Consider the following 144,179-nt stretch of genomic DNA (forward strand, 5'->3'; position numbering starts at 1 on the left):
CTAGAAAACCCATTGAATGGAGGGGTGTTGGACACCTAGATTTTGTGTTGCTGTGTTTTGAAGCTTGGTTTTGGGTTAGACATGATTGATACATGATTTGGGACTTGTAGGAATTGATTTGGGCAAGATTGGATGAGAGGAAGTGTAATTTTCGAAATCTGCACTTATGCAGAATTTTGCTGTCAATATAGGTGCAGCAGGATTTTGGCTTTTTGCAGAAAAATGCTTGTGTGTGGTTGGCTGTGGAAAGAGTAGTGCAGAATGAGTTCTGGATGTTTGCTAGTAGATCCCAACGGTCAACATGTAGGTTTATGTACTGTAGACTTCCAGTAAAATTTTGGAGTCGATCCAGTAAAATTTTGGTGTTTTAGCAGAGTTTTCTGCCTTTGCTCTGTTTTGCTTGGCTGTGATAGCTTGTGCTGTTTGAATGTTGTTTTGCTTGGATGTTGTGGAAGCTTGGGAGGATTGATGGGGACCCGGTGTTGAGAGAAACGAGGATATGAGCTACGTGGGAGTACGTGAGCTCAGTTGGAGGTGGACAACAGGGGATGGTGGGTTTATGCGCGCATTGTCGATGTGGAAAACTTGTTGTGTACCATCGCCCGACCGCCACCTAGTACCACATGTGATGGGTACCCCATAATCCTACAAGCTTGAGATGAGGAAGTGTTGAAGGGTGAAACTTCCTGCTTTTATTGTTCACCACAGAGTGGTACCTAGAGATATGTCGCGGGGGTCAGGAGACCTTGGGGACGTCAGGTGGGGTGCTATTGCCCAAAACCAAGCTTGACCAATCCCGACCCAACCCGGGCATAGTCGGTCAGTGAGAACCTGTGATGTACCTAAGCAAGCGAGCTCCTGGCAGTCAATTGATAAAAGGAACAAAGACCATAAAGCAAGGAGGCTTGTGGTGGCTGGCCAGCTGTGAAACTTGATTGATATGTGAGATATGGTCTCTGGTAATCGATTACCAAGGGTGGGTAATCGATTACAAGGCTTAAAAATGAAGACAGGAGGCTAAGATGGTCTCTGGTAATCGATTACCACGGGGTGTAATCGATTACCAGTCTTGAAAACGAGGTCAGAAAGCCATGAGGGCTTCTGGTAATCGATTACCAAGGGGGTGTAATCGACTACCAGGCTTAAAAAGGGGACTGGAACATTGTGGAGGCCTCTGGTAATCGATTACCAGCCTGTGTAATCGATTACACAGAGGGATGGGTCACTGGTAATCGATTACCAGGTATGTGTAATCGATTACACAGTGCATTTTTTTGCATATTTCATGTCCTGAGGCTGTGTAATTCAAGTTCAGCCTCTGGTAATCGATTACCAAGGCTGTGTAATCGATTACCAGAGATGAAAAGCCTTAAGATACTCCTTTTTAATTGCATGTAGTGGTTATGAGATGCATTTGTGCGGCGGCATAGATAGATTCTTGTGAAAGAGTCTACCCCTTTCTTTTCTTTCTTGTAGATCGTGATGGCGGCGCAGCTAATCCGTGATCGAGTAGAGATGGACTGCCTAGAGGGAGTTTGGGAGACCCTCGAAGGCAACACGAGGTGCCGATTTCGGGGCACCATTCTATTCACGACTACTTCTTTGGTGCATCCAGATGAACCTGCACGGACGCTTCAACGCACTGTGGAGTGGATACTACCCACGCCTACACCATATCGTCTAGTGGAGCCCGTCCAAGTGATCGAGGTAACGTCATCCGAGGAAGACCCCGAGGAGGATCTGGAGGAGCTACCTCCTGAGCCTGCTGTGGATGCCCTTGACTTTCTAGAGGGTGATGAGGATCCACTTCTTGAGGTGGATTCTCCCGAGGAAGTCATGTCGGCATATGAGGCAGACTCTACGGAGGATGCTGGTCCGGGGGAGATGGCGATCAGCGGAGGCTCTTCATCCTAGTGGACAGCTCTTTGGATTCGTTTTGTATACTTTTTGAGGGTGGGTGTATCTAGGACTGACTGTTAGGTTTACTCTTTTGTTTTTGTATGGGTAGACCTGATGTATAGGAATTTGATGATTGTATACATGTGGCTGAAGCCACCCCTATGGACACCTTTGCTCTGGATGACACTATATATTTTGTAAAACTCCCATATCTTGGACAGCTTTAAATGATGAATGCATTTATGATCGATCTTGTTATTTGAAAAGAAAGCATTAGCAACTTTATTTGTAAAAGAGTTTATCGACCGTATTTTATTCTTTTATTTTCACGTGACGACCTAAAGTAATGACTGGTACATTCTTCCTTTTGAAACAACAAATTAGTTTTAGAGATTATGAACGGTAAGAAAGAATTGACTCCGAATAGAGTTGTGAACTGGCCATTCAGGACTCTATAGTGAGGATTTTCCTTCTAAACCTAGTTATGGTGAAAAGAGAAAGAAATGGAAAAGAAAAAGAAGAAAAAAAAATTACCATGGTTTTTGTTATTTAAATTATTACTATTAAACCAGTCATTAATTTAGGGACGCCACAATTGGTGGTATCAGAGCAAACGTTGGATTCTAGTGAACCTGTTTATGGTCTTGTTGTGTGAATGTTGTGTATCTCTGAAACTTGGGAGTAGGTTTCGGGGAGTGACGTTAAGTCACACATTGTGTGTATTTTTGCCTTCTTGTCTTGAGCATGGATGTGTGACTGATTCATAGGATTGTTGTGTGTATAAGTATGTATAAAGAGAAGAATGTTGTTATAACTGTCATAGCCTGTGCGGTACACTCTCTCATTAGGATTTTTTTGGTACTAATAGTTTCCCTACAGGATAGGTATGGCAGGACGTGGTAGGGATCAAAACCGTGATGTCCTTGACCGCATCACCGATGTGCTGGAAACTCTAGTGCAGGAACGTGATGTGGAGCCAGCGGAGTATCGGGGACTCATGGCTTTCCGTAAGAACCACCCGCCAAAGTTCAGTGGAGACTATGATCCGGAAGGTGCTAGGTTGTGGTTAGCTGAGACGGAGAAGATTTTCGAGGCGATGGGTTGCCTTGAGGAGCATAAGGTCCTCTATGCGACATTTATGCTCCAAGGAGAGGCCGAGAATTGGTGGAAGTTCGTGAAGCCTTCATTTGTTGCACCTGGAGGCGTGATTCCTTGGAATGCCTTCAAGGACAAATTCCTGGAGAATTACTTCCCGCGAGATCTCAGGAAGCGGAAGGCAAGGGAATTTCTGGATTTGAAGCAAGGAAACATGTCTGTTGGGGAGTACACGGCTAAGTTTAATGAGCTTCTGCAGTATTGGCCTCAATACCAAGATGCTCGAAATGAGGAAGATTTATGTGCTCAGTTTGAGAATGGGCTTCGGTTGGAGATCCAACAAGCGGTTAGTTATATGCAGATCACGGATTTTAATCAGTTGGTGACAAAGTGCAGGATTTTTGAGGACAAGATGAAGGAGAGGCAAGCTAGAGGTGTTGGAGGACCTAAGAGAAACCATCCTTTTAGGGGGAATGGTAATAAGAGGATGAAGTCGTATGCTAGCAGCAAGGGGAAGCAACCTATGGCTACCTCCAACATGACCCAGTCAAGGGGGACTGGAGTACAGTGTTTTCAGTGTGGAGGACCGCATCTTAAGAGGAATTGCCCACAACTCCAGCAGACACAGGAGAACCGTTGTTATGTGTGTGGCAAGGTGGGCCATTATGCTCGAGAATGTAGGGTGACCGGGAGACCGACGGTGACTGCCAATTCCAACACCGTCAATCGTGGACCCACTAATTCCACAAGGAGCGGTAATGTTAGCAACAACAACACTAGTGGTGGAAGACCAAAAGTACCCTCTCGGGTGTTTGCTATGAGTGGTTCAGAAGCGGCTGCCTCCGACGATTTGATACGGGGTAAGTGTTTGATTGATGATAAACTACTAGATGTACTTTATGATTCAGGTGCCACGCATTCTTTCATATCTCATGCATGTGTGGAGAGGTTGGGGTTATGTGCAACGGAGTTACCATATGATATGGTGGTGTCTACTCCGACGAGCGAGCCTGTAACCACCTCTCGAGTGTGTTTGAAGTGTCCTATAATTGTTGAGGGTCGATCTTTTATGGCGGATTTGATTTGCCTACCTTTAGCTCATCTAGATGTGATCTTGGGGATGGATTGGTTATCTACTAACCATATCTTTCTAGACTGTAAGGAGAAGATGCTAGTGTTTGGTGGAGATGTAGTTCCAAGTGAACCATTGAAAGAGGATGCGGCCAACGAAGGAACGGGTGATGTTCGAACTTACATGGTGTTGTTCTCTATGTATGTGGAAGAGGACGCTGAAGTTAGTAGTATACCAGTGGTGTCAGAATTTCCGGAAGTTTTTCCTGACGACATTTGTGAATTGCCACCTGAGAGAGAAGTGGAATTCATTATTGACTTGGTGCCTGGGGCGAATCCAATGTCGATTGCGCCTTATAGAATGTCTCCGGTAGAACTAGCAGAGGTGAAGGCACAAGTGCAGGACCTTTTGAGCAAACAATTTGTTCGTCCAAGCGCATCACCGTGGGGAGCGCCGGTCTTGTTGGTTAAAAAGAAGGATGGAAGTATGAGGATGTGTGTAGACTACCGGCAGTTAAACAAGGTCACTATCAAGAACAAATATCCTCTACCAAGGATAGATGATTTGATTGACCAATTGAGGGGAGCGATGGTATTTTCAAAGATAGATTTGCGATCGGGGTATCATCAAATCCGAGTTAAGAAGGAAGATATCCCAAAGACTGCGTTTCGGACTCGGTATGGGCACTACGAGTATTTAGTCATGCCATTTGGAGTGACTAATGCTCCGGCTATTTTCATGGATTATATGAACCGTATATTCCGTGATTACTTGGATCAGTTCGTGGTTGTATTCATTGATGATATCTTAGTGTATTCGAGGAATAAGGAGGAGCATGAGAAGCACTTAAGGATTATGTTGCATATCCTGAGGGATAGGAAGTTGTTCGCCAAACTATCGAAATGTGACTTTTAGTTGGAGAAAGTGCAGTTCTTGGGGCACGTGATTTCTAAGGACGGGGTTGCAGTGGATCCGAACAAGGTGGAGTCGGTTATGGAGTGGCAACAACCGACAACTCCAACGGAGGTTTGAAGCTTCTTGGGGTTGGCTGGCTATTATAGAAAATTCATTGAAGGATTTTCTAAATTGGCATTGCCTCTAACTAAGTTGACTCGTAAGAATGAGAAGTTTGTTTGGAATGAGAAGTGTGAGCAAAGTTTCCAAGAGTTGAAGAGGCGGTTGACGACAGCTCCAGTGTTAATTTTGCCCGACCCTAAGAGACCATTTGAAGTGTATTGCAATGCAAGCGGGCAAGGCTTGGGATGTATGTTGATGCAAGAGGGAAGAGTAGTGGCTTATGCTTCACGTCAATTACGTCCTCATGAAGTTAACTATCCGACTCATGACTTGGAACTAGCAGCGGTGGTCTTTGCCTTAAAGATTTGGAGGCATTATTTGTACGGTACTCGTTTTGAAGTTTTCAGTGATCACAAGAGTCTCAAATCAATATGAGGCAACGAAGATGGATGGAGTTCCTTAAGGATTATGATTTTGGACTTTCCTACCATCCAGGAAAGGCTAATGTAGTAGCCGATGTGCTAAGCCGGAAATCCTTACATGTTGCGACTATGATGAGTTTGGAGCAGAGATTGATAGAGGAGTTCTGAGATCTGAATCTAGCAATCGAGATGCGACCCAAGAGCTTATTTGTGGGAGCATTACAGATCACCAATGAATTCGTAAATCACATACGCGAGGCTCAAGAGGATGACCCGTTTTTGCAAGGCAAGGTAATGGATGTAATGGGGGATAAGGATGTAGAGTTTGAGAAGGACACAACCGGGTTAATTAGATTCAAGGGGAGGATATGTGTGCCATCTTTAGATGATTTGAGAGTTAAGATCTTGGAAGAAGCGCATAAAAGTCGTCTTAGTTTCCATCCAGGAATGACTAAGATGTACCAAGATTTGAAAAGAAGTTTTTGGTGGCATGGCATGAAGAAAGATGTAGCTGAATATGTAGCAAGATGTTTGACATGTCAAAAGGCTAAGGTTGAGCACCAGCGACCATCGGGAAAATTGAAGCCATTGGAAATTCCGGAATGGAAATGGGAGAGCATATCTATGGATTTTGTATCTAGTTTACCCAAGACTAGTCATGGGCATGATGTTGTGTGGGTCATAGTTGATCGACTCACCAAATCTGCTTATTTTATTCCGGTGAATATGAAGTATAGAATGGAGAAACTCGTGGAGTTGTACATCAAGGAAGTAGTAAGGTTGCATGGAATTCCTTCTAGTATTGTATTTGACAGGGATCCAAGGTTCACTTCGCGATTTTGGACGAGTCTACATGAAGCCTTGGGGACAAAGCTGAAGCTTAGTTCAGCTTATCATCCTCAAACAGATGGTCAGACTGAACGAACCATTCAGACTCTAGAGGATCTACTTCGGGCGTGTATTATAGAGCAACAAGGTAGCTGGATGGATTGTTTGCCATTGATTGAGTTTACTTACAACAATAGCTACCAAGCCAGTATTGGTATGGCTCCTTTTGAAGCTTTATATGGACGAAAGTGCAAAACTCCTATTTGTTGGTATGATGATGGAGAAGCAGTACTTCTTGGACCTGAAATGCTACAACAGATTAACGAACAAGTGAAGTTGATTCGAGAGAAGATAAAAGCATCTCAGGATAGGCAGAAGAGCTATTATGATAGAAGGAGGAAGCCACTAGATTTTCAGGAAGGAGAACATGTGTTTTTGAAGGTTTCTCCCGTAACCAGATTTGGAAGAGCTCTCAAGGCTAGGAAGTTGACACTCAAGTATCTAGGTCCGTATCAGATTTTAAAGAAGATTGGGCCTGTAGCTTATCATATCGCCTTACCTCCGAGTTTATCGAATTTGCATCCTGTGTTTCATGTCTCTCAACTGAGACGGTACAACCCAGATCCATCACATATACTTGTAGTGGACGAGGTACAGGTGAAGGATAACCTCACCTATAGAGCACAACCTCAGAAGATCACTGACCGAAGAATGAAGTCGTTGAGAGGAAAGGAAATCGCGTTGGTGAAGGTGCAGTGGGGAACCGATGAGGGTGATTCTACATGGGAGTTGGAGGATAGGATGAGAGAATTGTACCCAAGTTTGTTCATAGAGTAGTTAATTTCGGGGACGAAATTCCTAAAAGGGTGGGAGAATTGTGACATCCTGGAAATTTATACCCGGAATTTTCGAAAAAGATGTATTTTGAATGATTATATATATATAAGTATTATTCAGTGTATATGCATATATGTTCTTGGTAGAAATAGGAGTAGTGGGGGCAAGATACGCGGGTTAGGCTAATTAAGGAAGAGAAATCCATAACTGGGAGGTTGTGGGTTAATTCCTAATTAATTATTTTAAAAATCATCGTTTTGCGTGCGACTTAGAATTTAAAAAAACCAACCTCTGAACCACGCTCGAGGTTTTATTCTGAGCGTTTTGATATATATATTGCTTGCTTTCGAAAACTGGCCCCGACGGACGCAGAGAAACGCGAGGAACTAGAACCAGAGAAACGGCACGCAAACCGAGGCAGGATTTTAGCGTTTCAAAGGTCATATTTTTCTCACTTTTGTGGCTGAGTGTGGGTCACAGTAAAAAGGGAAAGTGGGCCCTTTTGCTCCACTCAAATAGGGACATGTGGCAGAGCTTGAATAAAATAATAGAAAAAGAGAAAATCCTTTTATTTTAAAACCAAAAAGCTGTTCTCTCTCCTCACTCAGCCAAAAGAAAGAAATTCAGAAGCCTTTTCTCTCCCTCTCTCATGTAGCTTTCTCTCTTCTTCATCCACCATTGAAGCTCCAAACAAAGCTTCAACCTTTGGCCATCATTTCTACCCCAAATCGCGAAAGGAGGGCCTTTTCGGGGTCGTGAAGTGCGTGTCTACGAGTGGGACTTCGAAATTTCAGGTTTGGGTGGACTTCTTTCTCCTTTGATTTTCGTGGGTATGGGGTTTTGGGAGATATGATGGGTAGTTATGTTAGTTTTCTGCTTCATGGTAGTTATTTGTGAAGACTCTTGTTGAAAGTTTGTCGAAATTGCCATGTTTGGATGAGTTAAACATACCCATTCTGTTTTAGGGTTTTTATGATGATGCTTGTGATGTTCATGTGCTGAAATTGCTTATGGAAACTATTAGAGATGAAGGGTAGAGTTAACCTAGGGTTAGAAAGTGAGAATGTGGTGTTGTGAGTGGAAAAAGAGTGAGGCTTTGAGAGTTGGAAGGTTAAATCTGGATTCTGTGGTAAATGGAGGTTAAAGTGAGTTAATCTTAGCTTGAAATGTCATTTCGAACATGTGAGAAAGGTTAGGTTGTGCTAGAGAGAAAAAAAATGACCAAAGTGAACCAAGAGCCATTTCTAGGGCAAAATTGGGTGTTGAGGAGTCAAATTTTGATTCGGTGGAATTTTAGGTGTAAATTCAGTTTGAGCAAGTTTAGATTGATGTTATGGACTTGTGTGAGGTGAGAGTTTGCTTCAAATTTACCTCATTCTAAATTTCACTTCTCAAACCTAGAAAACCCATTGAATGGAGGGGTGTTTGACACCTAGATTCTGTGTTGCTGTGTTTTGAAGCTTGGTTTTGGGTTAGACATGATTGATACATGATTTGGGACTTGTAGGAATTGATTTGGGCAAGATTGGATGAGAGGAAGTGTGATTTTCGAAATCTGCACTTATGCAGAATTTTGCTGTCAAAATAGGTGCAGCAGGATTTTGGCTTTGTGCAGAAAAATGCTTGTGTGTGGTTGGCTGTGGAAAGAGTAGTGCAGAATGAGTTCTGGATGTTTGCTAGTAGATCCCAACGGTCAAAATGTAGGCTTATGTACTATAGACTTCCAGTAAAATTTTGGAGTCGATCCAACGGTTAATGAATTGGATCGAAGGAATTGTTACTGGGGTCTTTAAGTGAGAAAAGCTGTGATTTGGTTGGTGTTTTGGCAGAGTTTTCTGCCTTTGCTCTGTTTTGCTTGGCTATGATAGCTTGTGCTGTTTGAATGTTGTTTTGCTTGGATGTTGTGGAAGCTTGGGAGGATTGATGGGGACCCGGTGTTGAGAGAAATGAGGATATGGGCTACGTGGGAGTACGTGAGCTCAGTTGGAGGTGGACAACAGGGGATGGTGGGTTTATGCGGACATTGTGGATGTGGAAAACTTGTTGTGCACCATCGCCCGACCGCCACCTAGTACCACATGTTATGGGTACCCCATAATCCTACAAGCTTGAGATGAGGAAGTGTTGAAGGGTGAAACTTCCTGCTTTTATTGTTGACCACAGAGTGGTACCTGGAGATATGTCGCGGGGGTCAGGAGACCTTGGGGACGTCAGGTGGGGTGCTATTGCCCAAAACCAAGCTTGACCAATCCCGACCCAACCCGGGCATAGTCGGTCAGTGAGAACCTGTGATGTACCTAAGCAAGCGAGCTCCTGGCAGTCAATAGATAAAAGGAACAAAGACCACAAAGCAAGGAGGCTTGTGGTGGCTGGCCAGCTGTGAAACTTGATTGATATGTGAGATATGGTCTCTGGTAATCGATTACCAAGGGTGGGTAATCGATTACAAGGCTTAAAAATGAAGACAGGAGGCTAAGATGGTCTCTGGTAATCGATTACCACGGGGTGTAATCGATTACCAGGCTTGAAAACAAGGTCAGAAAGCCATGAGGGCTTCTGGTAATCGATTACCAAGGGGGTGTAATCGACTACCAGGCTTAAAAAGGGGACTGGAACATTGTGGAGGCCTCTGGTAATCGATTACCAGCCTGTGTAATCGATTACATAGAGGGATGGGTCACTGGTAATCGATTACCAAGTATGTGTAATCGATTACATAGTGCATTTTTTTGCATATTTCATGTCCTGAGGCTGTGTAATTCAAGTTCAGCCTCTGGTAATCGATTACCAAGGCTGTGTAATCGATTACCAGAGATGAAAAGCCTTAAGATACTCCTTTTTAATTGCATGTAGTGGTTATGAGACGCATTTGTGCGGCGGCATAGATAGATTCTTGTGAAAGAGTCTACCCCTTTCTTTTCTTTCTTGTAGATCGTGATGGCGGCGTAGCTAATCCGTGATCGAGTAGAGATGGAGTGCCTAGAGGGAGTTTGGGAGACCCTCGAAGGCAACACGAGGTGCCGATTTCGGGGCACCATTCAATTCACGACTACTTCTTTGGTGCATCCAGATGAACCTGCACGGACGCTTCAGCGCACTGTGGAGTGGATACTACCCACGCCTACACCATATCGTCTAGTGGAGCCCGTCCAAGTGATCGAGGTAACGTCATCCGGGGAAGACCCCGAGGAAGATCTGGAGGAGCTACCTCCTGAGCCTGCTGTGGATGCCCTTGACTTTCAAGAGGGTGATGAGGATCCACTTCTTGAGGTGGATTCTCCCGAGGAAGTCATGTCGGCATCTGAGGCAGACTCTACGGAGGATGGTAGTCCGGGGGAGATGGCGATCAGCGGAGGCTCTTCATCCTAGTGGACAGCTCTTTGGATTCGTTTTGTATACTTTTTGAGGGTGGGTGTATCTAGGACTGACTGTTAGGTTTACTCTTTTGTTTTTGTATGGGTAGACCTGATGTATAGGAATTTGATGATTGTATACATGTGGCTGAAGCCACCACTATGGACACCTTTGCTCTGGATGACACTATATATTTTGTAAAACTCCCATATCTTGGACAGCTTTAAATGATGAATGCATTTATGATCGATCTTGTTATTTGAAAAGAAAGCATTAGCAACTTTATTTGTAAAAGAGTTTATCGACCGTATTTTATTCTTTTATTTTCACGTGACGACCTAAAGTAATGACTGGTACATTCTTCCTTTTGAAACAACAAATTAGTTTTAGAGATTATGAACGGTAAGAAAGAATTGACTCCGAATAGAGTTGTGAAATGGCCATTCAGGACTCTATAGTGAGGATTTTCCTTCTAAACCTTGTTATGGTGAAAAGAGAAAGAAATGAAAAAGAAAAAGAAGAAAAAAAAAATTTACCATGGTTTTTGTTATTTAAATTATTACTATTAAACCAGTCATTAATTTAGGGACGCCACAAGAGTGATTCTCCTAAATTCTTGAGTGATTCAAGAACACCCCTGGCTATATCAAAGGACTTTCACAACCTTTGTGTGTTGCCCTCGCCAGAAAGAGTGATTCTTTCCTTCCTTTCATCTCCAACCTTGTTCTTTCAAACCACAATTCTAGAAAATTCACTTCTTCCGAGAATTATCTCATGGCCATAACTCCCATTTTACGCACTCAAATTAAGTGATTCTTGAGCCTAAATTGAATTTCAAAACGAGACCTTTCACCTCTTTTGGAATCACCTCATTTGGAGCCCTGTAGCTTGAGATATTGCCATTTATATATTTTTGTCCAGTCACCACTTAACCTACGTTTTACCATCCCATTCATCCATTTTATGCGAAGAACCACCTTATTAAGACCCACAAAATTAACCACCTTATTTTCCATCCTTTCCTTAATCAATTTCCGCATTTTCCATCAAGGTTTAATCCTAGACGATCCTAAGTCAGTCCTTGTGCCATGAGGGTTCATATCATTTGGTGATCAGAGCTCCGGTTCTAGGATCAACACTTCCTTTGCTATAAATATTGGGTAACATCCTTCTTTATTTTTTCTTTGCCATTTATATTACCTTCTTGTTCATGTTCTTTTTTTTTCTTTTAGGCTGAACCATTGCAAAAGTTAAGTCTTTTGATCTCTTTGTTATATATAAAAAAAATAGAAATTCGTATCAGCAAAAAAAAAAAAAAATTGGGCTGAATGGTTCATGCTTGAAGAACTTTTTTTTAAAAAAAATCTCTTTAAGGTAATATATTGGTTGTATGAAGGATTGTTACTTGAATTCCTAAATTCTGAATTTTATTTCCTTCAATTGTGCCTAAAAACATTGTTAGCCTTTTTCTTGGTTAACCTTTTCCCTGTCTCTCTAGCCTTACCTTACACATATTGGTGAATTGTTCTTTGTTGTGGCCATAATCTCTTGAATTGCCTTAGAACTCAAGGGGAATTAGAGTGGTAAAAGGCAAGAGTTTTTTCATTAGAGAAAAGCCATAATTATGTGATACAGTTGAGTGGGTGAGGTATTCAAACAGCAACTATAATTGTCTTGTTACGTTTGATTTGTTTGTTTGAGATGTCAGGTACTAATCCTAATGATGGAGTGGGGCTTTCGCAATTCCAAATGCAAGCTTTGATGCAACATTTGGAGAGGTTAATGAAACAACGAAATGATGTGCTCCATGAGAGGTTTGATCAAATGGAGAATAGAGATCATAATGAAGAAGAAAGGAGGAGAAGAGGGAATGATGGTGTTCCTAGACAAAACCGAATTGATGGTATAAAACTCAACATTCCTCTCTTTAAAGGAAAGAATGATCCGGAGGCCTACTTGGAGTGGAAGATGAAAATAGAGCATGTTTTCTCATGCAACAACTATAAGGAGGACCAAAAGGTGAAGCTTGCCACCATGGAGTTTTCCAACTATGCTCTTGTGTGGTGGAACAAGCTACAAAAGGAGAGAGCAAGAAATGAAGAGCCAATGGTTGATACATGGGCAGAGATGAAAAGGATCATGAGGAAGCAGTATGTGCCAGCTAGTTACTCAAGGGATTTGAAATTTATGCTCCAAAAACTAACCCAAGGCAACAAGGGGGTTAAGGAGTATTTCAAGGAAATGGATGTGCTCATGATTCAAGCAAAGATTGAAGAAGATGAGGAGGTAACTATGGATCGATTTCTTAATGGTTTGACTAATGATACCCGTGATATTGTTAAGCTGCAGGAGTTTGTTGAAATGGATGATTTGCTTCACAAAGCAATCCAAGTAGAGCAACAATTAAAAAGGAAAGGAGTGGCTAAAAGGAGTTTTACCAACTTTGGTTCTTCTAGTTGGAAAGACAAAGGTAAGAAAGATGGGGTTGGTACTTCTAGTAGTTCCACACCTACCCCATCAAAAACTCGCTCAAAGTCCCAAGAGGAACCCTCTAAAAGGAGTAGAGATGTGAAGTGTTTCAAGTGCCAAGGCCTAGGACACTATGCTTATGAGTGCCCTAACAAAAGGTCCATGGTTCGTAGAGATGGAGAATATATAAGTGAATCTGATGTTGAAGAGGAAGAGGAAAGTGAGTATGTAGAGGAAGAGGAGACTCCGAAGGGAGATTTGTTGATGATTAGACGGTTACTTGGTGGTCAATTGAAGCATGAGGAGGAGAGCCAAAGAGAAAACATCTTTCATACTAGATGTTTAATCAATGGCAAGGTGTGCATGGTGATCATTGATGGAGGTAGTTGCACCAATGTGGCTAGTGCTAGATTAGTGTCAAAGCTACATTTAGCTACTAAACCACATCCTAGGTCATACAAACTTCAATGGCTTAGTAAGGATGGAGAGGTGCAAGTGAGGCAGCAAGTTGAAGTGGACGTTTCCATTGGGAAATACAATGATAAGATACTTTGTGATGTTGTTCCTATGGAGGCCAGTCACTTACTTTTGGGGAGACCATGGCAATTTGATAAAAGAGCCAATCATGACGGTTACACCAACGAGATCTCTTTCATGCACCAAGACAAAAAGATTGTGCTCAAACCATTGAGTCCACAAGAAGTGTGTGAGGATCAAAAGAAAATGAGAGAAAAACTTCTTCAAGAGAAAAGAGAAAAATAAAAAGTGAGCAAAACACTTGAGAGTGAGAAAAAGAGGGAAACACTTGAGACAAAAAAGAGTGAACAAAAGAAGAGTGAAACACTTGAAGTGAGGGAGAGCTATATAGCCACAAAAAGTGAGGTCAAGAGGTTGTTTCGTGCTAAACAGTCACTATACATCTTGTTTTGCAAAAATCAGATTTTGACCTCTAACACTTTTGATGATTTTGAAGTGCCTTCTAGTGTTAAAACTTATTTGCAAGATTTTCAATACATGTTTCCATTAAATGTGCCAAGTGGACTACTACCTTTGAGGGGAATTAAGCATCAAATTGATCTCATTCCGGGAGCTTCTTTGCCCAATAGGCCAGCCTATAGAAGTAATCCACAAGAAACCAAAGAGATTCAAAGACAAGTGGATGAACTCATTAGCAAAGGTTGGGTAAGAGATAGTATGAGTCCTTGTGATGTCCCAGTGATTTTGGTCCCTAAAAAAGATGGGACATGGCGCATGTGTTCTGATTGTAGAGCCCTTAATACCATCACCATTAAATATAGGCATCCTATACCTAGGCTTGATGATTTGGTTGATGAATTGCATGGTGCATGTTACTTCTCTAAAATCGATTTAAAAAGTGGATACAATCAAATTAGCATTAGAGAAGGGGATAAACGGAAAACTGCTTTTAAAACAAAATATGGTTTGTATGAATGGTTGGTTATGCCTTTTGGCCTAACTAACGCTCCTAGCACTTTCATGAGATTAATGAACCATATCTTGAGAGAGTTCATAGGAAAGTTTGTTGTGGTGTACTTTGATGATATTCTTATCTATAGCACTTCACTTGATTTGCATATTGATCATTTAAAATATGTCTTGACTGTGCTTAGAGAAGAACAATTGTATGCCAATCTTGAAAAATGCATCTTTTGTACTAACCATGTTGTGTTTCTTGGTTTTGTTGTGAGTTCAAAAGGAGTGCAAGTCGATGAGGAGAAGGTTAGGGCTATTCAAGAATGGCCTACACCTAAGTCCATGACCGAGGTGAGGAGTTTTCATGGCTTAGCAAGTTTTTATAGATGATTTGTGAAGGATTTTAGCACATTGGCAGCACCTCTCAATGAAGTGCTCAAGAAAAATGTTGGTTTCAAATAGGGAGAGAAACAAGAAGAAGCTTTCAATGTTCTTAAGCAAAAGCTAACTAATGCCCTCATACTTGCGTTGCCAAACTTTCAAAAATCTTTTGAAATTGAGTGTGATGCTTCAAATGTTGGGATTGGGGCTGTGTTGATGCAAGAAGGCCATCCAATTGCTTATTTTAGTGAAAAGTTAAGTGATCCTACCCTTAACTATTCAACTTATGATAAGGAGTTGTATGCCTTAGTACGGGCTTTGAAAACATGGCAACACTACCTTTATCCCAAGGAATTTGTGTAGATGCAATTGCCTTTGGTGTTTTGATGATGATCATGATGATATGATGCAATTGATGCAAATGGGCTTTTCAAGATTAAATTCAAGACAATACTTCAAGATTACAAGTCACAACATCAAGATGATCACTAGTATATTAGGAAGGGAATTCCTAATTGAATTAGCAAAAGGTTTGGCCAAGTAATTTAAATTAAAAAGTGTTTTTCAAAGGATTTACTCTCTGGTAATCGATTACCAGAGAATGTAATCGATTACCAGTGGCCAAATACATTTTACAACAGCTACTAAAATTTGAATTTGAATTTTAGACTGAGTAATCGATTACACAATTTTGGTAATCGATTACTAGCAGTTAATAAACGTTTTAATTCAAATTTTTAAAGCTATAATCGATTACACAATTACTGTAATCGATTACCAGACAGGATTTTCAGAAAAATAATTCTAAGAGTCACAACTTTTCAAAGGCTTTATTCATGACCACCAATGGTCTATATATATGTGACTTAAACACGAATTTGCTCAGAGTTTTTCAGAACAACAAGTGTTTATCCTCTCAAAGAGCAAAATCATTTTATCCTCTTAAGAATTCCTTGGCCAATTCAATTGCAATTCATTAAGGAATTATTTGAGTGCTCAATCTGTAAAATCCATCTCTTTCTAGAGAGATTTATTCTTCTTCTTCTCCTCATTCTCTAAGGGATTAAGAGACCATGAGTCTCTTGTTGTAAAGGAATTCTAAACACAAAGGAAGGATTGTCCTTGTGTGTTTAGAACTTGTAAAAGGAATTTACAAGATAGTGGAACTCTCAAGCGGGTTGCTTGGGGACTGGACGTAGGCACAAGGGTGTGGCCGAACCAGTATAAATCTGAGTTTGCATTTTCTCTTCCCTTAATCTCCTTTATTTATTATTGCTTTATATTCATATTCAAATTGTTTTATTTGAATCAATATTTAAGAAGATTGTTATTAAGGGAATTCATAACTTGAATAAAAAGTGAAATAGATTTTTTAATTGGGGAAGTAGTTTGGAATATCTTAATTCAACCCCCCCCCTTCTTAAGATATCTGAGGCCACTTGTCTAACAAGTGGTATCAGAGCATCATTCTTGTATAAAGTTTAGAAGCTTCAAGAAAAAGATGGCCTCAGCAAATTCCTTATTTCCAGAAGGGAATTCTATCAATAGACCTCCAATCTTTAATGGAGAGGGTTACCACTACTGGAAAACCCGAATGCAAATTTTTATTGAGGCAATAGATCTAAATATCTGGGAAGCCATAGAAATAGGGCCTTATATACCCACCACAGTAGAAAGAGTTTCAATAGATGGTAGTTCATCAAGTGAAAGCATAACCATAGAAAAACCTAGAGATAGATGGTCTGAAGAGGATAGAAAACGAGTACAATACAACTTAAAAGCCAAAAACATAATAACATCTGCCCTGGGAATGGATGAATATTTCAGGGTTTCAAATTGTAAGAGTGCTAAGGAAATGTGGGACACTCTTCGATTAACACATGAAGGAAATACAGATGTTAAAAGATCTAGGATAAATGCACTAACTCATGAGTATGAATTATTTAGAATGAATGCAAATGAAAATATTCAAAGCATGCAAAAGAGATTTACACATATAGTAAATCATCTAGCAGCCTTAGGCAAAGAATTTCAAAATGAGGATCTCATAAACAAGGTGTTAAGATGTTTAAGTAGAGAATGGCAACCCAAAGTAACGGCCATTACTGAGTCAAGAGATTTGTCTAATATGTCCCTTGCCACTTTATTTGGAAAGTTGCAGGAACACGAGATGGAACTATTGAGATTACATCAACATGAAGAAAATGACAAGAAAAAGAAAGGAATTGCTCTTAAAGCATCATCCTCAATTCAAGAAGAAAGTGATCAGGATAATGATCCAGATGATGATGATGATCTAAGTTTGTTTGTAAGAAGATTCAACAAGTTTCTTAAAGTAAGAGGAAATCAGAGGCAACCCAATTTTAAATCAAAAAGAAGGACAGAAAATTCATCCTCTACTCTAAAATGCTTTGAATGCAATCAACCTGGACATCTGAGGGTTGATTGTCCAATCTTCAAGAAAAAAATGGAAAAATCTGAAAAGAAAAATCATAGTGAAAAGAAACTGAAGAAAACATACATCACATGGCATGAAAATGATACGGAATCTTCTGAAAATTCTGAAAAATGAAGAGATAAATCTCTGTCTTATGGCTAAAAGTTACGAAAGTGATGAAGAGGTAACATCTTCAAATAACTTATCTATTTCTTTTGATGAATTGCAAGATGCATTTGCTGATCTGCATAAAGAATCAATTAAACTTGCAAAATTAGTTTCATCATCAAAGAAAACAATTTCAAATTTAGAAAATGAAATTTCGAAATTAAACAAAGAAATATATCTTCTTAGAAATGAAGTCTCAATTTCTAAAACAAATGAAAAAGTTAATATCTCCACTATTAATGACAAGAAAATAACAGATTCTTGTAGTTGTTGTGATAAATATGTAAAAGAAATTAAAGAGTTGAAAAATTCACTTGCAAAATTTTCATATAGTAAAAATAATTTAGATGTTATATTAAGTAAACAAAGATATGTGTCTAATAAAAATGGACTAGGGTATAAATCTGAAAAACAACAAAAGTTTCATAAAAAATTTTCCACTTCCACACAAAAATGTAATTCTAATTCTATCACTTGTTTTTACTGTGGAAGAAGAGGACATGGCATATCAACTTGCTACTTCAACAAAAATTACAGTAACATTAAAATGATATGGGTCCCAAAAGGATTCTCAGTTTATACTAACATGCAAGGACCCAATAAAATTTGGGTACCTAAGTCAAAAACTTGATTATGCAGGTATCTTTGAGAAAGAAGTGGTACATAGATAGCGGATGCTCAAAACATATGACTGGAGATGCATCAAATTTTACACATATCTCTCCAAAGAAAAGCAGGCATGTAACATATGGTGACAACAACAAAGGTAGAATCCTTGGAGTGGGTAAAATAGGTACAAATTCTTCAAACTCCATTGAAAATGTTCTACTTGTTGAAAGACTTAAGCATAGCCTGCTTAGCGTTAGTCAACTATGCGACAAAGGCTATCTAGTATCATTTGATTCTTAGAAATGTCTTATAGAACATAAGCATGACATTAATATAAAGCATGTAGGACATAGAGTCAATAATGTTTACATGATAGACTTAAGCATAAAACAAGAAAACAATCATTGCTTTCTTAGTAAAGATGATGATCCATGGTTATGGCATAAAAGAATTGCTCACATAAACATGGATCACTTAAATAAATTAATTTCAAAAGATTTAGTAATTGGTTTGCCTAAATTGAAATTTGAAAAAGATAAACTATGCGATGCATGTCAAAAGGGCAAACAAACAAGAGTCTCATTCAAACCTAAAAATGTTGTTTCAACCACTCAACCCTTACAGTTATTGCATATGGATTTATTTGGTCCATCTAGAACCATGAGTTTTGGAGGAAATTACTATGCTCTAGTAATAGTTGATGATTTCTCTAGATATACTTGGACATTATTTATTACACATAAAAGTGATTCATTCCAAGCATTTAGAAAACTAGCTAAAGTCATACAAAACAAGAAAAATCTTAAGATTGCATCCATTAGAAGTGATCATGGGGGTGAATTTGAAAACAAAGATTTTGAATTATTCTGTGATGAACATGGTATTGAACACAATTTTTCTGCACCTAGAACCCCTCAACAAAATGGAGTTGTTGAGAGGAAAAATAGGTCATTGGAAGAAATTGCTAGAACTTTATTAAATGATACTTCTCTTCCAAAGTATTTTTGGGCTGAAGCGGTCAATACTGCATGTTACATCATGAATAGGGCCTTAATAAGACCTATTTTAAAGAAAACCCCATATGAGTTATTTAATGGTAGAAAACCTAATATTTCTCATCTACATGTTTTTTGTTGCAAATGCTTTGTGCTTAATAATGGTAAAGATAATCTAGGAAAATTCGATGCAAAATCTGATGAAGGTATTTTTCTTGGATATTCATTACAAAGCAAAGCATATAGGATATATAATAAAAGAACTATGAATATCGAGGAATCCATTCATGTTACCTTTGATGAATCTAATGCTATCTTGTCAAGAAAGAATATGCTAGATGATATTGCAGATTCTTTAGAATATATGAATATTCATGAACAAGATTCCAAAGGAAATGATAAAGGAAACAATGAAGATCCTCCAGAAGAAGTCAAATCCAATGATGAACTTCCAAGAGAATGGAAAGCTTCAAGAGATCATCCCCTCGACAACATTATTGGTGATATCTCAAAAGGGGTAACAACTAGACATTCTCTTAAAGATTTATGCAATAATATGGCTTTTGTATCTATGACTGAACCTAAAAATATAAAAGAAGCTATAGTAGATGATAACTGGATCATTGCCATGCAAGAAGAACTGAACCAATTTGAAAGAAACAATGTGTGGAAATTAGTAGAAAAACCTGAAAATTATCCTGTTATAGGGACAAAATGGGTTTTTAGAAATAAATTAGATGAACATGGTATAATTATTAGAAATAAAGCCAGGTTAGTAGCAAAAGGGTATAATCAAGAAGAAGGAATAGACTATGAAGAAACATATGCTCCTGTTGCAAGATTAGAAGCCATTAGAATGCTTTTGGCATATGCATCCATAATGGATTTTAAACTTTATCAAATGGATGTTAAGAATGTCTTTCTAAATGGCTTAATTCAAGAAGAGGTATATGTTGAACAACCCCCTGGTTTTGAAATTCCTGATAAACCAAACCATTTGGTATTCAACTTTCAAATTTTTTATCACTGAAATTTGATAAATTATGTTTCGTTAGTGGTTTGTGCAATTGGTTTTTTGTACACATAAGTTAACAGCAAGTTCCAAAAGCCTAAACAAGCAGTAACTTGAACTAAAGAAACCAATAACAAAGCATCAACTTGAAATTATGTTTTCAGTTGACCTAAACAAAGCAGTAATAAAACCGTAACAAAAGCAATAACTTGAACTAAACAACAAAACATATAATTGAACATGAACATAATAACACAAGAGTGCATTACATGGCCTCTTTAAACAGTAACTTAAAGTGAATAATTAATAATATAAAGAGTGCATTACAAAACCTCCTCATTGAACAGAGACACAAAAGCAAGTTCCAAAATGAGTGCAACCTAAACAAATTTAAACTAATAATCCTTTTGTGCCCAAGTACTCCTAGTCAACTCCCTTAGTTGATTCGTGATTGTTGTGTTTCATTGGTATTGTCACCCCCTAGTCAGCTCCCTTAAGTTCAGTCCATTACATGGGTAAACAATAAATGAATATGTGGTCAACACAGTAGATTTCCTGCCAAATGCAACAACTAAACATATTCAATTCAAAACAATTATTGCAAAACAACAAGAACATGAGTGCATGGAATTACAAAAAACAACACCTGTAATAAGAATTGACACTAAGTTATGGTTTAGCACCAGTGATCCACATGCATGCTATTGAATAAGTGCATGGAATTCCAGTTAACTCCCACTTTCAACAAGAACATGTCTGTTGTTTAAGATTCACAAAAAAAATTTACATGCCCTTTGACACCTTAAACAAAGACAAATCAACATCACCACACCAATGTGCCTGCCATGCTTCACATGCTTTTTTATTTTTCTCAATGATTTCCTGAACTTTGGGACAGATTGAACCCTCATACCTCATGAGGATAGTCCTCAACTTCACAATTTTGGAGCTTATGTAAAACCGGATTCCCTCCAATAGAGTAGTAATTGGCTTATCTCTATACTCCATTATTACATTGTTGAATGCCTCACACGTTATTCACTTGCAAATCACATTTTGTGTTTACCTTAAAAGCAGATCTTGTCCAAGTAGCAGGGTTTAACCTTTCCAGATCCTTCCAAGCTTCTACATCATAACTTTTAATCTACACCATGGCCTTTTCCCATTCAGGGGTAATTGTTGCTTGAGCTGCCATCCACATCAACTCTTTCATGTGTGCTCCCGGATACTTCTTCTTCCAATTACCATACAAATGTTTGACACACAGTCTATGTTCTACGTTATCACCAAGCTCCTTGATTACCTCAACCAACCCCTGAAAAAAATAGTGCATAAATTAAATGATAGTAACAATTACATGTCGAACATAATTTAAATATTTACCTTTTATTGGTCAGAAATGAAAGCCCAACATCCTTCCTGAATACCATCTAAGTCAGCTATCAAGAGATCAACAAACCACTTCCAAGATGAATAATTTTCAGATTCCACTACTACATAAGCAATAGGAAACATTTGATTGTTTCCATCTTTACCTACTGCAAACAACAATTGGTCACCAAATTCTCCTTTTAGAAATCAACCATCTAATCCTATCAAAGGCCTGCAAGTTGTTACAAATGCACTCTTACAAGCCTCCAGGCGTACATACATACGTTCAAACACAGGACCATGGGGAGTTAAATCACATTTGATCTTCACAGTGTTGTTCTTGTTTTTTTTTCTGTTAGCTCTGCAATATAACTTCTTAAATGTTTATACTGATCTTTGGTTGCACCTTCAATTTTTCCATTGCCTTAACCTTTGTTCTGTATGCCTGATCCATACTCAATCCAAATCCCCACTTCTCTACAGCATAAGCAACTAAGGCTTTTAGCTTCATGTCTGGACTATGCATTAATAATGACATCAACCTTTTTGCCACCCACTCAGGTGTAGCTTGGCTGTTTCTGGCAGTTCTAAAGCAACAATGGTCATCTTTCAATGTCACTACCTGCCAATAAGTCGCTTGAATGGACTTGCTCACCTGTAAGTAGAAGGGACAACCCTTTTGTTTACAAATTGCAATGACTCTCTTCTTGTCATTTTTTTTAATCTTCAAATTCTTCTTAGAAATTACAGCAAAGGTCTTGATAGCCTCTAGAATTTGTTTCTTACTACTGAATTGCAACCCTACCTCAAACTTGACATCTTCATCATTTTCAGACACCTTAAAACGAGGAAATCTAACTTTTGGGGGACCTTCATCTTCACTTCCAGGTGGAGTATTCAACTCATTAGAATATCCAACTTCATCAGCAAAATCAGAATTTATTGAGTCTACTTTATTAGTATCAAATGTGGGGTCAGTACTTTGACTAAATGTCTCAGAGTCCAACCATGTTGTCCAATCCGAGCTTTCTTCAAAGTCACTATCTGAAACTTCACTACAGTCGCTGCTATCATCATCATCTTCCTCAACCCCAACATCATCATCTTCCTCAACCCCCACATCATCATCATCCACACCCTCAACAACAACCTCCATCTCACCTACAACACCAGCCTCATCTTCATCCTGCACCTCAACCTCCACCAAACCTTCCTCATCAAGTTGAACCTGAGCCTTATCTTCACCCTCCACAACTGGTTCAGCCTCCACTCCATCAATTACAACAACCTCATCTCCCTTAAAATCATTCAACTTTTTTTCAGATTTGTCAAACACCCCCTCTTCCACATACACTTCAACCACATCAAAGCTTGAAACATCTTCAGCCAATTGCAAAATATTAGAGTCACAATTAAGTGGCTTCAACCCTCTGCAAAGTGCTTTTCGGGGGTCCCTGTACCATAAGCACTTAGAATGCTTTGTACCTGAGAGACTTAATCACCTTCGTCAAGTCAATATACGACATAGTATCCACATCCCAACCCCATTCTTCTTCAACGATCTCACCATTGACATACACAGTAGATGGCTTATAAATAAACATCCCTCCATGGTGAATCTTTAACCTCATTGTTTGTTCTTCGGTTGGCCTGAAAAAATACGAACGACAACAAAGCCCAAAAAATTAATAAAAACAACACCCACCACCAAAGGTTTTCAAAACAAAACAAAAACAAAAGCCAAAATTGGGACCACCACAAAAAAAAAATAGCATTCACGTTTCCAGGTGAACACATAAGGACCACCACAAAAAAAATAATAATAAATATATATATATATATATATATATATATATATATATATATATATATATATATATATCAGCCCACACCCCATCAAAGACAAAATCGGGACCACATCAACAAACAAACCCCACAAATAACCTCATGGACCCCAAAACCTCAACACAAATGGACAAAACTATCTGCCATTATAATATAAACAAAACTTCAACATAAACAATACTTCAATACTCTGTGGACCACATCAACAAACAAACCCCACAAATAACCTAACTTACTTGCAAAAAAAGGCACTTCCATCTTCCTACGACATTCAACAACGACTTTTCATGCACATGACCACCACCAACAAACACGAACGGCGACACCTTCACATAGACGAGATTTCATTTTCGCAGTACCAATTTCTGATTTTCAAGTTTGTGGTTCCGAAAACGAAGTTACCTTTTAGGGTTGGGGTAAAAAATACAGTGGTTAAAAAATCGAAAACCGTTTTATGTGCCTATCAAACATTGACACGTGTCATTCAACATCACTTGCTAATAGTCAACGTCCAATTGTGGCCTGGGAGACCAACGTTGCATGATTTTAAAAAATAGGAGGATAAAATTTGTGAATTAATTTATTAGGGGGCAAAATCCAAAATTGGAGACAAATTGGGGGACCAAATTTTCAATTTTGCCTTTTGGATTTGATGGAATGGATAGTTGGAATATTGTGGAAGCCAGAGGAAGCCCTAATTGTGGATCCAGGTTACTTTTAAAAACATAACCCATTGAGTATAAATTCATGTTATATTTGACAAATAATGAAATACAAAATATTTTTTTTTTGTTTAAAAAAATGTAATTAATACAATTGCAGTGAAAAATCAGCATTGTGGGTCCTAGAGTGGATGCAAATGGACGAGTCATTTGTGAGTCTCTTGTATGGAGTGGTAAGAATGTTGCACCTATGGTTAAAATTTGTTAACTTTTATTTTATTTTAAAGAAACCATATTTTTCTTTCATGTACTCCATAATGTACATAATAAATGTCCTAATTTATGACATGAAATTGTAGCTTGATGAAAAGGCAATGAGAATGAAGGTGACAATGACGCTGCTACTAGGGACACATAACCACTACAAGGGAGACTTGATCAAAAATGCAAAACGCACTTAGCATGACTGTATCCATGGCAAACATTGACGGTCACTATATTTTTTGGAGTATTTTTTGTTTGGTGAAGGGGATGGGCAATCATTTAATATATATTTAATATTACATATAAAAGGCAATATTAAAAAATATATTATTAATATTGATTTCGATTTGCCCAATATTTCAATATAAAGTCTAGTAGGTGCAATGAAAGATACTTTTTTATTGTATTTTGGACTCCCTGTGCAATGTCAAACACTTACATATGTTGCAGTCAAGCTAAATGTTCCTAATTCGTACTTTATATAATTTACAAGGATTTACAATTATCCAAGCAGTTCATTACATACTTATGAATTACAATACATGAGGTGATCTAAAATATAATATTTTGTTGCATATAATACATAGTGAACAAATAAAAAGAGAGGGGATTGGAGAATATGATTAAACAAATGGATTTTCTTTAACTAAGTTGTAAAAAATAAGAATAAAATGGAGTTTTTTTTTTTATACATCCCCTCTTGCTACTATAACCTCCCCAACCACGATTTTTTCATATATATTTTTTCCAAATATTCAACCTCAAAATAATAAATTGTATTGATAGTAGATATAAAAAAAACATAGTAAGTAGTAGTAAATAAAATAGGACATCTATAAAAATTGGGTGGGTTCCATCATTTCTATGATTTTTTTAGACACCACCACACAATTGGTGCATTGGTCTTTGCAGCCTTAATGCTTTTTGTTGGTTTGTTTCATTATCACAAAGCTGCCTCCAAAATTGGCTTGGTTCCAACATGTAAATCTAAATTCAATCACCATTTCATAGGGCTCCTTGGGTTGGGATCTCTTTCTTGGGCAGGACATCATGCCATATTTAATTCTTGCCAGTAAAACTACACACCAATTTTAGTATTGGCACCGAAAAGGTTAAAATCTGCAGTATATCTACCTACCATTTAACTATAAAATTAACCACATCACATAACATCAACAAATCAGCATAATGACTCATCCAACTGGACTTATTTTTCATGTTAACAGTTATATGCAACTGCCCCAATACAATTAATTAATTCCATGCTAGCATGGATCAAATAAAATTGCATATGGTAAAAACATTGCTTCAATTTACTTTACGGATTGGGGATGTGCCTTCTTTGTCTTGTGAAGATAGCATCTTTGTGTTAACCAATTCAGGTCTAACCCAATAAAAAAATTGCACCCATATTCTTCACTTTTTTTTTAACCTACAAAAAAACATGACACGTTTTGTTGAAATAGCATTTTTTATACAAAAAGAATTTCTATTATAAAATTTGGAAAGTACAACCATGACGAAAATATGTTGTGCTGTCTATTTTTTTCTATATAAAAGGCAAGAAATAACAACAGCCAATTAAAGGATCAACATGCAATAGGGCTCTTGAGCATAAAACAGGTTACAAAAGTCATCTTACTAAGCTTATTAAGATGTTCAATAAATTATTAACAGAATACTTTTTGTCAAGTTGATTGAGATGATGGCAAATATTTCAAGGAATATAATGTTTTAGTATTTCCCACAGGAGTACACCTACACCAAAGAGGAAACTGCCCCTTTCAACTATCTAGCCTTTTTTTATATCTTATGTGCAATAGTATCTCAAATAGGGGCAACTTGTTGCCAAAAAATCTTATATTCCAAGGCCCCTCTAAGGTGTAGTCTTCAATTTGGAATGTTGTACTCAATAGAAAGGTCTTGAATTGTGGTTTTGTGCAAAAGGCCTTTCTTCCGCCATTTTCTTGTCTGCCTCCTCTACCATTGATCTTCTCTGGCAACCTTCTCATTGCCAGTGATAGTTTCAGCTAACTTTCTACCAATCTTTCCAACCTCACCAACAACCATTTTAGCCAACTTTCTAACTTATTTTCAGCAATCTTTTCGGTATCTTTCTGGTGATCTTTTCCAGCTGTCACCTCTAGCTACTTTCAAATAAATTGTTTGTCAAATCTGCAATTGCATCAAATTTGCATCTGCTTCAAATCTTCAGTTACTCTTACAATATTCAATGGTCTTTTCTAGCCTAATCAAGCCTCATGTTGTCTTTTCAACTGAGTTTAGTGGATCCCATATTAGTTAGACAAGGTTTTATTTGTACCAAGCTCGACGCTTAGCAAGTTTTAGCTTGAAGGAGAGTGTTAGAACAATGTATAGTTCATGAATCACATGTTAAATGCATTTAGTTTTCATAATAGATAGTATTTGGCAAGTGGCTCCCATTTAATCTTTGCCTAGCAAATAGAACCCACTTTGTCTATTTCTCTCTCTCTCTCTCTCTCTCTCTCTCACACACACACACACACACACACGCGCAATTTATATGTGTGTGTGTGTGTGTGTACTTAATATCTCATTTATGTCTTAATTTTTGGATGCAAATGTTGATAAAGGAATAACTCTTTAGAGAGGAAACCTAAGAGATTACTAAAAGAGAGGATAAGGCACATTCCAATAATGATCTAATTGATGCCTCTAAAATGTGGTAATTTCTCTATCATTAAGTAGCTGCAATGCTACACAACAATGACACTACTATGTTCCATTAACAGAAGAAGAATGACAAAATTAATCAGTTGTATTCATTCTTCAAGGGTAGAGATGACATAACTCTGAGAAATTGAATTAGATTGAAACTGTGAAAGGTGCCAACCTTGTGATGTAATGGAGAAAGGGTAGCATCCTATTGACCATAATCAGTCCTGCCATGTTTAGAAATAAATCTTAAGACATGGTGGTTCAACTACACAAGATAATGAAGTTACATTGACATTCACTGTACTAGGAACCTGGGAAACACAGACACAGTATGCAAACATGCTAATATATAAATGTGTATATATATATATATATATATATATATATATATATATATATATATATATATATATATATATATATATATATATTATTGATAAACGCCTTAAACATTTGCAACCACAATAAGTTGAAAAAGTGGTTTAGCTTCCTGCAGATCCATTTGTTACATAGTCCTTTTTTTTGGGAGGGGGGGGGGGAGGAGTTGCAGGGGGGTATGGTAAAACTTAACTGTAAATGTCAATCACTCTCTTGTGCACACGAAGTTCAAATTTGTCCCATGTGTTGGTACTGAAAAACAAGTAGTTTCATGAACACAAAGGCTTAATATTATTCATTGAACAAAATACTTCAAAAATAAAATCAACAAGCTAAGTAACACAACTATTGGTGTTCTGTAGAAAATGTATGAGCAACACACAGATACACAATTAAGACACTTGGGTAAGACAAGAAAACACAATTTTTTTCAACCTTTTAGCCACAACAGCAATCTTACGATGTTTCAGGCTGCAAGAATGATCATGCTCACAAGTAACATAAAATCAATCACATGATAGCAAATGATAGAGGAGCCAATCCAGCAACCCAAGTGCATAAGACATTTATTTACATCACAATTTGTTGAAGAACATTCGGACTTAAGTACCAAATATCATTCAATAAACATGAATTAAGAAAATTATAGATAAAACTCAAACAATTTGCCCCGCACTGCCACTAAAAGAATGAAAATTGAAACAAAAATGCTTTTTTATCCCACAATTGGAACTTTTTCAAAATGATAGATCATCCAGGTTCGGGTCCATAGACGATTGCCCTGTGAAGACTCGCTTGCACTACGGCTCCTGTGGTTCCCCTTAACGAAGCCACTGCCTATGAGTTGCAGTCTTATTCTTCAACTCTTCAACAGACACAGTCTTATTCTTCAACTCTTCAACAGACACACACTTAGAGTCCCGAGCCTCCAAAGAAATAGATTACCAATGAAACCTCCTGATCATCCCATATTCATATTTATAAACATGATATAACTAACTTAATCTTCCTTTTTCCTTCAAAAGTCTCCATCCAAATTTTCCATTTAGCACATTCTAGATGATCGAGGCCGTACCCGAATCAAATAAACATTAAAATGCAGTAACTAGGAAGTGATCCTAGGTCGTTTCCCAACGAGCAATGATAAACCAATTGTTCATAATATACTAGCAGTAACAGTAACAATGGGGGGGGTTGTTTGTTGTGTGAATTAAAGAACAAGCAAACTGAAATACAAAATTAATAATAGTAAAAGCGTGTTGTTCCCACTTATTCAGAAGCCATTCTCTTGTCCTAGGTTATGAAGAATTTGTCCCTAACAGTTAACCACTTAATCCAACCCTATTTTAATTTACTAAGCGAAAATCAATTTAGGGCTGTCAATATGTGATTAAGCAACACATACACCAATTAACCCCTTGTTCATTAAGCACGAACGCAATTTAAGCATAGAGGAAATTAATCGAACATGAAGCGTGCACAGATTAATAGAACGCATGTGGGTTAATTGGTGAAGGGAAAACTGCCAGGAAGCTACATTATAAACAGAACCTCGAAGAGAGTTAAGCTTCATCCTCAGAAGGAAACAACACCAGAAATTTAGCCTTCCATAATTTCAACCAAAAACAGAAAATGCAATTGAAGCAACAGACAGAAACATAAATGAAATTGGAAATAGAAACGAGAATGAAACTAAAGTAGAAACGTAAATGAAACTAAAAGGCAGAAGAAGAAATAAAAACGAAATTGCAATTAGAAGCAGAGAATTGAAAAGTGCATTACGTGAACAGTAACAATAAGCTCAAAAACGTAAAACCCTAAACCCTATGCTCTGAATAATAGCTTAACAGAATAGCCTTTATACGAATCCCAAGGCTACTATAAATAAGGGTCACTCAGAGTCACTGGGCCCTATTACATTATTCTGGCCCAAAACGAAATAAACATTGAACAACATAAAATAAAATTACAATCTCCTAATTAAAAATTAACTAAGGTAAACGTGGCTTTATTTTCCCTCTTTAAGTCCACGACCAAAATCCGGGTTAAGCTCAATGCTTCATTAATTCCTGAAATTAGATTGAAAACATCAAATTAGCTAAATGAGCCCAAGTAATAAAACTGCCTAATTAATTTGACAATTAAGACTAATCAGTAATTAAAATGGTGCAAAAAGGGTTAAGAAATAGGAGAAAATAATGGCACATCAAAACCCCCCATACTTAGCCTTTTGCACTCCTGGACAAAATGAAACAAAGAACAAAATCCAAGGATATCAAAGAGAGACAAATAAAAACATTCACATATTTCTCAATGTACATCAAGGAATGAAAGGAATGGGTAACATCTAACATCTAACATGAAGAGATCCGAAGAGTCAAGACATCCTTGAAAATCATCCAAGCAACCCAATCATGGCAAAATAGTTAATCAGCTCAAGAATGAAAAGTGATAAAGCCTCACAAGATATACACTCTATCTCTCAAGTGTCTAGGCTACTATTTACCCTCAAAGCACCCATGAAAACCAACACCACATAAACTTGGCAAGATTCTAAAATTGACTATCAACCCATAAACACAAGCACATGAGGATCAAAAGGTCTTTTAAGGTTGTAATGGGGCCAAGGACAAGGTAGGGAAAAATATGGAATAAGTGGCTAAATCCCAAAGGAATAGAGGAGCAATGGGGAATAAGTCCATATTAAGAAAAATAAGAAGACCTAAAGATAAAATCTAAACATAAAGAGTAGAACCAAGAGTCTCATCATTCTTTTTCCATTTAAGATCTTATTCACTCAACTTTATTGCTTTTCTTTTTCTTTTTCGAATTGATTCAACTAAATTATTTATTTATTTATTTATTTTGCTCTGTAGCATTTGAGAAACAGCATCTCATTCAGCATGTCCAACATTTAACCAGTATACAATGTACATCAAGTATGGCCCAAAATACATCATGAAGCATAGCCAACAAAACATGTTATCCAATGAAACAACCCCCCCCCCCCCCACACTCATTCCCAAAACAATTCCAAAGCTCCAAAATTCCTTAAGGGTAAGGTGATATCATGGTTTTTCACTCAAGGCTTGTAGTGAGTTTCAACACAAGGAAAGGGAAACAAGGCTCAAAAGGGCTATCAAAGGAATTAATTCATGGTAAGTCCATTTGACTAGAGGCTTATAAGAACAAAATTGCCTAAATCATTTCCAAATATGCATGTGAATTAGGAAGCATCAACAAGAATCATGCCAAGGCTATTGTGCAAGCAATCAATGGGGCAAAACACACCAAATGATTATGATGATGGATGGCTCAAATTCTCACAAAGGTAAACTTATCACTTTCGAATTGAGCTTTCAAAACTATCAAGACATGTAGAGGAAAATCAAGGATTTCAAATCAGAAAATGTCAAGAGACTTTTATTTTCAAAATAATTACCCATTTCTTGAGCATATCCTATAATTCAAAGAAAAACATGCAAAGTTGTACATGCAAACAGAATTGACCTAAAATATTAAACTAGAATCCCAACAAAACTAACAAAATTAACAAAACCGACAAAACTAGCAAAACCAAAGAACACTCCCCCCCCCCCATACTTAAACAACACATTGTCCTCAATGTAGCACAATTAAAAGATTAAAAGCAATTAAACCATCAAATAGAATCAGACAAGTTTAATAAAAGCAAAGAAGGAGATAGGAAAAGAAGAACTCCCTAAGTCATGGTGGAGGAAGAGTAAGGTGGAATAAGGAAGTCTCTTCCACAACTACGTCCACTAAAGAAGGGTTTGTGAGGAATGGCTTAAGTCGGTGTCCATTGACCTTGAAGCTCTTATTTGTGGAGTCGCTTTTGATCTCAACTGTACCATAAGGAAAAATATTAGTAACAATAAAAGGACCAATCCACTTAGACCTCAACTTACCACTCATGAGTCCAAGCCTAGAATTATACAATAACACTTTTTGCCCAACCGTGAAGTCCTTCTTAATTATCATGCTATCATGGAACTTCTTGGTCTTTTCTTTGTAGAACTTGGCATTCTCGTAGGCTTCTAGACGGATCTCATCTAACTCACTCAGTTGCAACTTTCTTTCCTAACCAGCTTGATCCATAGAGAAGTTGCAGGTCTTCACTGCCCAATATGCTTTGTGCTCAATCTCCACTGGAAGATGACATGCCTTTCCAAAGACAACCCGATAAGGAGACATTCCTATGGGTGCTTTGTAGGCAGTCCAATGAGCCCAAAGAGCATCATCAAGCCTGGTACTCCAATCTTTCCTGCTTGGCTGCACAATCTTCTCTAAAATTCTCTTGATCTCCCTATTAGATATTTCTGCCTGTCCATTGGTTTGGGGGTGGTATGGTGTGGATACTCTGCGTAACACCCCGTACTTTTTAAGCAAGGCATGCATTGATTTGTTGCAAAAATGGGTTCCTTGATCACTAACGATTGCTTTAGGTACTCCAAACCTGCAAAACAGATTAGATTTGAAAAAATCTACAACAACCTTAGCATCATTAGTTCTAGTGGGTTTGGCTTCCACCCATTTTGAAACATAATCAACTACAAGGAGAATGTAAACATAACCAAAAGAGATAGGAAAAGGGCCCATGAAATCTATGCCCCAGACATCAAACACCTCACAGAATAGCATTGGTTGTTGAGGCATTTGTTGTCGCCATGTAAGTGCACTTCCTGCTCTCTGACACTGCTCACAAGTGCTACAAATCTTCCACGCATCTATAAAGATGGTGGGCCAATAAAAGCCACAGTCAAACACTTTGCGAGCTGTCCTTTGAACACCCAGATGACCTCCCGGTGCGGAAGAATGACAAAACCGCAAGACTGAGTCAGTCTCATGATCTAGAATGCATCGTCTAATGACCTGATCACTGCACAATTTTCACAAGTAGGGGTCATCCCAAATAAAATGCTTAGCATCACTTTTAATTTTATCTTTTTGAGCCTTAGATGCTAAGGGAGGAAAAACAGAAGCAACTAAATAATTGACAATGTTAGCAAACCAGGGAGTAGAAGAAGAATCAGAAATGCTATATAATATATACAAATGATCATCCGGGAAATCATCCCGAATGGGTGAATCCTCATCAGACACACATTCGATCCGACTCAAATGATCAGCAACTAAATTTTGTGTTCAGCTCCTATCACGGATCTCCAAGTCAAACTCTTGGAGCCAGAGCATCCATCGGATCAACCTAGGCTTAGAATCAGCCTTCTTTAACAAGTACTTTAGAGCTGCATGGTCAGTATAAACAGTAATGCGAGTACCAAGCAAATAAGAAAGAAATTTTTCAAGAGCAAAAACTATGGCTAGTAGCTCTTTCTCAGTAGTAGTATAATTCGCTTGGGCAGCATCTAAAGTCCTAGAAGCATAATATATCACCCTGGGCAATTTATCAATTTTCTGAGCAAGGACAACCCCTAATGCATAATTTGATGCATCACACATAAGCTCAAAAGGGGTTGTCCAGTCGGGTGCCTGGATGATGGGGGTGGTAGTTAGTGTTCTTTCGAGGCAATCAAAAGTCTCTTTGCATTTATCATTAAAGTCAAACTCCACCTCCTTTTGCAAAAAGTTGGACAGTGGAAGGGCTACTTTGCTAAAATCTCTTATAAAGTGCTTGTAGAATCCTGCATGACCAAGAAAAGATCGCACGTCTCGTACACAAGAGGGGTAAGGCAATTGTGATATAACAGAAATTTTTGCAGGATCTACTTCAATGCCCTTATTGGAAATAATGTGGCCTAAAACTATACCTTGCTCAACCATAAAATGACATTTTTCAAAATTTAGAACAAGGTTAGTTTCAATGCATCTATTCAAAACCTTTTCCAGATTGTCCAAACAAACATCAAAAGAGGATCCATATATAGTGAAATCGTCCATAAACACCTCTATGCAATTTTCTAAAAAATCACTGAAAATATTGATCATGCACCGCTGGAAGGTACCAGGGGCATTGCACAGGCCAAAAGGCATCCTCCTATAGGCAAAAGTGTCGAAGGGGCATGTGAATGTGGTTTTTTCCTGATCCTCAAGAGCAATAGTGATTTGCATATAACCAGAAAAACCATCAAGGAAACATTAGTGAGATTTACCTGCCAGGCGTTCAAGCATCTGGTCAATGAATGGCAGGGGAAAATGGTCCTTTTTGGTAACCTGGTTCAGCCTCCTATAGTCGATGCAAACTCTCCAACTATTCTGCACCCGAGTAGGAATCAGCTCCTCCTTCTCATTTATGATCACGGTGAGGCCGGTTTTTTTCAGGACTACCTGGACGGGACTCACCCATTGGCTGTCGAAGATAGGATAAATGATTCCAGCTTGCAAAAGCTTGGTTATCTCCTTCTTCACTACATCAAGAATCACCGGGTTGAGTCTTCTCTGTGGTTGTCTTACTGGTTTAGCCCCATCCTCTAAATTTATTCGATGCATACATGTGGATGGGCTAATACCAGGAATGCCCGCCAGGGTCCAGCCTATAGCCTTCTTATGCTTCCTGAGAACAGATAACAGCTTCTCCTCTTGCTCTTCAGCAAGGGAGGCAGATATAATTACTGGAAAACTTTTGCTATCATCCAAGTAATCATATTTTAAATTTGATGGCAGAGGCTTCAATTCTGGTGTGGCCGGTTGGATAGTGGTAGAAAGAGATGGTTTCTCAGCTTGTACCTCATAAAGAAAGTCAAAGGTATGTGTAGAATTTTGGGATTCTGGACAGATTGAGAAGGCAGCTTGTCAGAATTTTGGGACTGTTGTTGATTTAACTGTGTAGCCAATTGTCCCATCTGATTAGTTAAGCTATGAATAGAGGCTCTGGTCTCTTATTGAAACTGCATGTTTTGCATAGTCATTTGCCTCACAAGTTATTCGAGGGAAGGTTGCGGAGGAACCTCAACTGTTTGTTGTTTTTGGGGCTGTTGCTGTTGTTGGATTGGTGGAGGAATGTATGGTCTGCTTGGGCCAACAACATTTTGGAAGGAAGGAGCAGGCTGTTGTTGTTGTTGTTGAGGGCTAGACCATTTGAGATTAGGATGATTCCTCCATCCGGGATTGTATATGTTGCTGGAGAGGTCATAATTGTTCTGTTGTGGTTGATTTTCTGCTGAGGTTGAGGAGGTCTATTGTAAATGTTTGCAACATAAGCTTTAGGCTGCTCAATTGCTCCAGGTTGCTGCATAGAAGGGCAAAGGATTGTATGGTGGTCAGCAGAGGAGAATAAACCATAGACTCTTGCAACAAGTACAGATTTATGATTCAAGGCCAGCTGGGTTACCAAGTTAACCAAGGCATCTAGTTTACCTTCAAGCTTCTTAGTTTCAGCTGATGAAGATGAATTTATGGCTACTTCATGCACTCCTCTAATGACAATAGCATCATTTCTGGCACTAAATTGCTAGGAGTTGGAAGCCATCTTCTCAATTAAATTCTTGGCTTCAGCAAGGGTCATGTCTCCAAGGGCTCCACCACTGGCAGCATCTATCATGCTTCTCTCCATGTTACTGAGTCCTTCATAAAAATATTGGAGAAGAAGCTACTCCGAAATCCGGTGGTGAGGGCAACTGGCACATAGTTTTTTGAATCTCTCCCAGTATTCATATAGGCTCTCTCCACTGAGTTGCCTAATGCCTAAAATATCCTTTCTGATGGCTGTGGTCCTGGAAGCAGTGAAAATTTTTTCTAAGAATACTCTCTTGAGGTCATCCCAGCTCGTGATGGACCGTGGAGCAAGGTAATAAAGCCAGTCCTTTGTCACTCCTTCTAAAGAATGAGGAAAGGCCTTCAGAAATATGTGATCCTCCTGGACATCTGGGGGTTTCATGGTGGAGCAGACAATATGGAATTCTTTCAGATGTTTGTGTGGGTCTTCACCTGCAAGGCCATGAAACTTTGGAAGCAAATGGATCAATCCAGTTTTAAGAACATATGAGACATCCTCATCAGGGTAATGGATGCACAGGCTTTCGTAGGTGAAATCAAGTGCAGCCATTTCCCTTAGAGTCCTCTCATGGGGTGGAGGTTGTGCCATGTTCTCAGAATGTTCAAAATTATAATGCTCAAAATTAGGATGTTCAAAATCACCAATAACAGAATGCACAGACTCTCCAGTAACAGAATGCTCAGGATGCTCAAAAGGTATAAAATGATGTCTAACTAATCTATGAAATGTCTTATCTATCTCAGGATCAAAGGGTTGTAAGTCAGATGGATTGCCTCTAGTCATACACTACATTCAGCACGCACACAACTAGTTGCCTTCTTATGCAAGTAACAGTGTAGGTTTGAACTACAGCTACCATTAAATGATATCCAAATGACTTGAAATTTTGTGAGAAACCTTATAAAATGATTAGAAGATAGCACAAAAAATTTCAAACTAAAATTCAAAGTCTAACTATAGAAGCTAAAAATGATAAGTTAAGAAAAATAAGAGAATAATACTTGGAAAATAAAAAACTTTTAACAGAATCGATATTTTTGGAAGAAGGAGACCTCAGCCGGCCTATGGCCAGCTACCACGGCATGGGAAATTTTTTTCTACCCCAAATACATATATAATAATAGTGATTCTGATAATCGGAGCAAAAGTTATGACTGTTTGAAGTTTTCACAAAAATCAAATTTGCTACTTTTTGGGAACTTTCAAATCTGACCAAACTAATGGCTCCAGCTATTTTTCCCACAAAATATGGATCAAAAGAAGTGACCACAAAAAGAATTCAGCCAAAAATAACAACTATAGCTACCAAAACAAAAAATCCCAATTAATTCAGCAAGTGTGGTCGCCAAATCCGTCGCAACGCACTATTCATAGCAAAATACAAAAACTGAAATAGGGGAAGCGCTTAACAGAAAAACTAAAACAAAACACACACTAAACAAAATAACAAGATACTAAACAACACTAACACAATACTAACACATCACGAAAGCATTAAACGTAAAACAACTAAACATAAAACACAAATCACTAGCTATTATGAACCTTTGGACACTGCTCCCCGAATCAAATAAATATTAAAATGCAGTAACTAGGAAGTGATCCTAGGTTGTTTCCCAACGAGCAATGATTAACCAATTGTTCATAATATACTAGCAGTAACAGTAACATTGGGGGGGGGGGGGTTGTTTGTTGTGTGAATTAAAGAACAAGCGAACTGAAATACAAAATTAATAATAGTAAAAACGTGTTGTTTCCACTGATTCAGAAGTCATTCTCTTGTCCTAGGTTATGAAGAATTTGTCCCTAACAGTTAACCACTTAATCCAACCCTATTTTAATTTACTAAGCGAAAATCAATTTAGGGCTGTCAATATGTGATTAAGCAACACATACACCAATTAACCCCTTGTTCATTAAGCACGAATGCAATTTAAGCACAGAAGCAATTAATCGAACATGAAGCGTGCACAGATTAACAAAACGCATGTGGGTTAATTGGTGAAGGGAAAACTGCCAAGAAGCTAAATAATAAACAGAACCTCGAAGAGAGTTAAGCTTCGTCCTCAGAAGGAAACAACACCAGAAATTTAGTCTTCCATAATTTTAACCAAAAACAGAAAACGCAATTGAAGCTACAGACAGAAACGTAAATGAAACTGGAAATAGAAACGAGAATGAAACTAAAGCAGAAACGTAAATGAAACTAAAAGGCAAAAGAAGAAATAAAAACGAAATTGCAATTAGAAGCAGAGAATGGAAAAGTGCATTATGTGAACAGTAACAATAAGCTCAAAAACGTAAAACCCTAAACCCTATGCTCTGAATAATAGCTTAACAGAATAGCCTTTACACGAATCCCAAGGCTACTATAAATAAGGGTCACTCAGAGTCACTGAGCCCTATTACATTATTCTGGCCCAAAACGAAATAAACACGGAATAACATAAAATAAAATTGCAATCTCCTAATTAAAAATTAACTAAGGTAAACATTGCTTTATTTGCCCTCTTTAAGTCCACGACCAAAATCCGGGTTAAGCCCAATGCTTCATTAATTTCTGAAATTAGATTGAAAACATCAAATTAGCTGAATGAGCCCAAGTAATAAAACTGCCTAATTAATTTGACAATTAAGACTAATCAGTAATTAAAATGGTGCAAAAAGGGTTAAGAAATAGGAGAAAATAATGGCACATCACTAGACCTTGCAAACTAAGAGATATATTGCAAAACTACTCCTTATACAAAGGGCATGCATGTCCAAAACTACAACACATAGCATAGCAACATAGAAGAACATTGAGGCAAACCCAATTGCAAAACAAACATCAATCAAAAGAGAAATATAAGAAACAAAGAATAAAAGGGACAAATGAACCAAACTACAACCATAATAATAAAAAGTGAGGAAATAGTGGAAATACCTTCACCACAAAGGAACTTCCTAGTAGTGATGTGAAGAGCCTTAGTGGGCATCCTGACATGTCTAAATTAATGACAATATTACAACAATTAGCACATCAAACATGTCAAGTGAACAAGGTTAATCATAATATTATCACTTGATCCATTTATTGCATAATGGAAGGATTGCAGATTAGAAGAGTGACAAAAGGTCTGGAAGGATTGCAGATTAGATGAGTCCTGACTGGTCCCTTAACCCTGAGCCGCTTGTCCTTTACACCACGAACCAAGTCCGCACAAACTAAAAGTAACATAAAAACCGAAACATAAGCCTAAGGAGAGCGACAACCTTAAAAATGAAAACTACAATTAATTGGGGCATACCCTTCTCGAGGTTTTTGACGTGCTAGGAGGAAAGGGTGAATGTTACTTATGGATCTATCCCCAAGGCTCCTCCTGGCCGGGCTTTGTGGGCTTCATTGAAACATATGTCGCCATTATTCACGTCGATGCACAAAAATGGAAGAAGAAGTCGCTGCTGCGTCTGGAAATAAGAGAGGGCATTGAAGTACAATGGAATAGAAAACCTAGATAGAGGACCCTTCTTTCATCCTCTGTTTCAATCGTGCTAAATTGGAGAACTCTCTGCTTCAATCGTTTAGCCGCAACCTCTGCTAGGGTAACGTTACACCAAAGGGGGTGGGGAACCCTATTCCTAAGGGGAGATGTTTGTCCTGTTGCATATTAAACCGGTTGCCATCAACAAATCTGGTCCATTTAATTTTTTATTATTAAATCGGACGGACCCAAATGATTATTACTTTTTTTTCAAACTTACATTGGGTGCGAAAGGAGTTTTACATTCGCACCCTAGTCTTCATCATAAATCGAATATAACTATAGATAGACACACATTACACAATCTCAACACAAATGAGTTTCCACACATCATGCAATAGAATCTTTATTATGCTCCATCGTCTCTACTCCATGTACCCAAGGTCGGGTCAACGACCCCTCAAGGTCTCCACCGTCTCAATTTATATCTAATTTCCACCAATAATCATTTCTCTGTTTATCATGATGCATGTTCAATCATTGAAGTGCACACAAAAATGTTTCCCTGAACTTCTCTTTCACAAATAACGTGAGTACTGTCCTTGCCTCCTATTGTATCACCATAATTTTACTAATTGTGTGATTGAGTATTTTATTTTTTCTTAAATATGTAATAAGTTAATCATGTGTCTGAATGAGTTTGAGTGTTATAGTTGAACTTCAAGAACCTAACTAGAACTTGAGAGTAAAATCATATTAGGATGGATACTGATAAATGTCTTGTAAGCTTATCCTTTTGGTGTGTGTATCTTAATATTTATCTTACATTGACTTAAGATTTTGTTTTAATTAATTTTATGCTAATCTAACTATTAACTAGAAGTAGGTTTTTCTTTATAAAAAAACTAGAGGTAGGTTTACTGTTTTTAATCTATTAGAAATATTATTAGCTTTTGAAGTTTAATTATAGGAAAAGAAGAAGAACCGAAGACTTGGGAAGAAAAGATATTTGAAGATCAAGCCATGTCTTGTTTGGAAGCAAGTTGAAAAAACCTCTCCCTTGTTGCTGCCTAATTAATTAGTAATTGGAACTTGAAAATATACAAATCTAAGAAGCATGGACACCTCAATGGAGTGACGTGTCGAGATGTCTGACGTATTTCCGACACGGACACAGCTCCAATGCGATAAAGAAGTGTCTTGTTTTTTTGGCTGGACATGAATTGGACACGGCTCAACCATGATGACATGACGTTCGAGACACGGCCCAATCATAGACTCGGACACTTCTATTTTTGTTTTTTGAAGATTTTAAAATCGAATTAAAAATTAATAAAAGAGAAGGTAGTAGACAAAAGGAACAGAGGCCTTCTAGAGTCTCTTTTCCTTCACATTTCCTGTTTCCCTTTTGCATGATACCGTCCTTGAGTCACTGTCGGACGCTGTTTGAAGTCTAATCAGCCTCCGTTCACCGGCGCCGTCGTTGCACGATACAGCCTCGCTGACGTCGCTGCTTGAACTCGAACCAAACAGTGTCTTCTTCGTCACAACTCACAATCTGAACCTCGTTGTCAACGACCTCGCACCAGACCACGCTGTCGTCGCACCAGAAAACGCTGTTAGACTCGCACCGGCACCGTCGCCGCACTAGCACTAGAAGGTCCAGAACACGGTTTAATTTTTCACTTCCTTCCCCTGTTTATGTGATGTTTCCCCTTGGGTTTCTTACTACCTTTAAGTCCCTTCCCATTTTTTTTTGTGCGATCGGGACATTGGGATTCTCCTCAAGTGACTTAGGGACTTGGGGTTTTTGATAAAGTTTTAAGATTTTTTTCTGCGATGGAGAGAAAAGTTTTGTGCTGGTCTAACTGTGGTTTGATGGCTCGTGCTTTGTTTCGAATTTACTTGCCCTTTCTTTCACTACACTGCTGGGAAACTGATTGTATGGTTCTGACCATGATATAATACAGTTTGTTGACTATTTTCCAGAGTAGTCTGAGGAATGGAGATAGTGGAACTGCGAAAGCATATATATGAGATTATAGTTTTGATTTTAGACTGTAGACAAGCATGTATGTCAATAAAGCTAGTTTATACTTTATAAATTATAACTTTACCTGTTTACCAATGGTGTGTTATAATTATATTATATATTGTAGTTACATACTTTTCAACATTTTTAATATCTTGTAGTTAAATATATATTATTATTTCTTATTGTATCTATTTGCTTTGATTTTATTGTCCAGATGAGTAGTGCTACTAATCAAGCTATAGAACAAGATGTTGAAACTACTCTACGGAAATATGTTTCAAAAACAAGAAAGAAAGATGTCTGACGGTGGAAATTATGAGATCAAGTGCAACATTTGTGAACTTACATTCAAGTTCATGAGATCAAGTTTCAGATAAGTGATTATATATATATATATATATGTATATATATGTGTCGTGTTCCGTGTCCATGCTTCTTAGGGACGAATAGACAACTATTGTGATCCACTTTCTTGGTTGGGGTTTACTTGAAATTGAATGAGATACACATGCTTGGAACATTGACACAAATTTGAATGAAATTGTCCAAGGCAACCAACCAATATCAACATTGGATATTTACCTTAACTTAAAACGGCACTACGCAGAGAGAACTATGACTTTAAAGTTACACTAAAAAAATTCCATGCAGAATTTTCTTACAATATGAACATGGATAATTTTTTCACCTCTAATTAGTTTCTGTCTACTATATATATGCTGCTGTTTCTCTACTTTGAAGCCTTTTATTGTGCCTAATTCAACTGTAAAACATAACATTCTTCACCCTGCTCTATTCAACAGTAAAACATAACATTCTTCACCTTCTCTTTCAGAGCAGGCAGTGGCCGAACAGGCCCTTCTTTCAATCTTGTTCCTCGCAGTTTTGTAATCTCAGCAACATCAGGTTCCATGTAGAATCGAGCCCTGTAGGCTGCTAGATGAGCATAATATGCTGGAGGCACTGCACACACAAAACATAAACATTACATCAGATAACAGTAACAACATGCCTTGAAACCAGTTAGTTAAGTTTGCAAAGAAATTTCAATGTTTGATTGTGTTTAAACAAATTTGTGTGTAAGGACTGTTTTGATTAATCCTTTGTATTTGAAACTAATATTACTTATTGGCATATTAGATGAGTGTTTATGATCAGCAGAATTACCTACTGAAACAGACCGTGTACATCTTGCATAACTGCAATCAAAATGTTAGGAAGGTTATGTCATCTTAAAAATAGAGCATAACAAATTTGAGATCATGAATAGAGAAATTATTTACGTGTAGCACAAATTATTGGTTAGAGACTGAATTTCATCTGCAGTGAAATTGTTCTCGTCCCAGAGGACATGATAGTGTGCTGGTCTACTTGTACCCTGCAAATTGCCAATCACCCACTTAAATTGGATGCTACAGCATGCTAGACATTTTAATGGTTTTCAACAATGAGAAGTTGAATGCAGCAATTGACACAGTTTCTAGTTCTAGCCAATGTAGCAGCATCAATACGGTTATCATACCTGAATTCCTGCATGACTGCATAAGTAGAAGTCGAATTCGGAAGGATGACAGATCTTAGAATCTACCACAGTACCTACATTACAATAAGTCCAATCAGTGGTTAATGAAATTGGAGAATGAGCAAACCCACAAAACTTTTTTTAAGTCAAAATAGTCTTAAAATCCTAATTGAGTACATCACCGTGGAACTTTCACACGGATATCCTTAATATGGTGGCAAGCACAAAGTATAGCAGCTGGCCAAAGGAAAAACTTACCAGGTAAGATATTCCCACTCTTATCAGTGCTATTTCTGTCGTCATGATTGTTTGCGAAGAGTCTAGTGTGATGCCGTTTTTGAACAACTACAAATGTTACTGGAGGTTGGTAACTAGGTTCCAAGGATGCACAAGCCTATACACAAAAAGAATATAAATATTGGAGAATGCCACATTAATAAAAATAATAACTTTGCTGAATTGTTTTCTACAGGTACCTTGCGAATGGCATCAAGCTCATATAGCAAAACCTGGTAGAACTGTCCCTCACTTACCCCATCCCTGAAAAAATGTTGGATAACATTCTAATTAATGTAATTCCACATTCTTATTCCTGACAAGAACAATATCAGAACAGATCAGTCCTACCTGTAAAAGATTATTCTCAATGGTTTTTGTCCTGTTGCCTTCTTAAATGATAGTAAAAGCTCCCTGCAGTTTCACAAAGTAGTATGAACTAATTAGCATGCAGACGTTAGATAACATCAAATAATAAATGCTAAATAAAAAAACATTCAGATTTCCTTAGTGGTCAATGATTGAGCTCAAAGACATTCTTTACTCAATTCTAAAGCTTCAGCCTGAATCCATAAAGACTGTGAGCCTTTGATAATTCGAAATTGGAACAGTGACAACCCGATACATTGTGAGGCCATTAAAGAAAAATCAGGTCAATACAACAGGGGACCCTATATGAATTTGAAACAAAGTATAAAATTTAAGCAAACATGTTTGACATAGACACAAAATTGGAAGAGACGCTGGTTAAGTACCTAATCATACCACCATAAACTACACCCCTCTGTGGATCTTTCCAGCATCTGAAAAGGTCTTGAATGAGTTCTTCTCGATGAGGCTGAGCACAAACCAGTCCTGCATACTTTGTTACTTCAGGCCAGTCCTGGGAGGCTACAACCTGGATTACCGTAATCAGTATATATCAAACATAGGGCATCCCTTAGTTGTATATATGAGTTTGGAAATGCTTACAGCAGCAATGGATGGACAAGAATCCTCTCCTGATTCTGGATGAGTTACATCGGCTCCAAATATTATTGTTGGAATATCACTAACAAGTGGAATCCTCCAACTTAAAGCATCCAAAAGTACTGTGTTTCTTCCTCCCATCTACATGAATAAATCCTTTATCTAAGCAAATGAAAATAATAACAGATAAAAGAACGAGTTAAGAGACTGAAGTAAAATATTAGTGTAGCATGCAGCCACCGTGTCACTTTGGATCGTAAAGTATGGTTGAGTATTTAATAATAACAGACCTTGACATTGATTTTTAGTGCCACATTAGCCAGGTACTGTCTATTGATCTTGAATACATGTTTTGTAAGGCAGCATTGAGAAATCAACCCCAGATCTGTTTCGCAGATTCTTTTGAGATCACCTGAATGAAGAGTTTGATTCTTTAATGCAGGCATGAAATAATTTTCACCACAGAAAAGATGAAACGAAATATAGGTAACAAGAGAAATGCTAAGCATCTTTTTCTAGAAAGTAGAACCCGTGTTTATAAATGAAATTTTCAGGACAAAATAAAAGAAAGAAAGAATATCTGCAAGAGGAATGAGGCACTAACATTTTACACAGGTAGAATAAATGAAGAAAAAAAAAGGTGAAAATGAAGAAACATCAAGTTACTATTACCTCTAAACATTTCTGTGATTATAAACCAGTACCATCTTATAGTTATGATTATGAGGTAATGCAAATGGAAGAGAGACCTAGAATCATACCATAGAGAGAGCCATTATTGTCTGGAAGAATGGCAATCAGCAACTCTAGCTCTTTCCCATCAAGTTTGTCTATAGCAGCAGAATGTACATACTTCAAAGCCTTCTTTACCTGATCTGGTCTTGCCGAATATATAGGAATCACGGGGTCCTGACTGAATTCCTGATAACAATTAAAAGAACAATGTGAATGTCAAGTGTGTAAACAACAACAATAACCTATTCCTTTTTCCTCTCGGTGAGATGGGCAACAATAACCATTGATTGTACTATGCCGTGAATGTCTTGAACCAACTATTCCGAAAACCTCTTAGGTGAACACGTGCAAGCAGTTCTATTTAGCATCTCTAATATTCCCTCTCAAGCAAGATTCCTTTGGGTTTTAAGGGATAAATAATATAATGCACAAGTCCACCTACCTTATGTTTAAATTCAATAATTTATGAAAAGAATGGGGGCGACAAAGATCAAAACTTAAACCACTTGGTGATAGATACTCTGATATCACCCAAAAGCTAAAACTACTAGGTGAAGACACAATAATGGTTTTACATTACATCTTTACAATGAATGTAGTTAAGTGTTGATGATGATATATAATGGAAGAAAAGTCATTATAATTTGAAATAGTATCGAGTGCAATTCAAATAAATAAAGAGAATTCAGATAACAAGGCATAGCCAAAATTTGAAGCTTTACCATGCCTGAGATTTGGCACATCTGAACTAACTGTTGGCAAAATCCACGAGCTGTACTCTCCTGTACACTTCGAGAGAAGTTGATACACGCCCAATATCTTACAGTACTTCCATTTATAACTTTCTGCATTAAAATTACAGGAATTACAGTAAGTTGGAAACAAGTAATTTTCCCTTTTATTTTCTTTCATTAAAATAATTACATCTAATATATTATTTGTTCATTCTTAGCTGACCTTGTTCATCATATTCCACTGACCAACTTGTGGCAAGTATTCTTTCTCTCTTCCAGTGTCGTGATATTTCAACTTTAGGGACAAGAAGAGCCAAAATATAATGTAATCATAATGGAAAAACTGCTAAAGCAAACAACATTTGTAAACAATTTAATTAATTATGATCAAATTACCCATGGAGCTGGAAGAACCCGAGCCTCAACTGATGCAAGCTTGTTCTCTATGCTGATGCCAAACTCCTTTGCATAGGGATTATTCTCATAATTGTTTTGTTGAATTGTCTGCAAGTAAATAGGGAAGTTCTAGATAAATAAAACAGGCCAAACACAAATTTTTGTTTGATGAGGAAGAGCTTATATGACTATTAAAGGATGAAATCACCATGATTGCAATTTAATACATGGCAAGGACCTATTTAAACTATATAATGTCCAATCCACTGAAAAAAAAAAAAGGATCAGTAAGGGAAGGATGGAGGGTGAGACCAAGAACCCATGATAATATGACCTGCAAAATGTCTGTCTCTTGTTCGCGGGGCCTTTGACATGAGATCTTCAGCAGAGAAGTTATCTGCTTTTCATTTAGCCCTTTTGTATATCTCTGGCCTCCGACTATCTTGCATGCCTGGGACAAGATTCACATGAGTTCTCGATGGAAAAGCTAGAATCAAGTAATTTGATTAAATTTAAAGGAAAGATTACCTCCATTGGCAAATAGTTCACCTTCCTTTGACTTCCTACTTGAAGACAAGGCAGATGAGAATATTTGATAGTAAATCCATACGTTTCTTGAAAATAATCAACTACTGATTTCATGTTCATTTGCTCATCGAGAGGGAAACTGTTCAATGGGGAGAAAAAAAGAAGAGAAAATCATTTCAAAGGAGGATTTGTGTAAATTGTAAAAGTTCAGCCAGCTAAAGTTAAAAGACATACACTAGCTCCCTTGTAGGCTGTGAAGTCAGTCCTGATATTCTATACTTCCTTCGAAAATTTCCTCTATGTGTAACTTCAACTTTTACACCTCTTAGGGCCTTTTTGATCTGCTTGCCAGTGACAGCACAAAGATTTTTTGGTTAGATACTACTTAAATTTGTCTCTCAATTTGAAACCTAAAGACATTGCCAATTAAATTCTTCAATAACCAATAAAGGAACTTTTCATTTCAAAGATTTAATCATGAATCTCAACATTTGGTAGGTACACTTGAACAAATTACGAGCTCAAGCCATTTGGAAGCGAAGGACTTTTTGTTTTCTTTTTTGTTGAAAAGAAATTTTGGCTGGGAGTTGATCAGTCATATGAGGGCACTAAACAATAGACTCTTGACCTCAGAAGATTGCCCAAAATATCTGATTGAATATGCCGATGCCATTCAAGTAAGAGCATATTGGCATATGAGCAATGAATTTATAGTTTATGAGCAAGGTTTAAAATTATGGTTGCAGTTTTATTGCAATCCTTGATATTGCATACAAATGCGGCTAATGTGGCCGCAATTGAATTATGTTGTAGAGATGCTAAAAACCTTGAATTTCGGCCACAATCACAGCCACCAATCGTTTGTTAAACCTTGCTTATGAGGCTTTTTGCAATTACGTCATTCATTCTTCATGAATCGTGTAGTGGAACAATGATTGCAGAGCTTCCAAAATACAACATTCATACCTTGATACGATCCGCATCCGACAACAACTTTGAGTGCACATCTTGTCCCAAAATTTGAGCAACAAAGTCAATCACAGGTAGTGGTTCAATAAAAGCCATTGATGACATATCTGAATGAAATAAAACATATTGGAAGAAACATCAATGACAAAGGAAAATGAAATACAAAATAGGAAAACTAAAAATTGCAGCTTATCCATTATTCTTAGTGGAAGCCTAACCGATGTTAAGTGACAATCCCATCTGAGTAGGCCTTATACTCTGGTAGAAGCCCCTCCATGATTCAAGGCCACCACCCAACTGCTGTGGTTTTCTTACATCCGGAGAATAGAGAAACCTCCCAATCGACACGTAACTACACATACACATGAAGTCATAAGAAACAAGAAAAACAATCAGAAACACTGGTTCAAAAGGAGGCAACACATAATTTTCAAAGAAGAACAAATACAAATGCACCTCTGAGCCGCTAGCTCCCTTAGCACAATGTCAAAGACACTTAGCGCTTCCTGCGGATTGTTCACTTGTTTCCCACTAAGAAGCTCACGTAGCTGATGCATGCTGACACGAGTTGCAAACTTGATTACCACCTTAAAATCCCTTTCCCTGTAACAAAATAATTGAAACTCCTTAAGACACTCACATAGTCACATTCCACCAAACCGAAATGTTGCTCGCAAATTCAGAAACAGTCAAGGATCGGTTAAGAACAACATAAATTACTCTTGCAGACAACGTGGTAGCTTGAACAATTACCTGGTACCACCGGTAGCATCATCATCCACACTCAATGTTACATTGAACACTTTGTAAGTAAAAGGAAGCAAACCGGCAGTGTAAAGGTTTCTCCCTCCATCATACACAGGGAGCCTCGTGGCTAAGTCAGTGTTCCTGTGAAGCCTCACCAACTCTGCTATGATAGCCTTGCTTGTTTTACGAGAAGTGACTTCAGGTGTTATTATAACCTTCACATAAACAAACACAACAACTGAACAAAGTAAGTAAAAAACAATTCTAGACAAATCCCTTGAATTTCATCATTCAAAAGAAGATTTATCAATTTGGGGGTGTTCATATTTTTCTCCACCCCCCTAATTTGATTAATATGGAAGAAGCAATATTTTTCTAAGCACTCTCAAGAAGGTGACAAAATATAAAATTATTTTCTTAAACAAAAAAAATTGGACCATCCATGCAATAGATTAAATTAGAGGCTTACATTGTAATGGCTCAAGTCAGAAACTGATATATCTGCAAGAAAGTGGTTAGCTTTGATGACACACTTAGTACCAAGTTGGCCAAAGCCAGGCCTTTGATGAAACACAAGACTCTTGCAAGTGGCAGAAGAGAAACCAAGGTGTGAATCAAGTTCCGTTTCTTGCATTTTCTCTATCTTGCACTGGCTCCTTCTCCTGCACCTTCTTCTACGTTCTGCAGATTTCTGAAGAGGCCTTCTAGACTTCACTGGGTGCTCCTCTGGATCCTTCATTTTACACTTGGCAGTGTAGTTCTGTGGAAAACACACACAAGCCAGTTTCACTTTGTTTTTGTCTCTTAGGAGAAGGGAGAAGGTTGGAAGAAGAAGACAGATATTCCAGATGGGAAGAAGAAACCGAAAGAAGGTTATTTTATGGCACAAGTTATACGTTTCACTCATAAGAAACCATGTCTTGTTGGCTAAAGCAATGAATGAATGGCCCTTGAAGGAAGAGAATAGAAAGTACAAAGAGTGGGAAAGAAAGGAAACTTTGTAACGGCTGAGAAGCTGAAAAGAAGGGGAAAAAGAGAAGGGGAGGATGGCATGACATCAAATCCAGACAGTGTTTTCCTCTTCCCCTAGGCGCTGTATATTCTATGAAAAGATGAGGATGATAAATAAAGTGACGTGCATATTTACATGCAAACCAGGAATTGCAAATATATATATATATATATATATATATATGTTTGAAACAATTGAATTAGATATTGAATCGAAAAATTTGTTGCTACAAAGAATTATTTTTTGTGAAAGATACTTATTGTCTTTATCTAGGGACACTCACAAATTTTCTTACACGATAAATTTATTTATTGATTTTTATAAGTTATATCAAATATAATTATATTATCCATGAATCGTTGGTTTGAGTGAATTTCTGGTTTTGATCCTTTAAGTAAAGTTTTGAATTATAATTTTGTGGATAAAAAGAAGATATGATTAAAAAATGATACTCCATTAAAAATGATGACCAATTAAGTTTTTTTAATATAGATTAATCGTCAATAAAATTAATAGTAAATACTCTAGACCAATGTTATTGTGAAAAAAAGAAACATGATTTCTAATTTATTAGAAAAAATGGTATGAAACTTGATTATTATATATTGTAAATTTTTTTGAAGGATATGCATGCAACTTTAACGAAATTGAGAGTTTTTTTTTTTTTTCTTGTCTTTTAACTATGTATAACTATAATGACCCCTCCACTGGCCATTGGAACTCGGAATCAGTTACATTGTGCCCAATTTGACAAAAGTACCACTACTTGAAATTTTTTCCATATGCTCCACAAGCTCGAAAACATAGGGTTTCCATTGCATACATAGACCATAGAAGTAGGGTAGAAACAAACTGGCCGTGTGTGCTGCTATGCTTAATTATTTGGGAAGTGGGTATTATAGTTGAGACCCAAAGGACCTTTTTTTTAATATTTTTTTTTGGTTTCATTTCGTGGTCCCAAAGGGGAGGGATGTTTTTGAAAATTTACTCTACTCCAAGTTCTTGGAGGGACAGCATGCATAATCCCCCTTTTGCAGAAACCACAAAAAAAGCTTTAACTCCTTCCCAAGTTGAACTACTACAGCGACAGAACATGGGGGTAGAGCAGTCACCACTACTAACACAACAGACTCAAACAAAATGTGAAGCTGGGTTGGTGCTTGGAAAACCGGACAAGAGTGTAATGCAAATTATACAATGGCATGAAGTTGCCACCAAATAACAACAATGTCAGTTGTACGTGCAATTGGTAAAAATAAAAATCCACTGCTGCAAAATAAAACTTTGTCATGCATGCCTGGCCGAAAAAACCAAAGATTTTGGCTCTGTTCTCTTTGGCTTTGGTCTTTTGGATGGGAACTAATGTGGAGCTGAGAAAAAAAGTGGGAATTGACGGTAATGCTTACAAAGACATGAAGAACAATCATGTGTCTCGTCGCTTTCAAACGCCTCACGGAACAGACACAACAACAACATCCCTAGAAAATCATTCACACAAATTAAGTTGAAGGCTCCAAATTTTGAATGGACTAGCTAGTGTACTACCCCTTTGATCACTTTTGAATAAGGGATCTTATCTTTGATTTTTATTCCAGAGCGAAGCCACATTGCTTTTGACATATCTTGGTGAGATTTTTTATTTTTATTGAACAAAGTATCAATTGTCCTAGTAGAGACTCAGAGGATTATCGTACATGTCTAAATCACAAGGAGTTTTGCATAGTTGTAATTACTCAATTAACCTCTTGATCAGTGAAAATTTTATTTGGAACAATGCACGTCATTATTTTAAAATTGAGATATTTAATACTTTTATTTTAAAAAATTCACAATTTTAATTATGTATTTCATTTGGTTCTCATATTTTAAAAAATCTATAATTTTGGTTATCATATTTTAAATAATCCATAATTTTGGTTTAATATTTAATTCATATGTTTTATTTCTTTAAAAGAAATAAAACATAGACAAAATTAAGAATTTGATCAATATTATAATTTTTTAAAAATAAAAGAATTGAATATTTCTTTTAAAATGGAAGGATCAAAATTACAGATTTTTTAAAATAAGATGTAAAATGTCTCAATTTTAAAATGGAGGAATCAAAATTACAAATCGAAAAAAAATAAAAAGATCATAATTGCATTTAAGTCTTAAAGATACTATATTTATATTTTCCACTGATTTTTTAAATAAAAGATATTTAATGCATAATTATATATATTTTTAAGAGAAAATAGTTTGTACACTAACAATGATCTAGTCATAAATTTTATTTATACTAAAATTTTATTGATTTTTTATAATAATTACCTTAACATCATAAATGTCATGATTACTTATTATTTTGATAATCACCGAAATTGGGACCGGAATTTCTATTAAAATCACTAGATTTTCTCATACATCTCAATTCTTTGGAGTCAACTATGAGACTACTCATCCACCCATCTAAGTAATCATCATCATGATTTTCTATTGGTTTATACTAACATTACAAAGAAATAAATTTTTTAAATAATTTTTTTAATTAATATATACTAATAGTGTAAATATTTTTGCACTATTTTTATATTTTCATTTATTATAGATTATCATATATAATAAAAATAATAATTTTTATAACAATTATTTTATAATTATATTAATATCCAAATTTATTTTTGACAGTTTTACACGGTCAATATATAAAAATTAAACTCTAATAAAAGATACTATAAGATATCATATGCAAAGAAAAAACAAAACATGTGCAGCAATTAGTTTTCATAATATTATTATTATATGAATTATCGAAGTGGATTGGTGTGAGGAAAAAGGATAATAGTGCCTTTAATTTCCATATGGATGCTGTGCCAAATACTCTCTGACTGCTTCTTTGGTTAGTGTGATTTCCTTTCATTTCGTCACATCTAATTGAGAATTGCATACTGTGAAAAATTTCCAGGCCACTCCTTCAAATGACTATTGTTCTTCCATCTGTTGGGTTCTGTTCTTTGTGGTCATAATCAAGTAGACTTTGCACCATTTTTTTGTAATTTTTCTTTTGTTAGAATTATTTAATTTTGAAAGACAAGACTCCAAACAAAAACACAGGCCCTCCCTCCTGCACCGGCCGAAAATGTACTCCAATTTTGTCTCTTATTAAGTAAATGGAAAATCAGATGTGAATATGTCACCGTCAATTGATATAATTCGTGTGAGGTAATCTGAATTGTTTACCCGATTCAGCTATATATCTATGGCCTAAGGCGACCCTACTTAGATTATGACTAAAAACAAAGAAACTAGGTAATATTCGTTACACCCAAGGAAAGGATTGTGATCATTGTCACGAAAAATATAATGGGAAAGAGGTACATCAAATTTGTGCGCGCGCGATATATATATAAAGAAAAAAAATCGCAAGTGGGAAAGCAAAGTGCATTTAACACAGGGTTTTGTTCTGCCACGGATGACCTTAGCATGAAAAAAATAATCTAATTATGAAGAATTTATTAATAAACTAAATGAAACTCAAAAAGTTTATTAAAAGTAAAAAAAAAAACTAATTTTTATCAAAAAAATAAAAACTATTAAGTTAATTCATTAAATTAAAAGTATTTGATAAAATAAATGATTTATCTAACTGGTAAAATGATATAAAAGACATGTTTATTTAATGTTTCTTATATAAATTTATTTATTTTATGGACAAAAATATTTGTTTGGGTAATTGTAGTTTAAGTGTGTTTAGCTAATGTTTTGGTATACAATAGGACAAGAAAGTTAATATCTAAGACCTTATGTAAGCTACTCAAGCTCCCCCCCCCCCCCGTTATGCTTAGCATGGGTTGTGTTAGGTTAAAGTTTAAATAATCTTAAAGACAAAATATTTTATTAAAATAAATTAAATAATAAATAATATGGTAAATAAAATGAACAGCATAATATTAAAAAATAACTAAATAGTATGATAATTAAAATAGATATTTAATATTGTATAAGTTCAGAGACTTACATGTATAAATCTATTATCATGTCTAAGTCTCTTATACTTGTGAACACTTCTTATTAATGAATTGAGATAAGTTTGACATTAAAAAGATTAAAACAGACAGACACATGATTTAAAAAAATATATTCTTAAATACAAGCTAGCTAGCAGACAAATTTAACAAATACAAATAAATAACCCCCAAGATTATTTGCTACACCAGTTGATATTATAATTAGATTAATTTTTTTATAAAACATAAAAAATTAAAATATTTTTTTAATGAAAAAATTTATTATATATTAGCAGTATAAAATAATATTATAATAAAAATTGTTAAATATAATTATTAATTTTTATAATAATTATTTTTAAAATATCAACGATAGTAATTAATTTCAAATTGTATGACAGTATAATCATAATTTTTACACTGATAATATATAATCATTAAACTCCTCTTTTAACTGTATATTAAATTACTCAAACAAGCTACAATGTCTATTAACTACTCTCCGGCATCTATTCTCAAAACATGTTTATTAACTACTCTGACCTATTTATTACTTTTCCTTGTTTGACTATAAATGTCTATTTCTCGTGTTCTCCATATTAACTCGGAATTTTAATACTACTATCATATAATTATAATTAAGAGTGAGTGTGGCAGAAAGAACAATAGTTTAACTAACACGGTTGTGTACCTATTCGAGAAAGAGATATTAATGTAATGCATATGATGAAAAACACTTCTCCATATAATCCATGATCAGGTGTTAGAAGCAAGTTTGTGTTTTCGTTAGCTAGTTAAAATAAACAAGCAAAATCATAAGAAACATTTAAAGATCAATATAAATATTCATTCGTAATAAAAAAATCAGCATCTCAATAAAATTAAAAAAGAAAGATGGAAATGGGTTAAAGTAATTGTTAAATATCAATTAGAAAGTATTTCGTGTATTGCATAAGTATTATGAGACTATTAAATTTTTGGCAGGATTCTGATAAAATTAATTAAAAAAATAGAAACATCGACACTTGAAACATTTTGTTTTGAAAATATTAAATTTAGTTTAATAAATTAAATATTGTTTTAACAATAATTTGTAAATATTGATTATTCTTGATATTGATCCAAGAAGTCTGAGCATTAATTATAATTTAAAAAAGATAAAAAAAATCCATTAATCAAATAGTAAAAAGGGTATAAATTGATATTAATGTTAAGTACAATAAACTTACAATACATACACTTGAAATTTAAAAAGTATAAAAATTAAAATATAAAAGAATAGAGATTCTTGAAACATTTGGTTTTTAAAAATATTTAAAATTATTTTAATTGATCAAATATAATTTTGATAACAATCTGTAAATATCAATTTTTATTCAATATTGGTTAGAGAAAAAAAATTAATTAAAATAGTTTCTTAAAAAATCCTTTAATTTGATAGTATTAACGATGGAGACTTTTCACATTGACTATTTTATTTTTTATTTTTGATTACTAGTATAATAACTTAAAATAAAAATTGGAATACATTTATAGTCGGGGGGAAGCCCTACTCTTGCATATTTGTTTATAAAACCTTTCTTGACAAACATTAAGGCGATCAAGATTTTCTTACATTATGTGAGTATTTGTAATTAAATATAAGTAAAATGTAAATTTCAAGAATTTTTAGGAGAAAATTTCGACAATGTTTATTAACACCTTAAGAAAATATTCTCGAACAAATCCCAAAATAGTTAGTTTATTTTTTTCTTTCTAATTTTCTATAAGTCTTTGAATTTATATAAAAAAATTATTTTATTTCTTATTGTCAGTAAAAAAAAAAGACAAAGAAAACTAAAATATATAAATTTTATTAAATTAAATAAAAAAAATAAAGAGTTAAAGTGCCCATGATTTACAATGTAGATTAATACGAGAGTTTCCTCAATTATTCTGTGCACAATGGTGTTTTGTGGCTTTTACTTTTTAGAGATGTATTTATGAGTGTGGAAATAGCCGAAAATAGCAGTGGAGGTAACCCATATTGCAATCATGACAAAGTGAGACCCAACTCAACCCATCCACCCTACAAGCTAATGCAACAAACATTTCACGTCCACAAATTCACACACATAAACACAACAAGAAGCAGAAAGGTACACTCACTAATTACTGAGGCATAGACTTTTTTGTAGAGTGGAAAAGCTAGGTGTAGAGATAAAAGAGGTGCCAAAATATAAGGCTTCTTTAAATTGAAAAATCTAGAACTTATTAACTTTGATAGAAGGGAAAGAAGCAGCAGCTAATGGAAGCAAACCTTTTGCTTTACGCTATGTGTGTGTCTTAATTCCTCTGCTCCAAGCCAACTATATGATCAGTGTATTAAATATGAAATGTGAAACTCAACCTTCACTTTATCTCTTCTATTCTCCCTGCACACAAAGGAATAATACTGTTACTGCAGGCTTTCAATTAAGGGTTAAATACATTCAAAAACTGCAGCTAGCTAGTCTGCAATTAATATATGCCTAGGCACCTTAAATGTTGAAACGCCAGAGTGGCTATATGCACTAATAGAGGTTTTGTTTTTTGTTTTTATATGAAGTACTACTATTACTACTACTAGTTTATCATGGTAAATTTTTACAATAAAAGCTTGCTCTATCTAACGGCCTATTTTGAAGCGCAGACAAATAGAATGGTTTGTGGTGAATGCATATTTTTGTGTGGTGGCTCTTAACCAAAGTTGAAATTAAAACATGAACTTAAGTTTCATATTTGTGTGTATATGAAGGCAACCAGGGTGCTTTTCTTAACTGGTTTTGGTGAAACAGAAGTAGAATGACACACAGGACTAAGCTTCTAGATCTAAAGTATTTAGAACAAACCTCAAGTCAAATTTTAATTGATTTGGCTGGGAAGGGAGACAACAGTGAACACCATGCATGGCCTTGACCAATTTATTCCAAATTGCATAGAAATTATGAAGAAGGAATTTAATGAGATATTTGTGAAATATTCTTTTAGAGGGAGGAAACAAACAAAGGCGAGTTTGGCAGGAAGCAGGAATATATAAGGAAGAGGAAGCAAACAAAGCACAATTGCAAATAACATAATTTAGGGACTAGCTTGGTGTGAATACAGAGAACGCTACCCTTTTCTGGTTATTATTAATTTATTTTTGCCTAAGGATATCTTTCAATTAATAGTCGAAGATTAATTTCTTTTGAGACGTAGAGATCATTAAAGTATTACTTCTCCTAATAAAAACTTTTTGATATGTACCATCAGAAAATCAAATTCTTTTTTCAACATACTTAAAAAATTTAATTATCTATCAACTGTGTTGGACTCTTCTGCTACACTAACTGATAAAACATTGAGGAAGTCCTCCCGAGTCCAGCACTTTCAGAAAATGGTCTTCTCTGCCTTTAAGAAAGGAGCTTTAAACGAGAAACGAGATCTAAGAAGCGTGCCACTTTGATTATTTAAAAGGATAGAAAACAATGAAGCCTTTTTTTTGTCTTTTGGGAACCAGGAAAAGAAACGCCACATATATTAATGAAAAAACACACATAGTATATAGTAATGCAAAGGTGTGAGATTCCATGTACATACAGAGAGAGTGGTCTGTGTTGTGCTGTGCTGTCTGCTTCTGGTGCAAAGCTTATACATCAGTGCATTTCCCAGCAGCAGGTTCCGTAGTTAATTTTGCTTTTGGGGTGTTATGAGAGTGAAGAGAAAATTAAACAAATAATTTTAAGGAAAAGAGAGTTTGTGTCAGTTTCTTACAAGAAGGAAAATATGGTGTTGGTGGAGAGGGTTTTGTAGTCTTTAAGAGAGTGTGCTGTTATGTCAGTTAATATGGGGAAAAAAATAGAAAGAAAGCAGAGAGGAGTTGTGGCGAAGCATGTGTAATGTGGCGAGGGGTCAAACTTTTATAAAGCAGGAAAGAAGGCGGGCACTGCATACGAGGGTCTCATTTCTCTACTAGTGGGTAGTGGCTTGTACCTCTACGTTTATTTTACAAGTATATCTGAATATGTATTATTTATATAAATACAAATTAATGTTTTTTTTATAATGTTACTGTTTCTGTTTTTAATATAAGAATCAATTTATTTACTTTTTACGTTACATTTTACTTTTTGTCGTATAAAAATTGTAAAAAGACATTGTCTCCCTTTTCACAAAGTATGTTCATGTTATATTGATTTTTCAGTTTTAAAAATTATATTCTATTGAGGGATAAATAAATATTATGTTTCTATTTTATTTAATATAAGTGAGTTTCTTAGATATATTTCTTTCTCTTATTTATGATTTGAAAATTATCAAGTGAGTGGGTTTGAATCATTTATTATTAATTTTTAACTTTAGATGATGAATAAAAAATATTTTAAAAGAAATTCCCGAATTAATAATTACTAAGTGTTTATAGAATTATTTTATATTCTAAAATCTTAAAATTAATGGTAGTGGTATTGAAATTAACACAAGACATTGAAGAGTTCTCATGAAAAAAATTCTTGAAAAATTCATACACAGTGATGGCTACAAACATGAAATCTTGATGCTGTAAGAGAATGAGCAACATGAACTCTTGAAAACATTCTCCCTCCTTTTTCTTTGTGCAATATCTGCTACATTCTTCGAAGTTTCTAGAGTAACTTTACTCTATGGTGTTTTCATTTATTCATTTCATCACCCTATCCTTTCTTGTAATTCCTTTTTGCAGATTGTATGGAATCAATGTTTGTGGTGAAGGAGGGGAATATGAAACATTAACACTTGACTGCCCACTCTTTTCTGTGAGTTCATGCCACCACCATTATTGTGATTAACTAATTTTTTTTCCTTGAGTTCATGCCACCACTAGTATAGCAGTTGTCCAAAAATATTAAGAATATAATATATTTTTTTTTGTGAAAATATAAACTAACATTATGATGTACTACTATCATTTTATTTTTACTTTAGTCCTATACTATTTATATTAGCCATTCGTTTTTTATTAAGAAAAGTTATACTGAAGAAGATATGTTAACATATGGTATTTATTTAAGTGAAAATGATATATATATATATATATATATATATAAATAGTTGCTTACTTCATCCTAATATAATAATAAAATATAATTTTAGTTTACAATAATTAGTCATGGTTAAATTTTATTTTAGTGATTTTAATTTAATCTTTATAAATTATTTAGATAAGTTATGTGATATGTGACTTAAATAGTTATTAAAGTAACACTACTACAAATATGCTATTCCACGACGTGCCTTCAACGACGGTGGTTCAAAAAACGACATTGTTTTAGACGCGGTGGCATTTTAGTAAATAGGAGATTTATTTCAACGACGTTTTTGTTAAAAATGATGTCGTCTGTGCATGACAACGACGGGTTTAATGAACACCGACGTTGAACTACACTACCCCCGCACTCGCACTCTACCCTAGCCCGCACTACCTGACTCATTTGTTGAAGGGATTGTGCGCGTCAACAGAGAATAGAAGAATTAGGGTTTAGATTTGCTGCATAGGGGAGGAGCAGATACCAGGACCCATCCCTGACCTGACCATGCAAACTCGCAACTCACACTCTTCTTGCTGCATAGGGTAAATTTTATTAAACACTAATAAAAAAAAAGCTCAAAGTCTTATATCATGAAACCCCTAAAATGTTCTGCAGCCAATCGCAACCCCATTCTTCGTCGTCGTAGGTTAATTTCTTTGAGGTAACCTCTTAGTTGTCGTATGATTCTGCGGCGAAATCACTTGCAGGATCACAAGGACCGCGTAGAGGCTCGGCATTCTAACCATCGCCGTTTAAAGCGACGCCGACAGGGACTCGCTCCATGTGGCATCCGCCGACGAGGCCATCCGAAGCGGACCGCCACCAGCGCGGGTCAGTTACTTGAACGGAGCCTCCATCGTCGACACTGCAATTCGCTCCAGCGCGCAGGTAAACTCTTTTTCACTTCACTCCCTCACCCTCTGCTTTTCATTTTTTGTCCTTCGACTATCGTATGTAATATTTTTTTATTTTTTTCTAGCTAAAGCACAAAGTTTTATTTTTGATTTTTGAAGTAGTTTAAGATTTCAATAATGAACTTCAGTGACTTTAGTTCATTCTATTTGTTAGGGAGCTGGAGTTTTAATTATTGTCATTTGGTTCTTTCTACTAAGTTGATCTCTTGGTCTTAATGCCAATTTTGCATTTACATAAACAAACCTTGATTACCTGCTATGTTTTTGTATTCTGTCAACTGTGAATGTAAAGATGCCTTCCCAGATTTTCATTTGGATATTTATATTCTATCCTTGGATTAACTGCAATTAGAACCATCAACAACATATTTCAGTATTCTATTTTATCTTTTTATTTCCCATAGATGATTTGGGTTGCAAATTTGCTTGTTACTTCAACAAGTGTAACAAATGATATGCCTCAAATATGTTCTTATTATTTTTAATCACATTTGTATATTTTGTCTTACTCCAGAAGCAAAAACAAACTTCCCAATCTGGGAAAAGCAAAAGCAGTTTTTTGATGATGATGAGGATGATAAAGCTGAACTTTCAGATACAAAAGGTGTTTCTTGATGGGTATCAACAAAAACAGGTAATGAAACAGTAAATTACTAGAACAGTAATGGAATGGAAATGGATATATTATAATGGAAATGGCTTATTACAATATATGAAAAATGAAGATAGAATTGATAACAAACTATCAATTCTCCATAGCACAATGGCTCCTCAATTCACGCTAGTGAATTGCCTTTGCTAACAGAAAACTTAGCTACCATTCTCTTTCCTCTAACCACCCTTATATACACCTCACTCCAAGCACCTCATGCAAATCTTCACACAATATTCCCTTCCACGTAATCATTCTTTCTGTTGCCAACGTTCCCCATAATACCCTTCTTATTCTTTCTTTGGTAGACTCTCCATACCTTAGGTCTTGGGCCCTCATCAATGCCCACTAGCTCATCAGCATTCCTATCAATACCACCCTTTTCAATAAGAACCTTGTCCTCAAGGTTAAATTTCGGAAACTGTCCCCTAATAACAACATCATCTTCCCATGTCACATCATCAATAGACTTGTCTTTCCATTGAATAAGACTCTGAGGAACTGAACTGCCATTCTTCATAATGATTCTAGTACCCAGCACTCTAACAGGATAAATTTCCTCATGCATGATTACTTCAAGATCTTTAGGCAACTCATTCTGCACATGATATTCCCCTACAGCCTTCTTAAGCAATGAAACATGAAATATAGGGTGGATTTTGGACTGATCAGGCAGTTGCAGTTTATAGGCCACTGCACCAATTTTTTTAATGATTTTGAAAGGTCCATAAAATCTGGCTGCTAGCTTCTGATTAATTCTCTTCACAACAGACTGCTGCCTATGAGGCCTCAGCTTCAAGAACACCCACTCTCCCACTTCAAACTTCACATCTCTTCTCTTCTTGTCAGCATAAGTCTTCATCTGTTGTTGAGCCCTCAAAAGATGAGCTTTCAATTGACTCAAAGCCTCATCCCTCTCCTGTAATTCTAAAGCCACTGCAGCTACCTTAGTTTCATTACTAAGGAATCGAATTAACTTGGGAGGTTGTCTGCCATACACTACCTCAAAAGGGGTTTTTCCAATTGACTCATGGTAGGTAGTATTGTACCAATACTCTGCCCATGACACCCAATAAGACCAGGTTTTAGGTTGTTCAGCCACAAAACACCTAAGATAGCTCTCTAAACATCGGTTTATAACCTCTGTTTGTCCATCTGTCTCTGGATGGTAAGATGAACTCATTTTCAGACTTGTCCCCTGTAGCTTAAAAATTTCTCTCCAAAAATGACTAATAAACAGAGGGTCTCTGTCACTCACAATTGACATAGGAATGCCATGTAGCCTTATCACTTCCTTCACAAAAATCTCTGCTATGGTCTTAGCTGTGTAGGGATGTTTTAACAAAATGAAATGACTGTATTTAGAGAGCCTATCCACAACAACCAATATTGCCTCATAACCCCTAGACTTAGGCAATCCAGTTATGAAATCAATAGACAAGTCCTCCCATATGGCATTAGGTATGGGTAGAGGTTGTAGTAACCCTCCAGGAGTTGTAGCAACATATTTCTGTCGTTGGCACACATCACATGCTCTAACATAGTCCCTGACTGTTTTCTGCATACCTATCCAATACAAGTTCTCAGCTACTCTCTTGTAAGTTCTCAAAAATCTAGAATGACCTCCCATTGGTGTTTCATGACATTCTTTTAACAGCTGAGGAATCATTGATGAATTCTTACCTATCACCAAACGATCCTGATACAACAATACCCCTTGATGTATCACAAAACCAGGGTACTTGTCAGGATTTTCCACCACTTTCTTTAGCAATTCCTGAACCGACACATCATTTTCCACATCTTTCAGCAGTTGCTGCCTACCTATCCACACAGGTGAATAAGCCATAACTGCTAACTCACAATCATCATAGCATCTGGACAATGCATCTGCAGCTTTGTTTTCCAAACCCGGTTTATACTTTACTTCAAATTGGTAGCCTAACAGCTTAGCCAACCAACATTGCTGGTCTGGTGAAGAAATCTTTTGTTGTAGGAAATGCTTCAGGCTCTTATGGTCTGTATACACTACGAATTCCTTCCCTAACAAGTAGTGTCTCCAGTGTTGGATTGAAAGAACCAATGCCATTAATTCTTTTTCATAAACAGACTTAGCCAAGTTATTTTCAGACAAGGCTTTGCTGAAATAGGCAATTGATTGTCTATTTTGCATAAGAACAGCTCCAATGCCCCTACCAGCTGCATCACACTCCACTTCAAAAGCCACATCAAAGTTTGGTAATGCTAGGACAGGAGATGTGGTCATGACTGTCTTCAGCTTCTGAAAAGCTTCCCTAGCAGACTCATTCCATAAGAAGTTGTCTTTTTTTATTAAATCTGTGAGTGGTCTAGCAATTTTACCATAGTCTTTAACAAACTTCCTATAGTAACTAGTGAGACCTAAGAAACCCCTCACCCCTTTTACAGTCTTAGGCTCAGGCCACTCCATTATGCACTTCACTTTACTAGGATCAACAGACACACCAGCAGCAGAGATGATATGGCCTAAATAATCCACTTGTGAACAACCAAAACTGCACTTCTTCTTGTTTGCCACAAAACAATGCTTCACCAAAACTTCCAGCACTAGTTTTACATGGTTCAAATGGTCCTGTTCATTCTTGCTATAAACAAGAATGTCATCAAAAAACACCAGCACAAACTGTCTAAGAAAGGGTTTGAATATATCATTCATTGTTGCCTGAAATGTTGCTGGAGCATTCATCAATCCAAAAGGCATGACCAGATATTCATAGTGGCCATTGTGGGTTCTAAAAGCTGTCTTATGGATATCTTGCTCATGCACCCGTATCTGATGATAGCCAGACTTTAAAGCAATCTTAGAAAAAACTGTAGACCCAAACAATTCATCCAACAGTTCATCAACTACAGGTATAGGATATTTGTCTGGCACTGTAGCTTTGTTCAAGGATCTATAATCCACACACATCCTCCAAGAGCCATCTTTCTTTTTAACTAAAATAACAGGGCTAGAGAAAGCACTCATACTAGGCCTGATTACTCCAGCTTGAAGTAACTCAGCCACTTGCTTCTCAATCTCCTCCTTCTGGTGATGAGGATACTTATATGGTCGCATATTAACAGGTCCATAATTAGGAATAAGATTTATCTGATGTACCTGACTTCTTATGGGAGGTAATGATAATTGTTCTGTAAACACTTCAGGAAAAGTTGTGAGTAAATCACCAATGTTTCCTTGAATTTTCACATTACTGTCCAATAGCTTCTCTTCAAGAGACCATAACTCAACAGGACTCATAGCTCTGTCCTTCCCTTCTAAGTATGTGTGCAAACATCCTTGAACTAACTGCCTTCCACCTTGACCCTTCAAAGTCATCATTTCACCATTATGCCAAAACTGCATGGTTAAATCCTTCCAATCCATCACCACCTTGCCCAAAGTACTGAGCCAAGAGACTCCTAGAACCACATCCAGACCACCCAGTCCTAATACCAACGCATCAATTTCAAACTCATTAGACCCTAGGACAAGTCTAACTCTTCTGCAAACCCCTTCAAATAACACCTTGTGACCATCCCCTAACTTGATCCTCTTCACAGTGGTTGGAGTAACCTTCAAACCTAAAGCAGTGACCAACTCTGGAGAGATGAAACTATGGCTTGCTCCACTATCGATGAGCACACCCACATTAACATGCTCCAACTTCCCTTCAATTTTCATTGTTTGAGACTCCCCCATCTTCCCCAGAACTCCAATCAACTTACACTCCGCCTCCGTCATCTCTTCCTCCTCCGACTCTTCACCCTCCATGGCTACAATCTCACCGTCATCATTCAAAGACTCACCATCACCCAAAATAAGCACACGTAGTGAACGTTCAGGGCATTTGTGTTGAGTAGGGTGGTACTTACCCCCACACTTGAAGCATAAGCCCTTAGCTCGTCTTTCCTCCATTTCCTCACTACTAATCCCTCTCCACCGATCGTTCGTACCACCACGACGATCCCCTTCGTGTTTCCTTCCTGTTGAACTCAACGACGACGTCGTATTGGAAGTGGATCCAATAGAAACAGTTTTGCGAGATGGGTTAGTCCAACCCGATTTTGAGAAACGGGTTATTTCCTTCTGGGCCAGGTTGGACCCAGTCCAGAATTTAGATCCAGGCCCATATTCACTACGACCCACATTCTTCTTCATAGAGGCTCTGTTTTCATCATCGTCTTCCTCGCGAAGCTCTTCCTCCACATCCTTCGCAATTCTCATCATCTGCATACGATTGGCAGGGTTGAGAGTCCTTACCCTCCGTCGTATGGGTGCTTTCAACCCACTCATAAAGTAACCCAAGTATTGCTCCTCAGGTAAACGTCCCACCTGAGACGATAACAGCTCAAACGCCTCGACAAACTCCTCCACACTTCCCGTTTGTCTCAATGTAGATAACTCTTCAAACGGATTCTCTAATCGCCGGCCACCGTACCGCGCAATTAGTGCCTTCTTCAGCTTCTCCCATGAAAGATCGTCCTCTGTTTCCATTAGCAAATTGAACCAATGGATTGTGGATCCTTCCATGCTCAATCGTGACAGCTTCACACGCATCTCCTCCGGTGTATTCTGCACGTCAAAGTAGATCTCAGCACGTGTGATCCACGCCACTGGATCCTCACCTTCGAAGAGGGGTAGTTTCACCTTCTTTCCGGCGAGACGAGACTCGTTCTGTGATGAATCACCCACAGAAGCCTCACCTTCTTGCGTTGCTCCCTTCTGACCGATTTGTTTACTGAGCTCAGTTAAAACCAAACTCTGCTGTTGCATCTGCTGAGCATGTTGTGACATTTGCAGAGCAAGCTCTTGCAATGTCGTTGTGACATTTCCCATCTGTGTCTCCAGAGCTTCAATCCGATCACCCATTTTGGGTTTCCTTGGCATCTACAATCACTGGTTCCAGGGGAATTGATCCGGCAGGTCGGACCAATTGATGGGTATCAACAAAAACAGGTAATGAAACAGTAAATTACTAGAACAGTAATGGAATGGAAATGGATATATTATAATGGAAATGGCTTATTACAATATATGAAAAATGAAGATAGAATTGATAACAAACTATCAATTCTCCATAGCACAATGGCTCCTCAATTCACGCTAGTGAATTGCCTTTGCTAACAGAAAACTTAGCTACCATTCTCTTTCCTCTAACCACCCTTATATACACCTCACTCCAAGCACCTCATGCAAATCTTCACACAATATTCCCTTCCACGTAATCATTCTTTCTGTTGCCAACGTTCCCCATAATACCCTTCTTATTCTTTCTTTGGTAGACTCTCCATACCTTAGGTCTTGGGCCCTCATCAATGCCCACTAGCTCATCAGCATTCCTATCATTTCTCAAGAAGATGAAGATGTTGCAGCACCGAACAATGAAAGTGATGATGAGGAAAGTAGATTAGAGGAAGAGGAAGAGAAAACTTTTAATTTATAAGATTTGATTTGGTTTAATTTTTCTCGAGTAATCCTATCAAACCATCTGAGAAAAATTTCCCTCTAATATTATGTTATTACATCTAAACAAGTTATAGAAACTTTTAATTATTAGATTTGATTTCAATATTAAGTATGTTTGTGTTCTCTTGCTTTTAATTTGCTTTCTGATGTCAATGGTAGGGAAAAGTAAAAGTAATAAGAAGGCCAAGGCAGAACCTACTAAGCAGGACATGCATGCTGTAGTTGTTGATATTCTGAAGGAAGTATATTTCAATACTGTAAGTAACGCTTCTCTAGCAGTTCATGTATAGTTCAAATTTTAGGAGGTTCAGGGTCTGCTTGTTGTTTTCAAAAACTATTTTGTTTTTTTTTTTAAAAAAGACTACTTTGATAAGAGTAGTTTTCGAAAATTGTTTTCTGAAAATCAGTTTTTGAAAATTATTTATAAATTGGTTTTTAAAAGCTAAAAAACTAAAACACAATCAATCACACCCGTAAGAATATTCTTGTTTTTGTTTATTATATTTTATATTTTATACTTGATGCAGGCAAGGACGTGTGAGTCATAAACCAGGATAACTTAGAAATTTGTACAATTTGAAGCCCCTCCTGCGACATATTTTATGAATTGAGATTCTACGACAAAAGAACACCCCAATTATCCATACTCTGTTTGCTAGAACATTACATACAGTTTTCATCATGTTGGGATTATAGAAGAGGAAATTAATGCCATGTATGTACTATGGTGAACGTGGATTTGAGTAAAAGGAATCTTATTGTTAACTTTGAATTTCGTAATGATTCTTTCAATTGCCTTTGCAAACCAATTGTTATTACTTATTAGTCAAAAAAAGAATATGGACATCAAAAATGTTTCTCGTATGTTTATTAATGTTCATAAAATTGGAGATTAAGAGTGTCTTATGTTTCTTTGTTACTTAGCTAAGAATGATTAAGTTTAATCTTTAGTAAACTAATAACAAGGTTAAAATCATACTTCTCTGCTATGCTTGGCGGCAAAGTTCAATCAAGTGACTGTAAATTTGTGATTAATTAGCCTATATGTGTCTTTTTTAAATTTGTCACCTTTCTCTCTCTTTCATTATTTTCCCTAAATAATTTGCAACTGCTACTTCAGGTTAAGGACAAAATCATGTGCATCTGGCTCCAAGGCATGTCGTGAGAAATTACAAAGGGATAAACTAAATGAGAGGCATGCTATTATTTTGCATATTGTGTGATTGAGTTTAGTCTTCTAAATCTCATGTCTTCAATTTGACATGATTTTAAGGTTTCTGGAATTGAGTTCCATCCTGGAGCCTAGTAGGCAGCCCAAATAAGACAAAGTTGTAGTATTAAGCGATGCAGCTCGAGTGGTAATCCAATTGAGAAATGAAGCTGAGAGGCTGAAGGAAATGAATGATGAACTACAGGCAAAAGTTAACGAATTGAAGGTGATTTTTTCTGTTTCTAGAGATTATTTTACTTAGATAAATTGATGCAATATGGTTATTTCTGTCTAAAATTCATTTTGCTATGCTTTCTGTATCTCGAAATAATTGGTCATCATGAGATTATGTGTTGATTGTGTGTAGTTCTGATTTCTGAATTTGTGTTTCTTTGCAGGGTGAGAAGAATGAGCTTCGTGATGAGAACAATAGGTTGAAAGAAGAGAAAGAAAAGTTGGAGCAGCAAGTAAAAGTGGCAAATATACAACCCAACTTTAGTTGATGATGCGTGATTTTAGTTGGGCAAATATAATTGCAGAAATTAGAGGCATGTAGGCATCTAATTGCTAGGTTTTATCTTCATTATTCTCCGGATAAGTTAAGGTAGATATTTGGTTTGAGTTGTGCCCATCATTATAGATGCTCTTAATTAGGTTTGTATTTTGTACCATATTAGATTTAACCCGCTCCCCTCTATTACTGATGTTACCTTTTATTTGTCATATTGAATAGTTTTTTTTTGCCTGCTTGTAAACATTATTATTGCCTTCAAATTTAGATAAATGTTCTTTCGTTTATTTGTTAACTCATTTTGGTGCTCTTGTTTGCTTCTGTGAAGTGTTCTTCCTAGTTGGGATGAAGAGTTCTTCCTATTTAAATGCTTCTATGAAGTGCTCTTTTTTTTTCAAAAGCTTTCTACATCGGTCGTAAAAGGACCGTCGTAGAACACGTGACAAACTACATCGGTCGTAAAACGACCATCGTAGAATACGTGATAAACGAGGTCGTTCCTACGACATCACCGATGTAGAAAACAGTGTTTTCTACATCAGTCCTGTCGTAGGCACGACTTTGTTTATCTTGTGTTTCTAAGACGGTCCTTTTACGACCGTTGTAGAAACATCCACCCTCTACAACGTCGTCAATTTCAAAGACGCGCGTCCACCGTCTTTGAAAAGCGTTTTCCACCGTCTTTGAATCCTATTTTTCTAGTAGTGTAATACATATGATTTGTTATATATTACATCATTTCATGAATAAATCTTCTATATTATGCAAAAAAAGCAGTGGGTTTTTTAATTTTTTTAATGAAAAAGACATTTTAAGATGATTCTTTGAAAAATCATCTTATATTGTGTACATTCTAAGATGGTTTTTGGAAAAATTGTTTTAGAATTCTCAATTTTTTATTTATATTTTTAAAAAGAATACATTCAAAGACGGTTCTTTGAAAAACCGTTTAAGATTCTAGACATTCTAAGATGATTTTTGGAAAAATCGTCTTAAAATGATAACTTTTCTAAGACGGTGTTTTAAGAACCGTTGTAGAAAGTCTTGACTATCCATGACGTTGGCTTCAAAGACGGTTTGAATGTGTCAAAAAATCGTCATTGAAAATTATTTTTCCAGTAGTGTTAGTTTGTTTCCTTACAAAATTCATCCTAGAATTTGGAATATGATGAAAGATAGCTCTACATTTTGCTAATATGACATGAGAAAATCAAAGATGCTTGTTGAGACATTGTTATAGTTGCCAACAACTGCCTTACAATCAGTTTCAAATAAAACCTCTTGATAACCGAGTTCAACTACCCATTGAAAAGAATGTTAGAGATTCCAACCTTCTATTTTTGCTGGTCTGGGAATGCCATTGAAAAACATAGTTTTTTGCTTTGATTAAATTGTTATTTGTAATGCCTTGTATTTATCTTGTTATTTGATTATATGATTGACTTGAATGAGTTGAGGTATGGTGCGAATTAGTCATGTGTGATTTGCTTGATGTGGATGTTGAGTTATGTGGAGTTGAGTTGACCTAAGTTGAAATTATGAAATTTCAAATTTTATCTAAACTTATTCCGGTAAAACCACGATCCTGGATTCATTGACCGTTGGATTGTTTTTCAAATTTTGACTATACGTTCCTAACAAATATCCACACATTTTGACCGTTGTGATTTTCAAAATAACAAATTTTGATCTCACACTTTGTGCGAGAAAAGCGCTAAGCGCAATTCCAACCAGAGAGGGAATTGCGTTGAGCGCAAATTGTCGCGTTTAGTGCAAGAGGAATTGAGCTCAGCATGAATTGTCATGCTTAGCGCAAATACCAACTTGAGAGGAATTGTGCTCAGCACCAAAAGTTGCACATAGCGCCAAAAGTGGACTCCCGCTTAGCGAGATGAGCTTGCTAAGCGAGATCTGCAAATTATAAATACATTCTTCAGCGTGAAAACATGATTTTTCACTCTTTTTCTCTCCAAATGCCCACCCAAGCCCTAGCACCTCCTCCTCCTCCACCCACGACCACCGGTGGCCACCACAAGCCATTGTTGCTTGTCGCTGAACCACCACATCGAGAGGAACGTTTTAATCGGAGCAGAATCCTCAAAATCCACCTCAAGGATTCAGTGGAGAACAACCCCTCAATTCTTTCTTCCATAGCTTCTTTGAGGTAACCTTGACTTCTGAGCCATTCTCCTAGTTAGTTTGAGTTTCTCTTAGTGTCTCTTGCGTTTTGGGTACTATAATAGGGTATTTTTAGACTTCCTTAAAAAACCCTTGAAAATGAGACGTTGTAAAATTTATCTTTTGATAAAATTGATGTTATTTTCATGACCTTCGCTGAACCCCTGTCACATTGGCGTGATCAGAATTTCAAAATGACGTTTCCTTTTAGTAGAATCCAAAACACCCCTTAGCCCTTTATGTTTTGACAGGGGTAATTGACTTTGAATGTTGTTATTAACCTTGTTTTTGAAATCTATACTAAATTTCCTTCGATTTTATATATAGAATGTTGTGTTTAGACTGATGAATGTGAACGAGAGAGGTCTCTGAGCGACACAAAGAGGAACTGATGGGGAGCTCACGATAGGTAGGGGGAGTTTATTATAATTTACGACTTTTGATACCATAGTTGGGGTCAGGGAACCTAACTATGGGGATGTATGCCTATCACTGTTTCATGCTGGTTTTCAAGAAAAATAATGTTTTTGACTAATGGGATGCGATACGTCTGCTATTGATAAATGACATTATTGTTTTTATTAGACTTATGTTGTTTGAAGACCCGAGAAGTGTGAATCTCAGGCATGAACTATATATGTATGTATATGCAGAATATGATTTACTGATGATATTGTTATTAATGATATTAATTGATATAAGGTGATGTTAATGTTTATGATAATGTTGATAGAGAATGATGTTATTATTAAGGATGATATTGATAATAATTGATATGAGACGATGTTGGTGTTTATGATAATTTTGATATGAGATGATGTTGTTATTTATGATTATGTTGATATGAGATGATGTTGTTGTCGTTGATAATGTCATTGAGATGAGATGATGTTGTTGTTGTTGATAATTTCATTGAGATGAAATGATGTTGATGTTGAGAATGATATTGAGATGAGATAATATTGATGTTGAGAATGACATTGAGGTAAGATGATGTTGATGTTGATAATGACATTGAGATGAGATGTTGTTGATGTTGAAAATGTCATTGTGATGATGTGTGATGTGTATGTACATGGGGGGTGCAGTGACCATGATGGATATCCCTGGTGGGGGAAATAGAGTGGCTAAAGAGTTTTAAGCATATCTGGAGGGGGATGACTTAGAATCTTTAATTATCCATGATCAGTGCATTGATAGTTCCCATGTTTCATACTTCATATTGCATGGAAATAGTATAAACTTTGCTAATGAGTACTTGTAGTTTCTCATGAGGGGTAATACTTGTACTTGGAGGCATGTCACTCGGTTTGGAACTCCCTTAAGACTCAGGCTGATCACCATGGGAGGAGTTGCCTGTGCACGACAAGGTGACCTTGACACTTGCTGCTTAGTTTTCCTTAGTGAGAGTGTCGTGTGGACATGCTTAGGCTATTTCCTTGATGAATGGTACCACATTGCATTTGAGAATTGAGATCAGGTGCATGCATCATACTGAGCATGATTGATTGGAATTATGAACGGATGATGACTACTTGTTGAGTGTATGTTGGACTAATGGATGTTTGTGTATGATTATGGTATTTGTTAATGTTTTCTTAATAATCATGGTTATTTGATTTTTTTATTAATTTCTTTTATAATAAACTCACCCTTACAATTTTTGTACTGTGTGGTTGGTACCTGTGATGATCGCGAACCTTTGTTCGTGGTAATAGAAGGACAACAGTAGAGTACATGAAGTGATTTCTTTTGTGGAGCCGCCAAGCCGACGTGATGACGTTGAGATTATTTTGTGAGAAAGTTGTGTTTTGTTAATCAACTCATCCACTACGGTTCTATAATTCTTTTTTTGAATTGAGGATGTAAATCACAAATTGAATTATATGTATGAACTAATTTACTTTCCATTATGTGAATGATGTGTATTGAGTTACTATATATATATATATATATATATATATATATATATATATATATATATATATATATATTCATTTAAGTAATTATGCGTTGTTTGGTGAATGTATATCGCGGAAAATTTGCTTTCATTTTTCATAAGAAAATTAACGGAGTTTTCATTTAAAAATTCAAATTTTCATGGTTTAGAGTGGTAATATCGTAGCGACGAGGCTGGTCATTACATCATTCTTCCCTCAAAGACATAGACAAATAACAAAGGATTGAGATTATGTAAAAATTGCAGTCCACATTACACTTGATGTGTCTAGTTGGTGGCGGAGCCCAACAATCATGATGGATGTTTGTGTTTGTTGAGGATTATTTTGTTGATTTTCACCTAGCATGGAGCCATTCAGAATAAAATTGAGTCAAGGCTATCGCAACCTACCCTTCGGCGGGGGTGCGAAAAGGCCAAAATAGATGGGCCAAAGCGTTCGTCTCCAAGGGAGAAAATGAGCGGAGTCGCCACCAACATTTATTTGAGGAAAATGTTAGAAAAACCAAAAAGAGTCTGCGTATTTTGAAAATGAGGGTTCGAGAGTTGTTTACGCACGGGGAAGGTATTAGCACCCCACACGCCCGTCACAAGGGACGATAACCTCTAATCGAGTGTGCAAAACATGACTTCAAAATTATGTATTTTCCCTTTTTATGTTTATTATTTTTTTGGGGTCGACAAGGGTGTTGCCCTTGCTCCTACGTATCCTCAGGTGCGATGATGAATTCAGACCTACGTAGTTCTTTAAGTCTAAAATTTTGTGTGTTACATTGATTTTATCTCTTTTGAAAGATTAATTTTAATTGCGAACAAAAGTCGTTTAAGGTGTTGGACCTTGAAATGATGTTTTAAACTTTAAAAAGCGGAGAGAATTGTTAAGGCGTTGGACCTTGAAATGATCTCAAGCGATATTTGATGAAATGAAGAAGTTTATGAGTTGGTTTTATTTTTGTTTTGCCTATTAACCTTCAATCCTTTTTTAAGATAACTTGTAGCACCAATGATCGGTTAAAACTTACTTTACAAAAGAAAAGCGATTACCAAAGATAGGAGAAGGAGATGAAGATGCACAAAACAAGAAAGAGGACCCCTAAGGGTGAATAGATCACATTCAAATTCTTAAAAGAAATCACTAACTGATTGACATTCAACGAAGAACGATGTAGAAATCGATTGCAGTCGCGATTTGGCAGCGATTTAGCTTCTTTTTCTCTTCTTCCTTCTTCTTTTCTCTTGTTTCTCTCCAATCCTTCACCTCTGTACCTCATAACCCCCTTCTCAGCCCCTTTTTACACCTATTTATAGCAAAAAAGGCATTTGGGACAAAGGCGGCTCGCCCAGGTGAGCTGTTGCTTCACTCTGAAGTAACCTTGCTCGCCCAGGTGAGCTAGTTACTTCACCATGAAGTTATTTGGTAGCCTAGGCGAGCCAGAGGGTAGCCTGGGCGAGCCAGGGAGCAAAAAACTCCCTGAAATGACCCTTTTGCCTTTCTCCTTTGGTATCTTTCGCATTCTTGATCAAAACATTGAATGATCATCTATTTTTCACTGTATCTAGCATTTAACACCATAAGTCAACTAGCAAGGATCAAAAGATCAACAAATGATAGTCCTCGGACGAAATTAGGGTATGATAGTTGCCCTTTTTTACTTATCTTTTATTGGAAATAAAAGGGAAGTAAAGATAAGGACACTAATTTCGTTCAAGAGATCCAGCCATTCGACCAGGCAACTGGCGAAAATCAAGTGAAAGCTAGAAAACATGAGGACATTGAAGTTATGTAGAGCGGAAGATATCTGAAGTTCTTCTTTTTTTATATACATACATACATATATATATATATATATATTGTTTTTAAAGCATAGAAATAGAGGACGTTGTGTCCTACGAAGCACAAAGACAAGGACATTGAGTCCTATAAAAGACAAAAGACGTTGAAGTCTTTGAAATGTAAATGAAGACATTGTAGTCTTTCGAAAGCGTAAATGACTGAAGACATTAAAGTCTTTGAAAAGTAAATGAAGACATTGTTGTCTTTTGAAAGCGTAAATGACTGAAGACATTGAAGTCTTTTGAAATGTAAATGAAGACATTATCATCTTTTGAAAGTGTAAATGAATGAAGACATTGAAGTCTTTTGAAATGTAAAAAAGATTGTGATAGTCTTGATAAAAGACATTGAAGTCTTTGAAATGTAAAGAAGACTGTGATAGTCTAGATAAACAACATTAAAGTCTTTGAAATGTAAAGAAGACTGTGATAGTCTTGACGAAAGACATTGAAGTCTTTGAAATGTAAAGAAGACCGTGATAGTCTCGACGAAAGACATTGAAGTCTTTGAAAAGTAAAGGGCAGATGACTTTGATAGTCTCTGCAAGACAAAAGACTCTGATAGTCTTTGAAAAGTAAAGGAGCAGATGACCTTGATTGTCTCTACAAGACCACAGACTATGATAGTCTTTGAAAAGTAAAGGGCAGATGACTTTGATAGTCTCCGCAAGACAAAAGACTCTGATAGTTTTTAAAACGTAAAGGAGCAGATGACCTTGATTGTCTCTGCAAGACAAAAGACTCTGATTGTATTTGAAATGTAAAGGCAGAAGGCATTGAAGTCTTTGCAAGACAAAAGACTTTGATAGTCTTTGAAATGTAAATGACAGAGGACTTTGAGTCCTATGAAAGCATAAAGACAGAGGACTTTGAGTCCTGTGAAAGATAAAAGCGAGGACTTTGAGTCCTATGAAAGATAAAAGTGAAGACTTTGAGTCCTATGAAGGATAAAGGCAAGGACTTTGAGTCCCATGAAGGATAAAGGCGAGGACTTTGAGTCCCAAGAAAGATAAAGGCAAGGACTTTGAGTCCCATGAAACAAGTCAATAGGTACTAGTACCAAAGGGCTTAACCTTATGAGAAAGCATGAGGTTGACTCTTTGAGATGGCCTCTCATCCTAATTTCAAAAGATAGGACATTAGATTTGGGAAATTGGTATATAAAGAGAAATCTATGCACTTAATATGAACATGATTTTTGGGATGCAAATGCATGCAACCTTTATCTTGGAATGCAGTAAATGCAAGCTTTGTATGCAACAATGCAATGTAATGGAAAATTGTACAATGTTCATGACATTCTTTTCCTATTTTTTTGATTTTGATTTGATTTTTTTTCTTGCTTCTTTTTTTTCCTTTTTTGTGGGAAACACAGATTGAGTGTCTCTTTCTGAAAGACGTGATAACTCATGAGACCTCATCCTATCTTTTTGCAAATCTCTTCGGGGGCTCCCTCAGAGTGTATGTTTTGTTTGATTTAGTCACTTGACAATTTTGGAGTGACGGCAAGAGAGCCATTTGACATTTAATCAATCAATCGAAATATTGATCCTAGGGTTTTCCCCTTTTCTTTTAAAAACTTCGATTATTCTGCACAACAAGAAAAACATAAGACTTTGGGATCAATCGTGCGCCCCATTGAAGGATGGTAATGGACCGTTACACTTTGGTATATGACCAAGTGAAACTTTCCTGATTTAAGGTCATAGAGCGATGCCAAGGGTCTGTCAATCCCATTGAAACTCAATGACATGGGCTGATCCTGGAAGAATTTATATAGTGAAGGCTACCCTTGGATTCGAAAGGAATCCTAAGGAGTTTTGCATGAGCGACTAACATCAGGTGTACCCTATTATCATAATTATCTTTGGGCATTTTCCACGAGCTCCTGGTCGAATGAGTTTTCTTCTCAAATGTGCAAGTGGCGAAACCTCGAGGATTCTCTTTATGTATATATATATATATATATATATATATATATATATATATATATATATATATATATATATATATATATATATATATATTTCAACAATCACAAGCATGCGTGGGTTCCATTCTAGAATCCAAACTTAAAAGCAAAATTTGTCATTCCTTGATCCACATGGGCTTTATTGGGCTTGCAACGTGGTCAGGGGTAAGAGGGCTATGAAAGAAAAGATTAGAGAGGCTCAAAGAGTGTTTAAGGGTTACATTGAGTAAGAACCTTGAAAGCATTGCTTATACCTTTTGGGTTGGGCCCTACTCCTTTTGTTTTATACATTAATCTTCTGTTGCACTTTTATGCCTTTCTTGTAAAATCTGGAGATCTTTGTCTCTCTTTTTTTCTTCATTCGCCTTTGGCGGATTTTATTTTCTTTTTTTCTTTTCATTGTTGCCCAACTTCATGCATGTGTTGTTTGCATTGCTCCTCCCGCTGGTTTAGCAGTGGTTCCTACTCAGGGTTTCTGTTTTGTTTTTGTTGTTTTTAGAAAACAAATATACTTTTGGTCAGAAGGGGTAGCAAGGGATAAATTAGTGTTTGGGATGTTGAAACATGGCCATGTGTCATTTCAAATCTTGACTTAGATCCTTTTGTAGTTTGGATTTTGGGGACTAAACCTCTGATAAACATGCTCCTGATTGCTTTTTATTTTATTTTATATCAACCCTAATTTTGCTTAGGCCGCCCTTTCGGGTTTTCAACCTACCAGGTGTGAACTTTGATCTTCCCCTAGGTTCGCTTGAGGCTCATGCATGGTGCCTCTCATTGCCCCAGTGTAGGGCGCTGAGGTATCCATTGCCGTCTTTTGTCATGACCTTGTAGCAAGGAAAAATGAAAGAAATTGTACAGGTTCTCGAGAAATATTTAGAAGATTTTCAATTGACAGATTAAGTCAAATGACTCCTGCTCTTGATAACTCACTTTTCTCTCAAAAAGACAACTTTTAAGAACGATAAAATGAGGTCGCATGAATGTCAGTACTTTTTGATTTGAAACACAGTCGATCAAACATTTTTTTTGTTTTTTTTACTCGTGGTTTTAGGACACCCTGACCAAACGTGTAGAATGAGCAATATCTGATTGAACAGACTTGGAGATCAACTTAGGAGCACAGGTCGCTTGAGCAAACAAACCATCGGCTTACATTCACATTCTAGTGAAAGTTAAATAAGCAAAGATGTAATTGAGAGAATGAGAGACATCAAATTTATCCATATTATTAGCATTGCGATTGTTGTTTACAGTAATGGCATAAACTTGAAAATCCTAATGAGTCATTGGAGACATCTAACAACAACCTTCACATTGCCCCAAGCATCATACATAGTATTGCTTGACAACATCAGAATTCATGAGTGATTCTCCTCCTCGAATCTCAGCCAGCCTGCATTAATCAGACTTTGTACCTTATGTTTAAGGGTCTTACAATGCTCAATGGAATGCCCCGAAACTCCTCCATGATAAGCACATGTTGCATCCGAGTTGTATCCTCGGAAAAATGGAGGTTGAGGAACCTTTGTTGAGGTTATGGCTACCATTGCATTATTGAGTAGATATGGGAGCAAGTTAGCATACGACACCAGAATTGGGGTGAAATCTACAGGCTTCTTTTCTGGAAAATTCCTTCCCCGGTTGGTGTTTTGGTTTGTGTTAAGGGTGGTGTTTGGTATTGGATGATTTAGGGGTGGCCTTTGTGGATGATTGAGTGTTCTTGGTTGATACGGTGGTGGGTACTGAGAAGGGCTAATATTGGCTGAGTATTGGTATTGTTGATCTGGTGGGAAATTTGGCCATGTGGGAACGACAATCTCAACATGGGTTTCTCCCTCCTTCTCATTTTATCCATTTGCCCCAGGCTTCCCATTCATCAAAGCAGGATAATCAAATTTTCCTTTTTTCAGACCTACTTCGATCCTTTCACCAACAAAAACTAAATCGGCAAAGCTTGAAGGCGTGTAACCCACCATCTTCTCATAGTAGAACACCGGTAACATGTCTACTATCATTGTTATCATCTCCCTTTCCATCATTGGGAGCGCTACTTGAGCTGCCAGGTCCCTCCACCTCTGGGCGTATTCCTTGAAAGATTCATGCTCCTTCTTGCACATGTTCTATAGTTGCATTCTATCCGGAGCCATATAAGAATTGTACTGATACTGCCTGATGAAGGCAACCATTAGGTCCTTCCATGAATGGACTTGGGAGGGTTCCAGATTAGTATACCAGGTGACGGCTACCCCAGTAAGACTTTCTTGGAAGAAATGCATCAATAATTTCTCATCTTTCGAGTATGCCCCCATTTTTCTGTTGTACATCTTTAGGTGGTTCTTGGGGCAAGTAGTCCCCTTGTACTTATCAAAATCCGATACCTTGAACTTTGGAGGGATGATGACATCAGGCACTAGGCATAACTATGCCATGTTAGCAAAAGCATAATTTCTACCTCCTTCAATGGCTCTCAGCCTTTCCTCTATATGATCAAATTTTCCCCTTTCTACCTTAGCAGGAGGGACTCTTCCCACTGCAAAATGCAAGGGTTGTGGTTGTGGGCAAAATTGAGGGCCCTCCAAAGTGTTTGGAAGGGGTACACCACCAACTGCTTGTCCTTCAGTGGCACATCTGAGGTGAGGCTCGAAGTCGTCTAGATTGCGGTTTAGGGGTGCTTCATGTGTCTCCCCCATGGGTTGAGAGACATGTGCATGATTAGATTGGGGTTGTTGGCTCTCAATGGGCATAGGTGCGGAGTTGTCGACATTCTCATTGGGAGTGTGTGCAACATTGGGTGGTGTATAGTTGGGAGGCAAGCCATGCTTGTTCTGAACTTGCACAAAATTGGGGTCATCCGCACTTCCTAACTCTTTGCCTCCTTGACCTACCATATCTGAGGCTGGATGATTTACTTGATTGAAGCCAAGTGGATGAGTCGGGTCCACTTCTGTGGTGGTACTTGCGGCAACAACTATAGCCGCATTGACCTCCATCATTTTTCTCATACTCATCATGGCTTCCATCATTGTGGACATTTGCCCTTTGATGGCCTCCATGTCGACCTTCATCAGCTCTTGCACCTCCTCTATTTCACTCATTACTCTAGCTCTAGCGCGCGTTGGGTAAGGGCGCCGTAAAGCGTGTTCTTTCCTTTTGATTACAATGATTACAGTTCTGATTTCAAGGAAAGAATGCAATGAGCAATGCCACCAATGTGAAAAGAAAAATAAGCATGGATGTATGTGAATGATGCATTGTTGAAGTATTGCGAATCTTACACAGGACATAGGGTTGAATCAATTTAGATTTTCATTAAAACAACATGGTTCATCACACATTGTCGGAAATAAAACATGGACATCAACAATCTTTCATTTTTTTTGTAAATTATTTAGCTCAATCATGTGTTGGCAGTAGACAAAGAAACGATGTAACTCGATCCATCTTCTGCCCCAACTTTTGCAAGCTGGTTACTTCCATACTTGACCTTGACTTGATGAACCTTTCCTTAAAAGCATGTGCTTGGTTCAACCCCATAATCCAAGGAATAGAAATTTTGATTGTCAATACTTTGACAACATATCATAGAGATGAATGACTAGGGCATACTTATGCTATGCATGGCAAATGTAATTATGAGATTGACATGAGATGCCCGAAGAACCATCATTTCCTAGTTAACCATGCATTAGGTACCATATTCACATGATTTTAAATCATTCTTTTTTTAAGAGAAATGAGTGTATAATCCCGACATGGTCGGTTTACAGCTATCATCATGGTACCTAACACATGTAACTAAGAATATGGTGTGAACATCATTCTTCATTGTGACCCTTTTTTTGTTCTTTTCTTTCTTACTTTTGTTTTGTTTTGGTTTTTTTTCTTTTGTAGAGGAAAATGCAAGGATCATGCATGAGTGAGCATAACATGCGAATGATGAGAGTAGAATGTATGCAGTTGGCAGAACAAAAGCATGCTAAATGAAGATGTATGATAATGCAATGACTCGTGCAAAATGCAATGCATGAATATGACAAATGATAAATGCAGGAACGATATGTCCATTATGATGCCATGAAGATATGCATGATGCGATCAAGGATCAAGCCAAAGTGAGTTTACTTTGTGCCCCTAATTCAGGAACCAAATGGAAAGGATCTAAAGTCCACTTCTAGTGATAACTCCCAAGGGTGGTTTCATGCAACTATACTGGCTTCTAGAGATATCATCCTCTTAGGTAATACATTTTGGCAATAGGGACTATCAGCGACAATGAATCACTAAAAGAGAAAAACTCTAGATGAGGCTTCACTGTCATCAAGCGATTCAGAGACCCAACATGACCACAGATCGACCTCCACTCCTTATGGCTCACATAGACCTGGGTATAGGGCCTAATATCTCAATGTGTGTGCAAGGTGTAGGTGCCATGTGTGCGTAGAATATTGAACATGGATGACGAAGAGCTGCCTTCACCTGTGAATTCCAACATCGTCAAGCGGTATTACACGTGATGCTTAGGGCAATTTGAAGACTCAATGTTTGGACTTCCTCAAGGACTCATTTGGATCTCTGAGTTTTAAATTTTTTGTAAACCATAATTGCAACATTAATAAACATGGATTAATGATTTGCATCTCTACCTCCAATATTGTGTCCTTTACATTTTATTGTCTTTAAAAACATACGTTCTCGTTCTTGCTCACTTATTTCAGAGCCATTTTGGCACGTTCAGCAGGGGTGCCGTAAGCGTTAAGTAAAATTGATCACGACAACACCCGTTTAATTATTACATTTAACATTCAATCATAAACATGCATGCATCTGCATCTTATCATCAAGGGACCCTGGAAAATCGAAAAATGAACAAAGAGTCATTTTGGGTGTTGGTCAACACCACACCGACTTGGGTAAGCACTAGGGGCAAGTGAAAGGTGATACAAGCATCTTGTAGTATTGTTTCACATTTGCATCATGACACTTTCTTTGTCAAAGCATTAGGGCAAGTACTAACAGGTGCTAGGCCCATGATCAAATTGATCATCTCCCAGCGTCCGGCTAAAGACGTTAAAGAAGCGCTCCTAGGAGGCAGCCTAGTATCTCTAACTTTGCTCTTTAATTTCATGTTTCATACTTGTTCATTTTCTTGAATTATATCCTGAATTAGCCTATGTTTATATGCAATTATAGGGTTTTAAGAGAGAAAATATATATAAGCAATGAATGACACAACTTTGCTAAGAATGTTTTGCAAAAAAAAAAATTAATTAGCTCGCCTGGGCGAGCGTAGACTGACGAAAAACATAAAAGGGGAGGGGTGAAGCCAAATTTCACCCCATCTTCCCCCATTTTCTTCAAAACTCTTCAAGAGCTCCCTAGGAATCCATGAGACCTCCATTGTTGGAGCAAATCCAAGCTTTTTCTACACATTTGTCTCAATTTTTCTTGCTTTCCATTCATCCCACTCAAGTAAGTGCCATCTCTATCTATTTTTACTTCTTCCTTGTGGTATTTGGTGCTTTATTTGTTGTTTTCTTGGCAATATTTGTGAGGAAAGTTATGTGGATCCATGGGCTGAATGCTTTGGTTAAGGGATGCAATGGATGGCTTTAGGCCTATCTTGATTCCGTTGTATATTTTGCATGTCATATTGTTCCCCGTTCCTCATTTTTACATGTTTGAACATGCACCCACCAATCGTTTGATAAAATGCCACAACGACCATTCCATGTGTTGTTTTGAAATTTGAATGAGAAATGAGCTTTATGCATGTCCAGCCATCATTTAAAATGTATGAGCAACTTAGGTTGATAGATCAAAATGCCAATAGCATGAGTTAGGCTTGGAAATCTAGACTTTGCTTTAAATGAATACATGGATTACACAAGCATGTAAAATTGATTGGGTGGAACTAGTCTAAAGTGCTGGTTGAACTTGCTACACTATGATGGGCACATTGCATCTAAGTCGTTGTAGAATGTTTGATATTTTTTTTAAAAAATATAATAATAATAATAATAATAATAATAATAATAATAATAATAATAATAATAATATGCACTGGTTTGTGATTTGTTGCATGGTAACACATGCAATTAGTGAAAAACACCCAAAGTAGGTTGACTTCTTGCTTGCTTAGGATAAATGAAATAATGGTTGCGCGTCTCGTGCAAACTAACTTTTTATGGATGTGTCATTGCAGGCAATGGCTCCAAAAAAGCTTCTCACTACGAGGGCAAGGAAGGATGTCGCGGGAGAAGGATCCAGTGCGGCCCCACAAGCAGACATTGAATTCGACGAACACCGTTTCCGAAGTGAAGAGCATCAGCGCCGCTTCAAAACAATCAAGGGTTGGTCTTTCCTTAAAGAGAGACGGGTCCAACTAAGAGAAGGGGAATACACGGAGTTCTAGGAAGAGGTTGCCAGGAGGAAATGGACTCAAATCATAGGGCCCATGGCTAAATTTGACCCAGAGATAGTCATGGAGTTCTACGCAAATGCATGGCCCACCGAAGAAGGAGTCAGGGATAAGCACTCTTGGGTGCGGGGCCAGTGGATCCCCTATGATGAAGATGCCATCAACCAGTTCCTGGGGCATCCGTTGGTCCTGGAAGAGGAGCAACATTGTGAGTTTAGCGAGAGAAGGAGCTAGGTTTCAGGATTTGATGAGGAGACCATATGCCAGCTGTTGTGCTCTCCGGGACAGGACTTTGCACGAAGCATGATGAGAAGGCGGGTGTGGATCATGCGCACTAGCATGACCACCTTGACACAAATCTGAATGACGCTTCTCCTCAGCAACATCCTTCCCAGCGATCATAATTTTGATCTCCCACTGCCAAAATGCCAGCTGGTCTATGCTTTCTTGACCTAGGTCAATATTCATGTGGCCTAGCTTATCTTAGATGCCATTTACCAATTTGTAGGGATCACGCCTCCAAGACACCCAGTGGACCCAGAAAAGTCTAATAGAGCACTGGGATTTCTGGCTTTGATCACGAGTATCTGCCAGTTCTATGGGATGCCAGTTATGCCCACAAAGCTCATCCATCCTCCTATTAACAGGTCTTTCATTAAGAAGTACTGCATGCCAAGGCAGGCACAACAGTCGGGGCAGGACACCATCTCTAGAGTCCATCTCAGCTCACATGCAGAGGATGGAACTCTACATGCAACATTGGGCTTACCAGCAGGTGGCCAACCATAGGGGTCAGGTGCAGTTGAACGAGACCTTTTACCAGTATACCCTGCACCAGCAGCGCCAGGACCCCAGTCCTTACCCATGGCCTACTCCCGAGTAGTTCGTGGCCACTGTTGCATGGCTTGGAGACAGGCCCAATTTTCAGGCAGAGGCAGGGCCCATAGAGGCCCCAGGAGATGAAGACAGAGCTAAGGAAGACGGTGATATGGCTGATGTGATGGATTTCTTCCTTTGAGGAGACCGAGCCGCTTGACCGGGACCTCTTAAAATTGTGAACTCGTCTTTATTTTATCTGTATTTTGTTATTTCATTGTGATGGGACTTGTCTTTATTTTATCGCTTTCAGTATTTTGTTATGTTATTTCATTGTGATGGTTCATTTGAAACAAGAAAAACTAAACAAAAAGAATTTATGTATGGTTTCCTTTCTTTCACGCACCCTTGTCCCTTTGCTAGTCTCGGGTTATAACTTTGCCTAGGATTCAATTTTTTTCCTAAAAACTAACATGCTTTTAAGAAGAAGTGATCGCCAGTTTTCTTTGGAAAGTTCGCGGATCAGAATACCAAAGGTTTTTTTGAAAAAAAGGAGAAATGTGTGCCTAGAGGGTGAAAACAACGAAAGACTTTCCCGAATGCCAAAATGGACTTGGATGTTTTGTATGACTTGATAAAAGAGCAATCATTGAAACGTTGATTTGGCTTGAATGTGGAAATAGACCCTAAGCCTTAGTGAGCACGTGACCACAAATTTTATGTTGAGTGTCCGCACTGGTATGTTTTGTGATTGATTTTGCATGAATTTCTAATTATCATAATATGCGATGTTGGATCAAGTGGCCTCGGAATAATTAAGAAGAGGGGGTTGAATTAATTATTAGTGAGCCTTTACTAATTAAAAAACTTATCCTTCTTAATGTTACTAGATTCAATTAGGCTTTTACTACGAAGTTAAGAAAGTAAAGAATAGAAATAAAAACTTAACCAAAAGTAAAAGCGATAATTAAAGTGCACAGCGGAAATTAAAGAGTGTAGGGAAGAAGAAGACAAACACAAGAATTTATACTGGTTCGGCAACAACCCGTGCCTACATCCAGTCCCCAAGCGACCTGCGGTCCTTGAGATTTCTTTTCAACCTTGTAAAAGCCTTTACAAGCAAAGATCCACAAGGGATGTACCCTCCCTTGTTCTCTTTGAACAACCAAGTGGATGTACCCTCCACTTGAACTGATCCACAAGAGATGTACCCTCTCTTGTTCTCAATTACAACAACCCAAGTAGATGTACCCTCTACTTGTACCACAAAGGATGTACCCTCCAATGTGTTAAGACAAAGTTCTCAGGCGGTTAGTCCTTTGAAACTTTGTGAAGGGGAAACAAAAGATATCTCAGACGGTTAGTCCTTTGAAATCTTTTGTTTAAGGGAAAGGGAAGAATCAAAAGAATTCTCAGACTGTATCGTTTTGAATTCTTTGAAAAGGGAGAAGGGAGACACAAAAGAATTTAGGCGGTTAGTCCTTTGTTCTTTTGGAAAAGGGAGAAGAGAGACACAAAAAGAATTCAGGTGGTTAGTCCTTATGGAATTCTTTTTGGCAAAAGGGAGAAGAGAATGAAAAAGATGAATAGCACACTTTTGTTTTCTGTGAAAGAACAAGGTTTGGAAACCAGAAAACTTAGAAAGCTTTTGGCAAAAGAAGAAGAAGAAGAAATTCAAGAAGATGTTCAAAAAGTTGTGTAAAAAGTTATTTCAAGTACATAAAATGCAAGTCAAGGTCTTGCTTTTATAGACTCTTCATGTCTGGTCAAGAAAACCATTGGAAGAGTTATAACCTTGAGAAAACCATTGGAAGAGTTACATCTCTTGATTTTTATTCAAAACTTGTCACTGGTAATCGATTACCAAAATCATGTAATCGATTACACAAAGCATTTTATTAAAAGATGTGACTCTTCACAATTGAATTTGAATTTCAACGTTCAGATACACTAGTAATCGATTACTAATATATTGTAATCGATTACACCATTTAAAAAACAATTGGAACGTTGCAAATTCAGTTAAATTCTTTTGAAATCAAACTTTGCCACTGGTAATCGATTACAGGAAACTGGTAATCGATTACCAGAGAGTAAAAACTTTGGTAACTTAGAAAATTTTGAGAAAAACTCTTTTGAAAAACAAAACTGTGCTATGTTTGTTTTTTGAAAAATCTTTTCAATACTTCCCTTGTGAAGTCTTCTTGATTTCTTCTCTTGAATCTTGAATTCAAACTTCTCTTGATTCTTGAATCTTCTTGATTTCTTCTCATGAAACTTGAAATTAATCTTGATCTTGAACTTGTTGACTCAATCTTGAAATCATTCTTTGGGCTTTTTGTCATCATCAAAACTACTTGAATCATCATCATGAAGCTTGCTTCTACATGCGATTCATGGGGATAATCTGGGCATTCTTTTCTTTCTACGCCATTGGCCAAATAGATGTCCCAATATACATTTTTTCTACCGTTTGCAAGCCTTTTGAGCCAAACATTGATTTTTGCCAACCTTACCCTAGGCTAACAAAGAAGGGGTATCTTCCAAGGGGGACTTCTATCATCTTTTGGTTAGTGATGTTCATCAAAACAAAAAGCAAAAAAAAAAAAACAAACACAAAGAACAAAAACAGCAAAGAAAGAAAAAGAAAAAGAAAGAAAAAGAAAGAGAAAGAATCAATCAATTAAAGATAGAAGAAGAGCAGGGGAAAGCAAAAAAGGAAAACAAGTTCTTTGGACTAGACATTGTTTGAAACAATGTGCAGAATTGTCAAGAGGAGTAAAAAGGGGAAGAGCAATAGTAACTTGGTTGAGACATGGGGGGATATGAAGTGCTCGCCCGTTTAAGTTACTAACCAAATCTTTGTGTCTGCTCTCCTATTCCACACCCAACAAAAAGAGAAGGGGGGGGGGGGGGAAGAAGGGAAAAGGCCAGAACAACCAAAACCAATTTCCTACAAAGTATGACCTTAGAAAGTCCTATGATCCATGATGATTATGTATATTATCTTTGATTTGATGGGAAATGACTTGCAAAATCAATTTATGACATATTTGTGATTTGGAATTAGGACAAAAACACTCGCCTATACACATTGTACAATTTTCCTCTGTTCGGTTGGACCTAGTGTTTCTTCTAATGTTCTTTTAGAAATGGAATGCAAACGTCTTAAATCTCATTTTTGTTTATGAGAAATTCTATCTGTATGCTTTCATTCTCCATTAGTCACATTGCTTTTTGAAAAAAAGGTGTGTTCTTTTGATCGATTTGGGGGGTTTCTTTCTTTACTAAGCGTATTCGTGTTTTAGTCAGAAATTTCAAGACTTCAATGTCTTCTATCAAGACTTCAATGTTTTCTTTACATTTCAAGACTTCAATCTCTTCTTTACATTTCAAGACTTTAATGTCTTCTGTCAAGACTTCAATGTCTTCTTTACATTTCAAGACTTCAATGTCTTCTGTCAAGACTTTAATGTCTTCTTTATATTTCAAGACTTCAATATTTTTTTCTTTACCTTTCAAGACTTCAATGTCTTATGTGTTTACATTTCAAGACTTCAATGTCTTCTGTCTTTACATTTCAAGACTTCAATGTCTTTTGTCTTTACATTTCAAGACTTCAATGTCTTTTGTTTAGTACTCTTGATACTTCATCCATTTATCCTTTTTACAGGTTTCACTGCTTTGGTTTTCGCCAGTTGCCGGTCGGATAGCAAGATCGCTCGGATGAAATTAGTGTCCTTATCTTTACTTACCTTTTCATTTTCAATAAAAGATAAGTAAATAGGGGCAACTGTCAGACCCTAATTTCATTCGGGGACTATCATTCATGGATATTTTGATTCTCATTAGCCGAATTGAGCTGTTCGACACTAGTTACCATGCAAGACGAAAGATCATTCGATGTTTTGGTCAAGGATGCAGAAAATGTCCAAGGGGAGGGGCAAAAGGGTCATTTTTAGCTTTGTTATGGACCCTGGCTCGCCCAAGCTAGCCTCTGGGCCCCCAAATAGCTTAGGGGTGAAGTAACCAGCTCGCTTGGGCGAGCAAGGATACTTCAGGTTGAAGCAATAACTCGCCTGGGCGAGCCCCCAAAGTCCCAAACCCTTTCATTTCCTATAAATAGGTGTGAGGGGGGCTGAAGAAAGGGTTCAGCTTTCAACATTGAGGGGTTTTAGTGAAAAAATTGGAGAGAAGAAGAAGAAAGAAGAGAAAAATGAGGCCGAGGCGCTACCGAATTGCGACCATAATCGACTTCTACATCGTCCTTCGTTCGGTGTTTTTCGTTCTTCATTCTATTATTAGTATTTATTTTAAGGATTTGGATACAGTCTATGCACCCTTAGGGGTCCTCTTTGTTGCTTTACGCATCTTCATCTCATTCTTCTATCATCAGTAATATGTTTTCTTCTTGAAAAGTAAATTTCAGCCGATCATTTGTGCCGTAAATCATCTTTTTAAAGAGATTGAAACTGAATGAATAAAACCAAGATGAAAACAACATATAACTTAATTTTTCTCCATTAAAGTCACTCGAAATTGTTCAAGGTCCAACGCCTTAACAGTCTCTTTTTCTCGTTAGTTAAAATGAGTCTTTCAAAAGGCCTAAAATCAACTTAACACACAACTTTCTCTCTTTAAAGAACTACACAGGTCTGAGTTCCTCATCGCACTTGAGGATATGTAGGAGCAAGGGCAACACCCTTGTCGACCCCAAAAATTAAAAAAATATGAAAAGGGAAAATAAATAATTTTGAAGTCACGTTGCGCACACTCGATTAAAGGCTACCATCCCTTGTGACGGGCATGTGGGGTGCTAATACCTTCCCCGCAAGTAAACAACTCTTGAATCCTTATTTTTGAAATCCGCAGACCTTCGTCTTTTTGGTTTTTCTAACTTTTTCATCGAATAAACGTTGGTAGCGACTCCCGCGTGTTCTCCTTTTTTGGAAGATGCACATTTCGATCTCGCTTCGCCCTCCCGCTGAAGGGTTGGTTACGACAATAACTGAAACACTTGTGTGCTGAGTGAAACAGGAGCCTTGTGAGGAGTTAAGCATGGTTAATCTTCTTTAATGCTTGTCATGCTTGCTAACCTTTTCAATCTCTAAGTGCATTCTTTGCAAAATTCCATCATGAAACCATGGCATGCGTGAACTTAAGAGTTGGAAACTAAACTTGTTTGAAAGGTATGCAATTATCTTAGTTGTTGCAATTGGTTTTAGCTTAAACATTGCCATTCATCTAATTTGGTATAGTTTTAGTTTACTTTTGCTTGAGACAAGCAAAGCTTAAAATTTGGGGGAGTTTGATAAGTGCTATGCATACGTCATTTGTATACTGAAATCACATAGCAAGATACTTAGCGCTAGAAATCACATACCAGAAGATGCTAAAGTTAATGATTCTATAGTAGTTTTGGATGTATTTATCGAGTCAAAACTCCTCAACTCAAGCAAGCTACTTAGCACTAGAAGTCACATTGGAAGACAACTGTCACGAGCAAATACGCTAAGTGCGCATCCTGTGGCTTAGTGCGTGGCCACTTGATCTAGCTGAACATGCGTGCTCAAGGAGATTGTCGCGCTAAGCGTACAAGAAAGTTCAAATTGGCCAATCAGTTGGCGAAGTATATAAAAAGAAAGCAAACATTTGAAAGAGTTAGCCACGAAGAAAGCTAGGAAGCAGAGGAACAAGAAGCAAAAGGAAGCAAAGAAGCCAATGCAAGGGAAATCTTCTTTCGGAGCTCTGACCGATCGGTTTCACTCCATTTCTCTTCCATTTTCTTCCATTCCATCCCACTTTTATGTTTGTGAGTCTCTCATGACAATGAGAGGCTAAAACCACTTGTTGTTGGGAGCTCTGCAAACCATACTCTCTTTGATGTAATGATTCTAAACTATCTATTAATATGATGTTGATATTATTATTCTTCTCTATGCTCATTCACATGTCTTTGGTCTGATCATCCATTTTCATGAACTATTTTAGGATTTAGGCATTGAGAAATGTTAATATGCTAAGAACATGGGAAGAACATCTAGGTAATCCATGTCTAGGAATAGAGTGGTATTTTCTAGCCTGTTTATACATCTTTTCTCGTAATGCAAATCATTTAATATAACTTTTAAGGGATTAGGAGCGATATTAGGTTATTTAGGCTCTCTCACTTGAGGGATCATGGTTAGAGTATGTTAGAAGGTATGGGTAATAATCATATTCATGTTAAAAAGAGAAAAATCTATTACGATTATATCAAGAGTAGTTCTAATATGTGAAGCCCCCAACACTATCCTTAACTCATCACAACACCATCTCACAACTCTGAGCGTTTGTTATCTTAAACTTTCATGCTCCTTGCTTTATAGTTAATTCACTTTAGTTTAGTTAATCAACAAACAAGATTCGATTTGAGTCAAAAATTGCTTAAACATTATATATATATAACTCTAAGTACAATCGAAGTTCCTGTTGAATCGATACTCGGTCTTACCGTTTTAATACTTCTTGTACAATTTGGTACGCTTATGAAGGAGTCAGCAATGGTATTTCAAAAGTTAAGAAAGTCCCTCAATACATAAAATGAAAAGGTGAGGTGATAATGGGTCAACCTACCTTAGCCCTCTCCCTCGAGAAATATGCCTAACTCAGTCTCCATTGATAATCACAAAATACTAGATAGTCTCGAGGCATATTTTAATCCAACCAAATTTTTGCTGATGTCAATTTTCAAGGCTACTTCCCCAACTTTTCCTTTTCGCTTACATCTCATGTGATGGATAATTTCAGAAGTTAAAAGGACATTATCATGAATGGAGTGATGCTCAACAAAAGTTGACTGCTTTTTGGAGATGCATTTCGAAAGGAGAGGTTTAAGCCAATTGGTCAGAACTTTGGAAATAATTTAGTAGAGGACATTATAGAGAGATATTGGCCAAAAATATTTTGTACAAGTGAGGTTTCTAATTTTTGGGATTAGGATGATGATTATAGCATTTACCTCTAGTGGGGAAGAGCTAGTTTCAAGCCAAGTGATGCCAGAGTGAAAAAATTCTTGTCCATAAAGATGCAATTTTTCTAAATGCTGGATTGAGTCAGTTAGGACATGGTGACTTGTTTGAGTTCATCTGAAAAATGGTAGCTTGAAATTCTTCAATTGTAAAGGGTGCCAAAAAAAGGTCATTATTTTAAGGGGAAATACAGGATGAAATATTATTGATAATAGGCATAAAAGCATTACAATTGTTATTAGCTTGAAACAAGTTATTGAAGTAAGAAACAACTACATTTGAAATCTCCTTATGACTATGAACCACAAGACTATCATCACGAAAATAGAGGAAATTTAGTTAGAGGCTTTCCTTGCACCGGCGAAGGAGTGGAAAAATTTGAATTGATGTCACCATCTTCCAAACAAAATGTTTATGCTCTTCGGAAGCAATAAGCTTCTTCCTGGGCTATAAACAAATTCAGCCTATAATTTCTGGAAAAAAAAATTATATTCATAATCTTTGCTTCTACTCTAGAAAACACTTCTCACACTCTTCGGTCCATGCAAAATGTTGGTCCTAACAGGTTAGTTGAGTCAATGGTACCATTATCTTTGAAAATTCCTCTATGAATCTTCTATAGTAACCAACCAACCTACCAAAGCTCCTAATCTATGTAGTCGTCTCCCACTGTAAAACTATTTCCACCTTGGAAGGATCCACTACAATCCCACCCATTGAGATATCATGACCCAAGAACTGCCTCTTTAAGCCAAACTCACACTTAGAGAGTTTAGCATACAATTGTTTCTCCTTCAAGATCCCAACATGATCCTTAGATATTCTTAATGCTCTTCATGAGAATAGGAATAGATAAGAATGTCATCAATGAACACCATAACAAACTTGTTTAAAAAGGTACATAAGATCATATTCATGTAATATGGTTGGAGCATTGATTTCCCTAAAAAGAATAACCACATACTCATAATACCCATACTACATCTGGAAGGTCATCTCAATATATCCCCATCCTTCACTCTAATCTGATGGTATCCCGACCTTAGATCTATCTTTGAGAAAATTGTAGGTCCATGCAACTGATCCATTAAGTCATTCATCCTTGGTAAAGGATATTTCTTCTTAATAGTGAGTTTGCTCAATTGATGATAGTCAACACACAACCATGCACCACCATCCTTTTTCTTGACCAACAATATTGGTGCTCCCTTAGGAGAAACACTTGGTCAGATCATCCTTTTCTTAAGCAATTCCTCAACATGATTTTTCAACTCAACTAGCTCGGTCAGTGCCATCCGATAAGGAGTAATTGGCACTGGTCCCACACATGGGACTAGATTAATTACAAACTCAACTTCTCATCATGAAGGCAAACTAGTCACATCTTCGTGAAAAAATTCAGGAAACTCCTTAACCACATTTCTTGATTGTTCGATGATGGACAATAGAGATAGGGTGGATGGCAATGGTCGTCTGGTCTAGTATTCTTGTCTTCTCAATAGGTTCTCCAATCTTCTGTAATATGGTGAAGCGTCCAATTATGTATGTGACACCCTCTACCCCGACATACATATAAATAAGAAAAACATATAAAAATGTGGAATTAACTAAAATGATTTTATTCAATTAACATAAAAGAGCTCATGTGAGTAAAAGGGTCACATTCACTTTACTATTACCAAATAAAACTTATTAAAAACATATCTGGCTCGGAACAAGGCCGTCAAAGTTTTCAAAAGAAATTTTGTTAAATTAGTGAGGTAAAATAAAATAAAATAACATCATGCAATTAAAATAAAAACTCATCCCCAATGTCACATCCTATTAGAGCATTGTGTCCCAGCATCTTCTAGCACAAGGTTCTTTAAAGTCATCCACCTAGTCATTTGCTCCCATGAACACAAGGTTCAAGATCATCACAGGGTCCAAACACAAATAGCACACAAGGAGTGAGTTATCACATTTCTAAAAAAATACAGATAAACAAAGACATGATCAAAATAAATTATAGAAGTATTTATAACATAGCTCAACTTAATACAATCCATGTCACTTCACCACTTTATCATTTAAAATTCATTATTCAATCATCAATCACATTACACATGAATCACACACTTGGGTCAAGATGTAATAACTCTAATATATTTCATAATAAAAAATTAGCAGGCAGTATGCAACAATTATACTAAGACTCAAGCATATATATGAAGAACCGAACTGGAGCGCTTAGGAGTACATAAGAAGACACACCACAAAATGTGATGTAGCTCTATGTGGAGCTTGTTGGCCATGTCTCTTCTTCATCAATGGAGTCCTTTGCTTCTTGAAGATCAATGGAAGAAAAATGGAGAAGGAGGAAAGGTGATTGGAGATGTCACTTCAAGGAGAAGATGAGTCAAGAACAAGCTCACCACCATAGGAAGCTATGGATAGGAACTTGAAGGTAGGAGAAGATGAATGGAGGGAAAGCGAGAGAAGCGGCACGACATTTATGCATCAAATGAGGTCTAAACTTTGAAGTGTAATTTCTCAAATGATCAAAGTTGAAAAATTGCACACACAAAGGCATCTATTTATAGCCTAAGTGTCACACAAAATTAGAGGGAAATTTGAATTTCTATTCAAATTTCACTTGAATTTAAATTTGTGGAGCCAAATTTGGAGCCAAAATTTCACTAATTATGATTAGTGAATTTCAGCTATGGTTCAGCCCACTAATCCAAGAACAAGTCCAAGATTCTCCACTAAGTGTGCTTAGGTGTCATGAGGTATGTAAAGCATGAAAGACATGCACAAAGTGTGAATATATGATGTGGCAATGGAGTGTAGCAAGCAAATGCTCACCTCCCCCTTTGGCTGGTCTGAAATTTAATAGGATTGGGCTTCTCCCAATTCAGTTAAATTTCTCTCCCCTCACACATATCAAATAATGCACTTAATGCATGTGAAATTACAAAACTACCCCTAATACAAAAACTAGTCTAGGTGCCTTAAAATACAAGGGCTGAAAAATCCTACATTACTAGGGTACCCTGCCTATACTATGGAGCCCTAAATACAAGGCCCAAAAATAATGAAACTCTAATCTAATATGTACAAAGATAATTGGGCTCATACTTAGCCCATGGGCCCAAAATCTACCCTAAGGCTCATGAGAACCCTAGGACCTTCTCCTGCATCTCTGGTCCAGTCTTCTTGGAGTCTCCTAGCCATGGCTCTCGTGATGGGTCCGCTCCTGGGAGGATTGCATCAAAATGGGTATGTCAAGTCACTTTCACTAAGTAAAATCATAAGGTGACCAATCAGGGTCACTCTATTTTGCGAAAATGCTCCAACCATATGGGATCAACATAGGCTTAAAGGAACATTCAAACCGAGTGTCTTTACCCGCAAGGCCTAGACTCTGAAGAATCCGTTAGGACCTCACCTTCCTGATTCAGGTTCAACCCCTAAAATAATTTTTGCACGCAGACACTGCTCGTGAATTATACAATACCCACGACCTCACACTCGTGTTTCAAACACATTTAACACATTGTGCTACAATTTAACACTTTAGGTTCATAACTAGGAATCTTATATCTTCCCTTTAACATTGTACATAAACACTTTTCTCAAGATAAACACCAGTCAGGTTATTATATAATTCACAGCGCACAACATAAGTATTGTCACATCAAGTGTTAACCACAATCAAATTTCATGTCCACAATTTTAACATCTCACAATGTCACAATCCATCATCACATGCTTACGTGTATCTCTCAAATTAAAACATGTTCAACTTTGCACTTATACTCCATCTCAATAACAATGTTATAATCTCAAAGCAACATGTTATTCCATAATTCATCACATATTCAATTTATCACTTATACACAATTTCATGATCCCAATATAACTATTTATCATGCTAATGTTATCCAAAACACAAATAAATTATACAAAAATGTTTCTCACAACACGGGAAGTAAAACCCCTCAAACAATTTTACATAATCATACAGGAAGAATTACAATACAATAAATATCCCAAAATAAATCCCAATTTGATCCTCTAACGACCCCTACACATGTTCATTTTAACCCCAACTGCGATAAACTCATCCCTTACCTCTAAGTGGGCTCACGAGTGTAGTCTAATAGTGATAGTGTCATCTCTAGCAGTTTCGTGAGACTCCTTAAGTTTTTTCTCTGATTGTTCTGTTAGGATTTCAAAGCGTTACAGAGAAAGAGAAGAGATTGTAGCATCCATTTCACTATCAACGTGCGAGACTAATTTATCTCTACCAAACCACTGTAACATAAATCAAACCGGTGAGAGTGTGAGAGAATGAGGTCCAAAAGTGGTGTCCCAATTTCACAATGATCCAACGGTTAACAATTCCATGATCGTAGTTTTGCTAGGACATATTTGAGTATATGCTGGAAAAGAGAAAGCTCAGTGCGGGAGATATTTCTTTTACCATAATAATTAACTAAACAGTAACAATAGTGGGTGTGTGAGGAAATAAGTTCCGAACATCATGCTCAAATTTCACAATGATCCAACGGTTAACGAGTTCAAGATCGTCGTTTTACTAAGATAGGTTTGAGTGTATGTGGGGAAAAGAGAGGGTTTTGGGAAAAGGAGAAGGAAAAACAGATTTGAGAGGAAGAGAGAGCATACAGACGTGTCATAAATGTAAAAAGTAACATATTATGTTTCTGTTTATAGCTAGGGTACCCTGTGCCTATTATTTATCCTATTTTTCTTTATTTTATCATTTTATATATGGTAAATAGCCATTTTTTTCCCTGAATATGTTATTCGCTAACAAAGGAGTCCCTGGAAGATGAAAATATAAACTTTAGTCTCCGAAAGTGTAAAAAGTGCGACAAATATATCCTGCCGTTAACTTCCGTATGTTACTGTTAATAAAATAGCCTATATGACACAGATGGACGAATTTGTCACTAAAATGATTGTCAACGTGGTCATCTCTAATTGCCAGCGTAGAGACATATTTGTCATATAATATTTTTTTGACCTTTTGTCTTCCCACTCCACTAACAAATGTGTCCCTGAAAAATGAAAATACAAAATTTAGTCACCGAAAGTGTAAAAAGTGCAACAAATATATCCAAACGTTAATAATAGATTGTGACTAATTATTATAATTTTGAAAAATTTAGAATGATTGGAACATAAGTTTGGGAGAGCATTATCACACTGATAAGTGTCTGTTTCCGTTATATAATTTTTAAGCTTCATCAACTGTTGAGACATGCATAAAATATTACCAATGGAAGTGAATTTTTATTGCTTTGACGAATTCTTCTTACTTTTCTTCAACTACAAAAAAAAAATAATCCTTTGGTTGTTAACTCTTGAATAAATGCTATCAACACAGAAGAAAAAAATATTTTTTTTTATTGTAAAACGATAAGAAAATCATTGTTTCTATTTAATTTTATTTAATTTTTTTTATAAATTTTCGTAATAAAATATGAATAGAGTATATGCAATGACATCAAATTACAAATTATAATAAAAGTTTGTTGATTTTTAAATTATTTTTTTAAATCATCCACAATTATTTTTTATTCACCAATCATTTAAAAAATCATAGCCTTAAAAAATCATACAAATTAAAAGTGTCATTGAAATTGCAATTTTTCCTAAAAGTCATTCACGGATCTAATTTAAATATAATGCTTTACAATAAATTTTTTTTACTTGAACCTTTCACCAAGCATGAGAGTGTAAAAAAAATATTTATAGGTTATAAAACGAGTATTCTTTTTTCTTTTAGACTCAATTTAATTTACAAGTTTGTAAAAAAATTGTCACAATCATTATAAATTTTTTCAAAATATAATAATTAGTCACAATCTACTATTAACGTTTGGGTATATTTGTCGCACTTTTTACACTTTTGGGGACTAAATTTTATATTTTCATCTTTTAGGGATGCATTTGTCAGCGGAGTGGAAAGACGAAAAGTAAAAAAAATATTATATGGCAAATATGTCATTATGCTAGCAATTAGAAATGGTCACGTTAACAATTATTCTAGTGACAAATTTGTCCATCTATGCCACGTAGACTATTTTATTAACGGTGATGGGCGGAAGTTAACAACCAGATATATTTGTCCAACTTTTTAGACTTTCGGGAACTAAATTTTGTATTTTCATCTTTTAGGGGCACATTTGTCAGCGAATTATACATTCAGGGACAAAAGTGACTATTTACCTTTTTATATAAAGAAAATCTATTTTAGTCCCTATCAAATGAATGAATAAAATCTATTTCTTTTCTAAAAATATATATTTATTTTATTTACCTTAAAACTATTATTTTAATTAATAAAACTATTTCTCTTATTTATTTAATTACAAAAAAATTCATTATTTTCCTAAAATTCTATTTATTTTAAAATTTATTTTATGAAAAATAGGATGTTACAATTCCACCCCCCTTAAAAGAAGTTTTGTCCTTGAAACTTCGCCGAAAGATCGAGAAGAAAGGAATTACACATCTGGTTCCCAATACCAAACTATGTGCCTAGTTGAAGCGTTTTTCAGTGACTTCGACCACAAGACTCATATGCATTTACCGACTAAGTCTGGCGATTCTCGCTTCCTCAATAATAGTATTTCATAAGTCAAGGTTTCTCATGAGAGTGATATCTCGACGATAATAGAATGTGAATGACTTACTATTTGGAGTTGGATAATATCATAGGAGACACTAATGACAATCTGAAATAAACAAACAAACACAAGGAAACACGATTGACCATGTAATGACCTACCTCGTCGCTACGATATCACCACTCTAAACCATGAAAATTTCAATTTTTAATTGAAAATTCCATTGATTTGCTTATGAAAAATGAAAGTAAATTTTTCACGATATACATTCACCAAACAACGCACCATTACTTAAATGAATACATACATACATACATATATATATATATATATATATATATATATAGAGAGAGAGAGAGAGAGAGAGAGAGAGAGAGTAACTCAGTACACATCATTCACATAATGGAAAGTAAACTTGTTCATATATATACCTAAATATGTGATTTACATCCTCAATTCAAAAAAGAATTGTGGAGCCAACTATGGAGGAGTTGATTAACAAAACACAACTCTCTCCCAAAATAATCTCAACGTCATCACGTCGACTTGGCGGCTCCACAAAAAGAATCTCACTTCACGTACTCTATTGTTATCATTTTGTTTCCACAAACAAAGGTTCACGATTATCACAGGTACCAACCACATGGTATGAAATTGCGAGAGGTTAGTTTATTATAAAAGAAATTAATACAAAAATCAAATAACCATAATTAGTAAGAAAAAAATTAACAAATACCATAAGCATACACAAATATCAATTATTCCAACATACACTCAACAAGTAGTCATCCTCCATCCATAATTCCAATCAATCATACTCAGTATGATGCATGCACCTGACCTCAACTCTCAAATGCAACGTGGTACCATTCATCAAGGAAATAGCCTAAGCGTGTCCACACAACACTCTCACTTAGGAAAACTAGGCAGTAAGTATCGAGGTCACCCTGTCGTTCATAGACAACCCCCCCCCCCCCACGGTGATCAACGTGAGTCTCAAAGGAGTTCCAAACCGAGTGACATGCCCCCAAGTACAAGTATTCCTCCTAATGAGAAACTACAAGTACTTATTGACAAAATTTATACTATTTCCATACAATATGTAGTATGAAACATGGATACCATCAATACACTGATCATGGATGATTAAAGATTCTAAGCCACCCCCTCTAGAGATGCTTAAAACTCTTTAACCACTCTATTTCCCTCAGCAGGGATATCCAACAAGGTCACTGCACCCCCCATGTACATACACAACATACATCATCATAATGACATTTTCAACATCATCAACATGTCATCTCAATGTCATTATTAACATCAACATTGTCTCATCTCAGTGTCATTTCTCAACATCAACATCATCTCATCTCAATGACATTATCAACAACAACAACATCATCTCATATTAACATAATCATCAGTAACAACATCATCTCATATCAACATAATCATCAATAGTGACATCATCTCATATCAATATTATCATAAACACCAACATAGTCTCGTATCAATTATTATCAATATCATCTTCAATAACAACATCATTCTCTATATCAACATTATCATAAATATCAACGTCACCTTATATCAATTAATGTCATCAATAACAATATCATTAGTAAGTCACATTCCGCATATGCATACATATATAGTTCATGCCTGAGATTCACACTCATCAGGTCTTCAGACAACACAAGTCTAATAAAAACTATAATGTCATTTATCAATAATAAACGTATTGCATCCCATTAGTAAAAAACATTGTTTTCTTAAAAACCAGCATGCAACAGGGACAAACATATATCCCCATAGTTCGGTTCCCTGACCCCAACTATGGTATTAATAGCCATAAATCATAATGAACTCCCCTCACCTATCGTGAGCTCTACGACAGTTCCTCTTTGTGTCGCTCAGAGACTTCTCTCATTCACGTTCGTCTGTCCAAATGCAAGGTTCTATATACCAAATTGAAGGAAATTTAGTATAGATTTTAGGAATAAAGTTAATGACAACATTCGGGGTTAATTACCCTTGTCAAAACATAAAGGGCTAAAGGGGTTTTTTGGATTCTATGAAAAGGAGATGTCATTTTAAAATTTCGATCACGCCAATGTGACTGGGGTTCAGTGAAGGTCACAAAAATAACATCAATTTTATAAAAAGATAACTTTTACAATGTCTCATTTTTAAGGGTTTTTCTGAGTAAGTGTAAAAGCTGTTGGATCAAGTGGCCTCGGAATAATTAAGAAGGGGGGTTGAATTAATTATTAATGAACCTTTACTAATTAAAATTTACCCTTCTTAGGCTTTTACAATGTTGTTAAGAAAATAAAGAACAGAAATATAAACTTAACTAAAAGTAAAAGCGTTAATTAAAGTGCATAGCGGAAAATAAAGAGTGTAGGGAAAAAGAAGACAAACACAAGAGTTTTATACTGGTTCGGCAACAACCTGTGCCTACATCCAGTCCCCAAGCAACCTGCGGTCCTTGAGATTTCTTTTCAACCTTGTAAAAGCCTTTACAAGAAAAGATCCACAAGGGATGTACCCTCCCTTGTTCTCTTTGAACAACCTAGTGGATGTACCCTCCACTAGAACTGATCCACAAGAGATGTACCCTCTCTTATTCTCAGTCACAATGACCCAAGTAGATGTACCCTCTACTTGTACCACAAAGGATGTACCCTTCAATGTGTTAAGACAAAGTTCTCAGGCGATTAGTCCTTCGAAACTTTGTCGAGGGGGAAACAAAAGAATTATCAGACTGTGTTGTTTTGAATTCTTTGACAAGAGAGAAGGGAGACACAAAAGAATTCAGGCGGTTAGTCCTTCGTTCTTTTGGAAAAGGGAGAAGAGAGACACAAAAAGAATTCAGGCAGTTAGTCCTTGGCGAATTCTTTTTGGCAAAGGGACGACAACCTTTAATCGTGTGCGCAAAATCGTGACTTCTATATTTTTTATTTTCCCCTTTTTTATGTTTTTTTAATTTTTGGGGTCGACTTGAGTGTAGCCCTTGCTCCTACGTATCCTCAAGTGCGATAATAAACTCAGACCTACGTAGTTCTTTAAAAGCGACAAAAACAAAAGAGACCGTTAAGGCGTTGGACCTTGAATGGATTCAAGCGACTTTTACGGATAAAAACTCAATTGCATGTTTATTTTATCTTGGTTTCACTTATTAAATTTCAAATTCATTAAAAGATGATTTGTGATGTAAATGATTGGTCAAAACTCACTTTACAAGAAGATAAGAGATTACAGATGGTAGAAGAATGAGATGAAGATGTACAAAGCAACAAAGAGGACCCCTAAGGGTGCACAAATTGTATCCAAATACTTAAAATAAATACTAACCAGATGAAAGACAAAGAACACCGAATGAAGAACAATGTAGAAGTTGATTACGGTCACGATTCGGTAGCGCCTTGACCTCGTTTTTCTCTTCTTTCTTCTTCTTCTCTTCAAATTTCACTAAATCCTTTCAACGTTTGAAAGCTGAACCCTTTCTTCAGCCCCCCCCCCCCCCCTCATGCCTATTTATAGGAAATGAGGGGACTTGGTTGATCTGTAGCTCGCCCAGGCGAGCTCCAGCTCGCCTAGGTGAGCTGTTGCTTCAACCTGAAGTAACCTTGCTCGCCTAGGCGAGCTGGTTACTTCACCCCTAAGCTATTTGGGGGCCTAGGTGAGCCGGAGGCTAGCCTGGGTGAGCTAGGTTTCAGAAAAAGCTTTAAAATGACCCTTTTGCCCTCCCTTTTGGGTATTTTCCGCATTCTTTACTGAAACGTCGAAGAATCTTTCGTATTGCGCGACAACTAGTGTCGAACAGCTCAATTCGGCGAGCCAGAATCAAAACGTTAGCGAATGATAGTTCCAGGACGAAATTAGGGTCTGACACCTGGCTTACTACATTTGTAACAAGTGATCTGAGTTGAGAAAGTAGTGGGTTTGCTACCACTACCACCAGCAAACCACATAGCAACAGTCGTTTGATTGTTGGGGCGGTTACCATATTGCTTAGGAGGGGTCAGGTAGGGTTTTCCCTGATGTTGAGGTCCATTCTTTTTGTTCTTCATTGGGCCTATACTCCTATAATAGGTCGCCCTGTCTCGAGAGTCTTCATCCCAAATGCGGCACATGTTAACCAAGAGTGGAAATTAACGAACACCTTGGTAATTCAGAGCTTGCTTCACTTTAGGTCAGAAACCGTTCAGAAACTTCACACATTTGAAACTTTCACCATCTCTTCCTTGATAATGGGGAAAGTACCTCATCGGCTCCTTAAACTTAGTTGCATATTCAGCCACAGTCATGTTCCCCTTCTTGAGCTCCATGAACTCCATCTCTTTCTTGTTCCTAACTTCCTCAAGAAAGTATTTCTCTAGAAATACCCTCTTGAAGACATCCTAGGTCACAACTTGACCTTCAGCCTCTAAGCATTGATGAGTATTCTCCCACCAATACTCAGCTTCTTCCACCAGAGTATATGTACCAAAAGCAACTTTTTGCCCCTCCGAACATGTCATCACTTGAAATATTTTCTCAATTTCCCTTATCCAATTATGAGCACCATCAGGGTTGTATCCTCCATTGAAAGCAGGAGGATTGTTTTGTTGGAAACGGCCCAACCCTTGGTACTCTACAACTCCAGCAGCTTCTCCCCTATTTTGATTCCCTATAGCCTGAGTTAAGGCTTGGAGAGCATCAGTTATCGCACGATCATTCTGTCCAGCCATCACTCCCTATACACACCAAGAAGTGAGACATGGAAAGAATACACACAAGAAAAAGAACAGAACAAAATCACACCCATCTCAAGTCCATACTTGATTACTTTTGAGAGTTGATGCCTCGAGAAATTGTTCCTCTAAACTAGTTGTTGGTCGTCTTTTACGACTAACTTTTGTATAGAAAAGTTTTATAAAATTTATATCTTTTCCCCAATTTATGGTTCTTTCTGTAGGTTTGTACATATTTTTAGCTAAATTTAGTTTTTATGCAGTAGGTACACCCTTCAATGAGCATTAATGAGTTTTCAACTTCAATTTCAAGTGAAAAAGATGAAGAAATAGAAGGTTGTTGCAGCTGGTGTTTCGCTAAGAGAGACCAATGCGCTTAGCGAGTATCATCCGCTAAGCGAGGCATCATCTCGCTTAGCGAGTCAAGGGAATCAAGAAGAGAATCTGCCACGCAAGCACATGCTCAGCGCGCCATCAGCTCGCCCAGCGAGTCATTTGTCTCTTCTCGTGCTAAGCGCGCCTAGCTCGCTAAGCTAAAAGTCATTTACTCGCGCTTAGCACGAGAATGGCACTAAGCGTGCCTTCGAGGACAGAAAGCCCTTAAAAGCTTAAGTTGGCAAAAAAGGAAGGAGCCTTTGGAGGAAAGCAAGAGAGCTTTGGCAGAGAGAACAATTGTGCATACGTGAAAGAGGCAAGGGAGCACCAAAAACCCTAGCTTTCAGAAGGATCTTAGGTTTTAGGGTAATTTGTAGGTTCCTAGAGGTGGAGGAGACATCCCCTCAGTTGTGTAATCTGTATTTTGCTTTCTAAAACCCCTTGTGTAGCTAAAAGGTGATACCTTGCCATGGAAGGCTAAATCTTTTGTTGTGTAACTCTATTGAGTCTTGATGTAAATATTTTTTACTATCTATTTGATGTTGTTTTGTTGTGTTCATTGTTTCTATCTGCATTTAATTATTGCATGCCTTTGGAATGATCACCCATTTGTGTGTAAAGTTAGGATTTTTAGCATTGGAAAATGTTTCTAATCCTTAGAACTGGATAGAGCAGGGCTAGATAACTACATTGCTAGACATAGAGTGCAGGGTTTTAGTTTTAGTTATGTTGTGACCTTAATGTTGTTCGGTTAGGCTAAGTTCGACGAGGGATCCGAGAACGAGGTTTAATTAGAATTAGCCCATGCATGCGAGACATCGATGTTTAGGAGTTTTGTCCTCAGCATAGAACACAGGAACAACACTAGATAGAGAAAAACCCTTAATTGCGTCAAGTAACTCAGTAGAAGGACCCAACGTTTTTATCTTTGGTTTATCTTTGGTTTATCTTTAGCTTTTAGATAGTTAATTCTGTAGTTATCTTTAGACTTGTTAATATATCTTTTGTTAAATTTCAATCCGTGCTTTTATTATACAATGTCTGCCAATTGAATGATAACTTCACTAAATGAAACAAGTTCCCTGAGTTTGATACATGGTTTCTTACCATTTTATATTACTTGATCGACTCGATACACTTGTCGATAAGAATTTCATAGTCGTACTAGAGATCCGAACACTAGTCCTCTCTCGAGGCATTAGCACTCATTTTCCATCCTTTGTATTTCTTGATCGCTTGCCATATCATCCCATTGCACTTCACAAATTATACAGATGGCCAGTCTGATAACTCATGACACGACATTGAAACTCATGGTGTAGCAGACATCAGGTGAACAAACATGTTATGACTATAACAATCAAATCTCTATAACTCATGGAAACACAACAAGGTGAGTAAGTTCCAAATGCAAACAACAAACATCAAGCATTCAACGAGACAACCACAAAATGCACGGAAAAATATAACAGACTCACAACTCACAATTCATTGGCCGAAAAGGTTCGACTGGCTCTGATACTACTAATGTAACAACCCGCCTCGTCGCTACGATATCTCCACTCGAAACCGTGAAAATTTCAAGTTTTAATTGAAAACTCCATTAATTTGCTTATGAAAAATGAAAGTAAATTTTTCACGATATACATTCACCAAACAACGCATCATAACTTAAATGAATACATATATATAGGTATAGTAACTCAGTACACATCATTCACATAATGGAAAGTAAATTTGTTCATACATATACCTAAATCTGTGATTTACATCCTTAACTCAAAAAAGAATTATGGAACCAGCTACGGAGGAGTTGATTAACAAAACACAACTCTCTCCTAAAATAATCCCAACGTCATCACGTCGGCTTGGCAACTCCATAAAAGAATCTCACTTCACGTACTTTACTGTTATCATTTTGCTCACACAAACAAAGGTTTGCGATCATCACAGGTACCAACCACACGGTACAAAAATTGTGAGGGGTAAGTTTATTATAAAAGAAATTAATACAAAAATCAAATAACCATAATTAGTCAGAAAAAAATTAACAAATACCATAAGCATACACAAACATCCATTAGTCCAACATACACTCAACAAGTAGTCATCATCCATCCATAATTCCAATCAATCATACACAATATGATGCATGCACCTGACCTCAACTCTCAAATGCAATGTGGTACCATTCATCAAGGAAATAGCCTAAGCATTTCCACATGACACTCTCACTTAGGAAAAGTAGATAGTAAGTGTCAAGGTTACCCTGTCATGCACAGGTAACTCCCCCCGCCCCCACGGTGATTAGCCTGAGTCTCAAGGGAGTTCCAAATCGAATGACATGCCCCCAAGTACAAGTATTCCTCTTCATGAGAAACCGTACTTACTGACAAAATTTATCCTATTTTCATGCAATATGAAGTAATAAACATGGGCACCATCAATTCACTTACCGTGGATAATTAAATATTCTAAGCCACCCCCCTCTAGAAATGCTTAAAATTCTTTAACCACTCTATTTCCCCCCCACCAGAGATATCCAACAAGATACACAACATACATCATCGCAATGACATTTTCAAAATTATCAACATCTCATCTCAATGTCATTATCAACATCAACATTGTCTCATCTCAATGTCATTTCTCAACATCAACATCATCTCATCTCAATGACATTATCAACAACAACAACATCATCTCATATTAACATAATCATCAGTAACAACATCATCTCATATTAACATAATCATCAATAACGATAACATCTCATATCAATATTATCATAAACACCAACATAGTCTCGTATCAATTATTATCAATATCATCTTCAATAACAACATCATTCTCTACATCAACATTATTATAAACATCAACGTCACCTCATATCAATTAATGTCATCAATAACAATATCATCAGTAAGTCACATTCCGCATATTCATACATGTATAGTTCATGCCTGAGATTCATACTCCCCAGGTTTTCAGACAACATAAGTCTAATAAAAATAATAATTTCATTTATCAATAATACACGTATTGCATCCCATTAGTAAAAAACATTGTTTTCTTGAAAACCAACAAGCAACAGGGACAAACATAAATCCCCAAAGTTAGGTTCCCTGACCCCAACTATGATATTAAAAGTCATAAATTATAAAAAACTCCTCCCACCTATCGTGAGCTCTACGTCAGTTCCTCTTTGCGTCACTCAGAGACATCTCTCGTTTACGTTCATTTGTCCAAACGCAAGTTCTATATACCAAATTGAACGAAATTTAGTATAGATTTTAGGAATAAGGTTAATGACAACATTCAGGATTAATTATCCTTTTAAAAACATAATGGGCTAAAGGGGTTTTTCGGATTCTACGAAAAGGAGATGTCATTTAAAAATTCCGATCATGCCAATGTGACCTGAGTTCAGTGAAGGTAACGAAAATAACATCAATTTTATAAAAAGATAACTTTTACAACGTCTCATTTTCAAGGGTTTTTCCAAGGAAGTAAAAACACCCTATTACAGTACCCAAAACACAAGAGACACTAAGAGAAACTCAAACTAACTATGAGAAAGGCTTAAAAGTAAAGATTACCTAAGAGAAGCTACAAAAGGAAGGATTGAGGGAATTTTCTCCACCGAATCCTTGAGGTGGATTCTGAGGATTCCACTTCGATTAAAACATTCCTCTTGGTGTGGGGGTTCGGCGGCAAGCAACGACGACTCGAGGTGGCGATCGGTAGTCGTGGGTGGTGGAGAAGAAGGTGTTTAGGTTTGGGTGGGCATTTGGAGAGGAGGAGAGTGAAAAAAATCATGTTTTTCACGCTAAAGAATGTATTTACAATCTACAGATCTCGCTTAACGAGCTCATCTAGCTAAGAAGGAGCCCATTTTTCGCGCTTAGTGTGACAATTCGCACTGAGCGCAACTCCCTTTGCGCTAAGTGCGACAATTCTCGCTCAGTGCAATTCCCTCTCGGGTTGGAATTGCGCTTAGCTCCCTTCTTGCGCTATGCGAGAGATACAAAATTGTTATTTTCAAAATCCCAAAAGTAAAACTATGGGGATTTGTTTTAGGAACCTCCAGCCAAAATTTGAAGACGGTCCAACGGTTAAAGAATCCAGGATCTCAATGTTACTGGAATAGGTTTAGGTAAAATTTGAAATCTCATAATTTCAACTTAGCTCAATAAAACTCCACATAACTCAACATCCACATCAAGAAAATCACACATGACTAATTCAAGCCATACCTCAACTCATTCAAGTCAACCATATAGTCAAATAACACGATAAATACAATTAAACATCGATTTATAATTAGCAATATTTCAGGGCATTATAGACCACATGACCAACTCTTTCTCAAAAATGAGACAATTCAAGAAAAGAGGTATACATTTCGAGACTTCAACGCTCTACCAATCCTAGTCGACATGTGACTCTCGAGAATACATGATTTACCTACCTTTGGATCTAGGTCTTTTCCCTCAACATGATCTTCCCCACTTTGGCACACAACAAAAAAAACGTAATTGTGAATAAAAAAAGTAACAATACAATGAAGTTTTGGGTCTAGAAGCTCTATCTAACTCACTTTGAACCCTGCTAACAAACCTCTCTTATAGGAATTAACAACTATAACATAATAATCGAAAAACAACTGTAACAGGTAAAAACAATTACAACACAAAACACTATTAATGAACCATCTAACAAACTAACTAATACACTAGAGGATACATTAGAAGATACCATTAGACACTCTACTGGATAAAAGACAGATCCTAGCATAAAGAGCTAGATTGGACGCTATAGGCAGCATCATCCAGTCACCTCTTTTAGTGTTGTCCACTCTTCCTTCTTCCAACAGCTCCTGAAGCTTCTAATCCTCAACAACCTCAAGTGCAAGATGAACCTGCTAATGATATTGAGAGGTTTTTCAACAAGTATGTTGAGGTTAGGTATTATGCCAATCTTTAGAGGGAAATCTATACTAAGAGAAGTATAGAGCTCAAAAAGGATATTTTCCTAGGAGCAACAAGTTTTTGAGGATAGAGGATGGAACCAGCTGATGAAACTAGGGGTTTGCAGTAAAACCCCTAGTTAGGGAGTTTTACGTGAATGTTGTACTTAATGATGGTTACACAAAGAGGAGAGCTTGGGTGAGGAATCATTTTGTTAAATATGATGTTAACTCCATTAATAGTATGTTAGGCTTAACATTGTAGCTGAGAAAAAGGCAGCAATCTGGTTATATGGAGTGGCTCAATGTCTTACTAGATTGTAAGAGGTATAATAAATAAGAGGATTTTTGCGTAGTTATATGATATAAGTACCATTATACTCTTTATGGTAAGGAATAATTTGCGTCAAGTGTTACTATAATGCTATTGCGAATTATAAATATCCTATAATTCATCAAGGGGTTTAGTTCAATTGATTAAACATGATGCGTGTGTATTGTAAATCCCTGATACTATCTTTGATTTCTATAGTTAAACATAACTCAATTAGTATTCGATCCAGAGTGTGTCAAGCCAAGTATCACTCGACTGACAAAGTTTTGACTATCACCTAGTCTAAAGCCCTCGTTTGAGGTTATTTGGAGACTGAATAGTACAATGTATATATAAAGTTTAAGTTACATTTTATGACTGAAATTAAATTAATATCACTTTTTATTGGATCAACATATCAATGTCACAAATATATTTGTGGTAGACTAAAGCGAGTATTTGTTTTAAAATATATTCATTAACTGATAAATTAAAATGGACAGAAAATATATAAGACTAATCTTAGCGCAAAGTACCAACCTTTTTAGATGAATTGGAAAACCATGGTGTCTTTATTGTTTGTTTAAAGATCGTGGAACGTTACTCACACTTGACCCACTAAACGAAATGATTGGCAAAAGGGTTAACGTTACCCTCATAAGGGGAATGTATGTCCATAAAGATGAAAATGATTATGGGATCCATGGACCTCACCATAACAGACAAAGATTAATTGATTATCTTTCAAAGCTGTACTTATAAGGCTTTCAAGATCAAATATCATAAGTACTTTACGTAAGATTATCGGAGATATCTTTTAGATCCCACAGGATATGGTTTGAATTCTAATTTGTCTTTTTAATTAAGAAAGGATCACTAAATTTGCAAGGGTAAAACCATGTACTCATGATTCATTATTAACCACTTTTTAGACTACTTTTCTTGTGTTCTGTTCAAACATTAGTAAAATCATCATAAAAATCGCGTTCGTACCTTTATTCATTTTCCTTTTCACCGACATTCCCTTTGCCATAGATACAAGACGGAGAAGGATCGTACTGCCCAAGTTATGAAAATTTCTTAGAACTGACTGAGATGCAGTTTGTCTACAAATAGACTTTGAATTTGGTGGTAGCCTTCTTTTGTTTAAGCATTTTTTTAACAAGCAGTCGTATTTAAAAGTTATTTGAGTCTCAAATAATATATTTATCTAATTTAATATGTACGAGTAAGAGATATCAATATGTTCCATGCCTCCTAAGCTTAATATGGACGAGAGATATCACATGCTTCGGACTTAACTAAGGTCTAGCCCAAATCAATTTTTGGGCTGAAATTCAACATATAAGGGACTTCACGTTGACCTCGTGTAATGTTATTTAGGAGAGAATCCTAATTGACTGTTGGAGTATTTTTATATTTTCATAAAAGAAAAAAATCCACTTATTTTCAGAAAAAAAAAATAAATGTAATTCTTTAACTGTTCTCCAATAACCATTGTTTACATTTTTCAATTAAAGAAAAAGCATCATAACACATCATAAATTTTATTTAACTTTTATCCTTTCCTTCTACATCTTGGCTGGTCAAGTGATAAACAAATTACCATTCTCACAACCCATATTTTCCCAAGTCTTTAAATTGTTCGTGCCTTGAAACAAAAATCAATTTAATAGATTTTTCTTGTACGGAATGGAACTTAATTTGTCTTACACAAGGCATGGAAATACATTAAATTCAAAAAGTGACGAATTTTCTATGTGATGTCACTTGCATTGACTACCTAGCTAGATTGACTGATTTCCTCTCTGATATAAAATCAATTGCTGCAGAAGTTTGGTAATGGAAACCTGCAGAAACTGGTTATGGCAGAGCTGTGAAGACCAAACCATTGCTCTGAGACACGCATAGCAACCAGTATATGTCTATCTGAGAAAGCCGCTGTTTCCCAGGACATGTTAGCTCCTGTATGTACCAACCATCTTAAGTACATTTGTATATAAATAAATTTAAAGAAGCTATCTAAAGTATATTTGGAAACTACTGAGTGTTTTTTATTTTTATCAACAAATATTAGATGTTAATTTTGTTAGAATGTGACAAAGATGTAAGAATTAATGTCTTATATGAGAGACATGTAACTTATGTAAGAACTAATAAGTAAATAATTAACGATTAAGGGTTAAATTGTAATTGGACTTAATAGGAGAAGTTTCTAGAACTAACTGCTTCTTGATGGGAGTAGTGGTTATAAAAGGGGCTTAATACCCACTAACGTGAAATAAGGTCCCCTTCTTGATCAGAAAAGTGTTCTCTCTCACCCATAGCCATCACGAACGGAGAGAGACAGAAAAGAAAGGCCCAAGGAAGTGAAATCTTATTTCTCTCCTCTTTTAAGGAAATTAAAGTACACCGGAGAGAAGTCTTCCTATGGAGAAAGGTACGCATTATTATCTGTTTATCTATTGTTTGTGAGAATCATAGGTTTTAAGATCTTCATGGTTTTCTATAATTGATAGTTTAGAAAACCCCTTAAGAATATTTACATGTGGTATCAGAGCATGTGTTATGAAATTTATGATTCTCCAAGAATGATTTAATTTCTCCCAATTATGCATAAACCCTAATTATGAAATTTAGAGATAATTTAGTTTCTCTCAATTATGTATGAACCCTAATTATGAAATTTAGGGATAATTTAATTTCTCCCAATTATGCATAAATCCTAATTATGAAATTTAGGAATTTTATTTTCCGCTGCATGTATTGTTTTATTGGCAATATTTTATTATTGTTGAATACCAATTTTTGGAGAAAGATTATTTGAAAACTTATGATTATCGGAGAAAAAGCTACACGACATGTATATATTAAATTTGGAGAAAGTTCTACTTCTAATGGTGAAAGAAAGGAAGCATGCCATTAACGTAAAGATTCAATTCCAATTTTGAAAAGCTGCAGGTACGTTTATGGTAGGGAAGAATAAGAAATTTTGGAAATTGCTATTTGCAACCCATTTTGCTATTTCCAGTCTCACTTGTCTTTTTTTTTGGAAATTATTATTAAACGTAATTAAAGGATTGAAAGTTTATATCCTGTAATTAAATTAACGTGAATGCTTTTGAAATTATTGGTAGCAGTAAATATATGTATATGCTACATATTTGCTTGAACATGTTTGAATGCAAAAACACAAATAAATGCAAATATTATTTTATGGTCTAGAATGAAATTAATAGAATGACTATGAATTGTTAATAGCAATAAGTATGTGCAGGCCATATATATTTGATTGGAATTAAATGTATGTTGAATTTGTTAGTCACCAAAGTGGCCAAATTTGTAAGGTTATTTAATTCCAACTTAATGATTATTCCAATTACTCATAGAATAATGGATGCTAAATTATATGATTATTGGTTTATGGGTAATTGAAATTCATTTTTATAAGGCATTTATGGATCGCCCAAAGGTTGATTAGTTGTTCTTATAATTAATGAATATAATTGTAGGCAATTTGTGTGTATCATTAGTTTTATTTATATGCCCAAAGGAAATAGATACTACAAATGGGTGCATATTTAATTGCCGAATAATGTTAAAATTTTATTAGCCTCATTATATTTGTATGTTGTATGTTGGTGTATCACCCAAAGGAGAACATCAATATACATTGTTCGTTATCTGAATGAATCATATGTGTGACATGTATTTTATGTCTCAAAACACTTATGTGAATTTTATTATGTAATACATGTTTTGAATTCATTGGATTCTTATGTATCATCTGAGCCAATTTTAATGGGCTTAACTTCTCTGACTAAAATGAGCAAGTCCATTTTCACCTCGGTGTTTTGGATCATGATCTTGCTATGTTGGAAGAGAAGTTTGTTACTATTATTGATGTTAGTAGCAATGAAGAGAAAGTTCATTATAAAACTTGGGAAAGATCTAACAGACTCAGCCTAATGTTGATGAGAATGATTGTTGCAGACAGTGTTAAGACAACTCTCCCTAAAATCGAAAGTGCTAAAAAGTTTATGTGATTAGTGGGAGAGCGCTCTCAAACAGCTGATAAGTCTGTTGCTGGGACATTAATGAGTACATTGACCACCATGAAGTTTGATGGTTCACGTACTATGTATGAACATGTCATTGAGATGACAAACATTGCAGCAAGACTTAAGACCTTGGGAATATAATGGCTGTGAATGAGAACTTTCTTGTTCAGTTTATTCTAAACTCATTATCGTCTGAGTTTGGCCTGTTCTAAATGAACTATAATACCATGAAAGATAAATGGAATGTGCATGAATTGCACAGTATGTTAGTTCAGGAAGAAACGAGGCTTAAGAATCAAGGAAGTCACTTAGTCCATTATGTTATCCACCAAGGGAATCAAGGAGCTTGAAAAGAAATTCATGAAGAAGCATGATAAAGGCAAAGGGTCATTAAAGAACAATGACGACTCTTTGCAAATCCAGAAGAAAGGTATCAAAGGGAAATAATTGTCAATTTTGTGAAATTAAGACATTTCCAAAAGGATTGCCTAAAGTGTAAGTCTTGGTTCGAAAAGAATGGTGAGCTTAATGCTCATGTATGTTTTGAATCAAACTTAACTGTAGTTTCCCATGATACATGATGAATTAATTTTGGATTTATGACTCATGTTTCTAACATTATGTAGAGATTCCTTACAATCCAAACCATAAGCCTAAATGAGAAGTTCATTTTCATGGGGAATGACGTGAAAGCTCCAGTGAAAATAGTTGAGACTTATTGTTTAAAACGCAACACTGAACATCGTTTAGATTTACTGGAAACTCCTTATGTACCTAGTTTATCTAGGAATTTAGTTTCATTATTTAAACTTGATGTTACTGCATACTCTTTTAATTTTGGTAATGAATGTTTCAATTTATTTAAGCATAATCATCTCATTGGTACTGATATCCTTTATGATGGTTTATATAAATTAGAAATAGACAGTTTGTATGCTGAAACTGTTTTAACTCTGCATCATAATGTTGGCACTAAACATAGTTTAGTGAATGAACGATCTACTTTCTTGTGGCATAAACGTTTAGGTCACATTTCTAGAGAAAAGATGGAAAGATTAATAAAGAATGAAATTCTTCCTTATCTAGATTTTATGGATCTAAATATTTGTGTGGGTTGTATTAAGGGAAAACAAGCAAAACATACAAAGAAATGAGCTACAAGAAGCACTCAGCTTCTTGAAATTGTGCATACTGTGGAAGCAAAGCTTCATGATGAATCAACAATGATTCAAAGGTGTTTTGATGATAACAATCATGACAACAAAAGATGATGACAAAAGTGATGAACAAAAAACTCAAGTGAATCAAAGAACATCCATCTCAAGAGAATCAAGAACAAGTCAAGAGTTCAAGAATCAAGAAGAATTCAAGAATCAAGAAGAAAGCCTACAATCAAGATTCAAGATCTCAAGAATCAAGATCAAGATTTAAGACTCAAGATTCAAGAATGAAGAAAACACTCAATCAATATAAGTATTAAATTTTTTTTTCAAAACTTTGAATAGCACATGAGTTTTTGACAAAACCTTTACCAAAGAGTTTTTACTCTCTAGTAATCGATTACCATAATGTTGTAATCGATTACCAGTAGCAAAATAAGTTTGAAAATGTTTTCAAACTGAATTTACAACGTTCCAAATATTTTCAAAAGGCTGTAATCGATTACAATATTTTGGTAATCGATTACCAGTGTCTTTGAACGTTGAAATTCAAATTTAAATATGAAGAGTCACATTGTTTCACTCAAAAGCTTTGTGTAATCGATTACACATATTTGGTAATCGATTACCAGTGTTTGTTTCTGAAAAATCTAAAGATGTAACTCTTCAAAAAGGTTTTGACTTTTTCAAATGGGTTTTAAGTTTTTCTAAAAGTTATAACTCTTCTGAATGGTCTTCTTGACCAGATATGAAGAGTCTATAAAAGCAAGGCTTTGTTTTGCATTTTGAATCAATCATTTTCCAATCTTTCTAAAAATCTCTTACAATCCTTTACAAGCCTTGAATCTCTTGAAATCTCTTTGAACTTCTTCTTCTTCTTTGTACCAAAAGCTTTCTGAAGTTTTCTGGATTTCCAAACCTTGAAAACTTGTGCTATTCATCCTTTTCATTCTCTTCTCCCTTTGTCAAAAAGAATTCGCCAAGGATTAACCGCCTGAATTCTTTTTGTGTCTCTCTTCTCTCTTTTCCAAAAGAAGGAAGGACTAACCGCCTGAATTCTTTTATGTCTCCCTTCTCCCTTGTCAAAGAATTCAAAACGACACAGTCTGAGAATTCTTTTGATTCTTCCCATTCCCTAATACAAAAGCGTTCAAAGGTTTAATCGCCTGAGAATTCTTTTGTATCCCCATTCACAAAGTATCAAAGGTGTAACAGCCTGAGATCTTTGTCTTAACACATTGGAGGGTACATCCTTTGTGGTACAAGTAGAGGGTACATCTACTTGGGTTTGATTGAGAACAAGAGAGGGTACATCTCTTGTGGATCAGTTCTAGTGGAGGGTACATCTACTAGGTTCAAAGAGAACAAGGGAGGGTACATCCCTTGTGGATCTTTGCTTGTAAGAGGATTTTTACAAGGTTGAAAGAAATCTCAAGGACCGCAGGTCGCTTGGGGACTGGAGGTAGGCACGGGTTTGTGCTGAACCAGTATAAAAATCTTTGTGTGTTTGTTTCCTTCTTCCCTACTCTTTTACTTTCCACTGTGCATTTAATTTCCGCTTTTACTTTCTATTAAGTTTCTCTTCTACTCCTCTTTCTCTTAACAATTTAGTAAAAGCCTTAAAAGAGTAAAATTTTAATTGGTAAAGTTTTAGGAATAATTAATTCAACCCCCCCTTCTTAATTATTCTGAGGCCACTCGATCCAACAAGTGGTATCAGAGCAGGTTTCTTGTAGGACGGCCTCCTCAAATCCTTTGTTTCCTAAAGGAAATTTTATTCATAGACCACCCATTTTCAATGGTGAGGGTTACCATTATGGGAAAACCCGCATGCAAATATTCATTGAAGCCATAGATCTAAATATATGGGAAGCAATAGAATTAGGACCACATATACCTACTATAGTAGATGTAAGCACAAGTACTTCAATCCAAAAACCTAGAGATCAGTGGACAGAAGAAGATAGGAGAAAAATCCAGTACGATCTCAAAGCCAAAAATATCATCACTTCAGCCCTAGGGATAGATGAGTACTTTAGAGTGTCAAATTGTACTAATGCCAAGGATATGTGGGATACTCTCCAGTTAACCCATGAAGGAACCACAGACGTAAAAAGGTCTAGAATAAATAACCTTACCCATGAATATGAATTATTTAGGATGAATCCAAATGAAAATATCCATAGTTTGCAAAAGAGATTTACACATATAGTAAACCATCTTGCATCCTTAGGAAAAATCTTTCCCAATGAAGATTTAATTAATAAAGTATTAAGATGTTTAAGTAGGGAATGGCAGCCCAAGGTAACTGCTATTTCTGAAAGCAAAGATCTATCTTCCATGTCTCTTGCCACTTTGTTTGGTAAATTGCAAGAACACGAGATGGAACTTCAACGCCTCAATCAGAATGAAGAAAATGACAAAAAGAAGAGAAGCATAGCCCTTAAAGCCTCATCTTCAATACAAGAAGAAAACGAAGAAGAAGATTCAGATGATGAAGAAGATTTTTCTTTCTTTGTTAAGAAATTTCAAAAATTCATCAAGAAAAGAAGAATTGACAGGCGTCAGAATTTCAATAATGGAAGAAAATCACAAGATGATTCTCAAGTCCTTAGGTGCTAAAAATGTAATCAAATTGGTCACATCAAGGCCAACTGTTCGTCAAATGAAGAATGGCCGGAGAAAAGTGAAAAGAAAAGATTTGACGAAAGAAGAACTAAGAAAGCATACATTGCATGGGATGACAATGATTCATCCGATGGTTCAGAAAAGGAGATTAATCTTTTAACCAAAGATTATGAAAGTGACAAGAACATCTCTCAATGATGAAAAACAAGGAGAAAAAGAATGATTCTCAACTTTGAAGATATAGACACTTCAATCCTGAAAAAGGTAATATCAAAATCATTATCTTATTAAAATTTTTCTTAAAGTTGAAATTTTCATTCAAACAATTTGACTATGATGACTAACAATTCTTTATTTGTTTGTCTTTTGATTGATTGAAATCATGAGTATATTTTCTTGATTGATTTCATTCTATTTGCATGAAATATTCATTCATTTATTCAAGTAAAATCATATTCTTCATACTTGTGTTGTAATTGTTCTTGATAAAATTGATTATCTTCATGTTTTGAATATTTTTGCATGACATGATATGTAAATTACATGATTGAAAATTAGTCATAAAGTATTTTCAAATATAGTATTTTCAAAAGTAGTTTTCAAAACTTCTTCTCTCCTAGAAAGCCTTCTATTTTTGTTTTCTGGCTAAAATAACCACTGGTAATCGATTACCATAATAGTGTAATCGATTACAAGCAGTTATTTCTGGCAAAGTTTCTCTCTAGTAATTGATTACCATATTTGTGTAATCGATTACGACGCGTCCCTGCACCTATATATTCAAATTTCAAATTCTGAAACCTGCAACCCTTCATTCTCTCGAAAACCCTCGCCCCCAATTTTTCTTCCAGCCATATCTCACTCAAATCTTATCCAAATCACTCCCCACAAAGCCCAAACTTCATCTTTTTTCAATCTCTTTCATTTCAACCGATTGAAATTCCGAAAAAACTCTTCAAATGGCGGAACCATCGAAAAAGCGCAAAGGAACTTCGAGTCGTAGTCAGCGGCATTCTGGGTCACAGGAAGCTCCAATTCCTCCCTCCATTCCCTCTGGGTCATTATTCTCATCAGAGGAACAGCATACACGGTACACAAACCTCTTTTCCTCTAGTTCCATTGTAGACCAAAAATTCATAGATATGGAGTTCTTCTCTAATGAGAATTTTGAATGCTTCCAAGCATTTGAAAACTCCAATCTTATTCCATTCATGTCTCTGAAATTACCTGTCTATTCTGAGTTAGTTAAAGCTTTTTATTCAAATTTAGAAATTCATGAAGATGTTCTAATGTCTGAAATCTATGGGATTAAGATGGTCATTGACCAATCCCTATTCTATGATTTAACAAAATTGCCTAGTGAAGGTGTGCCTTTTGAGGCTGCACTGATTGATGAATGGAAATTCGATTTCTCTGTGCATGATGCCCGCCGGTTGGTTTGCACCAACCAAGCGGATATGACCGGAAGACTTCTTGTCGGTTCATTGGCTTTTGAAAGCCGCATCCTCCATTACCTTATAGTTCACATTTTGCTTCCTAGATCTTCAAACCTTTCTCAGGTTTCTGAAGAAGATCTCATTGTCATGTGGGCCTTTCATAAAGGTTTACAAATTGATTGGTCACATCTTGTTAGATATCGCATGCATAAGGCATTGCGATTGAATGCCCCATTGCCTTATCCTCACCTTGTTACCCTCTTCCTTCAACATTTCAACATCCCTCTTGATTCTGAACCTTATGTTCCAATCAAGAGATCATTCCTTATAGGCGCTTCAGTCATAGCATCCTTTGGTTATATTAAGGAGCATGATGGATCATGGGTAAAGAAGGGTGCTAGAAATATTGGTGAAGAAGGACATGAGGGAAAAGATTCATCTCTTCTTTCGAAGATTTTGGAAAGGTTTGATGGTCTTCAAACCTTTGTTGGTGAGAGGTTTGATACTTTGGAACTGCAAGTGGATATGCGCTTCAATGAAATGGAGTCAAGAATGACTAAGTTTGAAGAAGATGTATCTTACATTCGGTCAAGCTTTGATCTTCCACCACCGCCGCCACCATCATCTTAGACTTATATCTTAATATTAGTACTTTGATTTTCAGCCTTGTATTTTGGCTATATTATTATACTATTTGAACAATTTACTATTTCCCTTTTTGCATGGTATGTTTGAACAATTATTAAGTATGTTATTTGACTATGTGGAGTTTATAATTTATCTATGCATGGTTGTTTGCTTCATGGTTTCATGGTTCTTACTTCTTGCTTCATGATTTGGTTGATATTTTTTATGAACATTAAATGGATGTTTAAATTAAATTTATTTGATACGCACTTTGACTTTTTGTTGATGCCAAAGGGGGAGAGAAATGGGATTAAATCAAGAATTCACATGAGTAATCAAATTATTTTTAAGATAAGCATAAATTCAAAAACAAAGGGGGAGCATTTATAAGAGTGATTGACTAGGAAAAAGTGTGTGTGTGTTTCTTGATTTCAGAAGTTGTCATCATCAAAAAGGGGGAGATTGTGGAAGCAAAGCTTCATGATGAATCAACAATGATTCAAAGGTGTTTTGATGATAACAATGATGACAACAAAAGATGATGACAAAAGTGATGAACAAAAAGCTCAAGTGAATCAAAGAACATCCATCTCAAGAGAATCAAGAACAAGTCAAGAGTTCAAGAATCAAGAAGAATTCAAGACTCAAGAAGAAAGCCTACAATCAAGATTCAAGATCTCAAGAATCAAGATCAAGATTCAAGACTCAAGATTCAAGAATGAAGAAAAGACTCAATCAAGATAAGTATTAAAAAGTTTTTTCAAAACTTTGAATAGCACATGAGTTTTTGACAAAACCTTTACCAAAGAGTTTTTACTCTCTGGTAATCGATTATCATAATGTTGTAATCGTTACCAGTAGCAAAATAAGTTTGAAAATGTTTTCAAACTGAATTTACAACGTTCCAAATATTTTCAAAAGGCTGTAATCGATTACAATGTTTTGGTAATCGATTACCAGTGTCTTTGAACGTTGAAATTCAAATTTAAATATGAAGAGTCACATTGTTTCACTCAAAAGCTTTGTGTAATCGATTACACATATTTGGTAATCGATTACCAGTGTTTGTTTCTGAAAAATCTAAAGATGTAACTCTTCAAAAAGGTTTTGACTTTTTCAAATGGGTTTTAAGTTTTTCTAAAAGTTATAACTCTTCTGAATGGTCTTCTTGACCAGATATGAAGAGTCTATAAAAGCAAGGCTTTGTTTTGCATTTTGAATCAATCATTTTCCAATCTTTCTAAAAATCTCTTACAATCCTTTACAAGCCTTGAATCTCTTGAAATCTCTTTGAACTTCTTCTTCTTCTTTGTACCAAAAGCTTTTCTGAAGTTTTCTGGTTTTCCAAACCTTGAAAACTTGTGCTATTCATCCTTTTCATTCTCTTCTCCCTTTGCCAAAAAGAATTCTCCAAGGACTAACCGCCTGAATTCTTTTTGTGTCTCTCTTCTCTCTTTTCCAAAAGAAGGAAGGACTAACCGCCTGAATTCTTTTGTGTCTCCCTTCTCCCTTGTCAAAGAATTCAAAACGACATAGTCTGAGAATTCTTTTGATTCTTCCCATTCCCTAATACAAAAGCGTTCAAAGGTTTAATCGCCTGAGAATTCTTTTGTATCCCCATTCACAAAGTATCAAAGGTGTAACAGCCTGAGATCTTTGTCTTAACACATTGGAGGGTACATCCTTTGTGGTACAAGTAGAGGGGGTACATCTACTTGGGTTTGACTGAGAACAAGAGAGGGTACATCTCTTGTGGATCAGTTCTAGTGGAGGGTACATCCACTAGGTTCAAAGAGAACAAGGGAGGGTACATCCCTTGTGGATCTTTGCTTGTAAAAGGATTTTTACAAGGTTGAAAGAAATCTCAAGGACCGCAGGTCGCTTGGGGACTGGAGGTAGGCACGGGTTTGTGCTGAACCAGTATAAAAATCTTTGTGTGTTTGTTTCCTTCTTCCCTACTCTTTTACTTTCCGCTGTGCATTTAATTTCCGCTTTTACTTTCTGTTAAGTTTCTCTTCTACTCCTCTTTCTCTTAACAATTTAGTAAAAGCCTTAAAAGAGTAAAATTTTAATTGGTAAAGTTTTAGGAATAATTAATTCAACCTCCCCTTCTTAGTTATTCTGAGGTCACTCGATCCAACACATACTGATATTTGTGGACCTTTTGATGTTAGTTCTTTCGGAAAGGAATGATACTTTATCACCATTATTGATGATTATTCATGTTACGGTTATGTCTACTTACTGCCCGAGATTTCTTAGGCAATGAATGTCTTAGAAATTTACTACAATGAAGTAAAAGGGCAATTATACATAAATGTGAAAATTATTAAATATGATAGAGGTGATGAGTATTACGGAAGATATGATGAAACTGGGCAACACCCAGGTCCATTTGCTAAGCTTGTTCAGAAACGTGCATTTATGTGCAATACACAATTCCCGGTACACCACAACAAAATGGTGTATCAGAAAGGCGTAATAGAACTTTAATGGATATGTTTAGGAGTATGTTAATCAATTAGACTTTACCCGTATCTTTGTGGATGTATGCCTTGAAAACTGCCATGTATTTGTTGAACAGGGTTCCTAGTAAGGCAGTTCCAAAGACATCTTTTGAACTGTGGACAAATAGGACACCTAGTATAAGGCACCTGCATGTTTGGGGTTGTCAGGCAGAAATAAGAATTTACAATCCGCAAGAAAAAAAATTGGATGCAAGAACAATCAATGAATATTTCATTGGTTATCCAGAAAAGTCAAAGGGGTATATGTTTTATTGTTCTAATCATAGTATGAGAATTGTCAAAACTGGAAATGCAAGGTTCATTGGAAATGATGAAATCAGTGGGAGTACAGTTCCACGAGAAATGGAAATTAAAGAAGTTAGAGTATAAGTCCTTTTAGTTTATGCCTCTAACAGTAAGGTGATTGCTCCTTCAGTTATTGCTATAAAATTAATGAAGAGGAACAACACAATAATGAACCCATGATGCATAATGAACCTATTATGGAGGAACCACAAGAAGTAGCATTAAGGAGGTCTCAAAGAGAAAGAAGACCATCTATTTCGAATGACTATGTGGTATACTTACATGAAACAGAAACAAACTTAAGCATTAATGATAATGATCCAATTTCGTTTTCACAAGCTATAAGTTGTGATAATTCTGAGAAGTGATTAAATGTCATGAAAGAAGAGATAGATTCCATGGAACATAATGGTGTTTGGGACATTGTAGAATTACCAAAGGGTTGTAAGAGAGTTGGTTGTAAGTGGGTCTTCAAGACTAAACGTGACTCTCATGGCAACCTTGAACGTTACAAGGCTAGACTTGTTGCTAATGGATTTACTTAGAAAGATGGCATTGATGATAAAGAGACGTTTTCACCCGTCTCACGAAAGGATTCTTTCAGGATTATTATGGCATTAGTAGCCCATTATGACTTGGAGCTATATCAGATGGATGTGAAAACTGCCTTTCTTAATGGAGATTTAGAGAAGAATGTTTGTATGGACCAACCAATGGGGTTCTCAGTTGAGGGAAAGGAACACATGGTGTGCATACTAAAGAAATCAATATACAGTCTTAAAGCAAGCTTCCCGCCAATGGTATTTGAGGTTTAATGATACCATTATTTCCTTTAGATTTAAGGAAAATACTGTTTATCGGTGTATGTATCTGAAGGTCAGTGGGAGTAAGGTTATTTTCTAATTTTGTATATTGATGATATCTTGCTTACAACTAACGATCTTGGTCTTCTTCGTGAGACTAAGAAATTTCTCTCTAGAAACTTTGAAGTGAAAGATATGGGTGAGGTAAGCTATGTGATAGGGATAAAAATATTCCATAATAGATCACAAGGATTGTTAGGTTTATCTCAGAAAGTATATATATCGATAAAGTGCTAGAGAGATTCAAGATGGAAAGGTGTTTAACATTGCCTACTCTAATTTAGAAATGAGACAGAGTTAGTCTTGCACAATGTTCTAGAAATGATATGGAACGAAAACAAATGAAAGTAATTTTGTATGCATCAGTTGTTGTTGCATCTGAAAGCTGAATTTGTAGTATGTTTTGAGGCTACAATTCAGGCTATTGGCTGCAGAACTTTATTTCAGGGCTTAGAATTGTCGACAGTATTGCTAGGCCACTGAAAATGTATTGTGATAACTCCGCAACAATATTTTTTTAAGAACGACAAGTACTCTAAGGGTGCTAAGCATATGAAATTGAGGTACTTTGTCGTGAAGGAAGAAGTTCAGAAACAAAGAGTGTCAATAGAACATATTAGCACAAATCTTATGATAGTTGACCCTTTGAATAAGGGATTATTGTCCAAGACATTATAGAACATGTTGAAAGTATGGACATTATTGTTATTGATGATCATTAAGTGTAATTTACCTTATGTAATTTTGCTGACACTTTGAGCTCAATTATGATATGTTTCTGATTACATGTTCTCTATGTTTGCATGCATGTTTGTGTTAGAGTAATGTTAACAGGTTTTGTCTTGAATGAAGACATTATGTTGGACCAATTATGTACTTCTAACTGATGGTCATATTAAGGAGAAGACTAATTTGTAGTACATGGAAGGGACTATATCGATTAGATGATGTACAACCGCCATGACTCGAATTGGTTCATATTCTTAATCACGAAATTATGATGTACCCAATGTACAGAACAATTTAGTCATTTTTAATGCGCATTATGTTAGTTAATCTATTTATTTATTTAGTCCATAATGTTTATTAATGTCACATGAGCCAAGTGGGAGAATGTAAGAATTAATGTCTCATGTGAGAGACATGTGACTTATGTAGGGACTAATAAGTAAATAATTAACGATTAAGGGCTAAATTGTAATTGGGCTTAATAGGAGAAGTTTCTAGAACTAACTGCTACTTGATGGGAGTAGTGATTATAAAAGGGGCTTAATACCCACTAACGTGAAATAAAGTCCCCTTCCTGACCAGAAAAGTGTTCTCTCTCACCCATAGCCATCACGAACGGAGAGAGACAGAAAAGAAAGGCCCAAGGAAGTGAAATCTTATTTCTCTCCTCTTTTAAGGAAATTAAAGTACACCGGAGAGAATTCTTCCTATGGAGAAAGGTACGCATTATTATCTGTTTATCTATTGTTTGTGAGAATCATAGATTTTAAGATCCTGATGGTTTTCTATAATTGATAGTTTAAGAAACCCCTTAAGAATTTTTACAAAAGACGGATTGAAACTCGTCATCTCTTTCTCTTTCATTCTCCCTTCAACTATCAAACTGATCTTATAACGTCTTAACTACTAAGTGTCTAGATCAATTAGTATGCATATGAGATTATTTTAACTTGATCGAGTTTGAGTTTAAGATATATATTTGTGTAAATATTCTGAAAGAAACTTGACTTTGAGTGAAATTATCTTTTGTAAAGGATACTTATAGTCTCTACAGAAGAAATATGTTTGGAAACACATTATAAACCCTCCAAAAGTAGGTTCAATACAAAAGATACAAAAGGGTTTCTTCCACAGCACCTCACCATGGATTTCCAAGCCTTGGACAATAATTTATGGGAGCTACGTACTATCAACTAGAAAAAAAATAAGAATCAAACAAAGGAAAAGACAAATTGATTAAATTATTTGAGATGGTTGGTTAGTCATGAAAAAATTGAAATACATGAGAAAATTAAAACCAGTCAAAATTAATCTGTGGTATTTTACGTGTAAAGGAATTATATGACCTATGCTTTTTCAAAGTTGCAGTGCTAATTGAAATCATTTTGGCTTTTCCTCCACTGTCAGCCAACACCACGTTTTAAAGCCAGCAATATGTCCCACCAGCATCTTGTCAATACACACGAGAGAGAGCGAATATTAACTTAACGTGTACTTGTGCTATATACAAGACAAATGTTAAAGGCGCAGATCTTTTTTTAAAACTTTTTGTCCTGATTCAATCATGGATTATTTTTGTATTATGGTTATTTGCACCGAGCAATGAACAAGGCATCATTTTATGTATAATCACTCTCAGTATCTTGAAAGTGGCTTTCGGTATCATATTTGCAATCATTCTTGGAGATGAGTTGTGCTTTGAATTACATCAGGATTTGTAAAAAGCTTTATTTTTTCTTTCTTGACATTGATTAACTCAATTCGTTGGCTTGTTTATGCATTGCTCATCATTTCTCACTTTAAGAAAAGAGAATAACAAAACAAGAGTACTTATGTCGGACTGGTCTAAACATAGATGAGCACACTAGAGAGTACCTCCTACAAATTCAAGGGCCTCTTAGATGTGTCTGTAGCGAGTTTATATACAGAGAACTTTTCTTTTATAAAAGTAGAAATTTACAGTTTCGTGTTCTATGTTCTAACGTAATTTCTATCAATATATAGAGCTGCAAAATTATTATATTGTACTTTAGGCCTATCTTTGCGATAACACTGTAGTTCCATTTTAATTAAAAGGAGTGTTAAGAACAGGCTTTAATATACTCTCTTTTTTTGTTAATTGAAATTTATCAAAAATCAATAAGAGACTCGTTAAATATGAAATGAGATTTATATTTTTTATTTTGATCAATTTTGACTAACAAGTGTTCAAATAAGTGTGTTAAAGAATATATTTATGATATTTTTTGCATTTTTCTTAAATTATCATGTTTATTGGTATACAAGAAAAATGATTAGATAGTCCTGAATTATTATAATCTTCATCAATTCTATATATAATGACTTGTTATAAATTTATTATGGTAATTAAAGAACTTGAATAAAAATTAATTACGATTTATGTAAAAAAAATAATTACGATCGTGGACACGTGGGGTTATTAAACCCCCTGATAATTTCTCTAAGACAATGAACTATATTAATATCATAGTTGTGTAATAGGTTACTTATAGGTTCCTCCTTGAGGCACTCAACTGATTGCGACTATTGAGCTTTGAGTTGGAGAAAATAATTGTTGTATTGTACTACAGAACTATTCCTAGGAGATTCATGCATAATAATGTGTGGTACACAATGTTTATAATAAAGACAATGGTTTGTAAAAACAACTCATTATCGGTACCTAGCGCAAAACGAAAATTGACGGACAAAAGAAAACGGGCCTATTTTTTTTTTTATGAACTGAAAAAATGGGCTTATTTGTAAAAAGGCTAAGGGAACTACTATTCCCATTACCACAATTGCTATTGACAGTACCATTTTTTTTAAATGGTAATAAAAAGATGAAACTACCCCTCCCCACCCCCTTCCGGCAAATTTACGTAAGGAGGCTTATTTTAAAAACTATTTACGGATTGGGGTCTGCTTTAAAAGATATGACGGAGGGGATCTGTTATTGGGTTGAAGCCGCAATTGCCATTGGCGGCAAGGCTGAACCCGCCATACCCACTGGCGGCAAAGGTGGAAAGAGGAGAGTGCCGCCAGGAGCAGGAGCGATATAAGCCACGTAGGAGGGAGAGAGGATAGTGTCGCCAATGCAAATGGCGACACCCAAGCTACGTGGGACTCGCCCACAGTGATGGCAAGATAGGGCCACGTAGGCAGCAGTCCCGCCAGGAGCAGGAGCGAAATGCTCCACGTAGGCTAGGGCAATCTCGCCGTTAGCATTGGCGAGATGCTCCCTGTTCATGACGAGACATATATGAAAGCAGCAGGTTAGGTTATTCAGGTTAGGGTTCAGAGGCACATGCATTGGGAGACTATATGTAAATTTACAGTGTAAATTGACAGATAGATTCAACATTCTTGTTGTAAATTTTGTTTAAATAAAGCAGTTGCAATGATACTCAACGTAGGAAGTTGCGCATGCTCTCCTTGTTCATGATGAGACTAAACATAAGGTCTGAAATAGGGTTCAAAGCTAGCTGTAGATGTTCACAGGTTAGGGGTTTAGAGATGCTACACCTTGTTCACATGCATACAGTTTAATGGCGTGTAAATTAAGAGATAGCTTTAGCTTTCTTCTTGTAAATTTTGTTTAAATAGAGCACTTGCAATGATACTCAATACTTGCAAAATTTCATACTGAAAGAGAGTAAGAAACTGAAGAGAGGAAGAAAGACTTTCGTTTGAAGTTTGAAATTTGTTGATTCTATAGTAAGTATTTTATATTTATTTAAAGAAAGTCTTATTTAGTTTTGTTTATTTCTCATGTATAAATTTTTTATTTTGAAGTAATAAATTTTATGGTTAGAATAAAATTTGGAGGTCAAATTGCATTAATTTTGTAAATTAGATTTTTAATTTAAAAATTATTAGCAGTAATTATTTGTAAGCCTTTTTTTTAACTGTTTTTGTGAATGAATTTAATTTCCGTATTTGACATATAGAATTGTTTTGGTATTATTTGAAATATAATTTAATTTAAGACAAAAACTAATTAGATGCTATTTCTTAACTATTTTGTGGTTTGTTTAGAGTTAAAAACGAAGTTTCATTTTACTTGTGATAAAATATAGTATAAGTTAACAACAAAAAAATTGTAATTTTAATTATAAAATATAGTATAAGTTAATAAAAAAATTGTAATTTTAATTATGTTCCGTCTAAAATTTTTTTAAGTGTAATCCTTTCATTTATAACCCTTTTATTTTGTGTCTGAAATTTTTTGTGAAGTTGAGGAATTTTTCATAAATTATTTAATTAGAGTAATTTTTTTTAGAATAAAGTATGAATGTGTAGTTTAAGTTTAATAGAGTAAGCAAATAAATAGTTTATATTTGTATCATTGACAAAATATTTAATTGAAGTAATAATTTGATTTGTTAGACTAAAATTTGAAGGTAAAGTTTAAGTGAATTTTTTTTAATTAGAATTTTTATTTTAAAATTAGTATGACTAATTATTTGTAATCCTCTTTGTTCATGGTTTTTGTGGCTTAGAAGAAATTTGACGTGTGACCCTTCCGGTTATAAATATTATATGTGAGTCTTTAAGTTTTTGAAGGAATTTTTTTTGAATTATTTAATTTGACGTATGAGTAATTTTGTTTTTTTTTTTTTGTTAGAATGACGTCTCAATGTTTATTTAAGTTTACTAGAGGAAGCAAATAAATTTTTTTATTTTTATGATTAACAAAATAATTAATTGAAGTAATAATTGTTTTATTTAGAAACAAATTTTAACACGTGAAGTTTAAGCCAATTTGTAATTAGGTTTTTTACGTTGAAGTAATTTTTTAATAATGTTTACTTATTTTAATTTGTATTTTAAGTTTAAGTTTAAGTTTAAATTTAATTTAGTAGATGCAGCAAGCAGATACACTTATTTATTTTAAAAAGACTGTTGTTATGATTAATTATTTTTAATTTTGTTGATGTAGGTATATCATGAATTCAATTATTACAGTGTTGTATTTCAACGGAAGAGTATATGAAGACAATGATGGTGTAATATTTGAAGGCAGTAAAAAGGCCATTCAGATTAAACGCGGAATTAGTTTCAATGCTTTGAAAAAAAAATTGGAGATAAGGTAAAGTTAGAAAATAATGAAATTATTTCTACTATAAGTTGTAGATTTTTAGTTTCAGGAAAATATGTTGCGTTGCAAATTTGTGATGACGAAGATGTTGAAACTATGATCGAAAGTTTTCAACAACAACAACAAATGTCAGTTCTAGAGTTGTACGTAGAAAAGGATGTTGCTGGTGGTTCTATGTTTCATGCTGCAAATTCTGTTACGTCATGTGGACGTAATATATCTCATCATGAGTCGGAACTGCCAAGAAATATAAGCAATTTACATGTTGATGAAGATGATGATGATTATCTTGCATCTAACTCATACGTTGAAGAGTCTTTCGATGAAGATGATAGTGATGATGGAATATCTGATACAGACGATGAAGTCACTGACATCGTTGAACCAGTTTCAATTGTTCACCCAAGCGAAGGTAAATGTTTGTGAAATACAAAATTAGTTGAATACATCTATCTTTTTATGAGAATTGTATTTAATGGTAACTAAATAGGAGTAGTTTGTTGACGTGATTTTATTTTATAAATTATTAGGTGTACCAGAAATTCAAAATCTATTTTGGAATGATGCTATGCATTATAATAATATCAATTGGAGTCATCCGGACGAGGAGGACATTTGTGGTCTGGACATGCCAACGACTTTTAATGTTGGACAAGAATTATATGTTGGTGTCGCAACCTACCCTTCGGCGGGAGGGCGACGCGTGACTCGCGGGATGCGTGTTCCACGAAAGGAATACGCGCGGAGTCGCCACCAACGTTTATTTGAGGAAAACGTCGGAAAAAACCGGAAAAGACGCGATCTACGAACTTTTAAGTGAAAGGTTCGGGAGTTGTATTTACGCACGGGGAAGGTATTAGCACCCCACACGTCCGTCCCAAGGGACGGCAGCCTTTAATCGAATGTGCAAACATGACTTTGATTTTTACGTTCCCTTTTATGTCCTTATATCCTTTATACCCTTTTTTATATTTTTTCTCTTTTAGTGGTCGACAAGGGTGTTTCCCTTTGCTCCTACGTATTCCTCAATTTGCAATGAGGAAATCAGACCTACGTAGTTCTTTTGGAACAAAGTGTTTGGTTAAGTTGTTTTTGTCTTTTTTGCAAAATGTGTTTTTTATTGAACAAAAGGTCATTTAAGGTGTTGAACCATTAAACGGTCTTTTGATTTTGAAAAGAGAGAAACGTTAAGGCGTTGGACCATTAACGATCTCTTGTTTTTGAAAGGAGAGAAACGTTAAGGCATTGGACCATTAACGATCTCTTGTTTTTGAAAGGAGAGAAACGTTAAGGCATTCGACCATTAACGATCTCTTGGGGTGGTCGACAAAAGCGGGGCTTTTGCTCCTACGTATCCTCAATGAGGAACTCAGACCTACGTAGTTCTTTCTTATCAAGTGATTCTTTTTTATTTTAAGAGGTGATCATTTTAAGGCGTTGGACTTTAAAAATGATCCATTTTACTTAGTGAGAAAATGAAATGACGAACTTCAAAAGCCTATTTTTGTGGACGAGCTTGACTAGGTGGATTGATTTTAGCCTTTAGTTTCACTTTAGTTATTAATCAATTCGATTAAGAATGAGAAATCCCAAAGAGAAAACGTCCAATTGATTTTCCGCTTTATTTTACTAAAAGATGTCTTTTTGATTATTATATTATTTTTTACCTCTTTTTGATTTCCAACGTGGTTACGGCACGACCGAACGGTCGGAATTGATTTTAACCAAAGTTAATGGATAATACAATTCAAACGTTCGGTGGAAATTTATTTTATTTTTAAGTTAAGCGAGAAACGACTTAAGTAAAATGGCTTAAGCACGTCAACAGGGGGTATAAAAAGTAAACAAAACGAGAATAGAAAATGCACGAAACACAATGTGGACCACTACGGGTACATAGAATGAATCGAAAAGCTTGGTTCGAGGTACTTACCCGTTGAAGATCGAAGAACGATGAAGAACGAATGAAGAACGTCGAAGAACGGTTGAAACCTTTGCGAGATTCCTCACGGGAAACGTTACGGAAACGTTTCGGAAGCGCCTCGGCTTAGATTTTCTTCACGGAAACAATTTTTCCAAGCAAATTCGAAAGAGAGAGAAGTGCCTAAGGGGCTGGACCATTTCCTTCTTGCTTTCCTCCCCTATTTATAGCAAAATAGGGGAGGTGGTTGCCGCCCAGCTCGCCCAGGCGAGCTCAGCTCGCCCAGGCGAGCAGGGTTGCTTCCTCCAGAAGCAACCGCCTTCTGGAGGAATCTTCTGGAGGGCCCAAATGGGCCTGGGTGCTATTTGCACCCCCATTTTTACTAAGTACACCCCCTCTGCTGTTTTTTGGTGATTCTTTTTTCGTAAAGTTACGGAAACTTACGAATTTCGTAACGATACTTGTTTTCTTTCCGTAATGTTACGGAACCTTGCGGATTACATAATCATCCCCTTTTTGACTTACGGAATGTTACGGAACCTCACTTAATTATGCAACGATGCTTCCATTTGATTTCCGGTGTGTCACGGAAACTTACGGATTGTGCATATATATTTTTTTTGGTTTTTTTGGGCATGTCCTGGAATTTCACAAATTGCCTAATGATGGGTGCCAAGCACCTCACAAGGACCAAAGAATGGTCGCATGTCATCAAGCAAAGGTCCCCGGACGAAATTAGGGTATGACAGTTGCCCCTCTTTACTTCTCTTTTATTGGAGATAAAAGAAAAGTAAAGATAAGACACTAATTTCGTCCCTCTCGATTTGACGAGAGTCGCGGGTGACCATAAAATCTCCACATGCAAATGACTTGTTGTTCCCAAAATTTCACAAATTGCCTAATGATGGGTGCCAAGCACCTCACAAGGACCAAAGAATGGTCGCATGTCATCAAGCAAAGGTCCCCGAAAATCAGTGTATGACACTAATTTCGCTCCTCTCGGTTGACGAGAGTCGCGGGTGACCGTGACTTGTCGTTCCTAGGATTTCACAAATTGCCTAATGATGGATGCCAAGCATCTCACAAGGACCAAAGAATGGTCACATGTCATCAAGCAAAGGTCCCCGAAAATCAGTGTATGACACTAATTTCGCTCCTCTCGGTTGACGAGAGTCGCGGGCGACCATGAAATTTCCGCAAGTAAATGACTTTGTTGTTCCCGGAGGAACAAAAGGTGCAGAAGACTGTGTCAGCCCCTGCATGCTATCAAGCGTTCTGTCTTACAGATAGCAAAAGAATGGGTGCGAATAACCATAAGGTATCTCCGCGTATCATGGGTGCAGAATGACCAAACTTGGTCTCTGCTTGTCATCGGGCCTGCCGCCTCTGGATGACAAAAGGGTGCGAATAACCATAAGGTATCTCCGCGTATCATGGGTGCAGAATGACCAAACTTGGTCTCTGCGTGCCATCGGACACGACTGTGTCTGAATGGCAAAGGGGTGCGGATAACCGTAAGGTATCTCCGCGTATCATGGGTGCAGAATGACCAAACTTGGTCTCTGCGTGCCATCGGACACGACTGTGTCTGAATGGCAAAGGGGTGCGGATAACCGTAAGGTATCTCCGCGTATCATGGGTGCAGAATGACCAAACTTGGTCTCTGCATGCCATCGGACACGACTGTGTCTGAATGGCAAAGGGGTGCGGATAACCATAAGGTATCTCCGCGTATCATGGGTGCAGAACGACCAAACTTGGTCTCTGCTTGTCATCGGGCCCGCCGCCTCTGGATGACAAAAGGGGTGCGAATAACCATAAGGTATCTCCGCGTATCATGGGTGCAGAATGACCAAACTTGGTCTCTGCTTGTCATCGGGCCCGCCGCCTCCGGATGACAAAAGGGGTGCGAATAACCATAAGGTATCTCCGCGTATCATGGGTGCAGAATGACCAAACTTGGTCTCTGCGTGCCATCGGACACGACTGTGTCTGAATGGCAAAGGGGTGCGGATAACCGTAAGGTATCTCCGCGTATCATGGGTGCAGAATGACCAAACTTGGTCTCTGCATGCCATCGGACACGACTGTGTCTGAATGGCAAAGGGGTGCGGATAACCATAAGGTATCTCCGCGTATCATGGGTGCAGAATGACCAAACTTGGTCTCTGCTTGTCATCGGGCCCGCCGCCTCTGGATGACAAAAAGGGTGCGAATAACCATAAGGTATCTCCGCGTATCATGGGTGCAGAATGACCAAACTTGGTCTCTGCTTGTCATCGGGCCCGCCGCCTCTGGATGACAAAAGGGTGCGAATAACCATAAGGTATCTCCGCGTATCATGGGTGCAGAATGACCAAACTTGGTCTCTGCTTGTCATCGGGCCCGCCGCCTCTGGATGACAAAAAGGGTGCGGATAACCGTAAGGTATCTCCGCGTATCATGGGTGCAGAATGACCAAACTTGGTCTCTGCATGCCATCGGACACGACTGTGTCTGAATGGCAAAGGGGTGCGGATAACCATAAGGTATCTCCGCGTATCATGGGTGCAGAATGACCAAACTTGGTCTCTGCTTGTCATCGGGCCCGCCGCCTCTGGATGACAAAAAGGGTGCGAATAACCATAAGGTATCTCCGCGTATCATGGGTGCAGAATGACCAAACTTGGTCTCTGCTTGTCATCGGGCCCGCCGCCTCTGGATGACAAAAGGGTGCGAATAACCATAAGGTATCTCCGCGTATCATGGGTGCAGAATGACCAAACTTGGTCTCTGCTTGTCATCGGGCCCGCCGCCTCTGGATGACAAAAAGGGTGCGGATAACCGTAAGGTATCTCCGCGTATCATGGGTGCAGAATGACCAAACTTGGTCTCTGCTTGTCATCGGGCCCGCCGCCTCTGGATGACAAAAGGGTGCGAATAACCATAAGGTATCTCCGCGTATCATGGGTGCAGAATGACCAAACTTGGTCTCTGCTTGTCATCGGGCCCGCCGCCTCTGGATGACAAAAAGGGTGCGGATAACCGTAAGGTATCTCCGCGTATCATGGGTGCACGTCACATGACCTCAGGGTCAGTATGACAAAGATTATGGGGCGGCCGACAAAAGCAAAGCTCTTGCTCCTACGTATCCTCCAATGAGGAACTCAGACCTACGTAGTTCTGGATAACTTGTGAGACTTGGAAAATCTCCATCGGAAAATGCTGACATCTCCGGAAAGGGCGCAGATGACCATATTGGTCTCTGCTCGTGAATCACACTTGGGGTCACTGAATGACGAGGTGCGGATAACCGTAAGGTGTCTCCGCGGGCTACCAGCTCTTGAGTCATGGCGACAAAAGGCGGTGTGGTCGACAAAAGCGAGGCTCTTGCTCCTACGTATCCTCCAATGAGGAACTCAGACCTACGTAGTTCTGGAAACTTGTGAGACTTGAAAAAGTCTCGGTGTTTTCTTCGCTAAAATGCAAACATGCTTTAGTAAAGAGATAAATATTCCAACTGATTAGAGCAGCATACGCTTTTTTTGAGTGGAAAACAATGCGTTTACCGGGGAAGGAGAGTCTGCTGATGAAATCCCCCATAACCATAAATGAGATTTTGGATGTTAGCATTTCGTTTCTAAATGAACATTTAGAGGAAACACTGGGTTCGACAAAATAGAAGAAAATCACTCAAAGTGTATCAATCTCGCACAGGTAAGTGTTTCATCCTAATTCCGGACCATAGATATGTCATGACTTGACTTTGCAAATTATTTCCTATCAAATCAAAAATTACATGCATGATCATGGATCAATAGGGCTTCCCTTGGGAATGGGTTCTTTTGGTGTTTTTTTTTTCGGCTTTTGTGTGTTTTTGGCTTTTGATTTTCCTGGCTTTTTCTTTTTCTGTTTTTTTTGTTTAGTGCGGGGCGAAAAAAAGGTCGCTAGCGCACGGGATTTTGGTTGGTAATCAAAGGGAGAAGACCATTTTAGGTCGTGGTTTCCTTTCCTTCTTTTTTTGTTCATTTGGTGACAATTCTGTATTGTTCAGATATTGTCCGGTCCAAAGACCTCTCAGCACATTTCTTCTAGTTTATTTGATCAAGAACTTTCTTTCCTTCCTTTTTTACTTTCTCCCATTCTTTGGTTGGGAATTTTCTTTCTTTTCTTTTTGCTTTCCCCCACTCTTTGATTGGGAATTTCCTTTCTTTTCTTTTTGCTTTCTCCCACTCTTTGATTGGGAATTTCCTTTCTTTTCTTTTTGCTTTCTCTTTGATTTGAAAATTTCCTTCTTTCCTTTTTTTGCTTCCGAGGGTAAGGATTATAGTGAGTCATGATTTTGGATCAAGGTTTGTAGAATGGCTAGACATGATACATGTCAGGGTTTGGTTTGGTTCAAGGATAAAAGGGATGCCCCACATTATTTCCATGACACAAATGCAAAAATGACGATTTGGAAATTTTATGCAAAACTGGTTATGCATGCACCTATGCGGACACTCAAGTGTCAAATTTTTATGGTCATGTGATGCTAGGGCTCAGGATTCATTTCCTCTATTTTTAATCAACCCAATGTTTCCAAAATATGTTCTTTTATCAATTTGTGCATTCATCCGAGTCCATTTCGGGCGTCCGGGAAATCTCACAGCATTCACCCTTCAGGTATAGACACATTTTCCAAAAATTGGTTATGATCAATGAATTTTTTCAAAGAAAAGTTGGAAATCGTCTCTTTTCAAAAGCATGTCGTTTTTTAGCTAGACAACTTATTTTTCTTTTTTCTCCTTCTTCTTTTTTTTTTATCATTATCATTTGTTTATTTCTTTTTCTTGTTTGTTTTCTTTTTTCCCCCTTTTTTTTTTTCATGAGGTATTTTGCTACCTAAACATGTGTATATTTTTGCGAGGTATCTTTGCTATATACATGCATATCCAAGGTATCTTGCTACCTAAACATACATATATATGTTTTGTAAGGTATTTTTGCTGTATACATGCATATCCAAGGTATCTTGCTACCTAAACATACATATATATATTTTGTGAGGTATCCTTTTGCTACATACATGCATATCTAAGGTATCTTGCTACCTAAACATACATATATATATTTTGTGAGGTATCTTTTTGCTACATACATGCATATCTAAGGTATCTTGCTACCTAAACATACATATATATATTTTGTGAGGTATCTTTTTGCTACATACATGCATATCTAAGGTATCTTGCTACCTAAACATACATATATATATTTTGTGAGGTATGACTACCTTCCGAGCTTGTGCTCGTTTTATTTAAATTCCTAGGATCATGAGCAACTAGGTGTGTCTTACTATGAAAAGTGATCAAATAACAAGCACAGATTCAAAAGGTACTAGGTTGCCTCCTAGTAGCGCTTCTTTAACGTCTTTAGCTGGACGCATGATGACTTGTAGGTCACGGACCTAGTACTTTGCTTACCTTTGGCTTTGGATTTGGTCGCCTGCTGGTCGGCCATGTGTCGTAGGCAACGCTCTAACCTTTTTGCGGATGAGCTGAGGTTAACTCTAGAGGTGGTGGCGGTGTGTCTATTGCCCGCTACCGGCCATCCCAATGCTGCTGTGGTGTTTCGCCCTGCGCCTGCCTGGGGGCGCAGTACTTCTTGATGAAAGCTCGATTAGTAGGGGGCCTGATGCCCTTGCTGGAGGTTACAGGTACTCCGTAGAACTGATAGAGACCCGTAATTAGAGCTTGACAACTCCAAGACCCTGTTGGACTTCTTCGGGTCCACTGGGTGTCTTGCAGGCGCGATCCCTGCAAACAATAGATGAAATCAGAAATCAGTTGAGCGATGTGCATACTTACCTATGATGACATAACCTTGCCGGGGGGGTACGGGCACCCTATAGGACTGATAGAGGCCCGTAACCAGAGCTGGAAACCCCAGGGCCCTGTTGGACTTTTCCGGGTCCACTGGGTGCCTTGTGGGTGCGATCCCTGCAAACAATAGATGGTATCAGAAATAAGTTGAACCATATGCATACTTACCCATGTCGGGACGACACAGACCAACTTATACTTTTGCAGGGGGAGATTGGCATTGCGGTCGCTGGGCAGAATATTGCTAAGTAGCAATGTCATCTATGTAAGAGTGGTCATGTTGGTGCGCATGATCCGCACTCATCTCTTTGCAGCGGCACGGGTGAAATCTTGCCCCAGTATGCATAGTAGCTGTGTAATAGCCTCCCTCTCTGGTTGTGTTCGCACAGTTGGCCCTCCTCCAATATCAGGGGGTGGCCCAGGAACCGTTAAAAGGAAACTACTGGCCCCTTAACCAGAAGTGCAAGTCTCGGTTAAGCATTTAACGGCAGAGGACCTTAAATTCTTTTAAGGTGTGGATGTCGAGCACACTGAAAATGGGGACACGTAGCCCTCTAAAGGTGAAGGCGTGCAGCCCTCTCAAGGCGAGGACGTGTAGTCCTTTGGAGGTGAGGGCGTGCAGCCCTCTGTTGGCGAGGATGTGTAGTCCTCTTCAAGGTGAGGGCGTGTAGCCCTCTGACGGTGAGGGTAACTAGTACCCAAGGTGAGGACGTGTAGTCCTCTCAAGGCGAGGACATGTAGTCCTCTGGAGGTGAGGGCGTGCAACCCTCTGATGGTGAGGACGTGTAGTCCTCTCAAGGCGAGGACGTGTAGTCCTCTGACGGTGAGGGTAACTAGTACCCAAGGTGAGGGCGTGTAGCCCTCTCAAGGCGAGGACATGTATAGTCCTCTGGAGGTAAGGGCGTGCAGCCCTCTGATGGTGAGGACGTGTAGTCCTCTCAAGGCGAGGACGTGTAGTCCTCTGACGGTGAGGGTAACTAGTACCCAAGGTGAGGGCATGCAGCCCTCTCAAGGCGAGGACATGTAGTCCTCTGGAGGTGAGGGCGTGCAGCCCTCTGATGGTGAGGACGTGCAGCCCTCTGATGGTGAGGACGTGTAGTCCTCTCAAGGCGAGGACGTGTAGTCCTCTGACGGTAAGGGTAACTAGTACCCAAGGTGAGGGCGTGTAGCCCTCTCAAGGCGAGGACATGTAGTCCTCTGGAGGTGAGGGCATGCAGCCCTCTGATGGTGAGGACGTGTAGTCCTCTCAAGGCGAGGACGTGTAGTCCTCTCAACGGTGAGGGTAACTAGTACCCAAGGTGAGGGCGTGTAGCCCTCTCAAGGCGAGGACATGTAGTCCTCTAGAGGTGAGGGCGTGCAGCCCTCTGATGGTGAGGACGTATAGTCCTCTCAAGGCGAGGACGCGTAGTCCTCTCAACGGCGAGGGTAACTAGTACCCAAGGTGAGGGCGTGTAGCCCTCTCAAGGCGAGGACATGTAGTCCTCTAGAGGTGAGGGCGTGCAGCCCTCTGATGGTGAGGACGCGTAGTCCTCTGATGGCGAGGACACGTAGTCCTCTCAAGGTGATAGGTATAAGTACCCAAGGGTCCACCCTTATGAGAAAGCAAGAGATCGACTCATCGAGAGGGCCGGTCATCCCAAATCCACAAGATTTGGACATTAGATGTAGGAAATCTATTCAGTTAACATGATTTTTAGGGATGCAGATGCATGCAACCTTTGTCATGGAATTTGGTAAATGCGGACTTCATATGAAACAATGCAATGTAATGGAAATTTGTACGATGTTCATGATATTCTTTCCCTATTTTGTGATTTTGATTTTGATTTAATTTTTTTTTTTTTTTTTTTTTTTTTTTTTTTTTTTTTGGAAAACACAGATTGACTGTCCTTTTGAAAGAGGTGATAATTCATGCAACCTTATCCTATCTTTTGCAAATCTCTCCGGGAACCCCCTCAAAGTGTATGTTCTATTTGATTTAGTCACTTGACCATTTTGGAGTGATGGCAATGGAGCCATTTGATGTTTGATCAATCCATTGAAATCCTAGGGTTTTTCCCCTTTTTTGTTAAAAACATCGATGGGTGAGAACTTTTGATCGGCCCCTACGTTCACTTGAGGCTCATGCACGGTGCCCCTCATTGCCCCAGTGTAAGGCTTTGAGGTACCAATCGTTGCCTTTCGTCATGACCTTGTAGGAGGGAACCTATTGGGTGAGAACTTCTAATCTGCCCCTAGGTTCACTTGAGGTTTATGCATGGTGCCTTTCATTGCCCCAGTGTAGGGCTATGAGGTAACCATCATTGTCTTGTTTTCATAGCCTCGTAGTGAGGAAGAATGAAAGAAGCAGTTGATTCTTGCAAAAAGAATTTTTCCAAGGACGAGAAATAGTTGAAGGATTTTTTGATGGATTAAGTCAAATGACCCCTATGTAGAAGCAAGATGTTTTGATGTTTTGATGATGCCAAAGGATCAAGTGCTTCCAAGTTTTATTCAAGACAAGAATCCAAGAAAATCAAGATATATGATCAAGTTGATCTCTAGAATCTTTAGGAAGAAGTTTCCAAATTGAAAAACGAGAGGTTTGACCAAGGAATTCTATCCTTTCAAATTGAGATTTGCTCTCTGGTAATCGATTACCAGCAGTTTGAAAATGTTTTAATTCAAATTTTTAAAACCTGTAATCGATTACATAAGTCTTGTAATTGATTACTAGAGGGGATTTTCAGAAAATAATTTCCAAGAGACATATCTATTCAAATGTTTTATGAATGGCCATTCAAATGTTTTAAAAAGAGTTTTCATTGCCCAAACAGTTTTATCCTCTCGAAAGATCAAGAGTATTTCTGAACTGAAACGTCTTATCCTCTCAAAAAGATTCCTTGGTCAACCACTTGCTTATTCAATAAGGTATTTTTGATTGATCTTCATTTTACAATCTACCTCTTTTACGAGAGGCCTCTTCTTCTCTTCTTCTTATTTCTGAAAAGGGATTAAGAGACCGTGGGTCTCTTGTTGTAGGGGATTCTTGAACACAAGGGAAGGGTTATCCCTGTGTGCATTGTTAATCCGAAAAGAGAGATTGATAGTTCAATTGGGGAATAGTCTTTGCATCTTAACCCCCCTTTTTCTTAAGGTAACTGAGGCCATTTGTCCAACATCCTATTCTTGATAACTCACTTCTCTCTAAAAAGACAAAATGAGGTCACATGAACGTCTATATTTTTACTTGAAAACACAGTCAATCAAATGCCTTTTTATTTTTTATTTTGAAACTTATTTTTTATTTTGAAACTTATTTGTTTTGAACTTTGCTCGTTGTTTTACGGCACCCCTACCAACGTGCAAGATGAGTAATCTCTGATTGAACGATCTTGGAAGTCAACACTCAGGAGCGCAGGTTGCTTGAGCAAATAGACCAATGGCTTATACCCACATTCCGGTGAAAGTTGAATAAGCAAACATGCGTTTGTGAGAGGATGAGGGACAAAGATATCAACTTTATCCATTTCATTTAACATTGTAGCTGTGGTTTACAATAATGGCATAAACTTGGAAACCCTGATGAGTCATTAGGGACACCTAACAACAGCTTTCGAAATTGCCCCATGTGCGGCATCTCTTGTCAATGTCAGGATTTACACGCAATTCTCCTCAAATTTCAGCCAGCCCGCATCAATTAGACCTTGCACCTTACGCTTTAGAGCCCTACCATGCTCGATGGAACGCCCCGGGGCTTCTCCGTGACAAGCACACGTTGCGTTTGAGTCGTATTCTCGGAGAAATGGAGGTTGATGAACCTTGGCTAGGGTTATGGCTACCATTGAATTATCAAGTAGATATGGGAGCAAGTCAGCATAGGACACCGGAATTGGGGTGAATTCTACAGGCTTTCTCGCTGCAAAATTCACCTCTTGGTTGGTGTTTTTGGTTTGTGCTAAAGGTGGTGTTCGTCATTGGAAGTGCGGTAGACAGACTTTGTGGTAGATTTAGGGATGGCCTTTGTGGATAACTGGGTGGTGGGTAAGGAGAAAGTTTGTTATTGGCTGAGTAAAGATATTGTTGGGTTTGGTGGGAAACTTGGCCGTATAGGAATGGCAATCACAGCATGGGTTTCTCCCTCATCCTCACCCTCTTTATTTGCCCCAGTTTTCTCAGTCGTCTAAGTAGGATGATCAAATTTGCCTCTTTTCGGACCCACATTGATCCTTTCACTGGCGAAGACCAAATCTGCAAAGCTTGAGGGTGCGCAGCCCACCATCTTTTCATAGTAGAGTATCGATAATGTGTCTACCATCACGATCATCGTCTCCCTTTCCATCATTGGGGGTACCACCTGGGCCGCCAGATCCCTCCACCTTTTGGGCGTGTTCTTTGAAAGATCCGTCCCCCTTTTTGAAAATGTTCTGTAGTTGCATCCTATCCGGAACCATATCAAAATTGTACTGATACTGCCTAACAAAGGCAACCATTAGGTCCTTCCAAGAATGGACTCGGGAAGGTTCCAAGTTAGTGTACCAGGTAACAGCTACCCCAGTAAGACTTTCTTGGAAGGAATGTATCAGCAATTCCTCATCTTTTGCGTATTCCCCCATCTTCTGACAATACATCTTTAGATGGTTCTTGGGACAAGTAGTCCCCTTGTACTTGCCAAAGTCCGGCACCTTGAACTTGGGAATGACCATGTTTGGGTATTAGGAACAACTCTTCTAGGTTAGCAAAGGCATAATCTTCACCTCCTTCAATGGCCCTGAGCCTTTCCTCTAGATGATCCAACTTTCCCATTCCTGCCATAGTCATGAGGGTTTTTAACCGCTGTGGAATGCAAGAGGTGCAGTTGTGGGTGATACTGAGGGCCCTCCAAAGGGTTTTGTAGGGTATACCACCAACTGCTTGCCCTTCAGTGGTATATCCGAGCCAAGGCTCGAAGTCGGCTAGATTGTGATGGGGAATTTCATGGGTCTCTTCCACGGTTTAAGAGACATGTGCATAATCAGTTTGGGGTTGCTGGCTTTCAATGGGTATAGGAATGGAGTTATTGACATTCTTATTGGGAGTGTACGCCACATTGGGTGGCGTATAGTTGAGAGGCAAGCCATATGACGGGAAGGCGTGCTCGTTTTGAATTTGCACATCATGGGGGCCGCCCGTACTTTCTAAATCTTTGCCTACCATATTGGAGGTTGGATGATTCATTTGCTTGAGGCCGGATGGGGACGTCGGGTTCACCTTAGCAACAACGCTGGTAGCGGCAATTGCAACCGCATTGGCTTCGATTATCTTCTTCACGCTCATCATGGCCTTTATCATTGTGGCCATTTGCTCTTTTATGGCCTCCATGTCGGCCTTCATCTTCTCTTGTATCTCCTCTACTTCACCCATTACTCTAGCTCTAGCACGAGTTCGGTAAGGGCGTCGTAAAGCGTGTCCCTTTCTTTTTTATAACAATGATTAAGTTCATTTTATTTTATTTTTCAAGGAAAGAATGCAACGAGCAATGCAACCAATGAAAAGCATGGATGCATGCGAATGATGTACAGTTGAAGTATTGCGAATTTTTACGCAAGATATGGGGTTGAATCAATTTAGATTTTCAACATGGTCCATGACATCTTTGTCAAGGTGAAACTGGAAGTAACAAGGACATCAATAATCCTAAATATGTTTGGCGGTAGACGAAGCAGTGATGTGACTCGATTCATCTTTTGCCCCAATTTTGCAAGACGGTTACTTCCATATTTCAACTTGACTTGATGAACCTTTTTGTAAAAGCATGAGCTTGGTTCAACCCTATAATCCAAGGAATGGCAATTCTGATCGCCAATACTTCAACAACATCTCATAGGGATGAATGACTCGGGCATACTTTAAGCTTATGCATGGAAAGTGTAATTATGAAATTGAGATGCCCGAAGAAACACCATTTCCTAGTTAACCATGCATTAGGTACCATGTTCAATTATTTTGTTTTTAAGTGAAACGGGTTTATGATCCCAACATGGTTGGCTCGTGGTGCCTAACACATGAAACTAAAAATGTAGTGTGAAGTTTCACGCTTCCCCCTTTTTTGTTTTTGTTTTGTAGAGGAAAACGCAAGGATGAGCAAACATGAAAACAAATGGTATGCAATTTTGCAGATCAAAAAGTTTGTTGAATGCATATGCATGATGATGCCATGACTCATGCAAAATGTGAGGCCGGAATATGATAACGGACAAATGCAGGATATGTCCATTATGATGTTATGAAGAGATGCTTATGCGATGCATGATATGAATGTATTTTACGGACACGAGAGCCCGGAAAATTATCTCTTCTTACTTGCGCATTTGGGGGCGCAGTGCCCCATGTGTACAATTAAGAAGGTGATATGGACCTTCCGGCTTCCCGTGACAAAGGACGAGACCAACATACAATGCATGCTAGAGATAAAATGCGGGAGTGACTTGATTTGCACAAGCTTTTTGGAGTAGAAACATGGGACCAACTCATTTTATTTCAAAAAGGAAGTCGTATCTAGTCAAGGTCTGAGAGACCATACAAGTTTCCTAACGATTTCTAATTATGTGGGCCATTAAGTTTATCATATGCTGACAATAGCCGAGAAGCCCATGAATCTCTTCGGGGGCGGAGTAGGTGTCTGCCATCGCCTTGGCCTTGGCTAACAATCGGGGAAGTTCTTGACTCCCGTTCAAGGTAAGAGCAAACCGATCCATCCACATGGTTGCCTCTTGGTGTAAAGAGTCGATCACCCTTCCTCTAGCCTCTTTTTCCGCGTATACTTGGGCATATTCATCCGCAATCCTATGCTCGTGGGCCGCGGCTAGACCTAACTCTTCTTGGTACTTGGCGATGATAGATAGCATGTTGGTCTCCGTCTCGCATAAACGCTGAGACAAGCTTCTTTTGGACCTTGAACAGGCAACTAACTCCTCTTTCAAAACCATGCCATGTGCTCGCGACTGGTCCCTTTCTTCCCTTCGCAACTTGAGTTCACTATTGCTACCCCATAGAGCTCCGCGAAATTTGTTCCGGCCATACTCTTCCTTGCGAGCCCTCTTGGTCTCTTGTTCAAGGGCTCTTGCGGTAATTGCATTCTCTTCCCGTAACCCGGCACACTCCTTCCGAACGTGTGTAGCGGCCAACTTGAACTTCTCCTTGGCAAGTTTTGCCTTTCCTAACTCGCTTTTGAGAGCTTGGACTTCTTTGTCTTCTTCCGGTGCTTCAAAATTCTCTTCGCTGACGACTTTTAACTTGGCGAGCCAATCTAAACCTCGTATATGAACTTTCAGCCATTCGTGGTACCCACCAATGATGCCATTACGAATGCCTCTAAGCTCTTGATCTTTCCTTAACGGGGTTTCCCATGCCTTATGGATTCTTTGTATAGTCTTGGAATTTTGTGCGCCGAAATCCCTCACAAGGAAAGGAGACATGCTTTCTTCCGTCGGTGCTCCCCTCATGGGGTACCCTAGTTGTCTTATAGCGAGCGCGGGATTGTAGTTAATACAACCCCTCGTTCCTACCAACGGAATGTTTGGGTATCTTCCACATGAGAAAAGGACTCCTTCTTTTCCTTCCTTCCATCGGGGGAACCAACTGATTGTTCTACCTCCTATCCCGGCCAAGAGCTGGTCCCAATCTATTCTCCTCTTTTCAGTACACGAGCGATGGCTCAAGAGCGGATATGGATGTCTTGTGTCTTGTTGGAACAAGTGTGAAACCAACCAAACACAGAGGGCGGGTAAGCAACAGATGATCCGTGCGCTACTCTTTTCGCACCTTCGGTCAAATGTGTCAAATAGATCTGCCAAGACAGCTACCACCGGACTTTCCTTGCTATGGTGGTAGGCAAGGAAAGCGTCGATTGCTGCTAGGTCTACCAAACCATCCACGTTTGGAAAGAGGATGACCCCAAAAATTAGCAAAGCTAACACATCCATAAACGGGACCCAGTCTCCTTGATTGGCCATACCCCTCGCCTTGTCTTCTAGGTACTTCTGTGGTAGGCCCGCTATGCCGTTCCGAGTCTGTTTTACGCGGTCCAAACCTCTTGCTGAATCCTTGACCACAGTTGCAATTCTGCTCAAAGAGGGGAGATACCCGGAGGAAAGATATGGTTTTCTTCCCCCGAGAGGACATCCTAGAATTTCCTCAAATTCTTCAATGGTTGGTACTAATTGGAAGTCTGCGAATGTGAAGCACCTCAAAGGCTGGTCGTAGTATTGGGTAAGTGATGCAATGGCTTCTATGGACACCTCTGCTATGGTCAAATCTAAGATCTTTCCGTAAGTCTTGCGGAAGGTTTGCATTTGGAGGGGTTCCATCAACCGCCCTAATTCCTTGATGCTGGTGGTATCTAGGCTTTTGACCTTGACTTGGTAGAACCTCTTGCCGGTTTGATTTGTTCCCATGCTTACTAAAGTGAGACAAAAGCTGGTGCAAATCAAAACTCCGATATCTCATGGGTGGGATGGATGAATGCATGATGGAATGCATATGACACAGATGCAATCTAGGAATGCGGGGGTCCGGGGAATTTGTCCCCTTCTTAGATACGACGTCTAGGGGTAGCGAAATGCCCCAACGCACGTTTTTAAGAAGGCGACACGGACCCTCCGTTGGTTTGTTTACAGTAGGGATCAAGACAGAACCCATATGCAATGCCTATGCAAAAGACACAATGCGGGAATGTGCACAGTATGACAATATTTACCGAACATAAGCAAAAGGGTATATGATACTCATGCATGGCAGTGTGAAAAATGGCACGCAGCGTGTTTGCTTCGTGCCCCTATTGAAGGGACCTATAAGGGAGAGAACTAACTAGGCTTTTAGCAATAATTCCCAAGGTAGTTATATCTCTCTTGATGGTTTCTAGAGGTATCATCCCTTTTGACGAACATATTGTAGCAGTAGGGACTACTAGCAACAATAGGTTTTCAAAGAGAAAAGCTCTAGATGAGGGTTCACTGTAATCAAGCAAGTCGGAGACCTAGCATGATTACAGATTCACCTCCACTCCTTATGCTCCCATGAACCCGGGTATAGGGCCCTTTTTCACTCACAGTGTGTGCAAATAGTGTTGGTGTTTGTGTGCATCAAATGAATAAATATTTACTTCATGCATACATTTAAAACGCACTAAAAGCAACAAAGAGTTTATATACACAAGAACATAATGAAAGGAAACCAACAAAGGGGTAAGTCACGGTAAAACATTGCACAAAATTAAATGGCCTAACTCTCTAAAAACATTCCCCAGTGGAGTCGCCAACTGTCGCAACCTACCCTTCGGCGGGAGGGCGACGCGTGACTCGCGGGATGCGTGTTCCACGAAAGGAATACGCGCGGAGTCGCCACCAACGTTTATTTGAGGAAAACGTCGGAAAAAACCGGAAAAGACGCGATCTACGAACTTTTAAGTGAAAGGTTCGGGAGTTGTATTTACACACGGGGAAGGTATTAGCACCCCACACGTCCGTCCCAAGGGACGGCAGCCTTTAATCGAATGTGCAAACATGACTTTGATTTTTACGTTCCCTTTTATGTCCTTATATCCTTTATACCCTTTTTTATATTTTTTCTCTTTTAGTGGTCGACAAGGGTGTTTCCCTTTGCTCCTACGTATTCCTCAATTTGCAATGAGGAAATCAGACCTACGTAGTTCTTTTGGAACAAAGTGTTTGGTTAAGTTGTTTTTGTCTTTTTTGCAAAATGTGTTTTTTATTGAACAAAAGGTCATTTAAGGTGTTGAACCATTAAACGGTCTTTTGATTTTGAAAAGAGAGAAACGTTAAGGCGTTAGACCATTAACGATCTCTTGTTTTTGAAAGGAGAGAAACGTTAAGGCATTGGACCATTAACGATCTCTTGTTTTTGAAAGGAGAGAAACGTTAAGGCATTCGACCATTAACGATCTCTTGGGGTGGTCGACAAAAGCGGGGCTTTTGCTCCTACGTATCCTCAATGAGGAACTCAGACCTACGTAGTTCTTTCTTATCAAGTGATTCTTTTTTATTTTAAGAGGTGATCATTTTAAGGCGTTGGACTTTAAAAATGATCCATTTTACTTAGTGAGAAAATGAAATGACGAACTTCAAAAGCCTATTTTTGTGGACGAGCTTGACTAGGTGGATTGATTTTAGCCTTTAGTTTCACTTTAGTTATTAATCAATTCGATTAAGAATGAGAAATCCCAAAGAGAAAACGTCCAATTGATTTTCCGCTTTATTTTACTAAAAGATGTCTTTTTGATTATTATATTATTTTTTACCTCTTTTTGATTTCCAACGTGGTTACGGCACGACCGAACGGTCGGAATTGATTTTAACCAAAGTTAATGGATAATACAATTCAAACGTTCGGTGGAAATTTATTTTATTTTTAAGTTAAGCGAGAAACGACTTAAGTAAAATGGCTTAAGCACGTCAACAGGGGGTATAAAAAGTAAACAAAACGAGAATAGAAAATGCACGAAACACAATGTGGACCACTACGGGTACATAGAATGAATCGAAAAGCTTGGTTCGAGGTACTTACCCGTTGAAGATCGAAGAACGATGAAGAACGAATGAAGAACGTCGAAGAACGGTTGAAACCTTTGCGAGATTCCTCACGGGAAACGTTACGGAAACGTTTCGGAAGCGCCTCGGCTTAGATTTTCTTCACGGAAACAATTTTTCCAAGCAAATTCGAAAGAGAGAGAAGTGCCTAAGGGGCTGGACCATTTCCTTCTTGCTTTCCTCCCCTATTTATAGCAAAATAGGGGAGGTGGTTGCCGCCCAGCTCGCCCAGGCGAGCTCAGCTCGCCCAGGCGAGCAGGGTTGCTTCCTCCAGAAGCAACCGCCTTCTGGAGGAATCTTCTGGAGGGCCCAAATGGGCCTGGGTGCTATTTGCACCCCCATTTTTACTAAGTACACCCCCTCTGCTGTTTTTTGGTGATTCTTTTTTCGTAAAGTTACGGAAACTTACGAATTTCGTAACGATACTTGTTTTCTTTCCGTAATGTTACGGAACCTTGCGGATTACATAATCATCCCCTTTTTGACTTACGGAATGTTACGGAACCTCACTTAATTATGCAACGATGCTTCCATTTGATTTCCGGTGTGTCACGGAAACTTACGGATTGTGCATATATATTTTTTTTGGTTTTTTTGGGCATGTCCTGGAATTTCACAAATTGCCTAATGATGGGTGCCAAGCACCTCACAAGGACCAAAGAATGGTCGCATGTCATCAAGCAAAGGTCCCCGGACGAAATTAGGGTATGACAGTTGGCATGGATTTTGACAGTAAAGATGCGGTAAAAAATGCACTCAAACAATATGTGATGAAGGTGCATCAAAGTTTTAAGGTTGTTGAAACGAAATCACACAAATATATCGTTTGTTGCCCCAACAACACCGAAGAGTCTCCTTGCCCTTTTTATATGAGGGCAATTTTATCCAAAAAAACTGATGCATGGAAAGTGACACAATGGGGTGGACCGCACACATGTCTAAATATGACTATGACACAAGACCATGAGAAGCTTGATTCAAATTTAATTGCGACTTGCGTAGTAGGTACGTTTTTTATGGTCATGTTATCCTACTTTTGTGTTATTTGTTATTTTAATTTGTAATTTTATTTACTTATTTGAATTACAGGCATGATCAGAGAAGATCCATCAATAAAAATTTCTTTGATTCAAGAAAGGATAAATAGTGAATTTTCCTATAAGGTTTCATACAGAAAAGCATGGATGGCCAAACAAAAGGCGATTGCAATTGAATATGGCGATTGGGAAGAGTCGTATGCGAAACTCTCGTCATGGCTAACACACATG

The 144,179-nt window shown here is 37.2% G+C and overlaps 1 protein-coding gene, 2 long non-coding RNA genes and 1 pseudogene across 5 annotated transcripts; 2 read left to right on the forward strand and 2 right to left on the reverse strand.

Annotated features, from left to right (window-relative positions):
• Positions 1 to 27,437: 27,437 nt before the first annotated feature.
• Positions 27,438 to 38,324, reverse strand: LOC114408160 (annotated as a pseudogene).
• Positions 38,325 to 39,505: 1,181 nt separating this feature from the next.
• On the forward strand, positions 39,506 to 41,398 carry LOC114409595. Its single transcript, XR_003666128.1, has 2 exons — positions 39,506 to 39,847; positions 40,437 to 41,398. It is a non-coding gene; the product is annotated as an uncharacterized LOC114409595 (long non-coding RNA).
• LOC114409593 (protein argonaute PNH1-like) lies at positions 40,833 to 55,999 on the reverse strand. 3 transcript variants are annotated; one of them, XM_028373099.1, is made up of 24 exons: positions 55,700 to 55,999; positions 54,399 to 54,513; positions 47,568 to 47,858; positions 47,105 to 47,313; positions 46,808 to 46,954; positions 46,570 to 46,703; positions 46,349 to 46,458; positions 45,617 to 45,723; positions 45,383 to 45,521; positions 45,189 to 45,305; positions 44,855 to 44,962; positions 44,682 to 44,753; positions 44,447 to 44,569; positions 43,751 to 43,910; positions 43,280 to 43,401; positions 42,993 to 43,130; positions 42,776 to 42,918; positions 42,372 to 42,434; positions 42,221 to 42,284; positions 42,003 to 42,138; positions 41,745 to 41,818; positions 41,506 to 41,600; positions 41,390 to 41,421; positions 40,833 to 41,185 (listed from the first exon to the last, which is right to left on the reverse strand). In XM_028373099.1, the coding sequence occupies exons 3-24, from the start codon at positions 47,835 to 47,837 to the stop codon at positions 41,019 to 41,021; spliced, it is 2,730 nt and encodes a 909-aa protein (XP_028228900.1). In that variant the 5' UTR covers positions 47,838 to 47,858; positions 54,399 to 54,513; positions 55,700 to 55,999; the 3' UTR covers positions 40,833 to 41,018. The 3 variants fall into 3 exon arrangements, with proteins under 3 accessions (XP_028228900.1, XP_028228901.1, XP_028228899.1); XM_028373100.1 differs by lacking the exon at positions 55,700 to 55,999 and adding an exon at positions 54,970 to 55,093; XM_028373098.1 differs by lacking the exons at positions 54,399 to 54,513; positions 55,700 to 55,999 and having other exon boundaries at positions 47,568 to 48,224.
• A 9,422-nt stretch (positions 56,000 to 65,421) lies between these two features.
• LOC114408161 lies at positions 65,422 to 66,171 on the forward strand. Its single transcript, XR_003665835.1, has 2 exons — positions 65,422 to 65,655; positions 65,828 to 66,171. It is a non-coding gene; the product is annotated as an uncharacterized LOC114408161 (long non-coding RNA).
• The last annotated feature ends 78,008 nt before the right edge of the window (positions 66,172 to 144,179 follow it).

The sequence above is a fragment of the Glycine soja genome, chromosome 4 (genome assembly GCF_004193775.1).
Source record: "Glycine soja cultivar W05 chromosome 4, ASM419377v2, whole genome shotgun sequence".
Classification (NCBI taxonomy): domain Eukaryota; kingdom Viridiplantae; phylum Streptophyta; class Magnoliopsida; order Fabales; family Fabaceae; genus Glycine; species Glycine soja.

Excerpts from the sequence above, each read along its gene's own strand:
- LOC114409593 (XM_028373098.1), bottom strand. The coding sequence starts at position 48,005 with ATGAGTGAAACGTATAACTTGTGCCATAAAATAACCTTCTTTCGGTTT. Across the intron at positions 46,459-46,569 it reads GGGATTGTCACTTAACATCG|ATATGTCATCAATGGCTTTT; the intron begins GTTAGGCTTCCA and ends TATTTCATTCAG. Across the intron at positions 42,919-42,992 it reads CTTGTCCATCCATTGCTGCT|GTTGTAGCCTCCCAGGACTG; the intron begins GTAAGCATTTCC and ends ACGGTAATCCAG.